General features: G+C 54.6%; 2 protein-coding genes across 8 annotated transcripts; one reads left to right on the plus strand and one right to left on the minus strand.

Moving 5' to 3' along the window:
- Nucleotides 1-36,732: 36,732 nt before the first annotated feature.
- Nucleotides 36,733-59,624, minus strand: TRMT44 (tRNA methyltransferase 44 homolog). 3 transcript variants are annotated; one of them, XM_004772226.3, is made up of 11 exons: nt 58,998-59,623; nt 57,457-57,571; nt 54,647-54,866; nt 52,893-52,961; nt 52,057-52,164; nt 50,798-50,869; nt 47,882-47,988; nt 46,879-47,062; nt 44,651-45,059; nt 42,386-42,502; nt 36,733-37,575 (listed from the first exon to the last, which is right to left on the minus strand). In XM_004772226.3, exons 1-11 carry the CDS (start codon nt 59,572-59,574, stop codon nt 37,343-37,345), a joined length of 2,211 nt encoding a protein of 736 aa, XP_004772283.1. In that variant the 5' UTR covers nt 59,575-59,623; the 3' UTR covers nt 36,733-37,342. The 3 variants fall into 3 exon arrangements, with proteins under 3 accessions (XP_004772283.1, XP_044931140.1, XP_004772284.1); XM_045075205.1 differs by lacking the exon at nt 58,998-59,623 and having other exon boundaries at nt 54,647-54,837; XM_004772227.3 differs by lacking the exons at nt 46,879-47,062; nt 47,882-47,988 and having other exon boundaries at nt 58,998-59,624.
- Nucleotides 59,625-72,707: 13,083 nt separating this feature from the next.
- Nucleotides 72,708-112,302, plus strand: ACOX3 (acyl-CoA oxidase 3, pristanoyl). Of its 5 annotated transcripts, none has more exons than XM_013045843.2 (18): nt 72,710-72,881; nt 77,814-77,971; nt 78,248-78,508; nt 79,597-79,671; nt 80,049-80,138; nt 82,857-83,000; nt 86,213-86,301; nt 88,892-88,988; nt 90,594-90,776; nt 92,535-92,657; nt 94,183-94,303; nt 96,789-96,911; nt 97,080-97,193; nt 100,667-100,782; nt 104,335-104,509; nt 105,841-105,908; nt 107,877-107,963; nt 110,413-112,302. In XM_013045843.2, the coding sequence occupies exons 2-18, from the start codon at nt 77,828-77,830 to the stop codon at nt 110,530-110,532; spliced, it is 2,130 nt and encodes a 709-aa protein (XP_012901297.2). In that variant the 5' UTR covers nt 72,710-72,881; nt 77,814-77,827; the 3' UTR covers nt 110,533-112,302. The 5 variants fall into 5 exon arrangements, 4 of the variants coding, with proteins under 4 accessions (XP_012901299.2, XP_012901297.2, XP_004772279.2 ...); XM_004772222.3 differs by having other exon boundaries at nt 78,278-78,508; XM_013045844.2 differs by lacking the exon at nt 72,710-72,881 and adding an exon at nt 77,522-77,675.
- Nucleotides 112,303-140,895: the final 28,593 nt, after the last annotated feature.

Here is a 140,895-nt window from a genome sequence, read left to right on the forward strand (position 1 = left end):
GGAGGGTAAAGGAGCTGGGGATTTGGGGACTTTCCTCTTCTGGTGCTTGGTCATCGGCCTTGGGTTGTATTGAGTCAAACGCTGGAGTGGATTAAGGTCCCAGGTGTTCAGTATACTCACCTCCAGGAGTCTGCAGTCGGGGGTGGGGATGGGGATGCAGAGGGACACAGACCCAAGGTGCTGCTCCCCCAAACTCAGTCCCTTCCTACCCCTCCCTCTCTGGAGACACCCACCTGTCCCCACTGACCTGCAGTTCCTGCCATCAGAACAAAGAGCCCAGTGAGGCGGGACTGAACCTGGCCCAAAGCCCGGCCCACAGGAGGTACTCACCAAACACTGAGTGAGTGAACTAGAGGCACCCCTTCGTGAGCACTCCTGGCAATCTGAAGAGGTTCTCTTATCTTATGCACGGTTCCCACAAAGGGCTTGGGGACATGCATGACAGACAAGAGGGTGTGAGCTGCCCACGTCCCCCAAGTGCACACAGCAGAAACCGGCCTTCCAGTGTGTGCACTGAGGCTCTGCCTCTGCAGCTCTTCTTGCTGCACACGTGTGTGCCCATGCACACGCACATTCCCATATACACACAAGGGTCTCACAACCAATATGACATGAAAGTGAAAGCTAGCCATCGACATAGAGTGGCTGGGAAATCCAGGCTCCCTCATTACTCATTTCCAATCTCAAAGCAAACACTGAACCCAGGTCATTGGAAGGAGCTCTTGAAACTCCAGCATCTGCCTCTGCACGTGCACACACAAACACACACACACACACGTGTGCATGTATATGCATGTGTGCACACAGACACTGTACCAGATCAGTTTGCCGGCTCCCGGGAGAGCAGCACGATTGGCTCTGTCCACAACAGCACACATGAGACAACATAAGAACATGAGACTACTGGCCAGGCTTCATGGGATGAAGCATGATGACATCTATGGTCTGTGAGAGATCCATGCTGTGCTGGGGCCAGATGGGTGGGGCTGGGGCGCCAGGAGCCATGTGACTCCACACTCTGAGCATTGATTCCAAGGAGCTCTCAGCGGGAGCTTGACCGGGAGGACGGAGCTCGCCTCACTTGGCATGGACAATCTGGAAGCCTCCCCCACCCGTGGGAAGCCTGGGTGCCCTCCCAGTCATGCCTAACAACCCAAATGACCCGAGGGGGCGGACAGCCTGAACAGACAAGTCAACTGCCCAGGGCATCCTAGAGCTGCCAGTGGATGCTTGCTGGAACAAACCCAGGAGCCTGGCACCATGCCCAGTGCCCCCCTGCCCCTTGGGTGGGTGGCCTGGGCCAGAGGCTGAGGATCTTCAGCTCCTTCCAGGAGCCACTTCCCTCAGGCTGTCCTTCTGCTTCAACCCAAAATGGGGTGTGGGGACCGCCCAGGGAGGTTGATTCCAGCAGGAGCCTGGCCACGGAAAGAGAGTGCCACAAACCCCAGAGGCAGGAACACAGACCCATCACACTGGGCCCCTTACATGTGGTCTCCCCCAGTCTCCTACAAGCTCCAGGTCAGGATCTCCAGGGAAAGGGATGGGAGGAAGAGCAAAGAAAACACTGACTCCGTGTGACAGTGGCCTTGGCCTGGCCCTTCCCCCAGCATCTCTGAATCCATGCCCAGGGGATGCAGACCACCTAACTGGCTCTAAAAGCTTCCTACAACTGAAAAGAGTCAGACCCTAGCTCAGAGACCCCACACTTGCCTGGCCCAGCCTCAGCCTCTGGAGAGGGGCAGCTTTCTCATTTACAGCAAGGGCGTGGGGCTGCTGCTGTCTCCGTCCCGGGGCCTTTGACAAGACCTCAGGTGAGGCCCTGGCTGCCTCAGGTGCAGAGGAAGGGCAGCTTCCCTCCAGGTCCCCAGTGGGGAGACTTCAGAGGCCTGCCTGCCTGCCTGCCTGCCTGAGGTTGAACCCACTTCCCAGCAGCTCCCAGAACAGGGGCCTGAGGGCCCAGACCCACCGGGTCACAACTCATGAGGCAAAGCTGATGATGACAGACCCGCTGAAGAAGCCGATCTGCCTGGCAGCCTCGGGCAGGAGTACTTGTGCTCACTGAGGCAGCGCTGGGGGCACGGAACAGAGGACAGAAGTTAGGGCACCCGAGGGTGGGGGTTAGAGCTAGCACAGATCCGAGAGTCAGCGTGGGCAGCTTCCAGGGGGACGTCCAGGCCAGAGAGCCCAGGGACGAGAGAGAGGAAAGACAATGGAAAGAGCTGTTTTGTTCGTAAAGGTGACATAATGGAGGGCTGGAGACCTGGAAGGAAGGGACGATGCCCGCCTCCTCCATAAGCTGCTGCCCTCCCCGCCCCACTAGCTCTCTCTTTCCCGGGGATAGAGGGTCTAAGTCAGTCCTGCAGAGGCAGGAGCACAGCTGGATCCTCGAGGAGAGAGAGGACCTGTGTCCTAAGGCAGTAGACTGGTGGGGAGATGGGGGAGGGGGCAAGTCGGGGGAGGGAAGGTGGGAGAAGGAGAGTCCGGGGGCAAATGCATGGCGAGCCGTGAGAAGACAGAACCCGGCAGACCCGCCCCAAGACCTAGACCCCACAGCAGGGAAGGGCAGTGGGTAAACAGGGCAGGAACTGGAAGGAGTGTTCAGATCCACACCCATCTGTCCCAGAAGAGGAGTGACTGGCTCCTCCCATGGTAGGGGGACAACGTTTGTTTTTCCGGTGGCTCAGACCTCACAGCTGGTACAGAAGCTCACTGTGGACACAGACTCCACAGTGACTCCACAGGCAAACACAGACACTAAGAAGCGCTTGGTCCTTCCAGCGTGTGGACTCACTGGGAGTCCAAAGAAGCAGGTACAGAAATCCGGTAACAGCGTGCAGGGGAAGGCACACAGTGACAGAAGCCCTGGGGCATTAGCCTTGCCCGCAGGCTTCTGGGAACTGGCCGCCAGTGGGGAGCGCAGGAGCCGGGTGCAGCCCTCTGGACTGGGTGGGGTGCAGGTGCAGGAGCAGCACAAGCACCTGCATGGGGACGATGTCGAGGAGCTGGCAGTGGCCCTGTGCCATCGGCAGCATCCTGAGCCTGGGGAGGCCGAGCACCAGGAGCAGCAGCACAAAGCTGGCAGCGTGGAGCTGGCAGCCATCCGTGGGAGAAGCAAGCAGGACACGAGGTTCCCCTGTAGAGGAGCCATGAGCAGGAGAGCACTGCAAACAGGAAGGCCAATGACTGTCCCCACACCTAGGCCACCACCAGCCACTGTCCTGCACTCAGCACCTCTATGCTTGGTGCAGAGTTGGACTCCAGGAAGGTGTCCAGGAAGCCCACAGCCTGGTTCTGCTGGGCCCAGAAGACAGCCGCCAGCTCAGAGTGCTTAGCAGCATGAAGGGCCTGTCAGACGCTGCTAGCAGCTGGTGGCCCAGGGACAGGTTCACCAGGAAAGCGTCCAAGATGCACGGGCGCATGTGCAGCTGTCTAAGTGCCGTGGAACAGCCCCAGCGACACAGTCAGCGGCGCTTTTCCCTGGCCCCTGGCTAGCGGCTGGCCAGGCTCCCAGGGAACAGTGGCGGCAGGTGCCCGCGCTCATGGTTCCACTCCAGGCGCAGGCGGGGAAAGTGGGGCGGCGGAGGAGCGCGTTCTTGGAGTCCCAGAGATCCACCGCACACGATCACGGTACCACGGTACGGAGCGCCGCGCGAAAAGCGGTGGTAAGCACGGGGTCCCTGGCAAGTACGCAGCCAAGCGCGCTGCGCTGCGGAGCTGGCGGGCGGGCGGAGCGCAACGCACCGGTCACTTCCTGCGGCGCTGTCCAGGGTGCTGAAAGCGCTTGCCGTCCCCCTGCCAAGGGCCAAGTTGCCCGCAGCACCATCCCGCAGCGAACCTAGGGGGGAGGGGGAGGGGTCCTGGGGTCACGGAGTTCTCTGTAGTCGCCACATGCAGCGGCTGGAGGAAGCTCCACGCCCTTCTGTCCCACACCAGGACGGTCCTTACAAGGGTCACACCTCCTCCTAATCCGGAGCTTCCTGGCCCAGCTGAGATGCTTAAAAGCTGTCCGCTTGTCCCTAGTTGTGTTGCCTTTTTCAGCGCACCTCCCCCTCCCCTGAGCTGGCACCAAACTGGAGTGATCCAGCAGTCTCGGGGCAAGGGGAAGCAGGAAAGCCAGCGGCTGAGGAGCAGGGAACTGTGTTGGATGGGCAGACAGAGCTACAGGAAGAAAGCCCAGGTGCACCTGGGTGGCGGTGCCCTTTCCCAGCCCCAGTTCAGGGCCAGGGATTGGATCTCTGTTTGCTGAACAAGAAGGGCAGCAAGAAATGGAAATGGCATGGGAAGAGAAATGAGGGAAGGAAGATGAAGAAGGAAAAGTAAAGAGGAAAGGAAGAAGAAAGGGAAGGAGAGGTAAGGGAGAGAAAAGCAAAGAGGAGGAGAGAAGGAAAGCGGGACAGCCTGGGAGGCATGACTCCCTGCTTGGTGCAGTATGGAACCCCGTTTGGAGGTGAGCTCTGCCTCTCCAGGTAGCTCTTGGAGGTCCTGGGAGATAGGGTCTGTCTCTCTCTCCCCCTTTTCTGCTGCCTTTGGGCTCCTGAACCTGTAGGAATCTTGCAACCCCTTCAGTGGCCAGTTGGCAGGACAAGAATGGAGGGAAGACACTTGGAAGCTGCCAATTTCTGGGAAGCTTTTTGGCAGCCCTGACATGAAAGGAGCCAGAAGGCAGTGGCCCTGCCCTGTCTTTCCCCACTCACCCACTCTCACTCAAAGGTTCTGCAAGCCTAGCCCTCTCCCAGGGACAGAGTGTGGCTAGTGGGGAGGGGGATCACCTTCATGGGGGTTTCCCTGGTGCCATTGCTATAAGGACTGGAGAGAACACAGGTGGCTGGGGGAATAGGGTGGACAACCTGCACTGGTCCCCTCACCCCAGCCACATGGCCTTGGACAAGTCACTTCTTGGGTCTTCTTTTCTAATATGTATAACAGGGATATTAATAATTATCAATCACACCTGACTTATGTGGTTGCAATTAGGATTTAACTAATAAATATATAGAGAAGGCTTCAAACAGTGCCCGGCACACAGTGAGTAGTCAGAGAAATGTCAGCCTTTAGCATGACTCCATTTTATAGTTGGGAACAGGGAAACTTAGATAAGTCAAGTGTCTCTTCCAACCTCACATAACTAGAAACCAGGGGCTCTAAGAACCAAACTCAGTCCTTATAGCTCTGACCCAACCTTCCGTCACCCTTCCAAGTGACCTCCTACAGAGACGACATCACAACAATTCCAAGCCCAGTCTCCATCCTCCAAAGGCAGTGACTTCCTCTCTCACTCTCTCTCCCACTAAATGCATTCAAATCCAAGAGAAATTCTCATCAGATCAGATCTTGTCTGACACCAGAGCTTTAACAACAAAGCTGTCCCTCCTGACTTTCCTGGGAAGAGCAGGCAGGTTTACAACCCCAGATGTCACCTGGGGCAGTGAAGGTGGCCATGACAACATGGCCGCAGGGGCTCCCCCAGTCCCTCCAAGGCTCCTGAGTGGCCATCTGTGGATCGGCGGGTCAGTGGAGACATCAGATGCTCCGTGGGGAGACTTCAATCCAGCCTGTGATAGCAGCTCCTGTGCCCTTTGAACATCTCCAAGGAGAGACAGATTCCAGGCAGGTTGCTTGGGGGGTCAAGAGCAGCATTCTGAGACATGAGTGCAGGAAAGCTTTGCCCATCGGTGTTACATAAAGGCAAGCCATCTGTTCACCCACAAGGATTTCTGGGTGCCCCACATGCATAACGGACTATGTCAGAGAGGACACAGACTGTGGAGATTAATAAGATTTGATCCTCACACTTTGATGAGCAGAGAGGAGATTGGACAACATAAGACCTGAAACACAAGCTCACTGACCACCTATAAGAAATAACGATTTTGGGGCACCTGGGTGGCTCAGTCGGTTAAGCGTCTGCCTTTGACTCAGGTCATGATCCCAGGGTCCTGGGATGGAGCCCCACGTTGGATGGAGCCCCACGTTGGTCCTGGGATGGCAGCCCCTCTGCCTGCCGCTCTGCCTACTTGTGCTCTCTCTCTCTCTCTGTGTCAAATAAATAAATAAAATCTTTTTTAAAAAGAGAAATGATGATCTTATTTTTTTAAGATTTTATTTATTTATTTGAGAGAGAAAATCAGTGAGGGCAGAGGGAGAGAGAGACAAGCACACTGATCACGCATGTCCGGAGCTGAAATCAAGAGTCAGGGGCTCAGCCCACCGAGCCAGCCGGGGCCCCACTGATCTTATTCTTTTAAGACAAACGAATTGTTTCAATTATAATGAAATACTGTCACTTGTGAACCAACTCATTTCCACAAATGTGCCTTGGAAGTTTGTTATGTGCACTCAGGGAGGGGGGAAAAACATGTGTAAGTAGAGAAAAGAGCAAGTACTAACTGAGGGTATTAAATTTTACCTAATTTTAAGCGTATTTCGTGATTGCGCTTATCTCTTTTAACTGTATTTAGCTCCACCACAGCCCCCGCCCCCGGGATGGGTATTCCTGTAGTAACTGGTACTCTGTTGATAAGATCACAGGGCTCAAACCCAGGGGGAAGGGGCAGCCCAGGCAGTGAGATCTGAGCCCTGAGGCTCTGGGGGACAAGAAGGAGTGCAAAACGCAAATATGGACCTCGATCCACCAGCATGGTCCCTCCAGTCCTCAGCCTTCCAGGCAAGCATCCCCAAGGAATAATCCGAAATATCAGGAAAAGTGCGGGGAAATGGAAGGCAGGAAAGAAAGAGAAGTGGAGGAATCAGTGCGCAGCAGGAAGCCAGCAAATCGTTACTAGGTCCCCCCAAGGCAGAGCGGGCTGCAGGCGTCTGCAGGGCTCAGCCTAGTGTGTGCTGTGTGGTAGAAATCACAGGAAACATGTGGCCATCTCAGCCCTAAGCAATGCCTGGGAAAGCCAGGATGGGATGTGCCCACCCACCAGGGCGGTCAGAGACATGGTGGGATTATGAGCACCTGGGGTTCGTTCTGCTTCCTCATACTTTCCTATAACTCCTGCATTTGCCGTAGAAGCAGGAGCTGCGTGACAATAGGAAATCGCACAGGAAGAAAGGTCCCATTGAAATCCTCTGTCAAAACTCCACACGGTGTTGTCCCTTTTTCAGCCCAGACTCTGCCCTCCATGACCAACTGGTTGGTCGGCTTTGGAGCATCTTGGTTTTATAAAACTGTGGTAGACATGATTGTCCCTGGAAGGGTAGGCAGGGAGCAGAGAGAGGAAGACGTGAGTTGAAATTCCCCAGGCTTGCAGAGGGGTGGGTGACCGGATGGGCACGCCTTGGACACCACGCTCATCATCATAAATTAACTTTCCAGTCAGTTCCTTAGTGAAGCACAGAGGGTCCCAGGGCCCTGGGGAGATGGCATCTGTGCATGCAGGACAGAGATAGGAACAAGCCAGAAACCGGACATGACCCTGGTGGACAGAGGCTGTGGCAGAGAGAGACCCAGGGCTCCTCCAGGGCCCCCACGCGGCTCCTGACACAGCCTGGGTCTCCCCAAAGTCAGGACAACAAGACTCTGGCCAAGAAGGGGCAAGTACGAGATAAGTGGATAACGCAGACAGGTTGGTGGGAAGCTCATGGCTGTGGACCGTGACGGGGACAGATGTGAGGAAAGCTCAATGGCAGACTGTGTGAGCTAGGTCTGTCCCCAGGGCTGTAGGACAACGGCCGAGGGCTGTGGCTGGCCCTACAGGGGCTGTTTGGATCTTTGGTCTGGCGGCCCTGGAGGCTTTTGGGGTCTTAGCCTGTGCAGCCTGGGTTCCTGCTGCCGGGAGCTCTCGGCAGAGAAGAGCCCCACCCTGAGTGAGGAACCCGGAGATGGAGGAAGGGGAGTCTCAGAGAGGTCCCGGAGGTGGCCTGGCTCCCCTGCCTACCTGGGCTGCCTCCATTGGTCCAGAGACCCCAGAGCCTTTAGACCACACGAAGCCCTTTGCCTGGTTTTTCCGCTGAAGCCCTTGAAAATCAGGGTTCCCTGCTCAGATGCCCCTGCTCTCCCATCCCACCCCTCCTCCTGCAAGAGGCAAAAGGAGAGCCTCCTCTTTCCTAAAACACAGGAACGGAAGGATTTCCGGCGGGGCTGACAACCTGACTCAGTGTCAGCCGGGGCCCAGTTTGTCTTCCGACAGCGGGCGAAGGCGCCGGGGAAGGAGGTTTCTGCTTTGGAGCCATTTGAGCCTGGGCTCAGATCCCTGCTCTCGGGCCCTTCCGAGCAGGGTGAACTTAGACTCTCTGAATCTCTGTCTCCTCATCTGTGAAACGGGAACATGACGGGAACACCCTGAATGTTCGTGTCTCCAAAAGTCAGGCGTGGAAACTCTACTGCCCAGGGAGGTGGCCTCAGGAGGCGGGGCCTCTGGGAGGGGCTCAGGTCCTGGGGCGGAGCCTCTGCTGTATTGCACATTCACTGGCACAGCTAGTCCCACCCACCCTCCATCCGTCTCCCAGAGGCCCCGCCCCCTGAGGCCATCACTGGGGCGGTAGGGTTTCCACGCATGACTTTTGAGGAAAAGGACGTTCAGAATTGTGCTCCCAATTTATAGATGAGGGGACTGGCCTCAGGACGGCTCAGGGTTCCCTGCTCAGAAGGGACCGAGCCAGGATCTGAGCACAGATGATGAGCAGCCCCAGGCAGGGCTCAGCTTGGCAGACAGCCAGCTAAGCCCCAGCGCCCCCTTCCGATGGTAAAAGCGGGGACAGCGAATGCTCACGAGCTGCTCTTTCCACCTCTTCCTGGCGGTCCAGGGAGGTGAGGGGCCTGTCCCCGTGCTCCCTCTGCTCACACCTGTTCCCACAGGGCTTGCAGATCGTGACCAGGGGAAGGTGCAACAGAAATCACTTGAAAAATCGTTAATGCATTTTACAGACAACAGAAGGGTCTTCTTTTCCTTGTTTTGGCCCTGGACAAATCTAGTCCCAGAGAGGCCAGGGCACTGGCCTTGGCCCGCCTAGCAGGGAGGGGCCAAGTTCTTGGACCCTGGGGCCATGATGCCGGCATGGCAGGCCCCTCCACTGCTCTGTGCCTGGTGGCCAGATTAGGGGGATCCTGCTTGCAGCGCAGTCCAAAGCTTGGCCCCAAGAAGAGACCTCAAATTCCCTGCCACTTTGTACATCATGGATCCCCCTGTTCCTTCTGTGGTGGGCACGGCTAAGCAGCACCTGAAATCCTGAAGCCCTTCGCGCCAGGCAGATACAGGCCCCTGCCCCAGGCAGCAGCCCCCACTGGTGACAGAGACGGGCACAGGTCACGAGCCCCCAGAGTGTGATGCGTGGTGTCATCAGTGATCAGGACTGCAGGGGCTGCCTGAGGGGAATAAGCATCCAGCAGAACAGGTGAGCCTGGCTTAGACACTCGGTGCCTACGTGGCCTCGGACGGAAGGAACAATGGGCAAAAACTAATAGAAGCACAGGACAGGTGCTTCCTAACTGTGGGCGCCCCATTCCCTCCCCAAGCCCAAGGGCGAGCACAGGGAGAGATCACCACCAGCACATCCCGAGGTGGCTTGCGTTGCTGGGTAGGGGCGGAAAGGGTGGGCTCCCCACGCCATGGGAGTCAGCAGTGGCCTGTGGATCCCTGGAAGAAGAAGGGCCGGCTCCCGCCTACTGCTGCATCACTGCCTCATCCATGGGGCCCAGCGGCCAGAGTCCAGGAGGGGCAGCCAACAGACCCCTGTGCCCAGTGAGGCCAGGGTTGGAGAGGAGCAAAGAGGGGTCCCCCAAGCTCTTAGAGGGGATCACATCTAAGCCAAGAGCTGTGCTCGGATGGTTAGCCAAGTGGAGACCATGGAATGTTCTCAGCAAAAGGGATCGTGTGCATGCAGGAAACTGAGAGGCACCCTACTTGGTAAGGAACTGGGCTTGATTCCCAAGGTGGGGGGCTCCTTGTGCTGCTCTCTGTTGCTGTGCTGGCAGGGCACAGGGCACAAGCTACCCCACTTGGCCCAGAGAGAAGACAGCAGACCCCAGCCTGGGCCCCAGCAGGGAAGGAAGGTCATGAGTCCCATTTCACAGATAGGAAGACTGAGGCCAGCGGCGGCCTCTTCCTTCCTCGAGTGGCTTCCTTTGGATTATATCGACTTTGAGGCAAGTCATTTCTTTGTTTTCATACCAGGAAGAACCCTCTTCAGATTGAAATTCCTTCCAGGAACCCTGCTTTCTGCTTCCTCAGGGAGAATGGTCAGGCCACCCCCGTGCTGAGAAAGGAGGTTTCTCATCGCTGTCCCCAGTCCCCTGCACCACTCGCTCACCCCGGGCCTCACTCCTGGCCCTTTCGACCAGCCTGACGGGGAGGAACTCTCACAGGTGCTCTAAAGGAGAGAAAAGGTCAGGGCAGGGAGCTGGAATTGCCGAAAGGGGGACTGGGGGCTGTGACTGTACCGACGCCAGCAAACAGAGGAGGTGACACATTGTTCCAGCCTCCCAGCAATTGCGGTTACACGGGGAAGAAAGACAACTGAGTTCTGCACCCTTAGCTGGGAATGCAGCTCCTGGAGATCAAGGAAGGTGGGCAGCTCCTGGAGATCGAGGAAGGTGCCCTACACTGTTGTGGGCACTAAAAAATAGGCTGATTCGTTAGCTGGGGGACCCACCGGGTTCCATTTGGGCAGGTTTGGATCTATGCACCTGAGAACCCAGGTGTCCAGGCTTCTTACTGAGCTGATGAAACGGAGAAGACACATGAGATGGCATAGCCCATGTTACGTAGGGTCTTACTCTGAACCCGTGTGTGTGCACGTACCTGCATGCGTGTGCTGGTAGGTGTGGGTGTGGGCAGAGGGGTGTGGAGGTGAGCATGTGTGCAGGTAAGTGTGGAGGTGAGCATGTGTGCATGTGTGCATGGAAATGAGTGTGGTGCAGAGGTGCATGGAGATGAACGTGTGTGAAGGAGTGTGTGGAGAAGAGTGTGTGTGCAAGGGGGTGTGAGTGTGGAGGTGAGTGTGTGTGCAAGGGGTGTAGGTGTGAAGGTGAACGTGTGTGGAGGTGAGCGTGTGTGCAGAGGGGTGTGGAAGCGAGCATGTGTACAGTTGTGCATGGAGGTGAGCATGTGTGGAGGGGGTGTGGAGGTGAGTGTGTGTGTGCAGGTGTACATGGAGGTAAATGTGTGTGCAGAGGTGTGTGAGTGTGGAGGTGAGTGTGTGTGCAGGGGCACGTGGAGATGAGCGTGTGCATGTGGTGGGGGGTGACTTGTGCGCCCAGAGAAAACATGACATGAGGTTCACCAAAAGATTCAAGGTCGACTTCTCTAGGAACAGGATTTTTGTCCTGATTCCTAAACATCCTATGTGATCTCCTGCCTGTATCTTTCTCCTCATTGTGACGTGCATGTCCCATGTCAAAAAACAAAAACTGCTCTTTTCCAGAGACTCCGCCGCAAGGCTGCCCTCAGTGGAGCTGCAGGAACACATGTCAGCTGTTTGTGGTGTTGTCGGTCTGGAAGAGCAGCCAAGGTCCCGTCCACTGGGGTCTGCGTTGTGAGGCTGGAGGACCCTCTTCCTGCAGCCTCCCTCCAGGGTGCAGCCCGGCCAGGGGTCCCAGCCACCCCATGCACAGGGGGAGTTCTGAGGAACATGTTAAAAATTCGTAATTCAGCCCACACTGTAGAGACCCTCGGCAGGAGCAGGGATGGCCTCTCTGAGGAGGATCCAGAGGGACCTGACAGGGAGCAGACGGGGAGGGGGGCATTCTCTGCTGAAGGAAGTGACACGGCAGGGCAAGGGGCCTCGGGGGCTCGCGGACGACCCACAGTCCCAGACAGTGGCCTTGCAGTGTGTTCTTGTCTCTTTCGCAGGACACGTCACCCACAGCAACATTATTTGCTGTTTGTGGGTCACAAGTCTGGGTGGCGCTCACAGTCCTACGTGGCGGGGGTGCGACCCACATCGAGCCTAGTCCCCTCAGCATCCCGGGTCACTCTCAGGCCTGTCCCTGGGACCCTCTGCCTCCAGAGCCAGGAGCATGGCCCATTCCCACAAATAAGCCCTTTGGGAAGAAGGGATGTTCCTGATGAGGTCAGGCCCACCAGGATGCCCCTTCGTTAAAGTCAGGTTCCCGGTCTCACCCGCATCCTGGGTGAGACGATGATCCCGGCATGCATGCAGGGGCAGGACCCAAGGCAGCCACCCTCTGCCAGAACAGTTCTAAGCACTTAGCCCAGATTAGTAGGGCTGTGGTCAGTGGTCTCGGTGTCCACTTCCGGCCAGGCCAGCCAGAGCCTGAGGGCAGTGAGCCCAGAGATCAGCAGGGGGCATGGTTGCAAAGCCACTAGCCTCCAGGCCCGGCTGAGGAGACCGCGGCCCAGCGCCCTCAGGGCTGACCGCCCGCAGTCCCAGGAGCACAGGGTTGCCTGAAAAGCTTCCAGGCCATCTATTTGCCACCCTTCCCTCGCTGGAGGCCCTCCCAGGAGGGGCAGCTAATGTAGGGAACAGCTGGTGGAGAGGCTCATCCGCCCTGGGCTTGGCCGCTGAGGTGTGGCAGCTTGGCTCTGGGCCGTGGGACCCAGGCCAGGCCCCAGCTCAGCAATCCTGGGATGCCACGGCGTGCCCTCGGCCACGCTGGATCCTGTCACTCCTTTCACAACTGAGAAACCAGGGCCTGAGGGTTCTAGACTCTCCGTGCATTTCTCCCTCGATCTTCACATCCACTCTGGGAGAAAGGGGGTATCGTCTGCTTTCACAAACATGAGGAAACCAAGCTTTCACTCAGGTGAGTTAGGACAAGCTTCTGGGTCCCTGTTACATTCAGTCAACATGCGTGGACTGGGCACTGGCTCCAGGCTGGCCCCAGCTGGGCCTGGGAGCATGGATGCAGATGTGCTCTGGTCCCTGACGTCCATGGCCCACGACGGTGACGCAGGCACAGCGGGGAGAGGGCAAGGGGGTGAAGGGAGCCCTCGGCCTCACAGATCCTGTTGCCTGCAGGCCACATGCAGAACACACTGGGAGTTTCCTGGGGACCCCCAGGGATCCACCTTTTCTCACACCCCCACCAGCCTGCATGGACCTGCCAGGAGTCTGACTGGCCGAGGCTTGACTCTGCCCAGTGGCCCTGCTCAGTTACCCATGCCCCCAACCCCCCTTGTCCCCTTGCATAGCCCTTCAGTCATGCTCACTGGGGTGGCTCCTCCCCCTCCTGCTCAGCACAGATGCAGGTCCTGTCTATCTCCTTGGACAACAGCCTTCACTTGGATGCCTCCAGGAATGGTAAGGTGACCCATCCCCTATTCTAATGTTTTGGACATTCATCCTCTTAATCTCAGGTCTTTGTGTAGGCCATTCCCTCTGGCTGGAGTATTGTCCCTGCTCCACCCAGTGTCCACTGTTCAGGCTGGCTCTGACCCTTCTTCAGGTCTACTCTAGGAAATCTCAGATTCTTCCTCAGTCAGGGGGACATGTCCTCCAGGGACCCCAACAGTCCCATGCCCTGACTGTGATGTCATCACTACATAATTACCTGCTTACATTTGGGGTACCCCCTCTAAGCTCTGGGGGCAGGGACTATATCATGGCACCACCATGCCCCAATGCCAGGCCTTAAGCTACACCTTGAAGTCCCCAGTATTAACTCACATTCTCCCCAAGAAAGCCACACAGGAAGTCATTATTCCCAGTGGGAAGAGAGCCAGCTTCCCTGTAGGTATCCCCCTCCCCAGTGGAGTGGACATCAGTAAGTCAGGGACAAAGCAGCTGCTGGCCGCCAGCAATGCTGTCCTTCCAGCCAGTGTACTGAACAATCCTTTACCACCCCAGCCTTATAGATAGAGTACTTGAGTCTCGGGTTTTTAGTTGATAATGGAAATCAGCAATCAGGATTTGGCTCAGCTAGATGGGAGAGAAAACCCAAACAAGCAGAGAAATAAGGAAGAGTTTTGTCTCTCCCATAGTAAAGTCCAGAGGGGGAACATCCAGGGCAGAGGCAATGGGCAGTCACAAGATCATCCAGGACCCTGGCTCCAACCTTTGGTTCCGTCATCCTTACAGAGCAGCTTACATCTTCAAGGTCACCTCCTGGTCCAAAATTGCCACTGGAGCTCCAGCCATCACATACAAATTCCAGGCAGAAAGGAGAAGGAAGGGGAAGAAGGCAAAAGGGATATATACAAATAGCCCAGTCCCTTTGAACATTTCTCGGTAGCCTATCCAAGCAACTCCTGTCACCTCTCTTTGACCACTCTGGGTTACAAGGGAAGCTGGGACATGGAGTCTTCCAATGAGCGCATTACCACTAGGCTGATTGCTCACCCTTTTGCTCTCAGCCTCATCCCTGCTCTGTGTCATGGGGACATTTCTCAGGCTCCCAGGCCAGGTGGCCTTCAGGGAGATGTGGCTGGGGGAGGGGAGAAGCAGACTATCTGCTCTTTCCAGGGTCACGTGGGATCTCTGGACCCCTGCAGTAACAGCTGTAACAGCCTCGGTGCCGGTCCCAGCGGGCCATGTCTGCAGAACTCCACCAGTAGGCATGTACATGGGCTCAGCCACCGGAGCGAGCAGCCCTGATCTCAGGGCATCAAGCTCCTGCCACTTGCTCCCCCAGCCTTTCCAGCACTCAGTGACCAGCACCTTGTATTAGATCCCGTCTGAAGGACCTGGATGGGCTTCTGTTTTCCAGACCAACACCCTGGGACCCAGATCAAGAAAAAGTGGGCGGTCCTCCTGGTCAGTATTTCGTCCTAGGAAACATCATTTACACACACAGGGGACTGCGCAGGTCCAGAAGCCTGGCCTCCGCACCCACGGAGTCAGGTTGCTGCATCCCAGAGCACAGAGCAGAGCACAGAGCAGCTCCCAGAGCACAGAGGCCCAGACACACAGCCACACGCATGCAAACATACTCACACATGCATACACTCGCATGCATACACATTCACATGTATACTCACATGTGCACATGTACACGCACGTGTGCACACACGCATAGTCATGCACGCGCACACGGTCTCATTTGCTGGGACGTCACTTTTGTGACGTGGCTGCAGAGGGCTTTCCCTGGGGTGAGGGGAATGAGGGGGAGCTGGGCTGGGTTGGGGGGAAAAATGGAATCTCTAAGCACAACCCAGTGCCTCGCCCACAAAGCCACCCCCAGTCCCCGCAGCCACAGGCTCTCTGCACGCCTGTTTCCTCAGCTCCAAAACTGGGAACAGAAAGTCAAGACAGAAAGAGGAGGTGTCCAGGCCGCAGCACCCAGAGGACGAGTATCAAGCCTCGGTGCCTGTCCTCACTGCGCCGTGCACCCTCACGCCCCCCAGGGGCAGCTAGACGTGACTCGCAGGAGCCTGGTCCCCACCCCTTCGTGTGCGTGCGTGTCTGCACAGAGCTGCGGGTCTGGCATGAAGAGGAGGGCTGCGTTCCAGTTCCCTGGCAGTGGTTTCTCCCCTAGCGGTCTGCAGATGAGGAAGCATCTCGCAGAGGACCATGTCCAGGGTCAGTGGGGGTGGGGCTCCCTGGATGTCGCCCCCCCTGTGCTGCCTGGGGCTCCCTAAAGAATGAAGTCTATCCCAGGGGCGGCCATGTAGACACAGCCCGAGCAGGGGTGAGTGGCAGACAGATGGAGGCCCGCCCCAAATGTATGCCACGTTGGGTGACACTGGCGCAGCACCACCACCCCGTGCACACTCCCCCAAGCACGCCTTCCCAGCGCTGACCTTGCTCCTCCCTGGAGGCCTTGGCCTCGCCCGTGAAAGAAGAGTCCAGACGGGCTGACATCCCGGGAACACAAACCTTCCTTCCTCTGAAACTTGGAATATTTGAGATTCCACAGGATGCCCCAATGAACTTTTCCAGAAATATTTCCTGAGCAGCAAATTCTTCACCCTCCTTTGAAATGCGTCTTCCTTCTGCCCTGCTTTTCTGCTGCCCTTTGCCAATTCCATGGCCCAGAAACCTCTCCGGTTCACAGGGAGGCCTGCGTGCTTTTCAACTGCCTTTACTGGAGGGCCCTCAATGAAAGGCTGAGTTTTCAACCTCTGTCAGTCCCGGGGCCTCTATGGAAATGGATTCTGAAGGTGTTACCCACAAAGCACCTCCCACTAGAAGCCCTCCTGATTACCACCCAACCCTGGGGCAGAGACCTGGCTAGAGACCTGAATTGCCCTCTCCCTTCTCCTCCTCTTGGCCACCTCCTATTCATCCCTCAATACACAGCTGTGTTCTCACAGCTACCAGGCAGACTTCTCCCAGGCCAGGCCTGTCTTTGGTGCCTCCTCTGGGCTCCCCCAGCCTCTCTTCTCCCCTCTGTCACAGCAGAAACTACCCAAAAAAACCATCCAACAAACTGGGGTCAGTCAATACAGTTCAAAACCCTGCTTCTCTTTTACTGGGTGACCTTAGGGAGGTTCCTTAACCTCTCTGAGTTCAGTTTCCTTGTCTATAAAACAAGACGCTAATATAGCCTCTAAGGATGTCTCAGGTGTTCAGTAAGGTTATCTTTACAAGCTTCCTGGCACTGTAGAAGGACGCTGTCGCTGACCATTGTCGTGGCTGCTGTGTTGGCCGTGGACGTGTGGCCGTCTCTCGGCTCCCCGGCTTCCCTGCTGCACCCAGTGCTCCTGGGGTCAGGAACCGAGTGTGGCCTGTGGGGCTGTTTGCATCTGCTGAGCAGAGCGCAACTGCGCTGCCCGGAGACAAGTCTAGGACACGGGGAGGATTGCTGGAAGGAAGAGCAGCTTGGACTTGGCGGGGAAACGGGGCTCCGATCCACGTGGCCACCCACTTCCTTCCAGAGCATTCCTTTTCACAGTGGAAAGTCAGCCCTGGCAACCTCCCCTGCCGGAGGCGGAGGCACAAACACCGGCCAGGAGAGGGCTCCTCCAGATGGGCTGGGGAATATCTCAACTGCATCCTGGCCCAGCGTGCTCTCCAGCCCACTGCAGCCACCCAGACCCCAGCACGCGGGATGGGACTGCTCAGTGTGGGAGGCCAGGCGCGCGCCGGGGACACAGCCAAGCAGGCCCTACAGGGGGGACCCAGACCAGGTACTTTCTCTCCTGAAAGTCAAAACGAGGAGATTGAAGACCTCTTTAACCCTTGCTGTGTCCAGCCCTCAACAAGACGTGGAGGGGTTGAGGGGGGCAGGGATTGAAGACCCAGCCCCTGCCGTCCAGCTGGAATACCACCCACGTCCTGCCTGTGATCCCATCGCTAAGATGGGAGCCGACGGGGCACAGGGGGCCCCCAAAGGGGTCCATCCTCCTCACCTGCACACCAGGGGCTGCCCTACCCCCGGCCTACCACCCCACCCAGCCCTTTGTGTCGAAGGCAGGGTATCCTACGGCAAGGAGCCTGTCTATGAATGCACATGGTCCTTCCGTTCACTCTTTCTGGGCCTCAATTTCCTCATCTGCACAATGGGGAAATGAACATTACCCACCTCGCAGGGATGGTGTATTGATTATCTCTGGGAGCAAAGAAGTCTTAATTAACTGTGCGTTTTTGCCCTGTCTGAGATCTGTTGCAGCCAAGCCAGAGACCAAGGAATCAGGCAGAGGAGAATGGAAATGCATTATTAGCTTGTTGGTTAGAAGAGAACAAAAGGTTGGATTCAGAAGAAGGTAGCTTGATTGTGCAGCAATAATCACTTCCTAATGGCAGGCCCTGGGCTTAGGCTGCTGCCCAGCCAGCAACAGCAGGGACCCCCAGCAAGCCTCCGCTAGCAGCTGTCCCCAAGCCTGGCAGCTGGGAGGAGCCACCACCCTGCACACCTGGAGTGGCCAGAGGGTGCAGAAACTGCCTGGGTGTGAGGTGTCCTCCCTCGAGGAAGGATGCTGTCCTCTGGAGGGGGCCCAGCGATGCTGGAGGCCAGAGCCCAAGAGGATCCAGGAAAAGTCCCTCCTTAGGATCTTGGGTGTGGGAAGCTGCATTCTGCCACCCTTGTCCCGTCCATATATTCACACATACGGACAGGGTGTAGACAGAACCGGGTGGGGACTTGGGGCACAGTGACGGCTAGCTGTCATACCGCTGGCCACTGGTAATTTGTCAAGCCTAAGTGCATGTGTGCCAGGCATGGGGCTAGAAGCTGGAGACACAGGGGTCCTGCCACCTGGGCCTCCAGCCCCTGTGCTCCCGGCTGGGGGTATCCGGTGAGCCAGCAGCTTCCTACACCCCAGTTCCCTGCAGGGTCCTTGAAGGGACGCTGTGAGATAGTGCACAGCCCCATGAGCATCCCTTCTTTTTCCCCTACCTCGTCCAGTCCCCGGTCCCAGAGAATGGTGGGTGTTTGCAGATGTCTTCGATCTAGAGGAAGCTCCCCTCCACTCCTAGTCCACTGAGAGTTTTTACCAAAAATAGGAACTGGTTTTGTAAAAGGTTTTTTAGCTTCTATTGAGATGATCCTATGTTTTTTTTTTTTTTCATGTTTTGCTTGTTAATGTGGTAAATTACTCTGATTGCTTTTTTAATGTTAAACCGACCTTGCATACCTGGCATAAATTTGCTTCGGTTGTATTAACCTATTTACATATTATGGGATTCAATTTGCAAAATTTTTATTAAAGATTGACACCTACATTTATAATAAGAGATTAGCTTCCAGGCGTCTTCTTCAGACGTGAGGTCGGCTGGGACCCCGGATCCTCCTGTTTCTGCTTTGGTGTACTCCGTGTGCTGTGCTGTGTGTCTTCAGAGTCACAGTGCAGCTGCTATAGCTCCAACTAGCAGATCTGCATTCCAACCAAGAGGAAGGGAACAGGAAAAATTTGAAGGGGCGAGCACCTGGGGTCTGCCTCCCCCCATCATCCCTTAAGGAACATTCCTAGAGAACCCCTGGACCATGTCCACCTCCCCCTCATTGGCCCATGCCTGCAGCTCCAGCTGACCCTGCTCTTCCCCCCAGCCTGTCTGCCAGGGTCACCCCAAGCCCACCCCTTCTCCAGCTCAGCTCCACACCTGACGCCTCACCTCCCCACCAGAGGAAGCCTGGCTTCTTCCCTAATCAAGGTTCCCCATCACTTCACACATGGGGAAATAGAGGCCTCCAAAGATGGGGGCCCACCCAGGGGCACTCACAAAGTTAGTGACCCAGCAGGGCAACCAGGCCAGCCAGAGCCCTTGTAGGCACATTCCATCTGGCTCTCTGAAGATGACATTTGGAGGGGATGATGGATGTCTCTAGGACCACCCAGAGAGTTGTCCCATGGCCAGTGTGCCAGGCGCCCTGAGCCCTCCGGAAATACGGTTATTGTCTTACTTATAGTGAACACTCTCTTTCCCTCCCCACACGTTTCTCTGACCCGACGCAGACCAGATGTGGCTCTGAGCCTCGGCTTCTGTGAAGGTTCCTTTTATCTTCCCAGAGAGCACTGTCTGCCCTGCTGGGCTCTGGGAGTGCAGCCAGGCCACCCACCTCCTCCTCACCTGGGGCACACTAGGACACAAAATGGGACCTGAGGGCAAATGACATGATAGCATGGGCAGGATCCACCCCACACCCCTTGTCAGGGTTGCAAAGAACCAAAGGAAGCCTTTGATGCATCCGGGGCTGCCCTGTCTCCTGCCACCTCCTGCCCATTTGAGAGATGGGCAGCCTGAGGTCCCGGCTGGTGTGGCCACAGGGGCCTGACTACGAAGCCAGCTATGAGAAGGGCCACCTGCCCCTGATGGTGCTCTCCTGGGCCTGGCTGTCCCTCCAGAGCCCTCACTCCCCCAGCCATCTCCCCTCCTGCGTTAAGGACCCCCAGTAGGCCCTCTGCCCCCTGCTGCCCTTACATGTGACTGAAGCCAGGTTGGCAGAATCAGAGCCCTTGCAAACGCCAGCCAGTGCAGAGAAAGGGTGCTTTCAAGGCAAAAAGTTTCCTGAATACGACTCAGTTCTTGGAAGTCACTTTTTCCTTCTCAGTCTGAGGAGAGGAAAGCAGCTCCCTGGGGGCCTGTTCTCCCTTGCTTCCTGCCAGAAGCCTATGCCTCGTGGAAACCCAGAGAGCACGGGCTGCCTCCCAGGCCAGGCCTGCTGCTGACGTGGCCTTGAGCCTGGGCCACCATGAGAGAACTCAGGAATCTTGCAAGAAGCCCGTGCTGAGAAGGGGCCGTTTAGACCCAACTGCCTAGCCCCTTGCGGCTGGCCCCCAATAGATCATCTTGGGGAGCTTTCTGGGCAGGGGGCTGCCCTGCCCCTACTCTCATTTGGCCCTTCAGCCCACAGATTTCCACCCCAGAGCTCCCCAACAGCCCTGCGAGCCCCTCCTTCCTTCCCTGGAAAGCCCAGAGGAACTGCCTTGGGCACCCACCTGGTACAGGTCAGAGCAGAAGAGTCTGACCCCAGTTACCCAGGAGTGCGTGGCTCAGCCCACAGCCTATACTCCTGTGCAGGCTGCTCCCTCCTGTAGTGGAAGACAGGCTCAGCGAAGGGGCACGGCCCAGCAGACTGTCCACATCAGGGGACTCAGGGCACCTGGCCCGTGTACAGGTCTCATGTGGGGACTCAGAGGCCCAGGCTCTGCACACAGAGGGTTGGTGACGGGGCTGGGACATGCCTGCCACTGCCTCTCGGGTAGGAGGCCCCGCACTGCCCTTCCACATGGGGAAAGAGCCGCACCAGGGTCTGGATTCAACACGCCACAATCCCCACCGGAGAGAAATGAGTTTTGAAATAAATTTCTGGGTGGAATCAGAGCTCCGGGAAACCTTCAAAAACTTCCTGGGTCTACTGGAGGCTTCTGTCCTGTCTACCCTGTCCAATGGCTTCCTGCTCCCTTTGTCCTGAAAACCTGAAATAATTCAGGGGCTCCAGATTCAGCACCAATGCTGCCCCACGGACGGCTGCCTGGTGATTGTGACCAATCACTGAGGGCATGGCGCTTTGTCTTGTCTTTGTCTTGAAGTGGGGGCGGCACCTGCATGGAGAAGAGGCTCGGTCTGCATGCCAGTCCCTCGCTCCGGGTTTAAAGATTTTTTTTTTTTAATTTCTTTATTTGACAGACAGAGATCACAAGCAGGCAGAGAGGAGGGCAGAGAGAGAAGAGGAAGCAGGCTCCCTGCTGAGCAGAGAGCCTGATGCGGGGCTCAATCCCAGGATTCCGAGATCATGACCCAAGCAGAAGGCAGAGGCTTAACCACTGTGCCACCCAGGTGCCCTCGCCCAGGGTTTAAACTCAGCTCTGAAGAGACGCCCAGGGTTTAAACTCAGCTCTGAAGAGAGCAGACTCCAGAAATGGTGTGCGGGTAGTGCTGGTTACACTGTTACAAGGTTAAAATGTCGCAAATGCCCTTCAGGACCTCCAGGCAGGATCATACAGCAGGCAGCCAGGGAGCATGGAGCACGTGGGATGTCTGTGGTTCAACAAGCCTCTTGTAGGAAGAAAGGATGGACAGATGGGTGGTGTGTGACCAGGCAGGCCAGCTGCTCCCCTTGGTCTCCGAGTCTTCGTTTGTCCAGTGGAAGGGACTGCCTTGTTCACAGCACTGTCATGAGTGTTGAGCGAGAGGATGAGTGGGTCGGACTCCGTGGGGCAGCTGGGACACTGTGAGGCAGACTCACACTCAGCAGCGGGGTGGGGACCCCCGCCCCGTGTGCGGGTTTTTGCTCCCCGCCCCCCCCAAGGCCGGCCACAGCCCCCAGGAGAGAGCAGGGTGAGGCCCGGGCCTCGCACCTCCTGCAGGGGGCAGAGGGGTGGGGGGGGGGAAATCCCAGCCCCGCACATGATGGCCAGTCACACAGCTTAACTCAGCACCGCTGCGCGGGCGACCCAGTAACCTGTCCCTTGGGAAACAGACAGACACATAGGTACACACATGTGAGGATAAAGAGAATCCTGCACTGAAGTATGTAAGCATGTGTGTATGTGTGTTCTTCTATAAAGGTAAAGTAGATATACACATCTATGTAATGCTTGATACAAGCCTAATATGCATGTGTGTATATGCATGTACACGTATGTTTATGTAAAGACATTAATTAATTTAATAAAAATATTTTATAATTTCATAATATAAATTATACTTACAATAAAAATATATTCATTATTTGTGCATAAAGGACTATGATAACATAGTCTTTTCTATAAATCTTTACATTGATAGATTCACACAAATGTATGTCCAGACACATGCAGACAAGAACCGGTAAGAAACATACACATTGGAGACACAGCGTCCTGCCTCCCTGACGGACCCTCAACAAGGGGCCCCTGGGTATCTAAATGTCTTTTGATTCTTTATCTAGAAAGTAAAACAAGAACCCCCTCGAATTCTAGCAAAGGGCAGCACAAAACGTAGTTAAAAATGGCCCAATCCATCTCATCATTTCCAATAAAACCTAAGTTTATGTGTAACAATCGTCATCAGAATTAATTTCCCACGCACTTCCATTGTTTCGATCCACTTGGTTCTAATGACAAACGTAGGGATAACTAAATCCAAAAGATGATGTAAATAAAGCCTTCACATATAAAGAAGGATTGTAGAAATTTTCTTTTTTGATCTGTTTCAATTTACATGATTACATTTGTAACAGAGCAGCTTTGAGGATGGCGAGGCAAAACCGCACCGTTTCCAATTCAGCAACTGGGGTCTAGACATCACAGACTCAGGTGTGTACTTTCCTAGAGTGGATAATAATCAACCACATTTGTTTAAATGCCAACATTAAAAACCAAGCTTATTTGGCCATTCATCGCCATTTAAACTTGGGGTGACAGTGTGGAGACAGCCGTTCAACACTCACTTGGGGGACAGGCAAGAGGAAGAGAGGGAGCGCCCTGTCCCCAGCCCAGCCTGGCCACCCCTCTGGAAACTCCCACCTGGCCCCAGGAGCCCCAGGCCGGGTGGCCTCCTTTGGGGAGGGCACGTGGAGATGGAAAGGGAAGTCAGACCCCATCTGGTCTGGGGGGACCCAGACCCTTGGGGGACCCAGACCCTTGGGGACATGAAACCGGAAACCCTGCAGATACATGCCCCCTTCACTCCAGGCACATGGGGACAGCACTCTGCGCTCCTAGGAATGGGACGTCTGAGGTTCTAAAGGCCCTTTTTTGGAGATGAAGGAGCCCAGATCCCTCTTCACTTTCATCTCTGCCTGGAAACGACCTTCTCTCTGAGTGGCAGGGGAGGGTCCAGGCAGCAGAACACACAGCAGTCAATCGGGAGTGGGCTCTCAGGTGGCCCACCCAGACGGGGTTCCTGGCCTCTGTGGGAGGCTGGCACAGTCGGTGTTAAGGTCTCTTCTCATCTCCCCTGCCCTGCCCCGAGCTCCGGGCTGTTTTCCTGGAGTTTCTGTCTCGTTAAGAGTATCTTTTCTTCTGTATGATTATTGATGGTTTGCTCCTGTCCCTTATAGTAACAACCAAACCCAGAGCCAGGGCCACCAACTACTGTACCTGTACGCCCTCCTCCCACCAGTGAGACAGTCCAAGAGTGAGCCGCCCACCCAGACGCCCAGGCCCATGCTCTTGTAAGCAGACATCCCAGGAAGGATCCCCACCTGTACATGCGTGTGGCAGGGGCAGTGGGGAGGCGCCCATCCTCCACTCACTGCCCTGACCAGATCCTCAACATCCTTGTCCAAGATGAGGTCTCTGTGCCATGAGCTGGAGCTGTGGCCCACACCCCAGGGCCTCTGTATGGTCACTGCTGGCCAGTGTTCTACGGCGGGGATCACTCCTGACCTGCCTGGCCTCTTCAGGAGGGAGCGCTGTGCCCTGCCTGGGAATACTTCAGCATTCCCCTAATGCATCTTTCTGATGGAGTTAGCCACATCCATGGAAAATGTAGGATGGACTGAGCATGTCCTCAGTATGTGTGACCACATTATCATCATGTCCCACCCCCCTGAATATGCAACAGTCTTAAGGACCCAGAAACAGGCCACATTCCTCTTTAGAGCTTCTGTATCCGACATGACACTGGGGTCACAGTCGGCACTCAGCAAATGGGGGGTGGATGGATAAATGGAAGCATGGATAAACACATGGGTGGGCAGGTGGACGTGGGGCGGGTGGGGGATGGGTGGGCGGGTGGACGAGGGATGGGTGGGGGATAGGTGGGCGGGTGGACGAGGGATGGGTGGCTGCAGGAAAGGGATGAGGGATGGGTGGCTGCAGGAAAGGGATGAGGGATGGGTGGCTGCAGGAAAGGGAGGAAGACAGGACGGGTGGTCGGATGGGTGAGCCATGGAGCAAGCCGGCAGTGAAGGCTGAGCACGCCTCGGGTAAAGATAAAGGAGAATGAGGGCAACAGTGCACACATCCTCTTCACAAGAACGAAGTCCATTTATTTGCTAACTGATGGGAAATAACAGGAGGTTTGATGTGGAAACAGACTCGTGGACCCCCTTGGGTGCAGCCCACCCAACCAAAAAAGCCTGTGGGAGGGGTGTGTCTGGCCTCGGTCCCTCCAGACCCCAGGATCTGCAGGGGCCTGAATGCGGGTCTTAATGGAGACCCCTGGAGGCCATCGGTCCTTGGGGAATGGATTCTGAGGGCCACTGTGCTCCCCCACTCTGAGGAGACACACTCCATCCTTCCAGGACCAACCCATCCTGCTCCCTTATTCTGATGGCTGTCCTGGAGGGTCTTCATGATGCTCTCCGAAATAGTCTTTCACCTGCATTGCCAGTGAGCACCTGCGGGCATCCCACCTTGACCCGGACACGGGGAGCCTCCATTCTCCATTCCACGCCCCCAGGCTCCCCTGGTGTCTCCGTGGGGCTCCAGACGGAAACATTGCAGGGCCTAGAGGTGTCCTCCAAGACATGTCCCATGCCCCTTCCACCACCACCACCGCAGGGATGGCAGGGGACTGCGGACGTCCCTGGAGGTCAGAGGTGAGTGTGAAGCCAGAGGTCTGGTTCTGGCCCCAGTTGTGCGGCTAAGTTCCTGCACTTAGCTTTGGGCTGTCCCTTCTTCCACAAGATGGGGGTACTGACGCCATGTCAGGGGTTCACAGTGACATGTCAGGGCCTCAATTGAAGTAGAACAAAGTGTTCACCAGGGCAACAGCACTCCTTCCAGAAGCTCAGAGCTTGTCCTGAGGTGTGTGCTCCCAACCCCTAAGACCTTGACCTCCAGAATGGAAGGACTGCCCCAGGTCCAAAACCTGACCAGCCTGTCCACAAGTCTCAAAGTTCCGCCTGCCAGGTCCCACCCAGTGTCTGCAGCTGACCCTTCGAAGAGAGGCAGGGGTCCAGGGTCAGAGCCAGTGCCCTCCAACCAGTCCCAAACAGGCCCCAGGGAGGGGTTCAGCTCCCCTCCCCCACAGCCCGTGTCAGCAGATACTGAGACTTTTATCTGGGGCCAGAGAGAGACTTCTAGCAGCATCTTGGTGCAGAATGACCCCACAGGGTAAATGGGGCCAACCAGGGGCTGTACTTCCAATTTGAGCAACTCCCTGCATTCAAGTTAGACGAAAGCCTTCTTGCGCATCCAAATCCTTGAGGGAAATGACCAGGCTGAGGGAGGGCTGTTAAGATCCTGTTAAGACCCGGCTTCCCCATGGAGGGTGCTGCCTCCCAGTCGGGAGCTCCAATGTTGGGCACACACCCCTCATGTACTCATCTCTCTGAGCCCAGGATTCTGCACCCGTGAGAGGGGATCAGACACACCCCCATAGGGGAGACCCTGGGTGTCCTGACCAGAGCTCCCCTCCCCCAGCAGCAGGGGGGCTGGCTGACTCACAAGTTCCCCTTCAGAGGAAAACTGCCTTCTGTCAGCGCCTCCTCTGAGGGCCACCCCCACCCCAACCCGGAGCACATGCAGGCATGCGCAGATGGCTCCTTTCACGCTCCAGACTCTGGGTGGAGGGCGGGGACCAGGCTGCCTCCAACAGAGACCCTGCCTCATCCTGAGAGCATCCCCAGCAAATCCCAAAGCCACAATCCTTGCCTCAGGCTCTGCTTCTAGGGGACCTGGGTGCAGAAAGAGCCAACCCCTGTCCAGGGTCTCCCCCATGCCTTCTGCCACAGCCGGCCCAGATGCTGCAGCCCTCAGTCGTCCTTTCTCTAGGGAAGGGCCTGGGGGCACCTGCCTTTGCCCCTGCTCTTTCATGGGGGAGGGCACCTCAGCATCATGCAGAAACCCAGCTCCAATGGCTAGAGTGGGATTGAAGATCCTATTGTGTTTTCAGGTTACTCGAGAGCTGCGATTACAGAATCTCAAATTTATCTGTGCTCTGTTTTCTGATTTCCATGGAAACGCCACAGGCTCTCTGTCATCAGCTGTGGGAGGAGTGGCTGGCTGGGTGCTCCCAGGCCCTGCCCCTGCCAGCCCTTTGGGGGAGCGTGGTGCAAGGAGAGGCCAGGCAGGGAAAGGGGTGGAAAGCAGGTGTCACCCAAGGACACCCCTGCTTTACAGGCGAACACTTTGAGGCTCAGGGAGGGGAACAGACTTGTCCCCGAGTGCAGAGTCTCAGGACCCACTGGGAACAGGACTCTGGGGACACGTCGTCAGATGCGTGCAGCCATCACCTCATGTTAGGGCCGATGTCCCCGTGTCCTCATTGCAGCAACCACACGGCCACAGTAGGGTCAGCTGGACCCTGGTGGCTGTGATCACACACTTGAGGGACAGGCTCCGTGAGCGGCTGCCTGCACGTGGAGGTAGCTCGGAGTGGCCCTCAGCTTGGTCAGGCTTCCCCTCGGGCTAGGGAGTCGGTTGAGATGCGGCCAGGAGTTCCTGTCCATCCCACAAGGCCAACAACGACCAGCTGGCTGGAGATGGCACAACTGCTGGGACTGTCCCCTGCCTGCCTCTCCCAGCCCCAGTTCTCGCCCCAGGGCTGCTTTGGAGTCCTGTGTGGACAGAGCAGATGCCCCCGACTCCTGAGAGCGTGCTGGGCCCAGCGTTTTCGGGACTAGACCTCCACCTCCTGGAGGATCCAAACTGGGGGCCAACGGTGCAGACCGTGGAAATGCGGGCTCGTTCTCGGGCCCTCAGGGCCTGCGTGCTTCTGTTCACTGACCAACAGCCCTGCTTCAGGTTCTGAGTGGAGTGGACAAGGGCGGAACCCCAGACCCCCAGGCAGGGGGCACCTCACCCCCCAAGTTAACTCTTCCTGGATGTTGTAACAGACATGAACTCTAGTTTAGCCAAAAGAGAAAGGAGAGAGAGAGAGAGAGAGAGAGAGAGAGAGAGAAGGGAAGGAGGGAGATGGTGTCACAGAACCCACAGCCAAGCATGGCTAGGGAGCTCAGGGACCTTCTAGAACCAGGCAGTGTAGGAGCCTATGGGACTCTGTTTATCACTTATGCTTCTCTCAGGGATTTGGCCTGGTCCATTCTAGGTGGAATCACAGGACAGAGTAAATCCCCACCCACGTGACCCCAGGGTTTCTGTCCAGCCAGGCCGGGTCCCTCTGTTGTGACTGTGTGGGCGAGGCATGCGGTGGAGAGACTGCCACTGGGTCCCGGAGCAGGCGGTGCCCCTGGGACAGCAGGGGGTGGAGGGGAGTGGAGGGCGGGGCCCCCCACAGGCCCAGGCCAGGCTGGGGGAGTCGGCATGGCCACAGGTGTCTATAGCGAAGTGGGTTCCAATGGGGAAGCTTTCTCTGGCCGGTCTCAAGGGAAGGCTGGCCACACTGTACTGGGGGGCTCCACGGAGGCAGCCCTGGCCCACCAGCCTCAGCCAGGCCCTCGGTGAGCCCAGATGGAGGGCAGGCTGCCTGGCTGACCAGGCAGCACTTCTCTTGTGGAGCAAGATGGAGCTTGAGCTGTGGTTTTTATTCCTGCCAAGAAACGGCTCCTAGTCCTCCACGCTGGGCCTCCGCGGAGCCTGGCGGGGGGGGCGGGCGCCAAACAGGCGAGGATCCACAGAGGAAGTGCACACGCAGCACTTGGCCGGCCCACAGGGACCCCCGGGCTGAGGGAGGGACCCCAGGATGGAGCAGAGCCAGCCCTGAGGTTACATCGGGTGAGTCGGCGTGGAGTCTGGAGCCGTGCCCTGGCCGAGCCCCGGCTAGCTCCGGAGAACCGTCCTGACTCCCTTCCAGCCTGGGCAGCAGGGCTGCGGGCTCTGTAGCTAGCACCAAGGTCTGGCGATTCCACAGGCTGGTTAGGAAACCGGGTGTTCCAGGCAATGCTCTCTAGGGTCCCCGAGGGTTTGTTTCACCACTTGGCTGGAGGACCTCTTTGCACTGAGCTCTCAGCGGGGTCCAGCATCAGGGGTGCCACTCCTGAAGCTGTGGGACACCCCCCCATGGCTCCAGATCTCAGGGAGGCCCTAGGACATCGCGGGGACCCCATATCTTCATCTGGGACCCACGAGAGCAGGAAGAGCCCTTTCTCCTTCCCGTTCCATGTGCACTCCAGCGAGACAGCCCAGATCCAGCGCTGGGCTGCCATTCACTGTGTGGCCTTGGGCAAGTGTCTCAGCCTCTCTGGGTCTCTGATTCCTCCTCAGTGTAAAGACTGCAGGTGAGGACACCCTCTCTTGGGGGTTGTGTGAGGACGAAAGGCAACCCAAGGCAGGGGACCGGGTACATGTTTCCTGCCTCTCTGACCCCGTGACTTCAGGCCTCCCTCCACTGCCTCTCCAGGGCCACAAAGAAAGCCCAGGAGGGTTTCTGTCCACCACCCCTTTTATAGGTGAGAAAGCGCCAACCAGTGCTCCACCCAGGAGAGCAGCTCACGACCCACATGTACAGGGCGGACGAGTGCAGGTAGCAGAGGTCACTCCGGGGGCACGCCCTCTGCTCCTCTCCAGGGCCCCGCACATCCCTTCTCATGTGGACCACAAACTCTGCCCCTCTTGGCTTGGATCTCCACCTGAGTGAGTCTGGTGCTTTGGGCCGCTCCCTGGTTCAGGTCCTCAGGTGGGTCCCTTCGGGCACAGTTGGGGCAGAAGTGCTCCCTTCCAGGGGCTGTGGGCTGGCAGGTCTCACATTGTGATTTATAGTATGAAATATATATTTGGTCTTCATCCATCCTGGCACAAAGCCCCCAAAACTCTTGGGATCTCTCAAGTTCTGACAGTGACAAAAGTGTCTTGTTGTGTGAATGAGGTGACCTTTGAAAATTCCCCTGAGGTCCCACGGGGCTTGTTGCCAGGGAAACCAATCACGAGATTGGAGGGGGGTCCAACTCTCAGTATCCCCCTCAAGCCTCAAGGGCACAGGGGCTGGAGACTGAGGCCCAGGAGCAAGGCCGGGGATTGGATTAGTCAGGCTCGTGGGCACGTGGGCGAGCATCAGGGCCAGTGACCGCGGGTGTGCAGGGACGGGATGGCGCTTACATGGGGAGCCTCTCTCCCATCTGGGGGCTCTGAGCGATGTCCTCTTATCACAAATCAGTGACCCCCATACACGACACACTGGCCCAGGCTCCACAATGTCCTCTAGCCAATGGTCAAACCCAAGGAGGGGGCTGTGGGACCCCTGGATCCACAGGCAGGCGGTCAGAGTGCGGGTGACTGTGGGGTCTTAAGTGGGGAGGGTGGCCTCGTGGGACTGAGCCCTTCCCCATGGGGCCTGACGGCACCTCCAGGAGGAGTGAGTTGGGACTAAGTTCAACTGGGGGCGATCTCAGCCAGGGTCCATGGAGAACTGAGCTAATTGCTCGGTAGTACAGGAAACAAAACCTCCACTGGTCAGCCTGGGAGGTGGGTGGAGTGGTCGCTCGTGTCAACTTATGGAAGGGATCGGGGCGGGGAGGGGACAGCCTGCAGCCTGGGGCAGGGGGACATAGCCACGGAATCTGGGACCCAGGTCAAGCCGCACCACTGCTGATGGCTGAGGAAGCAGAGACCCAGCAGAAGCTGGTCACCAGGACCCATACAGGCCTAGGAGCATGTGTCTGCAAGGATGAGGACCAAAAGGCTTGTGCCCACCCACACTGGGGCACACATACCAGCGGCCCCGATGCCCCTGTCCTTCCTCGAGCATGGGCAGGACCTGCTCCTCACGTATCACCAATGGGGTCCATGGGGGGATGGGTGCCGCTCCCACAGTCACGGGGCACGGCACTGAAAGAGGTCAAGCCGGGCTCTCTGCCTTGCTGGCTCTCAAGAAGCAAGTGGCCCCATCCGGAACTTGCCTCCTCGAGCCAAGCAAGGGCAGCCTCTGGCCAACAGCCGGCAAAGAATGGGGTGCTGTCAATAACCTCAGACTTTAACACACAGATTCTTCCCCAGCCAAGCCTGAGCAGAGATCCCATCCCCTGCTGACTTGTGTGCAGCCTGGTGTGGTCCCGAGGGGACGACTCCTGCCACAGCTGACCCGGGGCTCCTGGGAGGGGACACATAAGTCCTGCTCTAGGCTGCTTGGTTCATGGCTCCCAGCCGTAGATAAAAGACAGACAGAGGGGTCCTTATTGTCCACCTGACCCGTCTGTGGGAAACACGCAGGCGTGGTCAACCAGCGCCACAGAGAGAAGTCAGGCATGTGCCCCAGTCATGAGGACCCTCCAGGGATACACTCAGGACTCAGGGAGTGTGTTATAAAAACACGCCCGTTAGCCTTTGTGGCCAACAGACAGGACTCTGAATTTTCAAGGTTGAGCCATTTTGGAGAAGACCATGGCAGACTTATCAGAACAGCCGGATTCTCTCTCTGAAGACAGCATCAAGAACCCCTCTGTGGACACAGTCAGTGCTGTGTAAAGACCCAGTGGTGTTTCCCTCTAGGAGAGGTGGGAAACCCGGATGTCCGGCCTGGGGCTGTCCCACTGGCACCCAGAACCTGGGCAGGGGGCCTAACCCATGCGGCCTTCTGAAGCCCAGGATAGGGGAGAGCTTTGCCTGAAACCACATTGCAAGTTGGAAGCACGAAAGGGAGGAGACTCCAAGTCTCCACAGCCGGGTTTCACGCGGTCTATAGCTCCGCCCAAACACCTCCATTCCCAGACACAGACTCTAAATCAAGAGGCATTCTGGAGTTCATACCCCCAAAAAATATCAGCCGGGAAAACCATCACCCAGCATCCCTGCCAGATAATCCTGCAGCTTCCACTTACACACCCCTGGCGACAGGATGCTCACTACTCAAAGGCAGTGTGTTCTACTTCTCATCAGTAGATAGCCCAAAATTGTTTTATGGACTGGGCAGAAATCTGCCCCCATTCGCGTTCCTGAATTCCGTGAAGTCTCACAGTGGAGGGTGGCACAGAACACGCCATTTTGTCCTCCACTTGAGGCCCCTGGGATGGCCACTTCTCCCCGAGCTGAGCTCCTCCACCTAGCCCCAGCCACTCCTCCTCAGCACGGCTGCCTCCCCAGCCCCTCCCCAGCCCTCAGAATGCCCCCCTGAGCTGCCATGAAGGGTCAGGTCAGCAAGGGAGCAAAGAAGGAGCACCTTCCAGAGGGCTGGATTCCTCTGGGTTTGGAGACGTAGGAACTTGCCAAGCAGAGGGAGGAGCTTTTCCAGGCAGAGAGAAGAGCATGTGAAAAGGCGTGGAAATGCAGCATTTCCCTCCCCAACCCACACCACTGGACAAGTCAATCGCAGCTGCTGAGCTTGACGGTTCCGCCTCAGGGGTTCTGTGAGCAGGCCCGCAGAAGCCCCATAATCTGCATTTCTGAGACTCCCAGGCCAGGCCCACACTGTGTGTCAGATCACACTTGGAGCAGCAAAGAAAGGACTGCAGCTCTCTGCATGTGTGGCCATGTAAATTTGAATCATAATTACTGAAGCTAGAGGGGCCGTTCCTCAGTTACAATGGCCACATTTCCAGTGGCTGGTGACCAGGCCGGCACACTGGACAGTATAGCTTGTGGGTATCCCCACCGTTGCAGAAGCTCACAGAGGGCCAACTCTACCAACAACAACTAGAAACCTGGTGCAAACAGATGTCTGAAGGCATCAGACAATGTGATGAGGGGAGGGGTATATCCCTGACAGAAGGGGTGCACATGGAGTGATGTACATTAAAGACACTATCTGGACCACGCAGCGCATGGGAGCAGAGATCAGGCAGAAAGCTGTGGTCTTACCACCCCAAGGAGTACATGCATGGGGTTTAGGGCTGCCAAAATAACTGGAAATTGAGGGGAAATCACCCCACAATCTGCATATGAACTCCCCTGAAACCCTGGTGGGAGCAGGCCAGAAGACCAAGAGGATCTGGATGGGAACTGGACATGCAGCTGAGCAAGGCTCATGCGTGCCTGCATGTCACAGGGGACACTGTGTGGGATTCAAGTCCTACAACTGCCCCCTGAAATCCCAGAAAGGCCCATCTTAGCATGAAGGCCTGTTCCAGGACTGGAAGGTGGGCAAACCAGAAACAGATTGGCCTTAACAAAGCCTGATGCCCAGCCTCCACCAAGTCAAAGAGATTCACTGACAAATTAAACAGGCACTAAAACAAAACTCAGTACTCTTTATAGGAAGACAACAGAGTTCAGGATCCTATGACACATCACCCACAATATCCATTATACAATAACAGCAAAAAAAAATTCTCGTCATATGAGAAATAGGAAAATGTGACTCAAGGTCAAGAGAAAAAACAGTCAATAAAAACAGACCTGGAGATGGCCCAAATGTTGGGACTGGCCAGAAAGGACTTTAACCCTGATGGACAGAAACTAAAGAAATGGGAAGTTTCAGAAGTTCAGAGTTGTTTTTTTTAAACAAACAAACAAACAAACAAAACAAAAACTACGATATCTGAAATTTTGAAAAAATATATATCATTGAATGGGGTTAACAGTATATTGGATGCAACACAAGAAAGGACCAACAACTTAGAGACCAGTTAAGATAGAAGTTATCCAAACTGAGACATGTGTTAGAAAAACGTTAAAAAGTAAACAGACTCAGTGACCAGGAGAGGTGGTGTCAAATGACCAGAAATACACACACTGGAATTCTAGCATCAGACACTGAGAGGAACAGAAAGAGCTGTACGGAATATTGGCTGACTCCCCCCCCCGCCCCAACCCCAAACTTGATAAAAAACAGCAACCCAGGGATTTAGAAAGCAAACCCATGCAAGATAAATAAAAGAAAATCACATCTCATGCACGTTACACATAACAGCTGAGAACCACAGATAGGAAAAAAATTCTAAAAATTAGCCACAGATGGAGCATTTGTTACATACAGGGGTACAACAATGAAAACCACAGTTAACCTCTTACCAGAAACCTGGGCCAGAAAAAGATGGAATGACATCTTCAAAGAGCTAAAAGAAACACACTGTCAAGCCAGAATGTTATATGCAACTATAAAATACCTTTCAAGGGGCGCCTGGGTAGCTCAGTTGTTAAGTGTCTGCCTTTAGCTCAGGTCATGATCCCAGGGTTCTGGGATGGAGCCCCACATCAGACTCCCTGTTCATCAGCTCCCTCTCCTTCTGCTGCTCTGCTGCTCGTGCTCTATCACTTTCTCTGCCAAATAAATAAAATCTTTAAAAAAAAATACTTTTCAAAAATGAGGACCAAAAAAAATGTCATTTTTCAGGCAAACTAAAGATAGATGATTAGATAACCAGCAGACTCTTGCTGCAAGAAATGCTAAAGGAAGATCGTCAGGCTGCAAGGAAGTGATACCAGACGGAAATTGGTATGGACAGGAAGGAATGTGAAATACAAGAAATAGTAAATATGTGGGTAAATATAAAATTTTTTCCTTTTAATGTTTAAAAGTTAATGGACTGTTTCAGGCAACAGCAACAACACTGTGCTCCTAGGTTTACAACATGAGAAATAAAATGCCTGATAACAACAGCACAAAGAACAGGAGGCATGTAAATGGCATGACGTCACTGGGGAGGCTTCTGCCTATTCTAGAAGTGGCTTTAATATTGATCAAAGGTAGACAATGACGTGAAGGACATGAACTGTAAATCCCGACCAGACATTAGAAATGCAATGTAAGGGACGGTAGAGTGCATGCCAGTTTGTGACTCTTCCGGGGGGCCCCCTTGCCCTGCTCCCCCCAGCCCGGCCACCCAGGATGGCCTCTCTCTTCCTGGAATCCAGCCTGTCACTGCCAGGACACGGGGCCCTGCTCCAGCACTCCTGCCAGTCCAGCACCCCTTGGCCATTCTGGAAGGAACCACCTCCATTCCCAGTGCCAGCTCAGGGCATGGCCCACCAGAGGGGCTTTGTTAAGTGTTTGCTAAACACCTGGCCCAGGGAGATCTTTCCACTTTCACTCAGGGTGCGGCTCCTTCCCCCCACCCACAGTGTTCTCCAGCTGTCCAGCAGCACCCCAGCCATACTGGCCTTCTAGTCCCCCGTTCCCTGCACCATGTGGACGGCTCAGGGGGGAGACCACGGAATCACTCAAGTTGGCAGATGCTCCGCAGCCCCTCACCTGGATAAATCATTGAGCAAGAGGGGGGCTGGAGGCCAGCCACAAAGGTTGCTGTGGCCTCTTTGGATTAAAAGTCCCTAGACTGCTAATTACCCAAGAAGCCCTGGAGGCCAGGTCCTCCGGGAGCAACAAAGGCCAGATGGATTACTGTGTGGTTTCAAGTAGCCTCCCAGTTGTGGCCCTGAGTGATTCACCTCCATTCATTAGAGGAACCACCAGGATGAAGGGCCCAAAGGTCTGGGGTTTGATGCGCCACCACAACTGACACACCGGAGCCAGGGGGCCAAGCTCCTGCTGGGAGCCTGGCCGGCAGAGCCCTCAACAGCTGCTCTCATGTCTTCCACTGTTTCCAGACGTCTCGCAGACAAGGATGCTTCAGCACCGACACGGGGAGGCCAGCAGCACGAGCCCTAACTAGCAGATGAGATGCCAGTACCTGAGCAGTTAGGCCCCCAGGTGCCCCCTCCAGTCAAGGACCTTGCTAAGGAAGAGCCTCCTGGAAGAAGCCAGAGCCAGGTTGGAACCCTGCTCCCAGTAGCTACTCACCATGACTTTGCGCAAGTCACCTGGCCTGAGGGACAGCCTGCTCACTGTGGCACTGGGTCACTGATGCACCACAGGGTAGCAGGGTTTAAACACAACAGTGGGTATACTCTGTCATCAAGAGCAATAGGGCTGGAGGCACCAAGGGGGTACCCTCTGTGGGCCATCAGCCTCTCACCACCTTGGGCCTTGCCAAAGCTGTGTGTCCCCACTGGACCCAGGGCCATGAGGACGGTGTGCCAGGTCATGCCAAACAACCATGAAAACCGTTGCGGGGGTTAGAGCCAGGTGACAAGAAGTCAACCAGGAGCTGGGAGACCCACCATTCACCTGACTTAAATATGTTTCTAATGAGCTGCCTCTCCCTGACCACAAAGCCCATGAGAACCCCCCCAGGGAGGTGCCGGCCCACTCTGAGCTCTCAGCCTCTCCAGGCTGGGCTGTCCCCCTGACACAGGGTCCTCCTGTGGGGGCCCTGGGTCAGTTTGCTGTGGCAGCTGTGCCCCTGCGTGGTGGCCCTCAGTGGGTAGTGGAAAAGAGAAGCACAGTGTCACCTTCCAATCCCCTTTGAGGGGGTGACAGGTCTAACAGGGAGAGGTAAGTGGGGGTCACCTCAGAGGTGGGAGTGGACCCCTGCTGGCCAGGGGCACAGAGCAGGTAGAGGAGGGCAGAAAGGCTAGAGGCCACTCCCCTGTCCATGCCCCCAGGACCCTCCCTCGGGGACTCTGTCACTCCCATCCTGTAGACTCCAGCCACACAATCCTGTGGACATGTGTGCTGTGATGCCGTAAGAGTGGAACACTAGATGCAACAGTGACTCTGGGCAGGGACACGGTGCCGGTGGCCGTTAAAGGGTACCTGCAACCAAGAAAGGTCCGGGTGACACGGCTTAGTGGGCCACTTCTGCTGCCCAGAGTGGCACGCAGGGAGTCTCTGAGGCAGGGCATGTCCTCCTGCAGCACAGCACCTAGCCTGGCAGGACCCTTGGCCACCCGCCTTGGGACAGGCATAACCCGGGGGCACCTAGGAGAGCTGAGGTCATCCAACACCCACCCCTGATCCTAGCCAAGATGCGTGTTTTTCAGGGCAAAGCATCCACCTCAAGACTTTGTGGGGCCGCTCATTTCCCCAAGGGCCAGCCTACCCACTCTAAGACGAGCAGCTCCAGGGCTTGCGACAGGGACAGGCGCACAGCCTGCAGGTCCAGGCTGCTGTGGCCACCATAGTAGCTCACCCTCAGTTGGAAAGTGAAGTGGACACATGTGGGCTACCAGAGCCTGGCCACCGGCAGCTGTGCGCCCTCAAAGGCCAGTCCCAGGGCTCCCACTTCATCCCTTAGAAGGGGCTCGGAGGGAAGGGGAGGTTGCCCCAGGTCTGAGCCCAAGGCAGGGCTTGTCTTGCGGGGAATCGTCCCAGAGGCGTCAGGCAGCAAGTGCACAGGAGACCTCCACTCACCGGTGTCACGCCGATGAAGACCCCTGGTGGCTGTAGCTGAGGTCAGAGGCAGGGAGGCCGCAGCCCCAGCATGGGCTAACCCAGCTCACGGCCACCATGAGAAGCCGGGGACTTTCTCCTTCTGCTCAGCCAGCCACAGTTGCCCACACCGGGCATCCCCCACAAACATGGCCAGAGGGGCCTCTGCACCAGGCCCCCCACCTCATGGCTCAGAGCAGCTCCATGTGCACCGGTCATGCCAATCATAGCCCAAGGGGCACCACAACGGCCACTGGCACCAGGACTTTTTGCCGGGAGCCTCCTGCAGGGAAGAGGCTGGGGGTGAGGAGAAACACGCCCACCACACTGGGTGAGGGAGGCAGGCACAGCCGCAGGCCCTACCTGGCTGCGGCTGGTCAGGCACTCCCGTGCTGCACTGAGCGGTGGCGCCTCTCAGGGAAAGGGAAAAGTTCATTCTCATGGTCACGAGCAAAGCGAGAATACTCACACCGCGGAATACCGCACTGCGGAAGTCACCAGGGCATGCCATGCAGAAAATGAAGGGCAGGACTATGCACATCGACGTGACCTTTTATGTAAAACTGAAAAAATAATTTCAAACAGAAACACATAGGGGATTTTTTTTTTCTCCAGAACAAAAAGATCCACTGGCAGCACTTCTGGGAGGTCTAGTAGAGAGGGACGGCAAGGGGGTTTCTGCTTTCTGTGATCTTTAGATTTTCTGGCCTTGTTGGGTATCACTTAGGATTTTCTTTCCTATCACCTAGTACGACCTAGCTGAAGACATGACAGGACCGGCTGTGCTCCTGGGGTGAGCTCGCTCTCAGCCACGAGTCTAGCGAGCCCGAGCCAAGCTCCCGAGAGAAGCTCCCGAGAGGGGCAAGATGGTCCCAGGCACTTCCTCACCTTCGAGACAATGAGATGCTCCAAGTGCTCCTGTGCTCTTTCTGGAATAAAGATGCTAAGCACAGGTGTGACCTCGTTTACAACACAGCACCAGCACTGACTCAGGGGCGGATGCAGGAGGGACACCAGCTTCTGCAGCGTCTGGTGTGCATGTAACTAACAGGCCACATTACAGGGGAATCCAAAGGAAGTCACCCGAACCTGCAGAGTCTGCAGTCCCCAAGGGAGCCAGGGTGTGCCCCTCGCACATGGTGGAAGCAGCTCACAGAACTGGCTTCTTCCTCTTGGGTGTCTGGGGCGGCCGCAGCTCTGCTGGCCCGTGGGCAAACGGGCAGCTGTCCGAAGGCAGAACACAGCCATCGGGGTGGTGACTGTAGAACCAGCACATGCGGGTCTTGAAAGCTTCCGAGCAGAGTCTTCGCTTTGCTTCCGAGTGCGGCTGCCTCTGTAGCTTCTTTTCTCTCCAGTCGCGAATGTGAACTCTCCCGTTCACAACTGTGTTTGGAACAAGGAGAAGACATGGCCTAGTCATTCTCCTCCAAGTCCACCAACTTACCAAGGCCTGGGGCTGCAGGCCCCCGACACCAGCAGTCCACGCCTGAAGGGTGAGCACCCATGGAGGCCGAACCTGGAGCCTTGGCCTGGTGGGGCGGACATGGGGGTGGGAGGGAGGGCCCAAGGGAACAGGCAAGGAGCAAGCTGGGGGAGGCTGGGGGAGCCTGGAAGGACCAGCGCCAGGGGTCTGGGGTCTTTAGGAGGCACACGCTGAACACCTGGGGCTGGGGCAATGAGCGGCAGGGGGTGCTGCTGACAAGATCCAGGCTGCAACCACGGACAAGTGCCTGGGGCTGCACTAGGACAGGCCTATGGGCAGTGACGGAGGGCCTGGGAGACCACGGTGTAAGAGCCACATGTGGTCCCAGGCTCAGGTGCAGCTTGGGAAGCCGCAGTGGCGTCTATGGAGAGCCTCACCTCTGCATCAAAGAGAGAACAAGCAAAGCTCCCTTCCAGGCAGGTGAAGAGGAGGGTTTACTGGTGCCCAGCAAAGTCAGAGCCCCCAAACGCAAACAGTGTGGGGAGGGGTACAGCAGCCCCATTGGCAGGGTGGGGGCTGCCACAGGACACAGGGACTGGGGAGTGGTACAGCCCCAGTGGCTGCCCGGGCCCCCCACTGGCCTGCCTCCTGAGCCAGCCACCCCCATTAAGGCCCAGACTCCACCCAGGCGTTCACCTGGCCATCTGACCCCCAGAAGCCAGCAACTCCACTGAAACATGGCCAAAGCAGCCACATCCATTCTGGTTTTCCCTGGAAGCTGTAAGGCCACCCGGAGACAGACACGCTCAGGGAGAAAGAAAGGAAGCTTAGTGAATAAATCTGGCTCTCCAGCTTCTAATGAGAACTTGAAAGCACAAACTAAAGCTTGGAGTTTGCTTTCAAACAGGCTCATGTTGTGGCAATAATGAGACTGTCTCTGTGGACTGCCATTTATTAAACATTTTCCATTAAGGCAAGGAAAGGAGCTGCAGAGAGGCGCCTCACAGATGGAGGGCCACATGGACAGCTTGCTCCCCCACGGAGCTGGCCTCCTGCACTGCTCCCCACAAGGCCAACGCCCAGCTTCCTTAGTATGAGAGCTCAGGTCAGGGGAATATCACTAGGTTCCACTTGATGTCCCTGCAGAAGGACGTGGCCCTGAAGTGTGTCCCGAAAGAGCCCCGAGGTGAGACTCCCACCAGGCACCTTTGGTGTGTGCCCAAAAATGCAAGGAGCCCTCGGCCTGGTCCAAAGCCTCCATAGGGGTCCCCACCCGAGGAGAGGCTGGCCTGCAGCAGGCTGTCACAGTGGTCTCGTGAGTTAAATGGGCACCTCGTCACGTTTCTGGAGCAACACCTGCAGGGCCAGGGGACAGGGGGCCCAGGCACCAATGACAGAGGACCAGCCCTGGCAGAGAAGGTTTTTCCCGAGCTCTCCCGTGACACACCCCTGTGCACCCCCAGATCCCAGGGAAGTTCCTGCAGTGCCCCTCCTGACACCCCCAGCTCCCATCCTGGGGAGGCCTGGGCCAGGCACCTGCACCCACTCCAGCCGGCTCACAGGTCAGAGCACCAGCGGGCCTTCCCAACCGCTGTGGGAAATACACTCCCAATCCTACGGTGGAATCACAGGATTCTCCTCCCAAACTACTTTCCCTCCCACAATCACTACGGGCAATTTACCAGAACAGTGCCCCATGCTCAGGTTCTGATCAGACGTGACCTGGGTTGCCAGGCCAGCAATCTCTAACCAGGAGAGACTTTAAACAAGTCCCCACGTGAGAGGCAGCCACAGGTTCATCATGGCCAGCACAAAGTGACGGCACCTCAGGCACAGACCACTCGGCTACAGCCCCACCAAGCCCCTGCCCCCAGCACGCACCCACCCGGGCACTGGCCCATCCCCACAAGGTGCTTGGCTCCGGCAAAACTGAGGGCATCCAAAATCGCTCCAACCTCCTTGGCCCTGTAAACACGACCAGAAACTAGAGGCTCTTGTTTCAAACACCCTGGGAGATAAGAGCACACTCCGTGCATAGTTTTTGCAGACCGTGAGCAGAATGTTTACTCAGTGCTCAGGCCCTGAGCTGCCTACTCAGATGTGTTTCCAAAAATAAATGTGCTCCCCCTCCCCCGCCATGTGAACTGCATAGAAAAGCAGTCACATACATGCATATTTATAGTAGGGGGAAAAAAGCTAGGATTTCACAAAGTCAAATAGAAAGCCATGCTGGGAAAACAGAAGGGCAGCCCTTCTGGGTTGCAGCGGGTGTTTACACGGACAAAGAGCGTGTGAGATGGAGAGCAAAGCCCAGGTAGCCATGCCAAAGCTGGAGTACAGCAGGAACTGCAGGTTCAGGAAGGCCGCCCCCGCCCCCCAGTGGCTCCACTCCCCAGCAGGAGGCATGACGGCCCACACCCCAGCCACTGCAGCCACTCAAAACATGGAAACTCCAATTCAGTTTACAGGGCTCAATGCCATCATAGGCACTGCCCCGAGGAGACCAGGTTTAAATGAAAACAAAGTCTATCACTACCAAGGGTACCTGCGCCACCCAAAGGCTCGGTAAGCCTGCACACCTGAGCTCTCCCATGCACGCGTGGAGGGAGCCATGTGCATCCAAGCTCTGCTGTCCCCATGTGGGACAGCTCTCCTGTGAATGTGTGTGTGTATGTGGGGGGACTGTGTATACCTGAGCTCTCCCTTGCACACGTGGGCGGCTGCACACACCCAAGCTCTCCCATGCACACATGGGGAGGGGCATGAGCACCCGAGCTCTCCCATGTGCACATGGGAGCCATGTGCACCTGAGCTCTCCCGTGCACACATACAGGCCTTGCTCACCTGAGCTCTCTTGTGCATGCGTGGGAGCCATGCGCACCTGAGCTCTCATGTGTCACGTGCACACACTGGCAGGGAAGATAAGGTGACAGCGCCCAACTCCCTTAGCTTTATAGGCTGGGAGTGGACAGATGCGCTCCATCGGCCATGGCCACTTGCCCCAAGTCATTGCCCAACCACTCTTCTCAGCAGCAGCAGCACCAGGGTGGGGGTGTGGGGACTGACCCAAAGGAGCGTCACTCAGCAGCTGCAGGGTGGCCGCAGGGGCGCAGGAGCAGCCCCTGCCGGCGGGGTCTTCTCCGGACCCCACGTTCTCAGCACATTTTCAGGCACCATCACCCAAAACCCACCACCTGTACGCCCTGCACCCACCTCCCAGAAAGAAGAGGTACTCAGCACCAGCCCACAGCTGGCCTTCCTGGGCCACCTCCCAGTGGAAACAAAATCAAGTGTGCTTCCCCAGATGCAGTCTGAAGGAGCCAGATGCTGTGCTGTGGGGGGACTTGCACTGGGCCCTGCCCTTGACCCTTGAGGCCCCCGATGTGGCAGAGAGCGGGTGCACAGATGGTGACCCCACAGCTGGCCTAGAGCTGGTCACAAAGGTGTCACTATTCCCCTGCCATCACGGAGGCCCAAGCCCTCCTTGCAACCACAGGAGGCTGCAGGCCACGCCCTCTCACTGCGCCCCAATTCCGCTTCTTCCCAGCACAGACCTTTAACAAAGGCTGTTCCTCATCCTCTTTACCAAGTCCTGGCCCAGAGATCATGTCCCCAGCATGGCCCTCCCGCCCCCCACCCTGTGGGAGGGTAGGCCTCCCTGCACATCACGACTCCAGTGGACACGCACCTATGGCACGACAGTGATACCAGACACCAGGGGCTCTAAAGCCCCTCGCTGATGTACTCAGGGGTGATCGTGGGCAGGCTGGGATTCACTCTACAATACTTTCACAAAGAAAAGGGGGAGAGGAGCTCCAAGAGGGAAACAGGACAAACGGCTGACCGCGCTCTAAGTAAAGGAACCTCCACTTTCTACCCCGGTCCCCGTGTGAGTATCTGTTCTGCGTCCCCCTCCCCACCAGCCTGGCCAAGAGCAGACTGAGTGAAAGGGCACAGGTTCCTGGGCCCCTCTATACCACCTGGCTATCCTGGAAGCGTGGAGCATGGGGCAGGACGGGATTGAGAGCTTTGCTCCCAAGGGCCCGGGGCAGACACACAGGGCAGGGCAATGACCGGCATCGGGGCTCCCTCCTCTAACTGCTGGGAGCTCGGGATGCTTCCAGAATGCAGGCAGCCGAGGGCCAACACAAGTAACAACCCCTCCCCCACAAAGTCCTTTAGTGACACCCAGCCGGGAGGTTTTCAGACTTGCTCTTCCTTCCATGTGAGGCATGAGCACATCCCGGACAGGGGTAAGGCCAGACCTGGCCAGGGGTGCCATGCCTATGGGGGCTGGACTGGAGAAAACTGGACAAGAGGCATGGCCAACATCTCTTCCTGGTGGAAGGCACTCGGAGAGCAAAAGCTAGGCATGGGCAGGGGGTTCTATCCTCTCTCTCTCCCACTTTCCTAGGTACCTAAATCTCCTCTAAAGCAAACTTCACTCAGGGGCACCTGGGTGCTTGATTGAATTTCTGACTCTTGGTTTCAGCTCAGGTCATGATCTCAGGGTCCTGGGATCGAGCCCCACATCAGGCTCCGCACTCAGTTCTCTCCCTCTGCCCTTCCCCTCAGATCACTCGTATGCGCACACTCCAAAATAAATCAATCTTTTAAAAAATTTAAAGGAAAAATAAAGCAAACTTCACTTAATAGAAAAAGCAGGGACAGGGATGGCAGAATCTGTGGGGAAGAACCTTCTGATTCAGGAAATCTAGGCGTGTCCTCCATATCTGAGGAATGAGTGTGTTTCCGGGCTTGATCCCTTACCTTCAAACACCTGATGGTTGTTTCTGAGCAGCGTCTGCAGGCCTCCACACTCCCGCTTCAACCTCTGCAGTGTCTCCCCAGCCAGCTCATGGGCCACTTCCGCCAAGGAAAGGCTTCCTGTGGAAACCGGGTTTCCCCAACATAAAGGTCAATGGAGACCTTAAACAGGCATGATGCCTATTGCCCAGAGACAGTGCCAGCTCCTTCTGTCCCGGCCCCTCACTCATGTCAGCAAGAGGAGCCGTGAGATTGATTGTGGCTCTGAGGCCACGCCACATGGAGTGGGAAAAACACGGCTGAGCCACCACCCCCGGGGATGCCAGGGACGTCCCACCTGCCAGGCCCTGTACCTGGGCTCTTGCGTCCGCCCACCCGATGACTGCGCAGGCCAGCAAAGACAGCCCTTCCTTCCAGACATGGAAAATCAGTGCCGCCGTGCGGCCCGGCCCGACGCCCAGGGGAGCAGCCGTGCTGTGCCTGGGATTCCATCTACAGAGCCAGCCACCTCAAACCAGTTCCGAGAGCAAGCGGGCCGTCTAAGGAGAAGGCTGAAACCCTTGCAGATGGCCTCCCCTGCCCCTCCTGGGTCCGGCCCTGCTCCAGCTGCTGGCGATGGTGCTCATACACACAGCTGCATACGGCCTCTCCCTGGATGCTCATCCTCGGCCGTGTGTGTGTCCTGACCCAGCTGTGAGGGCAGGGGCCACCTCCTCCCACCCTGTGCCCCCTGCAGAGATCACTCAGGGCCTGGAGACAGACCTGTGCCTATGTCACACAGGGGCAGGCTGCGGAGGGGTCACTAAACTCCAGCAACCAGAAGGTGAGAAGACCACCCGAGGGCAGGAACCTATGGGCTAAGAGGCCAAGGGCACAGGTCCACCCCACTGGAGCACCTCAGGCCAGCCCCAGACACCGAGACTCATGTGGCACAATGGCCCCCCCAGCTCTGCAGGGGTCTCCACCGGGCAGGCAGGCCTGAGACCTGAGACCTGACGATCAGAGCCACCCACTATCTATATCGGACCCAAGAAGACCCAGGTGGTTACCGCTGGGAAAGTGCCGTCCCAAGCACAGGCATGGATCTCCTGAACTCAATCACTCCTGGGTCTGAAGGTCGAACTCCCCATTTTCAGATACACACACACGTCTCTGAGGCACCTGCCTGCCTACTTCAGGGACTCCTGGCCCCTCGAGGCCCCACTGGAAACCCCCCACCCAGCTTGCCTTCCTCTTTACTTGGGCCCCACCTCAGTAGGGCACAGCAGGAAGTGGGGCACCAACCCACAGAACAGGCCATAGCACCTAGTTACATGGGTGGTCAGCCACCCGCAGTGGGGGCTCTGGCAGAGGCTGCCAGCACATCCCTAGAGAGGCCCTTCGGTCAGACGCCGCCAGAGTCAGTGATCCATAGGGAAGGGGAGCTGCTCCACAGCCCTGCCCCGTGGCACGTACACCAGAGCCGTGGAGGCTCTGGGCAGGACGACGTCACCGGTGGGGGAGAACAGGCTCGCCGCCTGCTCCTGGGCCTCCACTCACAGGCAGCCAGGCAGCAGCCCCAGACAGGCTGAGGTAAGGCTCCCCCGGATCCTCCAATGACTCCAACTCAGAGGCAGTCTCAGGCACTGCCCAGCCCAGCCAGCTCCACAGCGCCCTCTGGTGCCGCCGCGCAGGAAAGAAACCAGCTTGGATGGGGCAGCAGCCTAGGACTGGAAACACTCACTTTACAAAAATAACGGAAGCCCACACTTGGTTCCCTATCTCTCCTGAACACCACTGATTTCAGCACGTTACTTATCCTATGAGGACAATCAGATACAACTGTCTCCCTTTCACCACGTCTGAGTTTTGCACTTGGGGGATTTCAAAGAGAACCAGGTTATCTGACTACGTCTCCCAAGTGTTACCCTATTGTCAAGGCGACAGTGTGCTTTCCTGGCATTCAGGACTGTTTTCCATTTGGATGACCCCTATAAACTGAAAATAAAGAGCTCCACCCCCTGAAGCTTGGACAATTCTGTGAAGGTGAACTAAAAGTCTGAACACCATCCCTCTGCCCTCAGTGCCTTCCTCCGAAGGAATGGAGTCCTGCACATTAATGGGAACTGTAGGGAAACCTTTAAACAATCAGTGTCGGTGGCCCATTCATCCTCGATGTCCCTTTAAAATACACGTAATTAAAAACAACCACACAGTTTCAAGTTGGTCCTAAAGGAGAGCTGAGCCACCACCTGAAAGCCAGCAGGCATGTGGCTGCCGGGGGCCTACCTCCTCGGTTCCAGGCCTTGGAGCTGCTGCTGGAAGCGCTTCCTGTGTTTAACTGCTCTCCATTCAACAGCAAATGTGCCACTTGCAAAACCACTTGGTCAATAAAATCTCGAGGAAGGGTGGCACAGTTCCTCACGCGCTCAGCTTTCTCTCTAGGCTGAAATCCAGACAGCCAGAGTTGGTCGGCCCGGATCTCCGCCCTTCCTGTGGCAGCCCCGGTGTCCAAGGTCTGGTGCCCGTCAGGGTGACCTGCGTGTCCCACTGTGGCCCGGGGTGGAAGAGGGACAGACACCTCACTGGGTGGGCTCACGGGGCGGCCCCGCCTGCTGTTAATGTACTGGGTTCTCTGCTCATCCATGGAAACTTCTCCAGCAGGTGGGTATGTTCTGGATTTCCCGATGAGACAAACCTGTGTGTGAAAAACAGCAGGGTATATCACCAGGCTCCTACAGCATGGCCTGGTTTCCACTTAACTCTCTTGTTCTGCAGCACAAATTAAAAGCTTTAGACATTTATCATGAAAGAAATGCTTACTTTAGGAACCAGTATCAATAAAAACGTCCAGAATAATCCAAGAGCAAAAGCCCACGAAGAATCTCAAGGCTCAGACTTTGAGGGCCCTAACACACATGTAACAACAGAGCCCCCCACTGACCTTACGGCTGTGGCTGCTCTGAACACTTCACTTGTGGGAGCCTTCGTGTGACCCCAAGCATGGACGCTGCTGGGAAGCCAGACGTCTCCTAGGACCTAGGACGTCCTTCTGGACACCCGGTCCGATGAGGGGGGCATGTGGCCCCTGCAGAGTACCTGGGGCAGCAGGAATGCTCTCTTTGAGCTTTCTCCTCTATACAGCTCAGAGGAAGGCAGCCACACAGGCATCCCCGGGGCAAGTGAGGTCGGTCTGGCGCCACCGCCCTAGGTACAGCATCTCTCAACGTCCTCCCCGGGTGAGAGCTACAAAACCAGCTTACAGGCAATAAAAGCAAGCATCAGAGCCACCCCTCACTACACTCCAGCTCTGCCACCTGCTCCCTATGTGATCGTGGGCAGGTGAAGTAACATTGCTGTGTGGGGACAAATGTGCCAGGTGCCCCCATTGAACAGTATGATGTGTGCACACCTGCTCTCGTATCTGCCCCCCAGTCCACCGGGTTACAAGCAAGCTGAAGCTCAGAGAGAAGCAGGGTATGTGCCCTCCAGCAAGAAAATGGAAAGACTAGTACAAAAACCCAAACTGGGACCCTTGTATGCACATGACCCAAATCTCAGCGGTTCCCGGTGGGACTTGCTGACATGAGGGCACTTATGAGAATGACACCGTGGCTCAAAAGCACAGGCCCAAAGGAAGCTTTCAGAGTGATCTGAGTGGTGACTGCACAGGCAGCAATGATGTACCCGAGGCCCCAGGGGCCCCACTCACCGCCACCACTGGGTGCCCACAACGAAGGCGCCATGTTATCGCCTCCCCTCCGGAAACACGGGGACACAGGTACGGTTTGCAATGTGTGTGACAGTTCGCGGTGAGCAGGGGGCAGAGCCAAGAGCTCACCTCATATATGTCTTGGGTCCTTCTCACCATATCAAGCAATTAAGCAATCAAGCTTCTAATTGGGATATGATGGGTTTTTGTGTTTTGCTGGTCAAAAAAGCACACTGACAGCCACAGAGTCTGACAAAAGGAAGCTACCAGAGATTATCACAAACTGGTGGCTCAGAGGGTGAGCGGGAAGGCTACCCAGTCCACTCTGACCGCCCCCGGCGCGGAGGTCATACTTGCTGTTTTCACAGACTGGGCAAGGGCCAAAGGAGAAAATGGGACTCATGTGGAACTTCTGAACCAGACTTCAATTTGGGCCAGTCACTGGGGAACCCGAGGAGTCGGTACTCAGAGCGGGCAGCCACAGACAATACTCGGGCCACCACTATATAAGTCAGGCTGACGCCTACTCTGGGCAGGTACCCGAGGGCCATGTGCAATTTCTGGGAAGGAAATGAAGACTTGGCCAGGGTCCTGCAAAGCCACGACGGGAGGGGCCCTGGGTACAGAATGAGCCCTCCGACGCCCACCTGTGGCTGAGACACTGAGATCAGCACAGGCAGCTTCTGGAACGCATCCAGTGTTGAACACCAGCAGCCCTTTTGGTTCTGTGATGCGACCCTCAGCCCCCGCATCCAGATGCCAGCACCCCACCGAAGACGGCGAGCCCATGGTGACCAGAACGCACCCTTTTGGTTGACGGGATGCGCAGGCAGTCCTCCTCGACGTGAAAACCGCAGGCCAGTCCCACTTCTGTGACGAAATCAAGGTACTCTCGGTACTGAGTCTTCCTGCTCTGCCTCCGGGAGTACTTCCCGGTGAAGTCAAAGAAGCAGCAGGGAAGGACAAAGAAACGGCAGCCATAGGAGGACCTTCAAAATCAATCCACCAAAACCGAAAGAAGATTCAGCAGGAGAACCACGTGGCTATCATGCCTTGGAATAAGACATGTGTGCTGGCGGCTGCTCATGTTTTCTGATGAGAACATGAATAACAGATCTCCCTAATTCAGTTTCTAGAAACAATGCAGCATGCCATACTTTCTTCATAAAACATGAATCTAATTACTTTCATAAAAACTTGCTCCCTCGCAGCTGTTCTCCTCAACTGCAACATAAGACTTCCAGAAGCACGTGAGGCTTCAGACGGGAGGGCGGGAGCTCAGAGGCAGGCACGGCAAAGACTAAGACGTGCTCCTTGACCTACATTACCCTTGGAGAGCCAGGGCAGTTCCAAAGACCCTGGATGGCAGACCATAGCCACAGAACATTCGAGGCGACATCTCCTGAGCCAGAAGGGCCGCCGCCCCACATGCAGTCCCTGGGCTGAGAGAGAAATATTGTTCCAAGGGTCACCTTGTCCACAGACTTTTCCTTTGTAGACCGGCCCTCACTGTCAGAAAACAACTTCCAAGAAAACACGACCTGTCTCCACACCGGCTAAAAACACCACCAAAGTCCTTGGTTTTCATCAGCGCTGTTGAGCAGAATGCCGTGAACCACATTTGGGAGCTGATCTTCTCCAGCCAGGCAGAATTCAGCCCCGGCCTGATACGCTCGACAAATCATCCTTCCGACAATCTGAGCCAGCTCCATTTCCGGTGTCCAACAGCCACTGGTGGCCAGATGCGGACAGAGAGGGCACTCAAACCTCCCCTGCCATCCACCCTGCCGCCCAGGCCACCTGCTCACCGGGCTGCAATGACGGGTACCCACGGCGTCAGTTCATCGGAATGGTTACCAATCAACCAATCAACGTCAGGGAAAAGGGTCTTATCACTTGGGGTGATTGCACCTTCCTGAGAAAAAAACACAAAACAAGACCGTGTGTTCAGTAAAGCAGCACAGAGCTCCCGAAGCAAGGCCGGCTTGCTGGGCATGGTCTCAGCCCCACCCTGGAGCCTTGGGGACACCGGGCGGGCACCTAAACATAGGGCTGCATCTGCTCCAGAGGGCGTGAAACCCAGCGGCTTCCAGCATCATCGCTAGAGAAACCAACCATGCCCTCTGAGTGTTCATCTCTTTCTGATCCGTACAAATGCGCTTCTGTACGTCAACATACAAGGAGCTGCAAGAGGTGGGACAAAGGAACCGTTTCCACACTCCAGAACATCAGAGCCACAGAGGGCTTTAAGAACAAGTGAACAGAACACAACAGGTCTGAAGTTGATCTAAGTGTGTAACGTAATGCATCACGCAACCTCATGCCTGCCGATCAACGTCACAAAGCACGCCCACGGCAGCACAGGGAAAGGTAAGAGACCAGAGCAGCTCATACACAGCAGAAGCCTCTGCTATCATGTGATATTTTTTATAAAATATTTTATTTATTTATTTGACAGAGAAAGACACAGCGAGAGAGGGAACACAAGCAGGGGGAGTGGGAGTGGAAGCAGCAAGCTTCCCGTGGAGCAGGGAGCCCGATGAGGGGCTCGATCCCAGGACTCTGGGATCATGACCTGAGCTGAAGGTAGAGGCTTAACCCACTGAGCCACCCACGCACCCCCATGCGAGGTTTTGTAAACACTCAGACACCAAGTAAAAACCCACTCCACAGGTAGGTTAACCATTCTGATAATTCCTATCATTAAGCTGAAAGCAGCTTGATTTTATGACTTAAGAACAGTCATTATGAATGACTGAAGTCAGGTTCCAACAGTGGGTCTGTCGGTAAAAACCGGAAAGATAGAGAGAAAGGACATTATACAACCACTCAAAACCCTACTCTTGAAGCCCCAAGGGAAGCAAGTGCAGCTGCCATTCCTTCATCAAAACAAACAGAGAAGACACTAGGACAACCCCACTTCCAAGGCCATTCCGTAGGACAACAAAAACCATGGGTCTTGTGCAGACGTGATGTAAATGAAAGTAGAATTTAAACTCCACAATCTTTCTGATTCTTACATAAGCATCTGGGCTTCTACTTACATACATGCTAAAACACCGAAAACAGTACATGTCAACAAGCATATGTGTCATTTAAAAGCAGGAAAAACAAACCTTTGACAATATTCTCTATTCCCACCCCATCTAGATTTAAAGTTGCTTATTTCCCTTTAAACGGCCTGCATGAATTAAAACACAATTTACAGCTGCTGTTATTTAAGACAAGTGGTTTTGCTTACAATCAAATGAGGATTTGGAAAGAAGCTGGAAACTCATGCTCAGCTTTTGACCATGCAGAGAAAGACAACCAGCCACAGAAGCAGCCGTGAACTCCCTTCCACGAATCTTTTTTATTTTTTGCGATATTATTCTCAACTTTAGAAGAAAGTGAGGCAGAAGGGATAAAAAGAGTCTCAGAGTCTAACTACTTACAGATGAAGTGGCAGAGCTGAGATTTGTTTCCCAAGAGCAGCGGGCAGAGTGGGGGCTACAAGAGTGGCTGTGACGCCCGTAGGCTTCCGGGACAACTACGTGCCTTGTGACGTCTGTGTGCTCTTACACTGTCCACAGCAAAAAGTGAACACGAGACGTCCCATCAGCACTCTGCCACCTGGGAGGACAATCTGCATCCTAGTCACACCCTGCGTATAACTACAGGACCAAGGTCCTGAGGGCCACCAGGGCGGCAGAGCCCCGCTGGGTGGAGGGAGGAGCTGTGTGTGCAGACCCTTGCCGCTGAGCCCTCCGCTGGCCGACTTGGAGGCCTTGACTGGACCCCAACTCCATAAACACTGAATACCAGACCTGACGTGGGACTGCTGCTCAGGGGGCCGGTCACTTCCTCCCTTGGGGAGACACTCCTCTCTGACTGGTACCAGGACAAATGAGCTAATCCTGAGCAAGGTTGCGGGGACCTGGGTTCACTGTGGCCTGAGGGTCATGGGCTCTGGAAGTCAGACCACTAGATGGCCCATAGGAAATGTGCGTGGCCCAGCTCTGTAGCTCCATGGGGCATCTGCACACCTGTGGCCCCGCCCCGGTCCAGCTGCATTTTACCTTCCTCTCCTGGGCTCCTCGGCACCTGCCCTCTTGCTGGGAGGCCCTGCCGGCCACCCCCACACACAGCACAACCCAGACCCACGGCAGACCCCTCACCCCCCTCAGCGTGTACCACACCTGCCACCCTGAACCTGCTCTGTATGCATGGGTGCACAGCCTCCCATCACTGTCAAAATATCAGCACCTGAGAATACCTGGTAGGTTGAGGGCACTCAAGTATTTGGTAAATATGCAAACCTCTACTTTTTCTCCTGTTTTTTTTGGGGGGGGGGGGTGCATCTCTTATAGCATTCCAAACTCTCCTTGAAAGTGTATTTGAGGAAAAACCTTTCTGAAAAGCATTATGACAATATCATCCAAAACATCTCAAGTTTGGCCTATGACAAATTTTTTTTTAAGTGGACTAAGACTGATGCACAAGGATTTACACAGTGTGACCTGTCCTCTGAAAAAACCACTGAGAACAGGTGAGCCAAGAAGCAGGGTGCGTGTGTCCTGGCCTCCAAGAACAGTGGGCATGATGGGGGACCAACAGCTCGCACTGCTCGAGGACTAGCTAACATGCACGAGGCAGCTGGAAAGGTCAGCGCCGGGCACGCTCATGAAAACAATTGCCCCAGGGGGCAAGCACACCAAGAGCAGACAAATGAACACGGTCGGTACCTCCAAGCAAGTCTGTGGTCCATACATGTCCCAGATTTTTCTTCTCCGGACATCGATCCCTCTGCCTGGGTGCTAGAAGAATTTCAGAATGCAAAGGTCAACGTCAGTACATCATAATAAATGAGCAAGAATGCATTAAACTCTGCAGGGTGAGTTGGCAGCGTGAAGTGCGGGATCCCTGATGGTACCCACAGCTTCTCTTCTCAGCGACTGAGGAAGGTCAGATCCCGAGGGCTGCTGAGGGTCACCAGGAGTCTTCACCAAGGGGAAAGACAGTCGAGGCATGGGAACGGGTTCAAGGCCAAAGGCCCAGAAGACACACCTGGACACAGAGCTCCCTCTCATGGCCCAGAGTCAGGCCCAACCCCAGTGTACCCGCCCCTCCAGCTGGCCAGCCAATGAGGCCTGTCCCCCTGCAGCGGCTTCGCCCCCAGGATGCATGCCCGTGCCCATAGGCTCCCGCGGGGCAGCCATGCTCGTTTCCAAGTTGGGAGGAGAGAAGAGGTGCACAAGGTGCCCCGGCCTTACCTACCAGCCTGAAGGTCACCGCCCAATGTGCTGACACGCCCTACCCCAGACAACTTGTTTACAGCTGTTACTGTCACAAACCCATTTTTTAACAAAGCAAATAAGAAGTATTACAACAACCCCATTTTAAGTCCTACAGCTGTGCACAGAGCGCCTTTCCCACAGGGCAGAATGCCACAGAAGTCAGTGGGGGTCACGGGGTGATAGTCACCTCCCACAGTGACTCCGAGGGAAGGCTGGACACCAGCTGGAAGCACAGAACTGGGAAGCTCATGGCTCACACTGAACCGCTTGCTCTAAGCGACAGGGGCTGTTCTATCGCATCCCGCCTTTACCACATGGATCTGACACACCCCTGTCGCCAGTGCATACCACAGCGGGAATGTAACGGCCTCTACATGGGGATTCCAGCTTCTGGAGGACAGAACCCACCGCCGCTCCTTCCCCTTCTAGTGCCCTGACATGTCTCATTCCCCAAAGACACCCGACGGCCAAAACAGCCTTGCTGTGCGAAGTCGTCCCTAGGCACACCCACATGAGCCCTGTTCCAACCAGCAGGATGGCCATCCTCTCCCCGAGCCACACAGGCCCCCACTCTCCTCAGTCCCAGCCCAACAGCCGGGCAGACTCTGGGTTCAGCTCGAACCAGCAGTGAAAAACATCAAGGACCCTTGTCCTGGTCTGGGAGACACTTGGAAAAGGCACTAGGTGGGCCATGGGAGCGCCCTTACCCCCTCGGTGCTCAGGATATGGACGAGGAGACCGTTCCCACATCCTAAGTCAATAAAGGACTGCTTGGCGGTCAAGCCCAGTTCAGCTCTTTCTTCTTCCCACAAAATCTAAGTTAAAAAAAAAAAAAAAATAATAATAATCAGTACCTCATTCATTCCCTCTAAGAATAACTCAAGACACAAACTCTGCATGAGTTATAAATCGCGTTTCCAGGACAGGTGGCCAGTCCTTGTCTGTGGCCCTGGGTCTGTGCAGGTGACACACAGGTGAGCAGAGGGGCTGCCCTCTGGGGTACCTCGGGGGTCTCGAGGCCGCCTGTCCCAGCAAGAGACCACATGGAAGTGGTCCTCTCCAGGTAAGAGCTTCACAGGCTACTGCTGGGTCCTCATGCCTTCTCTCTGTTCTTCTGGGCTATACCTTCAGATGAAAGGGAATGAGAAATCATCTGGGCCAAACATGTGCTAGATAGGAGAGTCAAGACAATTCCATCAAGGGCACACCCAAATTCCGGGGCTAGCAAGCTAGCCAAGGATGGACCCAGGAGTGGAGGGCAAGTGCATGTCACAGGGCAAGTGCATGTCACAGGGGGCCTGTCAGAAGCTCGAGTGGTGCCGTGGGCCCGTGGTGAAGGGGTGCTGGAAATGCCCAGCTGAGCTAGAGCCCCTGCGGGTTGGCTTCACAGCTCAGGCGTGCTCCTCTCCCACAGTCAGACGAGAGTCCATGCCACCAAGCCTGCACGCAGGCTTACGGATTTAATGACTGTTGCTCCCCACCAGCGGCGGAGAGCACGCCGCCCCCACCGCAGAGGGGCTTAGGCAACTGGACGCGTGCTTACCAGCAGGTACGCAGCAATAGCCACATCTTCATACACAAACTTCTCAGGATCGGTTACTTCAGGCCACACCTAAAACATTTTCCAGGGCATATGTAACTGTTCGCTCGTCACCCTGCCATTTCACGACACGTTAAGTAGCCGCATCAGCCTAAGTCAAATGAGACTAACCAGGCAGGAAAGTTGTAAAAAAAAGTTCATTCCGAAGGCAGACACAAATAAAGGCTCTCTTACGGTAAGAGCATAACATAAAGACACACCAAATCTTTACTGCACGTGCATCACGGGACACGGCAAGAGCACTGCAGTCCATGGCAGGACTTTGCAACAGAAATGACGGATGAGGCTGTTTAGATGAGGCCACATCAAGGAGAATGCTCAGCTCTCCTTTTCCATCGTTCCTGTAGATGAGGAAGAGGAACAAGGAACCCCAGACGAGGAAAGCAAAGGGCTCAGGAAGCCGGGCCCAGCTGTCTGGTCTGTGGGCGCCTGGCTGTCATTTGTCAGGGGTGGCCCGCAGCCAGGGGGTCCCCATTTCCCTCTCCGGAAAGCTAAAGCCTCCGCGGCCACATGGGACAACGAGCAGGTGCTCCGAAAGCACCGGCCGCTCAGACATAACGCCTCACTGCCCACACAGGCCACATGCAGAACAGACAGCTGGCAAAAGAGGAAAAGCCCAAGACAAGGCAACACGTTCTGATGTCCATGTCTAGTTATGGGGGATTAAACAGGTCAGGCTCTCTCACTAAGGACAATTTCAAAGGCTGGAATAATAGATGAAGTCCTTTCCGGAAGGAAATGAATAGTTAGGAAGATAATGAAGGCCTCTCGGGCCAGAATCTGGAAGTGAAGGGGCCACCAGCTTTGTCGGCCAGGCTAGGACCCACACACTACAGCAAGAATGAAAGGGCACAGTCTCTAGCCTGTGACCTTTGGAATGTTCTGTTATATGATGATAGGTAACTGAGAAAAAAAACCACACACATATCTGGGTGCCTGGTAGCTCAGTCGGTTAAGAATCTGACTCCTGATCTTGGCTCAGGTCTTGTTCTCAGATTCATCAGATTGCACCCCACATCAGGCTCTGTGCTGAACATTCTCTCTCTCAAGATTCTCTCCCTCTACAACCCCCCTCAAAACAAAACAAAACAAAATGCAGAACACACACACACACACACATACACACAAATGACAAATCGTGGTTCCTTCCAGAAAGAGGGCCATACGTGGGCAAGACTACAAAAGAAGTTCAGCTACGTTAGGGAAACTTTATTTCTTCCTCTGGATGTGAGCACAGAGGTTTGCTGTTACTTTCCCTTTACATCTTAAATATAAAGTTAAGGACATGTTCTGAAATTAACCTTCTTTCTGCAAGTATACGCTTTTTATACTTTAATTTTTCATATCTTTTCTTTAAACATGTTTAACTTTACATAAGGAAATGTGGCAATTTCAGAACTAATATCCAATATTTTCAATTAAGTACTTTGCTTTTATTTGCTTGCGAAAAAATTAGCCATGTGCAAAAAAAAAAAAAAGAAGAAAAGATCCTTTTCCATGCATCAAGAGTTTCACAGTTTGCATCCCTATCTATGTCAAAATACAGCCTACAATGCAGGCCCTTAAGTGGCGTAGTTTTGACTTGAGATCTGTGTCTGCATACATCACAAAGTTTACCGGAAAATGGCTCTTCCTGGCATAATTTGGTCAATGTCCCCTCATCTAAAGGAGGGAATCACCAATGTTTCCCCAGTTACCTTGACCATGTCTTTATACTTCTCCTTAAGCATCTGGTATGTTTTGCTGTACTTGATGATGGAAATGAGGGACAGGGTGCTTTTAAATCCGCTCTTCTTGCTCTCCACAGACCACCGGGCCAACCTGGCCAGCAGCTCTTCTCTCAGCCAGGCAGGCTGGGGATAAACAATGCCATCCGAATGCCATCTTTCTGGACAGAAAATTAAAATAGATATGAACCTTTAAAAATAAGAGAAATATGAATAAGCAGAGCTGGTTTCAATTCTTATTTTTAAATTAAATATTTACCAAAAGAGAGGACATGTTAAGACAGCTATAAGTATAAATTATTTGATCTGAAACCCAACAATTGGGAACTAGTGGCAGAACTTTCAACAAATAGAGAAAAATACATTTTTTCTAAGAGCAGAAAGAATTCTTTTCTTACAAATGCTATTAAAAATGTATTTACCCATCCTATGAAGCCTGTCCAAAGGATGGACACGTAACAGAACTCCTCCTACTGTCTGCTTCACGCACTGATTAGCTGCCTTCCAGATGTCTCAGAATTCTCCTAACACTGTGTTTTTATGTATTTTCACACATGCAACTCAAGTGTGAGTACACTGGCTCACCAAATACTTCCCGGCCAGAAAGCGGAGCGCTCAGCCCCACAGCTAAGGATGACCACAGTCCCCATGTAGCTCAGGGCTGTGTGCGCTGTGTGTCTCCACCCACTGCTACCTGCCCCATGCCAGGCCTCTGTCCGTGTGTTGAATAAGCGAGTAAAAGCTCACCCCCATAGACTCAGATCATAAGACACTGTCTGAGGCCATGATTCAGGCAGACCAATAAGGGGAGAATGTCTAGTCTGTCGGGTGTGGAAAGGCTATAAAAAGGTGGTGTTCCACAGCAGCCCTAAGACAAGAGGAGGCGTGGGGGACAAGGGTGCATAGGGGTCAAGGACAAGTGGGGGACGAGGGTGAGAGGTCAGGTGCTCTGACTAGAACTAGGGCTGTCACGCTTTTAGCCACGTGAGCCCTGGAGACACATCTCACCCCCTTTAAGTAACAGGCTCCAGCTGTGCACTGAGAGGCACACCTTGGGGAGCTCACGCTGCAGGAAGAGCCTGGGAAGGACTCAGGCTGCCCCCTTCTACCCGTCCCTTCACCCTTTACCTTGGAAGCTCCTTGCTGGGGTAGGCACACCCTGTCAGACCCCTCCCCTGCTCGTCCCTGGGCCTCGGGCTCTTCTCCCAGGTGTCCCCCAGAGTCCCCATAGCCTACTTGCCCACCCGCTTAGGGCTTACCTGGGATGCTCCCTCCTCACGGGCACTGCCCACCCAATCTGTGTGGACATGACATGACACCGCCTTTGATACCGAGGGGCCTTGGGGACACAGACATGGTTCCCCTGCTTTCCGGCCCTGCATGGTCCTTAGCACCAGGTGGTGGCAGAGCGAGTTTGTGTGTGTGGCGCTGCTCCTGGCCCCCTGTGGAGCATGAGATGGGACAGGCACACACCGACACCACTGTGATGACAGAAGACCATGAGGAGTGCAGTGCACTACTGATGCAAGCCTGTGTCAAGTCCCATTTCCCTTGTGCTCAGCACCTGGCCCAAGTGCCCAAAGGGATGTAAGGGACAGCTGCCTAGGGGCTCGAAGACAGGATACGCCAACCCGGAATGATGGGAGCAGGCAGCTGAGTCCGAGCCCTGAGCAAAGAATGGAACTGCCATGCGTGGAAACATGCCATTGTGCTGCTACGACCATGCCATGCTGGGTGCCTGCACAGCAGCCCTGAGCGCAGGCCTTCAGCGGCTACCTGCCAGCTCTGCCATCAGCGCCCCCCACCCAGTGACCGCCACAGGAAACACGCTGTCCCCCAGGTGCCTGCTCCCAGTCCCCACTCTCCAACACAAGCACATGGAGGAAGGGCCCGGGGCCAGGTCCCTCGGGCAGTCTCTAGATAATTCTAAGAGTCTTCAGCCAGGCTCTAAGTCTTGCTATCAAGTTTCTATGCCTACAACAGGTCCCTTTGAAGCCTAGGCCCTCCTCAGAAGTTCAAGAATTATTAAACCCATCACACAGGTAAGGAGACTGAGGGCCAGAGGCCACATACCCAGGGTCATACTGCTAGTGGGCAAACCAAGGTATATCTGCCTGCATAAGCAGGCTCTTCCCGCAGTATTCCCCTGCTTTATACAAGGCCACGTGCCAAGCTCAGTCTGATTCAACAGCACAATCCCCAAGGTTGTTCTGAAAGTACAGACCAGAAATGGCTCTTGGGAAAACAGCAGCAGCAGCAGCGTGATGAAGTGAATGTATCCTTCCTCTGACTTTTCCATTTAAAAAACATCAAAGGGAAGTAAACCAAGTTTCACACTTGCAGTACAGGCCCAAAGTGACATGGAACAAAGGGGGCTACTGAACTACCACTTTCGGGATAAGAACCACTGACTACCCAATACATACAGAGCGTGAGCCTCAGCAGGAAATAAAAAAGGAAGCTATCCTGACTCCCCATTCCCAAGTTAGAAGAAAGAAAATAATAAGGGGATTTGCGATTACTCAATTAGGCTAAACCTATGTGCTACTCATCACCCTGGCTATGTGGACTGGGCAGAATACAGACTCAGGCCAGGTGCTGAAAAGAACCAAGACACGCCATGGAAAGGGCACCTAGAAACAGGAAACACATTCCCAACCCCCTTCACTGCCAAAGGGCACCTTCATCTATCTCTTCAATGACCCTGAGTCCTGCAGCTCCCCAGACATGGGACAGAAACCATACAGCTCTGGAAGAGGACTCCATTCTGGAGCTCTTACCATTCCTCCTGGCTCTGACTGAGCCGGATTTGATACACGTTGCTCGTCTCAACCTTTACATTCCCACCATCATCTTCTTCCAAAGGTAAAAAAGTTACAGTTCCATTGAGGACATCTGGGGGAAAAAAAAGACAGGGATAATCCAGTAAAACTGCTCGGTTCAGCGTTTTCTAGAAGCAGTACTAAGAAGAGTCATGACTCAGGCCGACTTTGCTCTCCCAGGGCTTCCCTCCTCCCCACCCCACCCCACTCCCCCTTTATCACAGCATCCAGGAGGACAGACACGTTTGATGTCCTATTCACTGCTGCATCCCAGGCCCACACAGCAGACACGCTCAGCAGCAGCTGAAGGGAGAAAGCCCCAGTTGAGGACCACTGCCTCTCCCTCACAGGGAAGCCAATCTGGGAGTGCAGACGTCTACATCTGAAGCCCTCGGGGGCACTGACTCACCAACCTCTGTCTGGTAGAGGGGAAATGGAGATCAAACACAGGAGACAGAAACTGGAAGAGGTCCTAAATTTGTGTGGACATAACAGATGAAAAGAGCGCCTCCCAGCAGAGGGGACACGTGGGAAGAGCCTTGCAGAGGCAGAGAGGCAGACAGCGCTGGGAAGTGGGAGTGGGAGGGAAGGCGCCTACAGCAATTTGGTGTTGTGGAATGTGGTCCCACAGCCTCTCGAAGGCAACTGGCACCCAAATGCCCCAGGCTGTGTCTCTGCCATGTGACAAGGCACAGAGGGTCTCTGCAGATGTGACGAGGCTACAAACCTCAGGAAAGGGAGTACTTGGGATTAAACAGGTGGCTCAGGTCAGTCACAGGGGCCCAGATAAGCTGAAAACTTTCTCCAGCTGGAGGCAGAAAAGGAGGATGCAAGCATGAGAAGGACTGGACACCACTGCGGGCTCTGAGAAAACCCGATGGAGGCCTCCAGCAGCTGCTCCAGGGGCAGGCCTTCCACTCATCTCTTCCCCTGCTAAACTCCTATCCATCACTCAACACAGGGAACGCCTTCACCTTCTCCTTCAGGCATTCCAGACCCCTCCCAACAATGACCCCATTCTCTACACTAGAAATACATATTTCTATACGTCCCTTCAAAAAACAGTAAAAAAAAAAAAAAATTTTACAACCTTCCTAGGACACTGCAAAGGTACTGACATAGTAACCATGTGTGCCTCTTCACTGATCTGAGGTTCAACAAATGCTTTTTCATCTAACTGCATCCTGTGCCAAAGATTCTCTCTCTGACCCAACTCCAGCCCGCCTCCTCTGCGCCCCGTCTCAACGAGGCTCCAACCTGGCCTAGAAGCTTCACTCAACCCTGACACGGCTCCTAATAGCTCAAGGCTGCAGCCCTAGAATGACCCAAGCCTCCCCCAAAGCTGCCAGGACCCTATCTGCCCTGACTTGAAGGTGGGTCCCGCGCCTCCGCGTCCCGGCGTCGGGGGGAGGAGCCTAGGTTCCTGGAGCCCGCTGAGAAATCCCGCTTCGGTGAATTTCCACCTCCCTCGTTCCGCCCGTCACGAGACAGGCTCCTACCTTGCACGACTAGTTCTCTCCTCGGGACAGCAAGCGGGCAGCGAGGGCCTGTTTTCGGGATGAGGGTTCTGAGAACCACGGCGAGCTCGCTCGGCGCCTCCGGCTGAGATGCCGCCGCGGGCCCGCTAAGGAAGGCCAGCAGCTCTGGATGGCCGCCGTCGAGGCTCTGAGAGAAAGCGTCCCAGAGAGAATCCAGATCCGAGGCAGGGAACTCGCTCTCCCCGACTCCAGCCTCGCCGGCCGGCCCGGAACCCCCTGCGACCCGAGCCGCGGCGGCCGCTTCCCTGCGGTTCTCCCTTTGCCCGTGCCGGGGCTGCGATTCCCCGGGCCCGCGAATCGCGGTTCCCCGCGCCGGGCCTGTAGTCTGCCCGGGACCCAGGCCCTCGCCGGGGGAGCGAGGACGAGGTCCCGCAGCGGCCCGGGGCAACGCCACACTCCGCCGGGCCTCCAGACGGACGCCACACAGCCGTTTGTTGGCCACCTGCGGCCTCTCCAGCCACACGGCCACCGCCGCCCAGAAGCCCCCCGGGAGTAGCGCACCCGGGTCGCGCACAGCAGCCCGGCCCACCTCCGCCATGGTTAGCCCGCGCCCAGCGCTGCGCGACTACGGCGTGCCGCGACGACGCACGGGCGGCGCAGCCTGCGACGTCACGGGGCGGGGCCATCACTCAGCCCCGAGGCGTTCCCGCGCGTTACGCAGTGTCGCTCACGCTGGCATCTCCGGGGCGGCCCGCGCGGCGCGTGCTGCTTGCAGGGGCGCGTCCTCCCTGGGCTCCGACGACAGCCCTGGCGGCAGCGTGTGGACACTGCGTCGGGCTCGCCAGGGCCGGGGCGTCTGTGGCGGATGCAAAGAGTTGGCCGAGGTCCGGGCAGCGCGGGCCTGTGGTCCGCGTGCGTCGGGTGGCCTCTGTCGCCGGCGTGTCTCCTGGAGGCCCGGGGCGGGTGGCAGGGCGGGCCCTGCCAGGCTGAGTCTGCAGGAACTGTGCCATGCCCCAAACTCCGGGAGCCTTTATCTATTGGTACCCTGGCCCCACTGCTGGGGCTCCTCTCACCCCCTCCAACAGTCGCTGCGGAGTGCAGGAGAAGCGCGTGATCTCTGGGAGAGCAGAGCGTGTCCCGGGTCTGTGCAGTCAGAGCAGCCTGCACGAGCGCGGGAGCCCCAGACACACCTGTTGACGCCCTCGCTGGGTCTTGGACCGCGTGGCTCTTGTTTATGCTGTTTGTAGGTTCCACCTTACAAAGGGAAGAGCCAGTTACTTTGCTTCCAAAACTAGTTTATTCAGGAATCGCAGAGAAATCTCGAGCTATGGTGAGCCATAGACAGGTCTGAAGAGACGGAGGAAAGGTCAGCTTCTCTTGGATTTTAGGAGGAAACGGGATGGAGAAGACCGGGAGTTTGAGGTTGGGCAGTTTCTCCTTGGCGGCAAGCGTGCTTCATGCCCTGTTGCGGAGGTGGGGAGGGACCTTCCTTCTTCGTCTTAAAAGGAGATGGAATTCGTGTGAAAAATGCCCTCTCTTGTCCCAAATAATTATTTCTGCAGGTGATGCCAGCTGTAGTGAGTGGTACTTATGTGAGCGCTCCCCCTTCAAGGGTTCCCAACTCTTATTTATTTATTCATTAGAGAGAGAGAGAGAGGATGAGCAGGAGGGGCAGAGGGAAAGAATCTCAAGCAGACTCCAGGTGGAGTATGGAGCCCATACAGGGCTCAGTTTCACACCCCTGACATCATGACCTGAGCTGAAATCAAGAATTGGATAAAACAGAGAGAACCCCTCAGGCACTCCCCCAACACACACTTTAAATGAGGCTGTTTCTCTTCCTCTTTCCTAAGGGCTGCTATGAGGATTCACCACACAGTGAGGGGCATGGAAAAACAGAAATTCATTCTCTCATGGTTCTGGAGGCCCCGAGAGGGAACACTTCTTGCCTCTTTGGTTTCTGATGGTTGCCGGCAATTGTTGGCATCACTGGACTGTAGCCACATAACTTGCCTCCATGGTCACACACTTTCTTCGAGTCTCTTCTACAAAGCCCCTATTTCCAAATAAGGCCACAGGTATAGTGGGTTGGGACTTGGACCTGTTTTTTTAAGGGGGGGACAGAATTCATCCCCCAACTCTGTCCAAAGGGGCCTGGTTAGAGCAGCCAAAAGACAAGTAACGACAAACTTTCCAGTTGCTAATATATATGTGGGGGGGGGGGTACCTGAGCCAAGTGTGGAGAATGCAGAGCTGAATGCAGCCACTTGAGCAAACTTCAGGCCAATGGCAGAGGCAGACATCTAAGACATGGTTTTAAAACATGAAAAATGGGGTGCCTGGGTGGCTCAGTGAGTTAAAGCCTCTGCCTTCGGCTCAGGTCATGATCTCAGGGTCCTGGGATCAAGTCCCACATCTGGCTCTCTGCTCAGCAGGGAGCCTGCTTCCTCCTCTCTCTCTGCCTGCCTCTCTGCCTACTTGTGATCCCTCTCTGTCAAATAAATAAATAAAATCTTAAAAAAAAAAACCATGAAAAGTGCAACACTCAACACAGGGTTGCGGGTTCAGAGGCTTCGGGGTTCAGAGGTTACAGAAAGAGGGAAGTTCCTCAGGCTCAGTGTTCTACACTGAGTGTTATACACCCCTCTGGGGGTGTGGGGGCTTTAGCTTGTCCTGACATTGGTTGATGGGTCCCTGCTGCCCTGCTGTGTGTCACAGGAGTGCAGGAGAGAGAGAGGATGCAGCAAAAACCTGGAGGCCTAGGGCTCTGGGGTGAGAGGTCATGAAGCCAGAAGACAATGCCTAGAGGGGGCTGGAAAATTCCAGTTGGCAGTGGGTGGGAATCCTTGTGTAAGAGTTTGTCGGCTCCTTGCTGGAACAAGAACAGATTTCACCCACCTCTTGGCTCATACCTCCAAAGTCTGGATTACTCATCACCAAAGCCCTAACCTTAGTTTTTGGCACAGAGGAGCTACCTAGTTAATTACTGAGTGGGCGTGGAAGGGAGCGAGGAGTGGGTGAGGAAGGAAGGATGGGGATAGAGAGAGACAAATGGCCAAAACCAGGCAGGAAACTTGAGTAATAACAATGTGTTCAAATCATTGCACTGACCAGTGACGGCGAATAGAGCAAAGGGCTAAAGATGAGCAAGGTCAAATGGGGTGGAGTGGAGAGATGTCAAAATGATCAAGAATGGGTGGATGGGGACTGCTGCAGAGGACTGCCAGTTCTTTGTCAGTGATGTCACCGCAAGAGCTCTTGGCCTCCCCTGCTGTTTGTACCTGCTCCACTGCCTCTCCTGGAAGTCTTACCAGGAAGTATCTCACAAAACCTGCACAAAACCAAGATCCCCTTCTTCTCCCCCTAAATTGCTCCCCTCTCTGCCGGTCTCAGAGGCATCTCTATCCACCCAGATCCCAGCAGGACAACCCAAACTTGAGTGTGACCCCTTCCTCTCTTCCTACCTCACCGCCATCCAAGAAGTTTCAGAGATCACCTAGTCCTACCCAGAGATGTCTAAAGCACACTCCTTGTCAGACTCGAGTCAAGCAGTGTCCTAAGGCCAGAGGGGAAACTGAGTGTGGGGTGCTGGGGGGCTGGCAATCAAAGACCAGAAGGTGGGTTGTAGGAAAGCTGGGGTCAGAGTTGGGAAGAGTAGTCCTGAACCCAGTCATCTGTGCAGGGATCCAGTGGAGAGATGAAGGAATAAGACCGAAGCTGGCTATGAGCCAGCTCCGAGCAGCCTGAAGGGTTGCACCGACCTGTGAAGCAGAGGGCTGGGTGGAGAGAGAGCGAGCGGGGAGCCTCTGCTTTGTGTGTGCCCACCACCCCACGAGATACAGAACCAACAGCACAAAGTCATCCCCCACCCCTGCACCAGCTGCCTGCCACAGGCCTTCCCACCTCTCACCTGCACCAGTTCACCTGTTCCTCCGTCTTTACTTCTAGCCTGCCCGCCAGTACCTGCTCCCCACCTCTGCACTGGACTGCAGTGATTTCCAAATGGAAAGATGTTTATCTGATATCAATAAAACATGTGAACCCAAATAATTTTCTAGTAGTCATTATTTTGGGAGAAACTGATCTAAAGGTGTGAATTATTACTCTATAGTTCATTCATTTTATAAAAGATTCTCAAAAGTATATCCATTTGAAAAACAGTGACGTGTACTTTTATTAGACCAGTAATTTTTATAAAGATTTATTTATTTGAGAGATAGAGAGAATGAGCAAGAGGGGAGAGGGAGACAAAATCTCAAACAGATTCCATACTGAGCATGGAGCTAGACATGGAGCTCGATCTCATGACCCTGAAATCACAACCTGAGCCAAAACCAAGAGTTAATTGCTCAACTGACTGTGCCATCCAGGCGCCTTATTAGACCATTATTTTCTATTTGATTTTCAGGCCCTCCTGGGTGCTCCTGTGGACTCAGGGACCCCTTGTAATGATGCAGACCTGTGGCTGGAAACAGTGCCTGGTGGAGAATTAATTCTGTTGGCTTAGCATGGTAGATTCAGGGTCGTAGCCGGTCATGCAGACTTTCCCTTCTGCTTCTGCAACAGGAAGAACCCCCTGATACTGAGTCTGGGAACACAGGGGAAGGTCCTACAGGACCAGCCAAGAGGTCCCTTGGCTTCGCACAGGACAGAAATCAAAGGCAAGCCAGAGAAAGTGAGAACGGAGTTTACTGGAATAGCATGAGTGACAGAGACGAGCGGATGAAATGTCTGGGAGACTCAGAAAGGAAATGAGAATGAGCCTCTTCCTCACTTTGGTTTAGGGGTTTATACTGGAAAAGGGCTCAGGGTACTGTTCCCCCAGGAATCCAGGGTAGCGTCAGTCAAAGGAGATTGTTGGGTGAATGACAAATGTCATTCTGTGGGCGCCTGGGTGGCTCAGTGGGTTAAAGCCTTTGCCTTCAGCTCAGGTCATGATCCCTGGGTCCTGGGATCGAGCCCCGCATCAGACTCTCTGCTTGGCAGATAGCCTGCTTCCCCCTCTTTCTCTGCCTGCTTCTCTGCCTACTTGTGATCACTGTCTGTCAAATGAATAAATAAAATCTTTTTTAAAAAATGTAATTCTGGGGGCACCTGGGTGGCTCAGTGGGTTAAGCCTCTGCCTTCGGCTCAGGTCATGATCTCAGAGTCCTGGGATCGAGCCCCGCATCAGGCTCTCTGCTCAGTAGGGAGCCTGCTTCCTCTCTCTCTGCCTGCCTCTCTGCCTGCTTGTGATCTCTCTCTCTGTCAAATAAATAAATAAAATATTTAAAAAAAATGTAATTCTGTACATAACCAAAGGTGGGAATACTGAAGCCAGCATCAGCGGAGGCTTGCTTGGAGATAATGTCCTGGAACAAGTTTGGGACCCAGCTTTTCTTAGATGTTATCAGGTGTTGGGGACCTAGGACAAAACTCAGAGGATGATTCACTTTCTTGCTTCTCCCCATGAAATGGGAACATAGCTTTGTTGGCTCATTCAGAGGCAAAATGCGGAACGTGAGTAAACGGGACCCAGCTGAGGAACTGCGGAGAGGGAACCTTTCTGAAATGGAGTCCTGTCAGTTCCCCTACCTCAGAGTCCGTTTTCAATGAGAATCACAAGTGTGACAATGTGCAGCCATGGAACAAAGGAGAAGGTATTTCAGAGTGGAATGGGAACAGAGAGAGACTTCCCAAATATCAGCCAAGCGTTGCCACACAGTTCTCCCACGGGTGTTGGGGGTTCAAAAGGCAAGCTGGGGGCAAACCCCAAGCTAACACCCCCAAACCTCCCCCAGGTGGGAGATGTGTGACATTCCTCAAGCACTTCTGGCTGCTGGAGAACAAAGGAAGGGGAAAAACCCAAAGGGTTGACTGATACAGATCACAGTCCCACAGGACATGCATCTCCATGAGTTTGGAATTGTCTCAACGATTTATAAGAAAAAAAGCAGTCTTATCCATAGCAGACCTCCAGAAATCATAGAGTCAATTTCCTGGGACCCTAATATCACCCTCCTTCCATAGGATAAGAAATCTTATATAATCACCCACTGCACACAACCCCAGTGCAGCTCTCTCTGCACATGGGTCCTGTCCCCAAGCTTTAATAAAAACACCTTTTTCCATCAAAAACATCTTAAGAATTCTTTCTTGACCATTTTCTCCAAACCCCAACTATCCCAAATTATTTGCCCCACAACGTGGGGCTTCGAGTCCTTTCGTCAGGACTCTGAGCCATGGTGCAAATTTGGTGAGTACTTCCTCTCTTCTTCCTTTGCTCTCACTCCAGGGGCATTTCAGAGAGTGTGGTCTTATTGGAACATGTTCATGCCCATTGGTTAGGCTCCAATGCTCTAGCTAAAGGCTGATCTACAGGGCTGCCTTTTGCTGGAAGTTGGTACCCTGGCCAAGATGGTAATAAGACCTAGAAACTCGGTGCCCTCTCTTCATTCCTGACCTTACACAAAGCTGTCTGTCTTGGGCACAGGAGAGCACCTAAGTCCCAATCTTGACTCCCATGTGAGGTCTCCTCCTCCTCCATCCCTTTCCCATCTCTGGTCTAGTTGCTTCTGACCGTGGGACCTCCACTGGGAGCCCGCTGAAACCAGTACGCAAAGGAATTAAAATCCAACCCAGGACCGAGAAGCTGACATGTAAGTTGACTATATGTGTTGGAATGTTACTTAGACCATGATGGATTTCTATCTTTACTGTCTTCTGTCAATGTCCTCTATTAACTATTTAAATTACAAAATTGGGTAATTTCCCCCTTGGAAAACCTTTCTAGGGTTCTCCAATGGTTAACAACTGCGGGTTTTTCGAGGCAAGGTAAAATAGGGCACGGCCTTCAAGACAAGGCATGGAGTCCTGGTCCATGCCCTGGCTCCCACTTTGCAGTCTAGAAAACGATGAGGAAGCAAGGGGTTGCTTGCCTTCCTCCTACATGGCCTTTGAGGGCAGGCAGTGATAATAGCCATTCCATCTGAGGGATGCTTCAGGTCACTTTGACACCAGGAATCTCTGACATATCTTTTGTGGGATGCCACCTGGGAGTTGGGGGAGGGTTTCTTGGCTAATGGGCCTTCTCTCTTCTTCAGTTCCCTGGACTCTCCATTGGAATGCTTTTTAATGCACTGGAATGATTTCAGGTTGCAAAATTTAAGAAAGTACTGATCTCCTGTAACACTGCATGGCCTCGGTAGGATCTGTCCCCTAGATCTCTCCTGCAGGAAGGGAACAGGGCAGATGGATGGAGGTACTCCAGATCCAGGGCTTCAGGGTCCTAACTCAGGACCCTGACCTAAGTGCCTCCTGCGGAACATGTTTGTTCACTTAACCAGGCCAATAAACTCTCTCCTGAAAGATTAAATAATAATTATTAAAATGGGCTTCCTCCTGACAGATCCCGGGATGGAGGAAACAGGCCCTCCCTAAGGAAGGGGAAGTTGACCCTCTCACTCTGCTTCCTCCTCTAACAGATGTGGGGGTTTTCCGTTCATCCAACTCGTGGGTTAATGTCTAGACTAACTGGAGCCACATAGAATGAGTTTGCAAGTTTTCCTTCCATTTCTATTTTTTGAAACAGCTTCAGTAGAGTACATATTAATTCTTCTTTAAATGGTTGGTAGAATTCCCCTGGGAAGCCATCTGGCCCTGGACTCTTGTTTCTTGGAGAGGTTTTTGATTAGTGTTCCAATTTCCTCGCTGGTTTTTGGTCTGTTCAAATTGCCTGCCTCTTCCTGTTTCAGTCTTGGGAATTTATAAGTTTCCAGGGATGTATCCATTTCTTCCAGATTTCCTAATTTGTTGACATATAGATGCTGGTGATATGTTCTCACAATTGTCTCTATTTCCTCGGTATTGGTTGCGATCTCTGATCTTTCATTCACAATTGTTTTAATTTGGGTCCTTTCTCTTTTCTTTTGGGTCAGTCTGACCAGAGGTTTATCGATCTTATTAATTCTTTCAAAGAACCAGCTTCTACTTTTGTTGATCTGTTCTATTATTCTTCCGGTTTTTGTTTCATTGATTCCAGCTCTGATCTTTATTATTTCTCTTCTCCTGCTTGGTTTAGGCTTTATTTGCCATTCTTCCTCCAGGTCCTTTAAGTGTAAGGCTAGCTTGTGTATTTGGGATTTTTCTAATTTTTTGAGAGAGACTTGTATGGCTATGTATTTCTCTCTAAGAACCGCCTTTGCAGTATCCCAAAAGTTTTGAACCAATGTTTTTCATACTCATTAGTTTGCATGAATTGTTTAACTTCTTTAATTTCCTGGCTGACCCATTCATTCTTTAGCAGGATGTTCTTTAACCTCCAAGTGTTTGAGTTCCTTCCAAATTTCTTCTTGTGATTGAGTTCCAGTTTCAAAGCACTGTGTTCTGAAAATATGTAGGGAATAATCTCAGTGACCCAGTATGTGGTCTATTCTGGAGAAAGTTCCATGTGAGCCCAAGAAGAATGAATATTGGGTTACCACCTTACACCAGCTAGACTGGCTAAAATTAACAAGACAGGACACAATAGGTGTTGATGAGATGTGGAGAGACAGGAACCCTCCTACACTGCTGTTGGGAAGCTGGTACAGCCACTCTGGAAAGCAGTAAGGAGGTTCCTCAATACATTAGAAATAGAGCTACCCTAGGACCCGGCAATTGCACTACTGGTTATTTATACCAAAGATACAGATGTAGGGAGAAGAATGGGAATATACACTTCAGTGTTCATAGCAGCAATATCCACAATAGCTGAACTGTGGAAGGAACCAAGATGTCCTTCAGTGGACGAATGGATAAAGAACAATGTGGTTCATATATACAATGGAATATTACTCGGCCATTAGGAAGGATGAATACCTACCATTTTCATCGACATGGATGGAACTGGAGGGGATTATGCTGAGTGAAATAAGCCAAGCAGAGAAAGACAGTTACCATATGGTGTCACTCATTTGTGGAACATAAGGAATAGCGCAGAGGACCACAGGGGAAGGGAGGGAAAACAGAAAGCGAAGAAATCAGAGAAGGAGACAAACCATGAGATATTCTGGACTCTGGGAAACAAAGTGAGGGTTGCAGAAAGGACAGGGGGTGAAGGGATGGGGTAACTGGATGAAAAGCAATAAGAACATGTGAAGAGCACTGAGTGTTTTATGCAACTGATGAATCATTGAACACCACATCAAAAACAACTGATGTACTGGGGCACCTGGGAGGTTCAGTGGGTTAAGCCTCTGCCTTCGGCTCAGGTCATGATCTCAGGGTCCTGGATTTGAGCCCCACATTGGGCTCTCTGCTCAGCGTGGAGCCTACTTCCCCCTCTCTCTCTGCCTGCTTCTCTGCCTACTTGTGATCCCTCTCTCTCTGTCAAATAATAATAAAAAAAAATCTTGAAAAAAAAACCTGATGTACTGTATGTTGGCTAATTGGACTCAATATAAAAGTAACAGGAGGGGCGCCTGGGTGGCTCACTCTGAGCTCAGAATGGGGAAACCTCTTCCTCTGCCTCAGGCAGCACCTCACCTTTTCTGCTCCCCCACAACCCAGTGTTCCTCCTGTTGTGACACAACCTTGAGTGTGGCTTACATACCTGTTTCCTAACCATCTGGGTGCTTCTGGCACCATTGGCCTCTCCTCCTAACCTCACTGTCCAGAAGGGAAAAGTAACCACTTGGACCTAACACTGTCCACTTCAGATTTCCCCACTGGTGCACCAGGTACCACTTGACAACGGGGAAGAAATTTATGGACTTTTCAGTGGACCTGGGTCGAACTAACTTGTATGTGAAATATAAATATAAACTAACTTGTATGTGAAATAACTTGTAGTTTGTTGGTTTAATTAAGATAGACACTTCTTTAGAGTTAGCAGCATTTAATAAGAAACTTCTATTCTACCAAGATTTACTGACGGTCCAATAAGCTCGTGCTATCTCTGCAGCAATTTGTTAGAAAAAAGATGACTTAAAGGGGTGCCTGGGTGGCTCAGTGGGTTAAAGCCTCTGCTTTTGGCTCAGGTCATGATCCCAGGGTACTGGGATTGAGCCCCGCAATGGGCTCTCTGCTCAGCAGGGAGCCTGCTTCCTCCTCCTCTCTCTCTCTCTCTCTGCCTCTCTGCCTACCTGTGATCTCTGTCAAATAAATAAGTAAAAATCTTTTAAAAATGAGTTAAAATGATGGTTAATTTCATCTATCTCAAGATGTTCATGGGTCATTGTTAAGATAGCTTTCAATGTCTTTGGTAACCTGAAACTTTAAAGTGTTGCTCGGATGGTAAATGAGATTGAAATTGTTGGATATCTACATCTCTTCTACATAGGATGGAGTGCTAAAGCACTGATTACTGGGTGTAGGTTTGTGCTTTGGACTGCTTATTGCAGAAAAACTAAGGATATTTGGGTCCGGTGCTAAATATGCTTTGTGTTTTCTCTAAAGATTGTACTATGAAAAAACATGTTTTAAATTATAAATTATAAAATATATTTATATTTATACATTTCAGATCTAAATAATTATGGCATAACAGTTCACAATTGATTACACTTAGTTTTCATGGGAGACTAAGGCTTCTAAGAGTAAAAATTCAGCTAAATGTAATGAAGATTGATTTTTAAAGAAGGGCATAGGTCAAAATAGGAGTAAATAAAAATGTTGTAGAAGGCTTATGAAGGAAAATCTTTGGAATTTTATGTGCTGTCAGGACTAAGACTGAAATGAATGGATTTTTAAAAATTTTTTTGAAGATTTTATTTATTTGACAGAGAGAGATCACAAGTAGGCAGAGAGGCAAACAGAGAGAGAGGGGGAAGCAGGCTCCCCGCTGAGCAGAGAGCCCAATGTGAGGCTCAATCGCAGGACCTTGAGAGGCTTAACCCACTGAGCCACCCAGGAGCCCCTGAAATGAATGGATTTTAAACTTTAAATTCTGGTATAAGACTGAAATTCTGCTTTTCTCTCTCTTTAAAAAGACCTGTGTTTTTTTTTTTTAATGTCTTCCCAGAAAACCAAGTTTTCTATATTTTGTCTTTATCGGGTTTTTAATTAATCAATTAAAACTCTTCATTCAACATTAAAGGAGCTGAGTTTTGCTAACAACCATATAACCCAACATACTTGTCTTTGAAGTCTCTCATTGCCACCTTAGTTAAATAATTAAATTTTAAGTTTTATAATGATCTGTAATCCTATTTAGGCATGTGATTTGTAACTTTCTGAGGGTTTTAACAAACTTGCCCCATTCCCTGCCATAACAGATGATCCTTTTTGCTCAAGGAGACTCCCATATGTTATCAACTCCAGATACAGCTGCCTCAGCCTTTCCTAACTCCTATTCATTCCTCAACTGAGCAATCTTAACCCATAGGTAGGGACACATCTCCCATCTCCACCCCCATCCAGCAGGATGCTGCTCCAGAAGATGACACCGAGCCCCCAGCAATCTTAAAGATTTAAGGGTCAAATCTGTTCAGGGGCGAAAATGATGAGGGAAACAAAGGTGAGGGAAACGTAGCTTAAATTAAATATTATAGCTTGCAGCCCACGGACTCTTGAAACCTATAGAGCATGGCCCTTCCCAAGGAACTCAGGGCTGCCTTAGTGCCCTAATGTTTACATTTTATTAAAGACGAAAAGTAACCTGACCTTAGCAATGGCTATCCCCTCAAGGTCCTGAAAGCCTTGCTCCCCAATTCCTTATGGTATCCCTAACACACACTAATTAAAAAGTATATAATGAGCCACTTCTCACGACCCCAGTGCAGCTCTTTCTACCCACAGGTCTTGTCCCATGCTTTAATAAAAACACCTTTTTTGCACCAAAGACCCTTCAAAAATTCTTTCTTAGCTGTTTGCTCACAAATCCAAAACTTCCAGATTTCATCAAGAGGCGTCTTAAACTTCATGCATCCCAAAAACTGAACTTGTCTTCCTGTGACCACAGTGTCAATCTCTCAGATCCCTTTAAACGGAAACCTTCTGACTTGGTCTTCCTTGCTCTTCTTGTGGTAAATTGCCAGATCCAGTTGCTTCTGATGTGATCTGATGCAGTGTGGGGTCTGGAAGTGAGTGGTCCAGAAAGAATTCTTGAGATGTTTTGGTTTAAAAAAAAAAAGTGGCATTATCAAAGCACAGGGACAGGACCCACAGGCAGAAACAGGTGCTCTGGGGGAGTGAGGAATAATTGTTTATACAGCTTTGGGTTGGGAGGGGCAGACATAAACTAAGTTTTCGACAGGATTTTCACATTTTTTAAAAAAATAATTTTATTTTTTCAGTGTTCCAAGATTGATTGTTTATGCACCACACCCAGTGCTCCATTCATTACGTGCCCTCCATAATACCCACCACCAGGCTCACCCAAACTTCCCACCGCCTCGCCCCCCGCTCCCTTCCAAAACCCTGTTTGTTTCTCAGAGTCCACAGTCTCTCATGGTCTATCTCCCTCTCCGATTTCCCCCAACTCACTTCTCTTCTCCATCTCCCCATGTCCTCCGTGTTATTCCTTATGCTCCACAAGTAAGTGAAACCATATGATAATTGACTCTCTCTGCTTGACTTATTTCACTCAGAATAATCTCCTCCAGTACCTTCCATGCTGATACAAAAGTTGGATATTCATCCTTTCTGATGGAGGCATAATATTCTATTGTATATATGGACCATATCTTCTCTTTCCATTTCTCTGTTGAAGGGCATCTTGGTTCTTTCCACAGTTTTGCGATTGTGGCCATTGCTGCTATGAACATTGGGGTACATATGGCCCTTCTTTTCACTACATCTGTATCTTTGGGGTAAATACCCAGTAGTGCAATTGCAGGGTCATAGGGTAACTCTATTTTTAATTTCTTAAGGAATCTCCACACTGTTTCCCAAAGTGGCTGCACAAACATGCAAGTTGGTGCAAGATTTTCACATGTTAAAGAAGACTGTCAGGGGCACCTAGGTGGCACATTTGGCAAGCTTCTGCCTTTGGCTCAAGTCATGACCCCAGAGTCCTGGGATAGAGGTTTCCCCCGCCCCTTGCTCAGCGGGGAGCCTACTTCTCCCTCTGCCTGCGGCACCCCCTGCTTGTGGTCTCTCCTTCTCTCTCGGACAAATAAATAAAATCTTAAAAAATAAATAAATAAAAAAGGAAGACGACGGCGACGACGGCTGTTTATCCGTCATAAGGTGGGTCCACCAGAGAAAGGCGGACCCTGCCTGCCTGGAGTGTCTGCAACTGGCGGCGGGAGGCCACGGACTTTCATCTTCGTCTCCTCTGTTGTCCGCGCGTTTCGGGGGAAGGGGCCGGCTCAGTCTGGAGCCTCCACACAGCCCGAGACAGAGCTGGGGAGCAGGGGTTTAGGTTTGCGGGTCTGGAGCCCCCACACAGCGCGAGACAGGGCTGGGGAGCGGTGTTTAGGTTTGCAACTGCCCTTGGAAATAGCAGCGCGGCAGCGGGCAGCTGGTCCAGCCCCGGCAGGACTGCGGGGTCGAAGACTGCCCGGCGAGGGGGCCAGGGAGCAGCCGCCCGGGGGCCTGGGAGGGACTGGGTAGTAGCACCGCTCGCAAATATCGCTGAGCACGCGGTGCAGCAGCTCCGACCCACGGTTCTGTTGCCCTGGCTCCGGAGGGGGCCCAGGAATCAGCATACCGAGCAAACACCCCAAGACCCGCACACAGAGTGCATAAGGAGACCCACCCGCCCACAAGGCCGGTTCTCCCCAAGCGCACCTCGCGTCTCCCAGGCAACGGGCCGGCGGCGCGCTGTGATGACGTCGACGGGCGGACGGTGGCCGGGAGGCGTGCGGCGCTGTCAACCTGCCTATCTGGGCGGTGCTCGCCTTTGGATGTCTGTCTTGCCCCAGAGGACATTCGTCGGGCGTCTGCTGTGTGCGCTGGACGGTGTGGGGGACCCAGCGACCAGGAGGGACGGCGAAATTCAAGGTCGGGTCCGTGGGGCCGGGGGCCCAGCGGCGCGGGCGGCGCCGGCGGCTCAGGGGCGGGGGGCCTACCGGGAGGGGTGGGCGTGGGGGGGTGGCTTGTGCAAAGGCCCCGTGGCACACCGGTTCCCTGCCAGAGCTGCTGGGGGCGAGACTGCCGGCGCCTGGACCTGGCAGATCAACTGGAGAGACAGTCTGAGGAGGTCAGACATTGTCCCCCAAGGTAGCCACAGAGCTGTCACCTAAAGGGAGAATGATCAGTCTGCATTTTAGTCACCTCTCTGCTGCTGAGAGGAAAACTGACTAAAGGCGGCTGTAGCTATTGTAATGATGTCTTGCGGCGAGACTGCTCCAGGGCCCCCTGGGAACTGCAGCAGACTAGACACTAGACACTAGACTAGCATGACCGTGGGGTCACCCTAACACACAGAGGGGTAAAGTGACTGGCTAAGTGCTCCCAACTCAGAAGTGCTAATGTTGGTGTCTCACGCCAGGCATTCTGGCATCAGACTCCTTGGTCACCACGGCGAGACCATCATGTAGTTATGTGGGTGACCTCATGTGGCATGGAGTCCTAGGGGCCTCCCTGGCTGCTTAGGATCTTGGGATTTGAGGTTGGGTGTGCTAACAGCTGTGGATCTCAGGCAACTTCTTCCATCTTACAGGCTTCCATTCACTCACCTGCTGAGAGCACTTCGGATTGTGAGCAGCGCTGAGATCATGTAGCTGCTTAACATTCACCTACAGTCAGGGATTGCTCGATGATTGGACAGTCTTGGCATTGGTTTAATAGTTGTGGAGGGAAGAAAGGATTCAGTAGGTGTTAGAAAGCTGCAGTTGGGGGCTTGGTAACCAATCAGTTCTGGGGGCAGAGAAGGGAATTCCAGCATAGCACTCAGGCTTATTGCTCCGGTAACCCAGGGCTGCGGAGCCCTGGGTTGGACCATTCAGAGCTCGAGGGCTTCTAGATTGTGTGTGTGTGTGGTGGCGGGGGATGGGGGAGGTTTCCCAGGAAACTGCTGACTGACCTTGCAGACCTGTAGGGTCCTGTCTGGGGGCCCTTGATGCATCAGGGACAATGTCAGCAGGTGATGAAGAGTGAGTGTGGCTGAGACTGAGAGTCTGCAGGGAGCTCGAGGGGCGCAGGAAGGGACACCTGGTGTGGTGTCCTGGACCTCAGGGAGGGAGCATGATGGGTGACCAGGATGCATCGAGGGCATGGAAGTCCAGAAAGATAAGAATTCCCCTTGGACTTCATAGCTTGCATTTTTGGAGCACTGGAATTCTGCTAAGAGTGTGGCTTACCTTTAGAAAAGTCTTGTTTGGTTGAGACATAACACACTATACAATCCATCCACAGCCATCCAGTGTGGTGCGACCACCACTACTTTTTATTTCCAGAATGCCTTCATCACTCCAGAAGAAATCTTGGCCCCATTAGGAGTCATTCCCCAGCTGCTGGAAGCCGCCAGTCTGCTTTCTCTGTGTATTTGCCCACACTGAACGTTTTGTTAAAGCAGGCTCATGCAATATGTGATCTTTGGTGTGTGACTTCTGTCACTTGACCTAGCACTGTCAAGGTTCATCCAGTGATATTTTATTGTATGGATAAACTACATTTTGTTTATGCATTCGTCAGTTGTTGGACATAGGGTTGTTTCCACTTTGGGGGAGTTATAAATAATGCCATGATGAACATTCGTGCACAAAGTTTTGTGTGGCTATTTCTTTCCATTTTTCTTGGGTGGGTACCTGTGAGTGGAGTTGCTGGGTCATGTGGTGGCTGTGTAGCTGAGCTTTTGAAGAACCATCAGACTTTCCCAAAATGGTTGTGCCCTTCTGCCTTTGCACCAGCAAGGAACGAGGGTATGAGGTTTCCACTGTCTGCACGTTTGTCTCTGCACTTTCTCATCAATGCATGTTACTGGCTGTCATTTTGATCCTGGACATCATAAGGGAGGTGAGGTGGTGTCCCATCATGGTTTCGGTTTGCCCTCCTGGATGGCTAATGACGCTGAGCATCTCTTCACATGCTCCTTGGCCATCTGTCTATCCTTGGAGAAACCTCTATTTGAGGCCTTTAAATTGGGCTATTTGGCTTTACTATTAAGATTCTTAATATAGTCTGGAAGCAACTCCCTTATCAATAAATGATTTGCAAAACCTTTCTTTCTCTGGGTTGCCTTTTCACTCACTCATGGGTATTCTTTACAGCAAAAGTTTTTGATTTTGATGAAGTTTAATCAATCTACTTTTATTGCTTGTGCTTCTGATGCCGTGTCCAGGAAGGTGTGATCTCACTAAAGGTAGTGAAGGTTTAGTCCTACCTTACCTTCTTTGAGGTTTTAGTGTTAGATCCTACATTGAGGTGTGTGTGTGTGTGTGTGTGTGTGTGTGTAAAGAGTGGGCCCTTATTCCTTTGCACGTGGACATTGGGGACCCCCAACACCAGTTGAGAAAACTGCTCCTTCCTCAGGACATTGTTCGGGCGCCCTGGCCAAAGGCAGCTGACCCTACATATTAGGGTTTGCTGCTGGACTCTCAGCTCTCCCATCAATTTGCATACATCTGTCTTCACGTGGTGCCATATCAGTCCCTTTGCGTCAGGTTTGGACATCAGGCAGAATGGATTCTCCAACTTTGTTCTTTTTGAGGAGGTTTTGACGATTCTGGGTTCCTTACATTTCCGGTATATTTTAGGATCAGCTTTTTAATTCCTGCAGGGGAAAAAAAAAAGCCAGCTGGGATTTCGATGGGGATGACATTGGCTCTGTAGATGAGTTGGCGAATGTCAGTATTTTAACAGTGTTTAGTCCTTCTGACTCGTGAACAAGGGATGTCTCTCCATTTATTGAGGCCTCAGATTTCTTTAAAAAACGCTTTGTAGTTTTCAGAGTATAAGTTTTGCATTTCTTTCTCTGTATTTTATTATTTTTGATGCTGTCATAAATTGAATTTTTTCTTCATTTCATTTTTGAGTTGTTTGTGGTGAGTGTATAGAAATTGAGTTGAGTTTTGCATATTGATTTTGTACCCTGTAAATTGGCTGAGCTAACTGATTCTAGTCGTTTTTTAGTGGGTTCCTTGGGATTTTCTGTATACATGATCGTATCATCTGTAGACAAGAGATGGGTTTCTAATCCAGATGCCTTTGATTTCATTTTCCTGCACGACAGCACTGGCTGGAGCATCCAGTAGTGTGTTGATGGGAAGAGGCAAAGTGGACACCTATGTCTTGTTGCTGGTATTCGGAGAAGGGCACTCAGTCTTATTAACATGTGATAAGAGCTATGGGCGTTTCATAGACACCCTTTTTAGGTGAAGGGCATACACTCCTGATTGTTCAGAATTTCTGCTATGAAAGACCGTAGGATTTTGTCAAACGCTTTTTTCTGCATCCTTTGACACGATCATACATTTTTGTCCTTATCATGTTGGCATGGCATATTACATTAATTGACTTTATTTCTTTCTTTTCTATTCTTTTGGGGTTTTTTTGTTGTTTAGAGAGAAAGAGAGAAATGGGGAAGGGCAGAGAGAGAGAGATAGAGGACCCCCCCCCCGCAGTGAGATTCTGTACTTAGCCGGGTCCTGACTTGGGGCTCAGTCTCACAACCCTAAGATCCTGAGCTGAAATCAAGAGTCTGACACTCAACTGACCGTACCAGCCACATGCCTTCTGATTGACTTTGTCCTCTTGAGCTGTGTGTAGTTTCCTGGGGGCACAGGTCCTTGTCCTAGTGTGCAATCTTTCTCCGGTGGGGCTGGATTCAGTCTGCAGGACTTACCGAGGAGATGTGCCCCTGTGTTCATAAGGGACGTTGGCCTGTCATCCTCCTTTCCCGAGATGTCTTTGGTTTGGGGTTCCAGGTGCCACTGGCTTTATGGGGTACCTTATGGCAGTGTTCCCTGTGCTTCTGTTTCTTGGGAGACTTTGTAGATAACTGGTATGTTTCTTTAACTGTTTGGTGGAATTCTTAGTGGAAGCCCCGTGGCTCGTCTTTGTTGGGAATTTGTTGGTTCTCCCCTAGTGTCCGTGTCTGCTGTAGGTCTGCTCAGATTTCCTGCCCCCTCGCACTTGCCTTGAGGGGAGTGCATCCCCTCTGCGCCTTTCCCCTCTCGTGCAGACACACACAAGTTCTTTTGTCCAGTGTTCAAGCCCCCATTGCTTCTCAGCAGTACTGAGCAGCCAAACTCAGAACCCCATGTCTGAGACTGTTTCCACACTCAGCAGAAACAGACCCAGGTTCCTGGAGGTGTTAAAGATTCGGCTGGGTGGGCAGGGGATGGTCCATGCTTGGGACCGCACTCTGCTGCTCTTCCTCTAGGTCTGGGTTCACCAGCCCTTCCTGTCCTGGGCCTTGATGAGCCAGGGCACTGTGGAAAAGGAGCCAGTCCTCTCAGAAAATTCCAGAATGAGTCTTTGGTCAAGAGGGCTGGGTTGCAGGGTACCTGCTTTGTTGGTGGTAAGCCAGATGTCTGTTTGTGAAGAGAGTTCAGGACAAAAGTCTGTGTTCAAAGGCTCTCCAGCAGATGACCCATATCCAGATGGGTGGGAAGGGGACCTTTGCTCCTGTCCTATGTGGCCAGAGTGGACCAGTCAGCAGTGGCCAGACTCTAGAGGGAGGGTTCCTGGGTCATGAGGTGTGGCTGGGCCTTGAGGGACAGATCTGGTGGCCCTGAGAGCGTGAGGTGTCCTTGGGCCAAGCGGTAGCTCACGGAGCCTCTGGTCTCAGCTGCCCGGGGTTGCCCACTGCGACTGCCTCCTCACCCTGTCTTCGGGGAAGGTAGACGTGAGGTTTGTATGGTCATTCTCTCTTGCTGGCCCTTTGGGAGTCCGTTTGCTCCTCTCCTCCTTGCTGCATGGCATGCCCGCACTGTGGCTCGGGTAGGTGAACTGGCCAGCTCACCGGCTCAGGTTGTCTGTCTCCTGCAGGCTGATACCCCAAGATGGCGCCCCCATCAGAAAGTGGCGCTGATGCCTTGCTGCCAGATCTCCCCAAGGGGCCCCTGCAGGCCTACCGCTCCTGCGCCTCCTTCTGCTGGAAGGAGCTGGCGCTGTTCCTGGAAGGCGAGGACGTGCTGCGTCTGAAGGTAAGGCAAGCTGTCAGAGGGCTGAGCCGAGCTCTGCGGCTGTGCTGGGTGTCTGCTTCATGGGCACAGGCCGTCTGGTCCCTCTGGGCGAGCCTCACTGCCACCCCTGAAGGACCACAGCCTGGTTCACCTTCTGAGGCCTTGGGTCCCTGTGCTCATGGCCAGAACAACTTCCATCTGTCCCTGGGGGGCTGGGCTGGACCATGTCCCGGGGGGTTGGTGGCCTTGAAAAGAGCCATAGTCAGAGCATGGTGAGGGCTGACCTTTGCCTCCAAGTGGGGCACTCCCCGTCTCCTGCATTTCCAGAAGACCATCTTCTCGACTTTGGAGAATGACCCGCTCTTTGCTCATTCGGGGGAAGAGCTGTGCCTGGAGAAGTGCCGGGAGCTGAACTTCCTCCGTTGCCAGCGCCTCTTGGAGCTTAGCTTCCTCTCCATGGAAGACATGGTGGCGAGCCCCGTGTTGGTCCAGACGCTCATTGCCAGTCTGGGCATGTATGACTGGTCCCTGGGCATCAAGTTCTTGCTGCACATGCTGGTGAGTGGGTGGTGAGGAGGGCAGAGGATTGCACCTTCCCTGCCTCACATGGAGCAGAGGACCCCCCACACACACACACCATTGCACCACCCCAGGCCCAGATGAGGTTGAGGCACAGAGAGAGAAGGTCCTCATTCATGTGAATGACACACGGCCTGTGGGACGTGGACGGTGCCCGTGGGCTGTGCTGCTGGCCAGCATTTGCTGCCTTATAGATGGCGATGTGAGCATTTGGGGAAGTGTTTCTTTTAAGAGAGTTCTAAATAATAATATAGGAAACAAAAATGGAGATGAGAACATGTGGGCATGATGATTTAGGGAGAAGTCCTGCTGTTCTCAGCTGTCTGTGCAAATTGGCGAGAATTTGCATAGTCCTTGGGGAGAACGCCATGCAAACTAAAGCCTCATAAGAAGAGGAGATTTGGGGGACACCTGGGAGGCTTAGTGAACTAAAGCCTCTGCTTTCAGCTCAGATCATGATCTCAGGGTCCTGGGATGAAGCCCCGCATCGGGCTCTCTGCTCAGTAGGGAGCCTGCTTCTCCCTCTCTCTCTGCCTGCCTGTCTGCCTATTTGTGATCACTCTCTCTCTCTCTCTCTCTCTGTCAAATAAATAAATAAATAATCTTAGAAAAAAAAAAAAAGAAGAGGAGGTTTGGGGCTTTTTTTGCTTTATGCCAACACCTCCCCCCAAAAAGCCCCCACAAAAAGCAAAACAGGCAGGGAAGGGGAGGCAGGTCAGAGACAATCCTGGGGCTCCTACTGCTGGAGCACGGTAGAGGTGATGACGTGTCCCCAGCCTTGGTAGACACACGGTCCTCTGTGGGGCTCTGATGGGAAGCTGAGCTCGCCCGCCTGTCCTGTACCCTCGTCCCTCCTCTCCCCCTCCGCTCCTGTCTCCCTGTCCATCCATCCCCTCGGGATTTCCCTTGGGTGTCTTAGGTGCTCCTGCTTAACTTAAACGTGAACTGCTTGGGCCAGGGACTCAGGAATCACCCCAGCCATGGGCATTACAGGCCTGCCTCCCCCAATGCCCCAGAGCAGGATGCCTTAACTTGCCTCTGTTTGCGTGACCATTTTGTACTTCCAGACTTTTGGATCAGCGATTTACAGCTCTGGTTCTGAAAGACATTTAAAATACCTTCCAAAGATCTTCAACATGGAGGTGAGTTGAGAGCCCCAGAGGCATGAGCCCATATTCTTCTCCCTGTGTACGCCAAGCACAGGAGGTGGGTCCCCGGGAGCTGCATATTCCCTGGCACTTGGTGGGTTTAGCATGAGGCTCTCAAAATGAAGCCTTCTGTTTTCTTCCGTTCCCGGGAGCAGTTCCTGGCTCTGCGTTGCCCGGGCGAGTAGCCCACTGTCCCCACAGGCTGGGGCCGTGGTGTCCCGCATGTCCCTGTGACTCCGTAAGACCCCAGCTGGTTGGGTCGGGGGTGGGGACTTGGAGCTTTGGACTCTAGTTTAGTCCTTCCGGAAGGATGGTGGCGGGACCCCAAAGAATCTCTCTTGCCTTAACCCTGTTTCTTGCTTTGATATTAGATTTTCGGCTGCTTTGCGGTGACCGAGCTCAGTCATGGCAGTAATGCCAAGGCCGTCCGAACAACAGCTCACTATGACCCCACAACTGAGGTAGGTAATCATATTCCTGTCAGTCTCACAGCCTCAAGCCTGCGTAACATGGGGTCCCTACACTCCGAGATCTGTCTTTGTGCACGTGTGCTTCTCACGTGCACCCTGAGATCGTCCCCCTGCCAAGTGTCAGCTTGGAACATGGGGGGGCTCATCTCTTTGTTCACTAGGCAGCCTGTCGGTGTTGGGTTCGCAAATCTTCAAGCTGCCCACGCTTTCTAAAATGAACAGTGCAAACAGGGTTCTTCGTGACCCTGGTCCCTTTCTAGCTGATCCTTCCCCATCAGTGGCCAGGCTCCACTGGCCAGGGGCCTTCCCTGTCCACTCCTGCCCCCACATCTGGCTCCTTGGGCCGTGTGGCCAGTGAGCACCGTCAGCTGCTGCCTGGTGCCTTCCACTGGTGCATGTGTTATTCTCAGCACTGGGCCCTCACAGGCTGTGTCCTTGCTGTCAGGGAGCAGACACTCTAGGCTCTAGTCGGTGGGGGACAGATGTCAGCTAATGGAGTCATGATTTATCAGGTGGTCAGCTCTACGGACAGAAGGGAGGGCAGGAAGAGAATGGGATGCATGGGTCAGGCAGCTTCTTCTCTCTGTGACCTCCGTACCCTGCTACTCCCGTCGCTGGGGTCAGTCTCCTCCGCTTCTCTGAGGACCATGCCCTCTGCTGCCCTTCCCACACCTGGTCTGGTGTTTCAGGAGCCCTCCGCCTTCCCTGCGTTGGGAGCATAGTTTGGAAGAGTCTGTATAAAGGAAAGTAAAGCCCTGTGCTCCTGTATTTGTTCTTCACTCATTCATTCTTCAGCAACGTGGGCCAGGTGCATATTGCACAGAGCCACAGACCTGAGGGGAGCCCCTGGCAGGCAAAGCAGGGCCAAGGGAGAGGTGTTCCTGGCCTGGCATGGACGGCCCTCCATGGCAGAGTCGGGCAGAGAGAGAGCTGCTCGGCCACGGCCCCCTTTGGCTTTCTAGCCATCGGATACCTTTCTCTGAGCCCAAGTTCTTCTTGGCCTGGCCTGGTCTCTTCACTCTGCACTCTGGCACTGTTGGCTCTTCTTGCTAAGTGGGGAGGCGGGGTGAAGCCTGGTTCTGACCCACTGCCTGTTGGCAGGGGCCTGCGGGGTGGCCTGGTTCTGACCCACTGCCTGTTGGCATCTGCACCTAAGTGACCAGCAGAGCATGATGTCAGAGCAGGGGGAGATCGGGAGCCTGGGGCCCTTTGTGGGCTGCTGGTCAGGTGCCCATGTCAACGACAGGTGTTTTTTGAGCACCTAGTATGTGCCAGGCCCTGCTTTAAGAGATGGGGCACCTAGCAGTGAGCACGACAGATCAGCCCCTGCTCTGGGGGTTCACCAATGCTGGAGGGGAGACAGGGACAGAGCAAAGAGAGCTGTGAGTGTCGGGGACTGTGGAGACACCGAAGGGACGGGGTAGTGTGCCTGCACAGGGAGGACATCTGCAGAGATGATGGGCTGGGACTGAGGGAAGGCTGTGGGCAGACATGGATGGACAGAATGGCGGTGCCGTGGCCCTGAGGGAGCCCCCATCCCTCCCGTGGAGGACAGGTGGCGGGTGGAGGTGTCCCTGCCGTCCCGAGCAGTGGCCAGCTGAGGGACAGTGATGTGTGGTGGCACTATGGAGAGGGGAGCTATAGGCAGGACTGGCAGGCCTGCCCCTGCCCCCACTTTTCTTGAGCGGGGTCTCTGCATCTGGAAGGGGGTCACCAGGGCCCTCGGAGTTGATAACCCCACATACATGGCTGGGCCAAGCAAGGACTTCCCTGTGCGCTTGTCTCAGCTGCCCACCCACAGGGAGAGGGAGACTGCCCACTGTGGCCAGTCCAACGCTGGCTCTGCCCAGCTAGCCCAGGTCTCCCAGCCTGCCTCCGAGCCCTGGGCTAGCTCCCATCCTGCCCCCAGCCCATTTCACTCCCAGCCTGGCCCCCCACATGGCCTGTCTCCTGTCTCACTGAGTGCCCGGCAAGCCTCCCAGCTCCTGCCTTGATCCGTGGGCTCATTCACTCTGATGTTTCAAGAGTCTGCCTTGTGCTCCTGGACACATGGCCCTCATGGAGCTCATGGGTTGGGGACACCGTGGAAGGGGAAATGGTAGTGCTCATGAGGGGTGAGGAAGGAGCACAGCCGAGGAGGGCCTCTGATTCAAGGCTGTAGCCAGGGAAGGCGCCCTGGGGGAGTGAGGCATGGTGCTAAACAGGTGGGGTGCTGGCCAGCTGCCGGAATAGTGGGCATATATGTTATTGTCTGACGTGACTCCTCATTTTCCACAAACGTGTCTGCATTAAGTTATGGGACCCAGAGATACACTGTGTTTAAAAACAGGGCTTCCTTGGGGTACCTGGGTTGCTCAGTCAGCTAAGTGTCTTCCTTCGGCTCAAGTCATCATCTCAGGGTCCTGGGATCGAGCCCCACATTAGGCTCAGTGGGGAGTCTGCTTCTCCTTCTGCCTGCTGCTCCCCTTGCTTGTGCTCTCTCTCTCCCCACTCTCTCTAACAAATAAAAAAAAAAATATTTAAAAAATGTAAAACAGGGCTCCCTGCTCCAGAAAGGAGCTAAAATGTTCAGTTGCTTCTACTCTTAGGACTTTTGAACAGAGAACGAACGTTGAGTCCATTGGAAAGGGAAGGAAGATCTATGTGTGCTTCAGTTGTTCATTATAACTTTGGTTACAACTTTATGATTATTACCTTTTTTTGGTGTAGGAATTCATCATACACACCCCTGACTTTGAAGCTGCCAAATTCTGGGTTGGCAACATGGGCAAGACGGCGACACACGCCGTGGTGTTCGCTCAGCTGTACACGCCAGGGGGCCAGTGCCACGGCCTGCATTCCTTCGTGGTGCAGGTGAGTGGATGCTGGTGGGGCGGCTCCGGCCACGGATGCGTAACCAAGTCTGAAGGCACCTTCGTCACTGCTGGGTGCTGGGGTGCTCCTGGCTTCCAGTGAGCACAGCCCAAGGGGAAGGAGAACCCCATCCGCCCCCAAGAGGGCATTATCCAGCCCTCAATGTCAAGGGTGCTGGGGTCCTTCCACCCGGTCTAGACCCGAGATCACCGTGGGAGAATCTTTCCGTCCTTCTGGTGGCCACATCCCTGTGTTTTCAGCTGCTTGTCACAAACCTGGGCTTCCCAGCCGCACCATCCTGTGGTTCTGACCCAATGAGTGTGAGGTGGGCTCCAGTGCTTCTGGGAGGTCCGACTTGGGGGCCTTGATGTAGCCTGTTCCTGAGTTACAAGTGGGAAGCTACAGCCAGGGTCTGCCCGGGACCTGCTTGCTCCCGAACCCCCTCCCCAGCCCCTGGCAGTTGCTGGATCTCTCTGCCGCCATGGGTTTGCCTGCGGGATGTTGCATGTGGATGAGAACTACAGCAATGAGCTTTCCTGTCTGGCTACCTGTATGTAGTACGGTTCTGAAGTCAGCCCATACCGTGTCAGTGCCGGGAGTGCCGCACCTCTGAAGGCTGAGGTACCTTTGTGTGGACTGGGCCACAGTGTGTGTATCCACTTGCCTCCTGAGGGACGGTCGGGTGGTTTTCATCTTTTGGCTATCGTGAACAGTGCTGTGTGCGCTCACGAGCGGGTGTCCGTTTGAACCCCTGTTTCTCTACTTCGGGGTAGAGACACCCGGGAGGGGACTTGCTGAGTCCTACGGCGATGCTGTGCTTAACTCCCTGAGGCGTCGCCATACTGCTTTCCACAGTCCCCACCAATCCGTATTCCCGTCTGCACCACCGTGTGAGGCTCCCAGCTCTTCAGACCCTCCAGAGGCGTATTTTCCTTTGTGTGCTGCTGGGCATGGGTTCATGTTTGCTGGGTTCTTGATTGCATTTTCGTAATGGCCATGATATTGGGCTTCTCTTCGTGTGTCAGCTGGCCGCTCGTGTATTCTCTTTGGAGAAATGTCTGTTCAGATCTTTCGCCCCGTGGAGCTGGCTCCAGCAGTGAGGTGGCCACTGGAGGCTGGGACAGCCATTGAGCCTGGTCAGGGAGCGGGCTGGGCTTCACCAGGTTGGTCCTAGCCTGGTTAACAGGGTGGAAATGAGGGACGCTGTCAGTCACCCATTGCAACCTGGCCCATTGCTGCCGGGTCCTTGCTTGCCTTCCCACGCTGCTTACTACAGGCTGTGGCTCACGATCCTCCCGTCACGTGACCGGGCCATCGTCCATCAGTGCCTCTCCATCTGGCTCTGAATCGGTGATTTGTCTTCTTATTGTTGAATCCCGTGTGCTGGAGACTAACCCTCATCCGATAGATGATTTTCTCTCATTCCACCTGTTGTCTTTCTATTTTCTTGTTTGTGTCCTTTGCGGCACCAAGGGTTTTAATTTCAGTGAAGTCTGGTTGCTTCCCGTCCCCCTTGTTGTTCGTGTCCCTATTCTCAAGTCACATTTGAGCCATTGAAGCCCAGGAGTCACTTCTCATGACCCCAGGCTGTCATACGCTGCTTCGGTGAGTACAGGTGTGTCCCTGAAGGGATCTTCTGATGGAGACTGGGCTAGTGTTCACTTTGTTGAGGGTTTCCGGCCCTTTAGGCAAGAGAACAGGGGTGTTTCACTCTCCGGCGGGACTGTGTCACCCCTCCATCCAGCAGGGTGTTTCCATGTGCCTAGTGTGCACCAAGCGAGGTGGCTTGTGGGTGGCAAGCGTCCCCGTCCTTATCGAGGAGGGGAGCGTGAAATGAGGACTCACCAAGCCAATCAGAGGTGCAGTGCCTGCTACAGGCAGTGGCCGATCTGGTGAAGGGCGGAGGTTTCTCACAGGTTCGGTCTCTCACGTCAGTCAGGTTGGCGGAGCTCAGAAATTAGACACAGACACAGCTACTCCTGTTTGCAATCGGCATGACGTTGACTCGCTCTGTTCGTTGGTCCGCTCCCTTTCCACGACTGGGAGGTTAGTCGGTATTGGTGGCAGCTGTGTGGTCATGGATTTTCATGGGAATCTGGACTTGTGCCCGCTCTATTTTTGTCTGAGATTCCTTGAAAAGCACCTACCTGTTTTCTTCCACATTCACCTCCTTTCCACTTTTTTTTCATTTCAAAATGTTATGAGAAGTTAGATCCTAATCTTCACTGGGATTTAATGAAAGCTGAGAAAGGGGGAAAGAGCATTTACGTTTGGACATCAGCCCTTGCTCTCATCTGAGATATCCCTCTCATGACATTCAGTCGGATTCGATGGTCGTTTCCCCAGAATAAACGAAAGCAAGCCATTCTGCAAATAGCTAAACTCGTAAGAGTGCGCACTCACAGTTTCCTTGAAGTAGAGTTTCTTGCCCTGTGCTGTGGACCTCTGGGCTGTGTGAGCCTCTCATGGGGCCAAGCTGTGTAAGGTGGGTGTGCTCCACCCGCTGTTTGCTCAGGATGCCCTCCAGGATGGACAGCCAGAGGGTCTATGATAGGACATCCGGCCCTGGCAGCGAGGGGCAGTGCGGGCTCCCACCTGGTTGGGAGTCACTAGCATACTGGTGGTCTCGGGTGCAGCCCCGTGTCCCTGGCTTAGGGCCCCCGTGGTGAGGTGAGGAACCACCTGCTAGCCACACCTGCAGTGTCTGGGAAGGTAGCTCCATGGAACCCAGCTTTGGGGGCAGAGATCTATAGGACTGATCTCAGGCAGCATCTCCTCTGGCTCGCATGCCGGCCTCCTAGCACTGCTGCAGTGACACAAGACCACAGAGCCGGAGGCCAGATGTCTGACCTCAGTGTGGGCAGCTCCCCACCCCCAGGCTCCAGGGGACAGTCTACTCCTGCCTCGTCCCACTGCTGGTGGCTGCCGAGTCACTGGGCCTGTGGCTACATCGTCTGTCTCTTCCAGGACACGTCATTGGATTTGGGGCCTGCCTGGGTCGTCTGGGAGGACCTCATCTCCAGATCCTTTGCTTAATTACAGTTGCGAAGGCCCTAGCCCCAAATAAGGTCACGTTTTTGAAGGACATGGTTTCCACCCACGGATACAGGAAGGGAGCCTGGGGCTCAGTCACTGGGGGTTTTTAACACTTTTGTTTTCATTTCTGTGAGGTCCTAATGGTTGCCCTTGGTTGTTTTTTGTGTGTTGTGCAGATTCGGGACCCCAAGACTCTTCTTCCCATGCCGGGGGTGATGGTTGGCGACATGGGGAAGAAGCTGGGGCTGAATGGTGTGGACAATGGGTGAGTGTGCGCCCTGACCTCTGTGGTCACTTTGCTCCCTGTGGGGTTGCTGCTCGATCCCTGCTGATGTCGGCCTGTGAGCCAGGTCCCTCAGTGCTGTCCCCAGCTCTCCTAGACTCTTGTGGGGGAGGGGACACACAGTGGGACGCACACCTCACCTGCCCCTTGAGAGCTGTGCCTCACACGTCCCATGTCACACAGACCTGTGTTACACACAACCTGTCACACACCCCGTGTCTCACACACACACACATCCTGACACACACACCCGTGTAACACACCCTACATCACACATACCCCATATCACACACTCTTACGTGACACATACCCTATGTCACACGTACTCTCTGTCTCACATACATTGTTTGACACATGCTGTGTCACACAAACACATCATGTCACATACTGTCTCCCACATCCGTGTCACACATGCACACCGTGTCACATGCGTCTTAACACACACACCCTGTGTCGTGCCCACGTCCTGTGGCCTGGCCGCCACCTATTTCTGGAACAGCTTTTGTGGTCTGCACCTCAAAAGAGGTGCATGTAGTTTGGCTTTTAGTTAGACTCAAGTGATTCTTTTCACAAGTATCAACACGCTTGGCCTTGTTCTACCTCCTTGTAGTAGGAATGGATGAATGTTTTCCATTCCTTAGAAAGGGTGCTTAGAGTTTCCAGAGTCGGGCCTGCAGAAGCATTCCTCAGCCTCCAAGTGGTAAGTTGGAACAGTCCAGGGTGCCGGTACCCAGTCTTTTCTTGAACAGGGGACATCTATGAGTGCTGCCTGGGGGACCCCACTGTGGCCAGGCCAAGTGCCCCATGGAGGCCCAGGCACAGTGGTCACTCCTCAACAGGGCCTCGATGCTCTCTGTGGGCCTGTGGAAGAGCCGGTCCATAGCTGACCTTCATTTCATACCTGGGCGGGTGGCCTGCAGGGGTTGGCCTCTTTCCTGGATGCTGGTGGGGGCCTGGCAGCCAGCTGAGCTTTCCTCCCTTGCAGATCCTCTCGGGGCTTCCCAGGGAGTTTGGGAGGTGCTGCGCCAGCCCGCTCTGTGCCCCACCCCAGGTCTGTGCTCCTCCCTGGGGGTCTGGACAGGTGCACTGCACCTCTCCTCCAAGGCTGGCCTGGCCCCAGGATGTGGTGGGGAGATCAGTGGTACCCAGGGGACAGTGTCTCGCTTGCTGTCCACGTACTGCATGGCCCTCAGTAGGCATCTCCCAGGAGTCACACCCAGTAGCCATTATTAAATGGTCTGTAAGACCCACAGAAACTGCCAAGGAGGAGGTGGCCTGGTGAGAGTGTGGACAGTGGGCCATGGCCTCCCTGTAGTGGTGCAAGGATCCACCCATACCTGCTGCAGGCAGGGTGAGAGGACAATCATGATGGACCTCTGGAGGAGGCGGTGGTGCCCTGAGGGCTGCTGGCACAGGGATCACAGGAGAGCTGGGCTTGTTTAAGGGTCATGGCAGGTGCCATGTGGCTGGAGGCTAGGGAGTAGGGGGTGGCTGGCAGGGTCGAAGGGACTTGTGCACTTGTCGCCGTTCTGATCAGCGGTCTGGAAGGGCCTGTGCTGCTATGCACACCACGGGCTGAACAGGCGGGTCTGCAGAGAGCCCAGGGGTGACTGTCGCTGTGAACCTGACCAGAGGCGGTGGAGGCTGAGTGAACATGGATGGCAAGGACAGGGAGGTCAAGACCCTGTTGGGCAGAGCTCACACCCAGCTTTGATGGGTACTTGGCCCTGTCTTAGGAGGAACCACCGTTTGAGCAGGAGCTGGTGTGAGCCAAGAGGGGCTGCTCCCCTCTTGGGCTTGGTGACACTGTGCTTTCAGCTGTGACCTCCCATGGGCCAGTGCGCATTCGGATGACTCTGGAAGTGATTGGCCATCAGACAAGTCATGTGGGAACTGTCAGTATTTCTAAGATGGTTTGGAGCTGTGGTTTGGTTTATGTAGCATCCGTTTCTCTGTGTGGTAGTCTTGTCCTGCAGACGATCGTGAAATGGGTTTTCCCAGCCCAACACGGCTAACACCTTTGATTACTAACACACAGGGGTCTATGACAGTGTGTGAGTGAGCCTCTCATTTTAGTTTTTCAAAAGAAATGAGTTTATGTGCCTTCGAGCCCCAATGTGATAACACAGTTCTTTTGTTGGACATGTGAGTTTTCAGACCTTAGTTTGCTGGTTTTTCACATCATCTTGTGGATCCTGGTATGAGTCTGAAGGCTGAGAACCAGATTCTGGTCTTTAAATAAATCAGTTCCCCCCTTTTCTGTTGACTCCCCAGCTTCATCCCAGCAGCATGAGGCCCCTGGCCCCGTGGTTACCAGTACACAGTCATTTGCTTCCACACAGAACCCTGCCACGAACACGCCACATTGTTTTCCCAAACCTACTTTTTAGATAGAAAAATGTTTTGAAATTTCCTGTCTCTGGTGTTTCCTCCCTTTTTTTCTGGGGCGGGGGGAATTGTGGCCCTTTTAACTTTCCTTTGCTTTTATTTGACTGGGTTTCTGGAGGGAGAGGAGAGGAGCCCCAGGGCCAGAGCCCCGTTTAACCAGAGGTCCTGCTGTCTCTCCACACAGATTTGCCATGTTCCACAAAGTTCGAATTCCTCGCCAAGACCTCCTGAACCGGACTGGAGACGTCACCCCTGAGGGTACCTATGTCACCCCCTTTAAGGTACAGGGATCCACACAGAACTCTGCCTGGGCTTGCACAGAGACCCGCCACCCATGCTGGGTTGGCCGGGGGAGAACCCCTGTTGGTTCAGGCTCCAGTGCCACCAAAAAGGAAGGTGGCACTTGAGTCGGATGCACCCCAAGGGTCCTGGGCATGACAGATAGTGGCCAAAAACTACCCATGGATGTCCACTCCTCTGCCCAACCCCCAGCTCTCCAGGATTAGGGAGGATGTCCCTTGCTGGTGCTATTTCCCTGAAGGGCTTAAGGGCCTAGGTCGCATGGTGGACCATTCCAAATGGGGGTGACCGTGTTCTCTTGAGTCTGGGGCTCACCACATCCCCAAATTCTTTGAGGGTTAGAGCCGCGATGGCCACAGCCCACATTGGAGCAGGCGGTCAACTCCCAGTTCTGAGCTCGCAGTCAGGGTGGCCACAGCCCCAGCAACACGTGAGCCTCAGAGGCCTGGATCTGATGACACGTACTGCCTGACCAGAGCCGGAACCACAGGGTGGGAAGCAAGCATGATGGGGACACTAGGGGTGAGGAGAGAAGTTGGCAATATGGAACCAAGTCTCTTCCCAATGGGATGTAGCATCGGCTGTTCATTAGAAGCTGGTAGGAAGACGAGGGCGCAGAAGGCACATGCTGGAGGGGACGAGCATAGCGTGGGTTGGGCTGGAGGCTGGAGAGCCTGAGTGAGGAGTGTCCAGGGGCGCAGGAGAGGCTGAGGTGAAGTGAGAGGAGGGGAAGGCGGCAGCAGAGATGGGGAGCGTCTCACAAAGGGAGGAAAGACCCGATGGGGGGCCATGGAGCACGCTGCAGAGAAATGGAAACATTTCACAGAGAAACTTCTGAGACCTTCCAGAGAGGGGGTGCGGCTCAGACTCTCCTGGGGCGGGGGGCTCCCCGAGCCTTCTGATTTCCCTAGTGATGCTATCACAAACCATTGTGCCCTTGTGGGGATATCCCAACTGTTCTCTGCATTTGCCGGCATTTGCAAGGGCACGTAACTTGGGAAGAAAACCCCAGATAATAAAAGAAGTGAAGGCAGGAGAGGCAGCAACAGGTGAGGAAGGTCAGGATGGCTGGGTGAGTTCAGGCTGGTAGCACCCAGGCCACTGCTGCCATGGAAAATCATGCCTGGGGCCCTGAGGCCGGCGGCCGGAGAGTCACCCAGGTACATGTGAGGTCCATCGTAAGAGAACACAGACCTTGACCGTCACTGTCCTCAGCAAGGTTGTCCTCCCTGGAGGGGAGGTATTCCAGGGGAATGGGGGTCACGGGAATAGGACGTTGGCACCAGCAGCAGCCCCTCGGACTGGGGCCCGGAGTGGACTCATGCGGCTTGGTCCCCTTCATCCAGGGCCCATGCCTCTGTAGCAGAGCCTGCCCCCCAGGGGCTCCTGCCATCGCCATCTGTGACTCAGGCCCCGTGGCATGGCAGCCCTGGCCTGGAATTCTGGGTTGGGGGTGCACCGGGGCTGGTCCAGGCAGGTGAGCTCTGTGGCCACTGTGGGAGTCACCTGGCTTCATGGCCCCATGAGTCTGTCCCCGAGGCCGCCAGGCCACCCGGTGGCCTTCACCACGTGCCTTCTTCCCATAGGACGACAAACAGCGTTTCGGGGCGTCCCTGGGCACCTTGTCCTTTGGCCGGGTCACCATCGTGGGCATGTCCATTGTGAACTTAAAGTTGGCTGTCTCCATCGCGCTCCGTTTCTCAGCCACCCGCTGTCAGTTTGGGCCCACAGATGGGGAGGAAGTCCCGGTGCTCGAGTATCAGATGCAGGTACGGGTTTGGCACGTCTGGGGCTGCACTCCCAGGTCACTCGCAACATTCCCGGGACGGGACCCTCGTGGGAATAATCGGCCACAGCAGCTGGGCCTCCAGGCTATTCCTAGTGATGTCACTCAGGGGAGCAGGAGGGGCCCTTGTCCTGCCCGTTGTCAGGGGACAGGCCCCCTGGGATGGCCAAGGGGGGGACCTGGTCGGGAACACCAAAAAGCGGCTTGGCTCCTGGCAGAGGGAGATAATTGTATCCTGGGGGTGCTCAGGGTGCTGGTGGGTTACCAGCGTTTCACCCCACGCCTGGCCCTCACGCTGCCTGAGCTCTGAGACGTCCTGACACTTTCTTCCACACATGCTGGGCCTTCTCACTCCTTTACATGCTTGGCCTTCAAATTTCTTCACACATCTGGGCCTTCACAGTAACTCCTCTCCTCGGCCTCATGACTTCCTCACAGGCCTTCCTCACACACCCAGGCTTCATCCCTTCCTCGAACACCCGGGCTCTGGGATTTCCTCACACACCCGGCCTTCACCCCTTTCTTGTATACCTGGGCTCCAGGACGCCCAGCCTTCACCCCTCCTCACATGTTTGGCTTTCTCCCAGTGGGCTGGGGTTGCCATTCCCTTGAGGGGGTTCCTGTCTGAGTTCAGCAGCAAGTCTGACCCAGTCTTGGGCCAAGTTCTGTGTAAGCACAGGTGCATTCAAGTGAGAGCCGGAGGGAATCGTAATAGAGTCCCAGCTTCTTCTAACATTTCTTACCATGGCTGTGAGCCGGTTTTAATAATAAATAAAAGAGGAGAAGTAGAATATCGGGGTCATGACTGGGCACACGTCATCCCCTCCAGCGCGGGTCCCATGGCCTCTGTGAGCTCAGTGCCCCTGACTGTCTGGATGTTGAGGGTGGTCAGCGGTCGGAGAGCCTGCTCGAGCCACAGGCTTGGGCTCCTCACCCCGCTCCCCACTACTATCTGTGTGCCCTCGGGCAGGGTACTGAGCCTCTCTGTGTCCTGAGTTCTGGCTCTCTTATTAATAAATTAGAGTTGCTCACACTTCCTTCTGGGCTGCTTGTGAGGAATAAATACGTTAGTCCATGGGAAGCAGCTGGCGGGGTGTCTGGGTCTCGGCACTCAGTAAGGAATAGATGGTGGCCATGTCAATGGTGGTGGTGACAGCTTCCCAGGTCCTTTCTTGCTTTTTCCTCTATCCCCCTTCCATCCATGCAGCGGTGTGCGTGCAACAGACCCCCCCTCCCTGCCTTGGGGGGACTTCTAGCTCCCTGTGAGCCTCAGTTTCCCCATCTGGCTGGAAAGGGATCGCTTGATCCCTGGTAGGTCCACAAAGCATGAACTATCAGCACAGGGGGCTGGTTTCCATAGCTGCAGATGGGCTGAGAGTCCCTGCTCCAGTCACCGTGTGCTGAGATGGGGAGCACGGTGCCCAGGGGTCACACCTGTGGGCAAGACTGGGCAAGACTGTGGGCAGGTAGGGAGGGACCAGCTGGGTTGGAAGCACACCAGCCAGTGGGGGGGCCTTCCTGGTAAGCGTGGCTGCAACTGCAAGGTCCTGTTCCCGACCTGTTGCCCCTGGTCTCTCCTCTGGGCCTCATCGCCATTGGCCATCAGGAGGGGTATTGGAAGGAGGCTCCCAGCAAGGATGTGTGATATGTTAACGTGGGGTTGGTTATCAGGAGGGGTGCGGGAGGGGGGCTCCCTGTGAGGACGTGTGACATGTTAACACGAGTGTCTTGTTGATTGTAGCAGTGGCGCTTGCTTCCCTATCTGGCCGCCATCTACGCCTTGGACCACTTCTCGAAATTGCTCTTCCTGGACCTGGCAGAACTGCAGCAAGGCCTCGCGGGGACTGACCACAGTGCCAGGCAGGTGAGCTCCCGTGCTCTTTTCTCTGTGGGCTTTACTGTTCCTAACTCTTACGAAGGCCGAACAGCACAGCCCTCAGCCTGTCTTTCAAAACATCTGTCCATCCGTGGCAGCCCTCTGGGGTTCTGAGATGCCCCCCGAGTTGTGGCCGCCTGCCTGGGCCTCCCAGAATCCTTGCCGTGACCTGGGCAATTGGGGTGCTGTCCGTGTTCCCGGGTAGCAAGGATGTGCCAACATGACTCCACTCCGGGCCGCGGGTCCAGCTGTCCTTCTCCTTTCGGGAACGCGATGACTTTACCAAATTCTCATTACCGGCCCCTCAGTGGATTTCATGGTTCTGATCCTTCCGTAAACAACCCTGTCAAGGCCTGAATCCAGCTGATGGGATTCGAACTGACCACCAAGGATTTGTGCCGCAAGTGAGCGTCCATGGGGCTCAGCTTCGACAGTCATCCTTGGCAGATCTCTGTGTAAACAGTTTGCAGCTGACTTTTCGTGGCCCCTCAGTTGCCTCCTGGGCGTGAGCAAAATGGGAATCACGAGGAACGTGTTTGAAAACAGACTTGAAATACTGCAGATTGATGTTACATACAATCCCCTAGAAAGCCTGGATTGCATTAGCACGTTTTGGAATATTCAGCACAAACACCCAGGAAGTCAGGGGGTGCTGGGGGGTGTGGAGACAGCCAGTAGGCTGCGCTGCTCGGCAACACACGGGTCCTCGGGAATCAGGGATTAAATATGTTTTTCCCCAGCATGAGTCACCGAGACCTTTGCCAGCTGACACTGGACTCATTCTCCTGTTAATAACGTTATAAAGCGTAAGCATGCTTTATTCTCTCTGAAACTCTGCGGTTTCACGGAGGCATGCCAGGACCTAAAAGTGGCCCTTATTTCATGTTGAAAATACTGGTAGAAGGGATCATCTTCTTTAGCAGGCGTGTGTTTGTCTCGTTCTCTAAATTCTTTCTGTTAAACGTTCGGTGGAAGCAGAAGGGTATCTGTAACATCCATAAGGCCCAGAGACACTGGCCAAGGATAGCCTTACAGAGTCGACTGCAAATCATCATCCCCTGCACAGTCTCCTGCAAGCTTGTCCCCGCCCGCCCCCATCCTCAGAGAGGGGGCCCTGTCTCCACCTCCTGTTTGATTTCTTGCTTTTCTTTCTGCCATCAGATTCTGCCTGGTTTCAGGTTCAGAAGCGTCCCCTACACTGAGTTGAAATGTTTATGTTTCGCGCTCTATGCCTGCGATCATCCTCACGCCCCTGGAGTTTATTTGCTGCACAGAGCTCTGGTCCATCTGTTTCCACGGCTGTGAAACCATCTGTACGCCAGTGTGTCCACTCTGAGATGAACCCCCCCCCTTTTGAAGCTAAAATTGGGTTTCTTTCTTTCTCCTGCAGCTGTCAGGTGTCTTAGATTGGACTGCAGGGGACACAAGACTTTGACGCTAGGGCTGAAGTGACCTCTGACCTCCAGTGTTGGAGCCTCTTTTCACCTGTTCTTGTTGGATTTCCTCTCCCAAGGCCGAGCTCGGACGTGAGATCCACGCCTTGGCGTCGGCGGGCAAGCCACTGGCCTCATGGACCGCCCAGCGGGGAATTCAGGAATGCCGGGAGGCATGTGGAGGACATGGCTATCTGGCTGGTAGGTTTTGAAGTGTGTGATGGTTTTCAGTCCACAGCCCTGCTTTTGGCTACCACCTGCCAGCCAAAGTCGGCAATCGCCGGTTTTTGTGAATAAAGTTTTATCAGAGTGTAACCACACCTAATCACCTGTTCGTGAATTTTCTGTGGCCGTGTTCGCATGACACGCAGGGTCAAGTCATCTTTGTCAAGCCTAAAATGTTCCCTGGCTGGCCTTTCCCAAAGCAGCTTTGCCACCCCCCTGCCCTAGACAAAGGCTTCCACTCACTGCTGCCTCCTGTTCTAGGGTCTCCTTCTGGGGTAACGGGTGGTGGGGAGGCTGTGTGACGGAGCCCGCCAGCCCCCCAGTGGAACGTCGATTATCTGAATCTGTGCGTTTTTGTTGTCACTCTTTGCTTAATGACTTGGCATTAATCCGGCACCAAGCTTTGTCCCGCCGAAAAATTCTTCAACTTAGAAAAAGACGGTTTGCTTTGGCAGTGGCCCTTGTTTGGGCAGCTGGTGTGTGGTTAAGAGAGTGAGCAGCTGAGGGCCTGCGACCAAGTCCTTCTCTGCCACCCGCTGGCTGCACAGCCCGGCTAGTTAGCCAGCCTCACTTGGCCTCAGTTTCCTTGCCTGTAGCCTGGGGACAATTGTGGTGCATAACAATGATTGTTCCCAACGTGGTCATATGAGTGAGTGCGCGTTAAGTGCTCCCTGCGGTGGTAGATGTGTGGCAGGTGGCCAGTGACTTCTGTTGGCGGTTATTGTTGAAGCGTTTAGTATTATTGTAGTTGCCGCTGTTATTTGCAAACATCCTGTGTGCGAGTGTTCAATAATTGGTAAAATCTAATTAGTCCAAGCAGACCAACACATGCGTTCCAAACAACGAAATTGGCAGAAACCTTGCTTTCGGCTAATGACCCCACAAGCATTTTAGGCTCTTGCCAACTTTGATCATCTCGGTGATGGTCTGTGAACAATTATGTGTTTTCAGCAAGGACCTGCCCCAGGTGCTTGTCATGTCAGGGCCAGGAGTGGCTCCTTGGCTCCCACCACGTGGTGCCTCCCCATTACCCACGGACCAGCGGGTGACCATGCCTGCGTCCAAGTTGCTTACATATCTCATCCTCTGTGCAACGTTCCATACTTTCTGTTTGTTGTCACAGCTCAGAGAGACGCAATAAATAGTTCACTTTGTTGGGCTTTGACTAGAATACAGAATGGAGTCGGGCAGCCCCTCAGAGGACATAAACAACCGAGTCAGGTGTTGTGAGTACAAACGCTGGGCTGAAACCAGCAAGGCTGGGCTCAGTGGGGTAGATGTGATGGGCTGGTCTGGGTTTAATATCAACTGTTACCTGTTCCTTAGTAGTCATGCCTGGTTGCTTCAGTAGACTGGTCTGTGGCAGGGAGTAGTGGGTCGGGGGGTGGAAATGATCAGCATGTCCCAGGTGACCACAAGCCCCAGGGCTGCTGCAGGATGTCTCACACCCTCTCGGACTGTGCTCTCAGCAGTGTGAGCCTGGGACTCCCACTCCTCTAACTCCTGGCTCATCCTGTCCCACCCAGCCTCCCATGTGGAGAACATTCTTCACCAGAGGAAGGAGACCCAGATAAGAGGTTCTAGAAGGCATACCTTATAAAAAATTTGAAGGAATCAGGGCCCTTCACTGGTAGGAGAGACAAAAGAACGGAGAGTTCTCTTGAGATATTTGAAAAATTTATTTTTCATTTTTTAATTTTTTATGTATTTTTTTTAAAGGTTTTATTTATTTGCCAGAGAGAGAGAGAGAGCGAGAGCAAGCAAGTACACACAAGCAGGCAGAGAGGCAGGCAGAGGCAGTGAGAGAAGCAGGTTCCCCGCCGAGCAAGGAGCCCGATGCGGGACTCGATCCCATGACCCCGGGATCATGACCCGAGCCAAAGGCAGCGGCTTAACCCACTGAGCCACCCAGGCGCCCTATTTAAAAATTTTTTAAAGATTATTTGTTTTGAGAGAGAGCACGCAGAAGCAGGAGGGGCAGAGGGAGAAGGAGAGACAAACCCAAGCAGACTCAGTTCTGAGCATGGAGCCCGAGGTGGGGCTAGATCTCAAAGCCTGAGATCGTGTCCTGAGCCAAAATCCAGGGTCCAACACTCGACCAATGGCACCACCCAGGTGCCCGAGATATATGAAATTTCTTGTGTGAAAAGATGAACTCGCCACAGGGTAGGCAGGTGCCCTGCAGCACGCGTCAGTGACCCCCATGCCTGGGATCTGGCGTTTGACCGTGTGAAGCTTGGTGTCCACAGGGAAGAGGGACATGCGGGTGACACGGGGCGTTTCTCAGTGTTCCTGCTTGCCAGCGCCATGGGGTCAGTGGCTGGGAAGAACAGCTGCGGGAGGCGTGGGTAGTGCTGGGCAGCCTGGGAGTCCTGTGTCTCGGTGCTGGGGCTCCCGGGGAGTGGCGTGGGTCCTGCCCCTACATGCACTGGAAGTGACGAGGTGCACGGCTTCCTTGTAGTGAACCGGCTGGGTGACCTCCGGAATGACAATGACCCTAACTGCACGTACGAAGGGGACAACAACGTCCTGCTACAGCAGACCAGCAGCTACCTGCTCAGCCTGCTGGCTCGCCACATCCAAGGTGAGGCCCCCCACACTCATGGGAGAGTGGTCGGCCTGCACACGCTGGCCCCATGAGGCGGTCCCTGTGTCTGCAGGAGGACCTGCGTTCTGAAGCATGACTGACCGGCGTCGGGGGCACCCAGCATGGTGGGGTGGGTGGTCACTCCAGGGCCTGATGTGCTTGCAGGTGGTGCTCGCATCGAGAGCCCTCTGAGGACAGTGGACTTTCTGGAAGCCTACCCCGATATCCTTGGTCGGAGGTTCACATGCCCGAGCGTCGACAGCTGCTTGGACTCTGCAGGTGAGCATATCGTCTCCCCATTTGCCTCCTGCCGCGATCCCCCTGCCTGCTGTGCAGCAAGGTGGGCCGTGGTGGGCCCTGCATTCATCCAGACCACCCCCCTCCTGGGTGTGGTGCTGAGTTAGGCGTCGACTCTCCCCAAGGATGGAGAGGGAGGGGCTCTGTGTCCTGTCCCTGCCTCACTGGGCGGCTGGTCTCCAGCCTGCCGGCTGCTCCTGAAACTGAGCTGTCTTCACAAGAACCCGAGGTCCTCCCACTCAGGGCCTTTGCACATGCTAGCCTCGCTGGCCTCACTTCTGTGGCCCCTGGCCGGTGGCACATTCACCCTTCTCAGCCCTGAGAGGCTCAGCTCAGCAGCAGTCAGCACAGGGCTCTGTGCTTATCGTGCTTGGCCATGATTGTTGAGTGCCCCTGTAATCCAGGGCATGGGAAGCCCTTGACTCAGAGCAAGAGAGCCGCTCACTTACTTGGGTCTGTGTGTTCATTGTTTTGATTCACTCTTGAATGTTATTTTGGAGAAAAGGCCACTCCGGCTGCTCTGGGAACAGAGGGACACAGGAGAAGAGGGTACCCCGGATGGGGCAGCAGCAGTGGAGGAGGGGGGCTAGTGCTGCCAGGACCTGGGTGGGGCAGCTTGGGGGGGATGGGGCTCGCTCAGGTGCCGGTCCCATCCGGGGGTCCTCTCCCTCTGCTCCTGCCCCAAGCCTGCACCCTCACCTCCCCTGAGCCCCTGCAGCCACACCTGGAACATCACTCATCTCACTGCCATCTGACCCGTGAGCCCCGAGGGCATGTGCTTCACGTGGGTTTCCATACCCCCTGGAGACTGCCCCTGTGGGCACATGTCCCAGTGGGCCAGGCAGGAGCCTCCCTTGTACGGAGCCCCCCAGGGACCTGCCAGTGTGGGCCCCACCGGGAGAGTGAGTGGGTGCCCCTTCCCCACCCCAGCCTGCTGGCTGCACCCGGGAAGAGCCGCATCCACTCTTTCAGGCTCTCGTGGGGACATGGGAACTCACATCGTGGGGTGCTTTGCACTGTGCTGAGCTCTGCATCCATGCTCAGGATCCACTGGCCGCCGTGGTACACTCAACAACCCGCACCCTCTTCTCCATCATGGAAGGCACCACAAGGATGTTCCTTGTTCCTCTGAACACCTTTGGCATGGGAGGGGGGCAGCTGGTCTGGATCAGGAGACCACAGAGCCAGTGTCCCCTGGGGTCTGGGGGCCTAGAGCCCGTGGCTTCCCAGTGTCACCTGCTGTGGGTGCCAAGGGCACCCGCCTCACTCTCCGCCCAGCCACATACCCTGCTCCCATCTGGCCAGGTGGCACCAGCGGTCGGAGCAAGACTAGAACTCAGGCAGGGCTGATGTCCCAGCTGCTTCCTCCATCATTATCTTCATCCAGGAAGCTTCTGCCCACAAGTGCTTGCTTTCTTGGTGGTCACCACAGTCTGTCACAGTTTTCCCAATGACAGCCCCCTGACAGGTCCTCTCCAGCCTTTGTCAAGTGCCCATGGGACGTGGGACCCACCTGAAGGTCTATTTCAGATGGTTTCAGAGCACCCCAACCAACCGTTGCTGCAGAAAACACTAGAAAATGAGCTCATGCTTCTCATACCATCAATCTAACCAGCATTTTTTCCCCTAAAACCATTACCTGCTCCAAACCAAAGAACAAACAAACCATCTGGCAGCTCCTGGCCACGCGGGGTGCTCTGCTCTGGCGCCTCCCTTGTGGACACTATGCACGTGGACCCCATCTGTGCGGTGGCCACAGGACACAGGCCAGGCTGCGTCATCTGTTTTTCCTGTGAGTGCCCTGGTTTTTGCAAGATCCAACAAAGTGAAAACATCTTCTGGAGGGAAAAAAAATGGAATAAGAACTCCAGCAGTGCAAATGACACTGAATGCCGACGTCACTGTCCACGCGGATGAAAGAACTGGTGGCACGGGACTGGCTCCTCGTCTCTGGGGCCTGTGGTCCTCCGAGCCCATGTGTCAGCCCTGGCCTCTACCCATGGGATCTGCCGTAAGGACGATGTGAAATCTTTACAAGCCTCGCACTCTGTGGGACCAGAGATGGCAGCTCTCAGTACCGCGCATAGGCCTGTTGGGAAGGTCTGAGGGTTTTCATTCAGGGGACAAGTCGTTTATCTGGGGAGGGAGCGGGGGGCATGGTCCCTGTCTTTGGCTATCTCTGGGTTTCCTTCAATTCTCACTCAAGCGTGCATGCTGAGGATGGGCCTCACAGATGTTCCTGTGTGTTTGAGACCCGTACTGTCACTTGGCAACATGAGGCCCGTTTGTTTTCCTCAAGCTGGCTGATTTGCAAAAACAGTCAACGATTGTGGTTCACCATGTGTGGTGCTGACAGCTATGTGCGTGTACAGTGTAGTGGGCTCAAGTCGCATCCTGTTCCCTGGGGAACTTAGGCTCTGAAGTCGGCATGACCTAGGGCTCGATAGTGAACCTTTCTGAGCCTCAGTTTCCCCTGTAGTACATGGAGGTGGGGATGTGGTCAGCCCCATGTGGAACCTAGTAGGGCCTGGGCTGTGGTTCACTCTTGCCAGGGGCTGGCTGCCAGGTACCAGAGGCTGGCCGCCAGGTGCTAAGGGGGCCACCACTCGGAGCACCCCCGCAGGCACGACACACACAGGGAGAGCTTAGCTGTTTCCCTGGCAGTCAGCTCCATGGCAGGTCTTGCACCTTTGGAGGAGGTCGTGTGGGGACATCTAGCCACACAGGAGTGTGAGGGTGTGGGAACACAGACAGACAGCAGGCAACACCCAGACCTGGGCCGTGCCAGCCAGGGAGCTGGGGCCAGTCGTCCCCGCCTTGTTTTTTGGGCACACCAAGGTTGAAGAGCTCTGCTTTAGAGGGGGAGATCACCCAGAAAATGGGCCCCGGGTGGGGGCAGCCTGGGAAGGAGAGGGGCAGGGTAGAAGGCCGGGGAGGTGGTTGGAGGGGGCTGGCCAGCCTTGAGGGGCTCCCTGAAGCACCTGGGCATCAGGGTGAAGAGGTAGGAGGACGCTGTGAGTTCAGGTGTCATTTATGGAGTCTGGTGCTCTGCGGACATGGATGAGGCCCAGGAACCCCAGGACTGGGAGGTGGGGCAGGAGCGGCAGGTCTAGGGACCACTGGAATGCTATGGCAGTGACCCCTGGGGCATGTGGGAATCCGTAGTGACACTGAGGGGGCGCACCATGTCCCAGCAGACGAACACGTGAGCACCAGCCAGAACCAGCAACTCTCCCAAATAAGGCACTCTCCCCAAAGCTGGCTCTGCGGCCCCCTGGCCTCTGGGTACCGCAATAGTGCAGAACATGGGGTGCCTTCCGGGTGCCTCCACGTCTGTGTCTCACAGGCTCTTCCCCAAAATGGCCCCATGCTCTCAAGCTGCCCGTCCTGGGGGAGTGCTCGCAGGCTGCGGGTGCTTCATTGTTACTGTCATTTTTCTGTTTCTTGTTTTCAAGTCCCCCTGGCGGCCTACGAGTGGTTGGTTTGTTACCTGCTCCGTGAGAGTCATCAGAAATTAATGCAGGAGAAAAGATCAGGAAGCAATGACTTTGAAGCAAGAAACAACAGTCAGGTATATCTGTTTTGAAAATTGCTTTTTTAATTCGCTTGGAATTCCTGTGCTGCCACGGCCTCGGTGAGCCGCCTGTCGTGGTGGTAGCAGCCAAGCCCTCTGGCCCCTGTGACCTTAGGACCGTGGCCACCCTGTGCCTTGGTGAGCTGCAAGGACCTTAATGGATGGTGGGTGTTGTGTTCAGAGTGTCTGGTGTCATCTGGACGCCGCCAGAGCCGTCACGGTGGGACCGGGGACACTGGGCCATGGGACCCCAGCCCTGGTCCCTCCCAGCCGACCAGCGGCTGCTCGGTGACTCACACTTGGCTCTCTCAGGACATTACCACCCTTCTCAGGGAGCCTGGGTGGGAATGGCCCCAGGATGGCTTTGGTTGTCAGGCTTAGACAGGGCTGAACCCACTGTGGAAACGCAGCCCACTCTAAGATGCCTCCTGTCATCTGGATCTGGGCTCTGGTGACCCATATATCCTGTCTATCTGGAGTGATGGCTGTTGCTTGGGAGAGCACGGATAAAGGAAACATAAGTTTCTAGAACTGGTGGTGTTCCTTCTCCGCGGCCTGGTTTTTTTTTGTGAGGCTCGTCTCATGCCCTCTGAGAACTCAGCATCCACGTCTGCCCATCTCCCCTGAATGAACTCTAGCCCTTCTATTATGCTGTGATGGGCGGCCTCAGCACTGGGGTAGATGTGGCCAGGAGCGAAGCCAGTGGCGTCTCCTGGGACCTGCTAGACACACCTGACCCAGGTGTGGAGGTGAGGGGACAGAATGGCATCTTGACTGGAAAGGCCTGGATTGAGAACTCGAACCCAGGCCTTACAGGAATTCAGCAGGAGGCCTGGTCAGTAAACTTGATTTCAGTGCTATGGTAACCAAAGTAGGGAGTATGGTAATGATCTTCCAGAATGGCTGGGGCCGCTGTAGCCTTAGTCCCTTGGACACTGATGGGAGTGGATTAGCTTGTCCCATGTCACCCCATTCCCTGCCTGTTAGGAAGTAGAAACGGAGGGCCCCCTGGAGTCACAAGCCAAGGCCCCAAAGAAATGGAGGGCACAAGAGGCTCCCATTCCCACTGCATCCAAATCCTGGAGAGCTGCCTGGAGGTGGCTGTGGGTCTTGGTGCTGTCCTTCTGCACCCCTGCCAGCTGGCCCATGCCCAGAGCCCTGATGACGGACCTCAGGCAGGGGCTCAGCTGTTTTAGAAATAATTCCCCTTTAGACCTCTGTTAAAGCCCACTGTGGCAGCGCATTCAGTATGCCGCTCAACAGGAAAGGACAGGAGAGGCCAGCTGAGCTGGGATCTGGATCTTGGAGCCCGCTAAGAGCCAGCCCTAGGTCAGCTCTCATGGCCTGGGTTGGATGCTCATGTGTGCCCTGGGAGAACACAGCCTCTTCCCATACGGTGCCCTGAGCAGCAACCCCAGGCACAAGAGGAAATACTCAGAGAATGTGTGGGTAGTCTCGGTGTGGGACGTGCCTTCTTGAGATGGGAAATCAGAAGCTGTAAAAGATAGGAAGTAGTCAGATGTGACTGTGTAAACGCTCCTCATTTCTGTAAACAAAGTCAGGTGATGGGCTGCAGACTGGGGAAGCATGTGCAGCAGGATGAGCAGGGTGTCCCGGCGGAGAAGAGTCCCTGGCCAGGGAACTAACCACTGGCACAGCAGCTGCTGAGCATATCCCGGGGACATGTGGGGGAAGGATGGTGTCTGGCAGGTCGTGGGGGCATGAGCTGCTGTGTCCTCTGGAGCAGTCAGTGGCTGCTTGCGTGGAAATATGGAGCGAGCGGACTCTCACTTGGTGGGGGTGGGGCATTTATCCCTATCCCCTCCCCCCACCCCTGGGGGGTGCCCCTTGCTCTGTGCCTCCTGCAAGCGGGCCACACACAGTAAGTTCTTTAAAAAGAAGAGAGATGTGTTTATTGCCTCTTTTGGCTGAGTAGTACCCTCCCATGTTCAAAGGAAGAATGTGTAATAAGGTGAACGGTGGGGCCCTGAACCCCCAGAGCCCCGTACTCCCTGTCCAGAGCTGTCAACCTCGGAAGGCAGATGTGCCGTGTTCTCCTCCCCTCACCGCACCCGGGTCTCCTGACGTGGGTCATTTCCTGCTGTCTTCTCTGATGGATCGGGCAATCGGGGCCAAGAGAGATGCCTGGGGTCACCCAGCTCAGCTGTGCTGGGGCCGGCCTGGAACCCAGTGCTATCCCTGGGGCCTGGTCCTCTTCCGTGAACTGAGGTCTGAACATGGGCACTGAGGAGTTCGTTTTCTGCCTGGAGTGTTGATGATTTACTGACGTGCAGATATCCTCAGGAATTAGAGCACAGCAGGACCCAATAGCTGCATCTGATGGTTTAGGGCTTCATGGGGGTGGAGGCTCATGGGAGGGGAAGGAGCTGGGAGTAGGGGCTGGCCCTTGGGGCTCTCCGCATGTGACTGCCCTGCCCTCGAGCGCTCGCACTCCACAAGCAGCAGTCCCAGGTTTGCTGCAGCTGCAGACAACTGACCCCAGGCCACATTAGATCCCCCAAGGGGACAGGTTAACATCTTGGCACTGGAGGGTCAGCGGACTCCGCAGGAGCCTAAAGATAGGTCTGTGGCCTCACTGTCTGTCCCTGCCTGGCGGAGCCTTGGCTCTGTCCAGAGGCTCCACCCAGACCCATCCATGCGTCCTGTACGCTGTCTGCTGCTCAGCAGTACCCCACCTCTGCCCACAAAGATGTCCATCGCACCCCTGAGTTCTGACAACCAGAGACGCCAGCCAGGGGCAGGTGTAGTCACAGCTCCGGGACGCGCCACGGGACAGCTCATCAGTGCAGGTCAGGCCCCACGCGCACTCTTCTCATTAGAACAAATCCAGTAAAATGACACGGTAGAGACAGGAGAAGAAAACCTAATGAAGCTGCTGATACTCAATGGGATCTGGAGGAGCAGGTGAGAAAGGAAACACTGGGACCAGAGGACCTGCCATGACCTCCTGCTCCCACAAACAGCGGGCATCAAAACTCCTGGAAATGTAGGCTGGCTGGGAACGGTACGCGTCAGAGCTGCAGGGAGCCGCCCTGGCTTCCGGTGGATACATGAGTGGGACAGAAGACGGGTTTCCTCCATGGCCCGGGGAGGAGTGCAGCCATGCCTGGAGTGGCCGGGGGCTCGTGGAGCGCCATCACTGTGCGTGCAGTGCAGGAGAGGACTGTCGTGTGCCCTCACACCTCCGCGGCATGGCCTGGCATGGTGGTCCCTGGGCGTGTTGGGTGGGGCCAAGCTGAGAGCAGTCATCAGGCTTTCCCAGGTCATGGAGCGCACACATGCTGGCCTTGGCCTTCTCTCGGTGCTGGCCTTCTCCTGATGTTTGCGCACAGGCAATTCTCATGCCCTGCCCCCTTCGTGCCTGGCTTCCCTTGGTGTCATTGTCCTGCCCGGGGCCTTGCGCTGGAGCACCCACCTTGGTCTGTGTTCCTGATGGTTTCTGCCCCTGCCCCCTGCCCCAGGCTGGAACTGCGGCCCTGGCTGTTGGCTCACAGGAGCTGGTGGCTCCATGTTGTGTTCTGTTCTAAGGTGTACTACTGCCGTCCCCTGGCCCTCGCATTCCTGGAGCTCACTGTGGTGCGGCGGTTCCACGAGTACACACACCAGCCCCACGTGCCGCCTGGGCTGCGGGCCGTGCTGGGCCGCCTCAGTGCCCTCTACGCCCTGTGGTCCCTGAGCCAGCACACAGCCCTGCTCTACCAAGGTGAGGCCCCTGCGGAGGGCACCTGATCCCGCCCTGGATCCCAGCCGCATCTTCTTTAGGAGGCCTGGCTTTCCTTCTGAGTCCTTACCTCCACTGCTTTCCTTGAGCATTCCTCACGGGCTGGAGGAGCCTGGGGGCAGATGAGGATTCCAGATTCCATGGGAGGGAAAGTGGTGTTAGGACAGGACAACATTTGCCTTTCGTCCAGGGTCCCCTTGAAGTCTATTTCCTGTTCAGAGAATATTTCCAGGAGGCCCACGTTAGTCAGGCAGGGAGCTGGTCTATGGCAAGCTGAAGCCCATGCCTCCCAGCCCATGGGGCCCAGATAGACACGAGCCCAAGCTGCTAGGAGGCACCCTCAGGAAGGTCCAGCCTGAGGACCCAGGAGGGCTTCCTGAAGGAGGTGGTTTGGGGGCTGATTCCCAGCAGATTGGTGAAAAATGTGATAAGCTTGAGTCTGTTTCCATTATTGTCCTTCTAAGGAGCATCTTTAGACTGTTTTCCCTCATCTCCCCCCAAACACACTAATGATATAGATGGGCTGTGTATCTGTTCACATCCTGTGTGTGTCTATCACAGCTTTCTGAGAAGTGAGACCATTTGTCCTACTCCCCTTGCCAAGAACTAGTCTCCCTGCTTAGGGATGGTGTTGCCCTGTGGAGGCAGTGAGAGCAAATGGCTAGATTTACCTAGGGAGTGGCGGTGTGCAAGACAGGGGACTGGGCACTAAAAAGTGACAATTCTGAGGGATGAACAGCTTCCTTCACAAAACTCCAACAAAAGATTCTATAGCAAATGTGCGCTCAAATGCTCAGGCCACAGCCTTGGGCCCCATGAGATGCCACGGCAAACCTACTGTGGTGGTGTGATGGTGGAGGTGATGGTGGTTGTGGTGGTGATGGTGATAATGATGGTGATGATGGTGATGGTGATGATGGTGATGGTGGTGATGATGATGGTGGTGGTGGTGATGATGGTGGTGATGGTGGAGGTAATGATGATGGTGATGATGATGGTGATGGTGATGATAGCAATGATGGTGATGATGGTGGTGGTGGTGATGATGGTGAAGGTAGGGGTAATGGTGATAACAGTGGTGGAGGTGATAATGGTGATGATGGTGGTGATGGTGGTGGTGGGGGTAGTGGTGGTTGAGGATGTCTCCTGGCCTGACTGTGGCCTCCTGGCACATGCACAGTGATGGGAAAGGGGCACGGGAACCTGGCCCTGGCCAGCATGTTCCTGCAGTGGGGAGAGCTCATACAAAGCACCTGGGGGCTAAGGTGGACATAGGGTACCAGACCCCATTGTAACCAGTGCTGTGCTTACAGGTGGCTATTTCTCTGGTGAGCGAGCTGGTAAAATGATCCAGAATGCCATCCTGGAACTGTGCTCAAAGGTGAGCAGTGATCACTCTTGTGTCATCACGATTCCCCCACATTATGTGTAACTGCTGCAGGGTGACACACATCTTTGCTTTGCACACACATGTGTCTATGCAATGCTGAACAAGAACAGGAAGATGACAGAAAAATACGCCGATGTCAGGGGTCTTAGGCAAAGAGTCACTTTTAGGGATCATCTTAGAGTCCACACTCTGTAATACACTTTTCACAGCCACTCTGGTAATTCTCTCAAGCTTCCCAAGGGATTCAGCCTCCAGCTTAAACTCATCTCATGGTGTTTTTCTTGTGTGGGGGATTCTTTCATCTTTGTCCCCAGAAAGGTCATGTGGGCCAAACCCCGACTCTGCGCCCTCGTGGTGCTCTGTCCAGGGAGCCTTTCTACAGGGGCAGACATGGCCAGAGCTGTGCCATCCCATTGGTCACTGCAGCCCCCACAGCTGTTGGCCATGGACATGTGCCCATGTGACTGAGGGTATTTGTCTTTGATTTTCACCCACTTACACTTAAAAGGCCACCCATCCTGGTGCTGCCAGACTGGGTGACCATCCTTAGCAGAGTCATCTCTCCTCTCCATGGTGGGAAATCATTTTATCAGATGTCTCAAATGACCAGCGACCTGCCACTTCCTTTCTCCCTCTCAGAGCTCAGAGTTGATGTGGTTCCAGGCAGCACCCTGATTGGTTCTAAACCTCCCCCATTCTCAGCTCGCCAGTGGCCATCCCTTGGTCTCCCGACATTCTGGGTCGGCGTGCGTCCGTGACAGTGCCACACCCATGTGCGGCCATGCGTACTTCCTGTCCAAACCCATGACTGGAGGGTTTCCTAGGTGTGTTCCCCTTGCTCTCAAACAGCTGCATCCCTGGGGACCTGTGCCTCATGGCTGGGGGCCTGGGCAGGCTGGTGCTTACACACACAGTCATGTAGCTGAAACATCCTGTCCATCCGCCACCAGGGAGGCCCAGGTCCTTGCTGCCATTCCAGGAGCTCTGGCCCAGACAGGTGGAGGGGGCGGGGTGCTCATCCCGCAGTTTACTCGTGCATTATCTGTGGGTGCACTGGTGCAACCACGGCAGAGGTGGCCACTGAGCCAGACCATTTCCTGCTGTCACATGGCAGGTGTGCCGGCCCCTGTCTGGACAAGGGCCTTGCTCTGCGGACAGTTACATCTGAGGTGGGTGCACTCGTTCATCAGGAGCCAAGGGGCAGAGGGCGCGTGGCTGCAGAGCAAGGGGCCAGGTACACTCACGAGCAGCACCCAAACCACAAGCTGTGCTCCCCCCTCTCTTGGATGGACTGGCTTAGTCCTGGCTGGCCAGTTGCTTTCCCTCTGCGTTGCCAAAACTGTCCCACCCCAGGACTCCAGTTGGTGCACCTGGGGGCCGCATCACAATTATTTTAAGAAAAAATCCTTTTGCATTTCAAGAACGTTCTTGGGAGTCTTACATAAATTTCACGTGTCCTTTTGGAGAACTGCTTGCACGAGGGAATGGGGACATCCTCAAGCCACCATGCACCCAACAGTCCTCGTAGCACGGCTTTCCCAGATGCCTGTAAACACCACCCCGGCACATTTTTTCTGGACGTGCTCTCCTCCGCTGGAATGGCAGCTGCCCGGAGTAGGCGGATTCACACACAAATCTGAGGACGCTTGCCCCGTTAGTGAGCTGCTGAGCTGCTTTTACAAGCAGCTCCCTCCTTGAGAAACAGTTAACACACTGGAAGTTGTGAGTGATTAGCAACATGGAGAAAATATTCAGACACGCACTGAGGGAGTCTGTGATGCAGGCCAGCGGGAAGATAATGCATTAGTAACCAAGCCTCAAATGCGTCTGCTAGGGTTACCGTTGCTAGCAGGTCATTGCTAGCGGGTTGTAGCAACAAACGGCCAATGCTCTGTTTCTCGGCAGTCGCCATGGAGACTCCTGGGGGTTGCCAAGAGAATGAACTTTGTTTTCCCACAGCTGAAAGACGATGCTGTTGCCCTGGTGGACGTGATCGCCCCTCCCGACTTTGTCCTAGACTCACCGATTGGCAGAGCCGACGGCGAGGTGAGTCCCCCCAGGGCCAGGGGCTGCTGGCAGTTACTGCTGGGTGGAGATGATGGCATGGGCCAGGGATGTTGATGCTCTCAGGCAGCAGCAGAGGGAGCGGCCAGGAGTGGGGGCTGGTTTGGGGAGGGTTAGCTGCACCCCAGCCTACCTTTCTTCCAGATGTTGGCTGGCAGCCCTGCCCTCACAGGCCCAGGGTGCTGGGGTCAGCACAGGCCCATGCTGAGTGCTGGGCCTTCCAGCTGTCCCCCTGCTCTCACAAACCCCAGGGGCCCTTCCCAGCGCTGGGTCTTCCTGACCTCTCGCAGTGCTGGCTCCTGACCCTTTCCATCCACTGACCACTCATCCCTGGTGTTTTTGCTTCCAGCAGCCCCCTCTTGGCTCCCCAATCTCCCTTGCCCCACCATGCTCCATCCAGAATGACTGCTTCAAGTGATCTTGTCAGACTGCCCCCTGCTGAGCCTCCCACCAACGTCCCTCATCCCCACACCCCTAGCCTACGCGACCTGACCTCCAAGGTCATTTTATGCTGTGCTCCTCCTGCCTGCTGGACTCCAGCCTCACTGTCCCCCTCTATTCTTTGATGACAGTAGGCTTTCCCACCACAGGACCTTTGCACCTGCTGTTCGCTCTGCCTGGAGCACTTCCATCCATTGCATCTAAGCAGAAGGCTGCCTCTCAGCTCTTCTCTGAGGCGGGTGCCCCCACTTTGTCCTGCCATCTCACCCTACAGTACTCATTCCTGAGCCCACCCTTGTCCCTACATGCTGTGTCCTCAGCTCCTCCCAGCAATGCACCCCCTACAGGCTGTTCAAGGCCATGTTCTTTGTGCGGAAAAACCCACTTTCCACTCAAGCTGTGTTTCATTGGAGACCGAATGTGAGGGGACAGGAGCCTTCCATGCATGCTCAGGGGAACAGACTTCTCCTGGGCAGGGGGTAGGCACCCCGACCATGGCCAGTCTCAGGCCACACTTGGGCTTGGGATGGTGTACTGGGCCGTAGGGTGGATAGGACAGAAGAAGTCTCCAGGCTGGCATGAGGACAGTATCATCCTTGGAGGCCTGCTGTCCTCTGGCCCGTCCCACACGGTGTCTGTTACACACATGCTTTGCCACGGAGAAACCCAACACCCAGGGAAGCCAGGTGGCCTGCCCACAGCTGCCCAGCCAGGAAGCAGCAGAGCCGGGATGTGGGTATAGACCTACCACCTGGAGAGAAGACAGGAGACTGGACCTCAGTCCCCAGTGTGGTCAGGGCCCCAGTGAGCACCCGCAGGAGGACATGCCAGTAAGGCTGCAGGAGGGGGGCTGAGCTGCCCATGGGGGCATGACCAGGATGCAGGTTGGCAGGCAATGAGGAGGACCTGGACACAGTGTCATGTGAGGCCCCGAGCCCCCGGGAGAGTTAGCGGGTACAGAAGGAGCCAGGGCAGCTGACTCACTGGGCCCCTTGTGTGCCCTGTAGAGACAACCCCACTCCAGGTAGGACAGTGGCTGGTGCGCAGGGGCTGTCCCTGTGCTGCGGGCTCCTTCTGGCTCTGGAGTCCACCGTGGACTCCTGAGGCCCCGCCTGGCAGGAAGGTATATACAGCACACAGTTTGACCAGACGCTGCTGGGTGAGAAGTGCAATTTAAGGGAACATGCAGCTGCCAGAGGCTAAGATGGCCATTCCCTGAAGCATCAGGCTCCAAATTGCAATATGTAACCTGTGTGAAGAAAGTGGGCCTGAGTGTGCCTGGCGGGGCCCAGGAGTGCACTCAGCAGGCGCAGGGACACTGGCTTCTTCGAAGTAAGGAGAGCCCAGCTGACTCAGTGGTCGAGCGTGTGAGTCTTGATCTCAGGTTGTGAGTTCAAGCCCCATGGTGGGTGTGGAGCCCACTTAAAAAAGAAAAAAAAAAAAAAAGCTGAATTTGTCAAGGCCAGCCAGGGACACAGGAGGCCCCTTCCCTCGCTCCGTGGACTGGAGACCTGCCAGCCTGTGTGCCACGTTTGGGGCGGATGGAGAACCCCAGCAATGCGCATGGCCTTCTGCCCATATAGACGCTGCTCTGCTTTTCCCACGGGGCAGCCCGGTGGAAAGGGTTTGGTGTGAGCTGCTGTAGGAGGTGGTCTGCCAGCCTAGCTGCTGAGGGAGAGGGCACGCTTCAGAGCAGACAGCCAGCGCTCACCTGCGGAGCCCGTGTGGGCCTCCCCCTACAAGAGTCCCCAGAGGAAAGGACGCATCCAAAGCTGTCGTCATAAATTGTTTTAAAGTATTACATGTTTCCAGTTGTTTTCCATGAGGAAAAAAGATTGATGTAAATGAAATCATCTTAAAATTTTCTAAGAAGTGACAAGAGGATTTTCTGTGTTTTCAGCAAAAAGTGTGTATGAGGGGCTCAGCAACTCCCTCCTCGGCTCTGTGAGGAACCTTGTTTATTACCCATGTATGTGCTTATTTCTTGTAGCTCTATAAAAACCTCTGGACTGCTGTCCTTCTGGAAAGCAAAGTGCTGGAGAGGCCATCGTGGTGGGCGGAGTTTTCCATCAGGAAGCCCAGCATGGGAAGTTTGAAACCAAAGCTATAGTCGCATCACACACTCAGCTGAATCTAAGTGAGCTGATCCTGCTGGCAAAGACGGTGACCTCAAATCCTAGTTCCATATGATGCTGGAAACACCGCTGCTTTCTGAACATACCCGTACTCGGCCTGCACTGGCCTCTCCCCCCACCGCCCGGGGACGGCTCCCCAACACGGTGCCGGGAGGACGCCTCTGCCAGATTTGCTGTGTGCAGAGAAAATCCATGTGATCACCTCTCTTCCTGATGGTCTGTTTTTTTGGTAATGAGGACATCGCACATGCTGTGTTCACATGCCCGAGAGGAGGCCGCGTGCTCATAATCAGGGCATTTCTGGGCCAATGGTCTTCCGCCTCCTGAGACTTCTTACAAAGCTCTGCTTCACTAAGTGCTTAATAATGCCAATCTGATTCTTTGTTAACTGGTTTGACTTTATCATGGAATTAAATCCTATTTTAAGCTTACCTGAATGCTGTACTTTGAGATTTCTAAGGAGAAGAAAATCTATTTTATGGGGAAATCCAGGTTTCCACCAAGGAAACGTTTCCAAAGAAAATAAACGCATCACACAGGTCTGGTCAGTTTAAGACCCTGAGCTGCCAGCTGCATACATGTTCCTTCATTCTGGTTAGAGGCTCTTGGCAGGATGCCTAGTGCTGCTTGGCGGTTTTCAGAGGAATTGTTTGCATTGTCACGCCTGTCCTTTGGGAACAACGGACGGCAGCTAGCACACCCTCCGGCCTGCTGGCCTCTGATGTCGTTTGTGAAGCCAGCACATGGCCATCAGGCACTATTTCAGGAATGTAGAAACCATCAAAGAGGAAAATGTCACAGCTCCACTCTTGAGTGATAATGACTGCTCACGTATCATTTCCTTTGGGACCAGAGGTCACAGAAGGGGGTTCATGGTTGTCCTGGGTTCATACCGGTTTTGACCCATGCTGCTCTGAGGCCGGAAAGATGACCGTCTTGTCCCCACTGGTCAGAGCCCAGTGGACAGCTCATCCTGTCTTCTGGTGGCATGCTGCGGCACCCCATTCCTGAAGCCCTCTGTGTGCTTGTGTACTCCTGTATGTGTGCAATTTTCCTGTGTGTGTGATTTTCCTAACAGAGCCTGGGGCCATCCTCTAGACCCTTTTTCAGGCTGAAGGGCACTTCTTGTGTTAAGCAGCATGGACATACAAGCTTAACAAGCCTCCTGAGGGATATGGAGATTTAGAGTTTCTGCCCGGAGTAGCTCTGTGCATGGGTCAGCTCCTGGAAGCCGGGGCATCCAGACCAGTGCCTTGGGGGCGGGGCTTGTGATACCAACACCAAGTTAGAGGTGAAACAGCCTGATGGACAAGCACAGGGTGAGAGCCGGGCAGAGCCAGATGGTGCCCATGATGAAACAGCATGAACGACAGAATCTGCTTCACTCTGCCCTTGTCAGCATTGTCACAGGCTAGCAAGGAAGGCACAGAACGCAGGCCTGGCCCACAGACGGCCGCTGCTTGAGAGGTCTCCACATTATCACACTCCTCCCAGGAAGGCACCTGCCTTTTTGCTCTGTTACCCTTCCCAGTGGTGTCCAGTCTGGGGCTCCCTGGGCAGATATGCTCTTCCCTACTGAGGCTGAACATGTCTTCCCAACTATTTATGGGCTATCTCTATGTGCTCAGGATGATTGCCACTTATCGCTTTTTGCCTAATGGAGACTTTGGGCGTCACAATATTTTTGTTGATTTTAAAAATACTCTTTATATACTAAGAATAATAAACCTGGGACATATGTATTATCTATCACTTTTCTTTGTTTATCCTTCGCCTTTTAATTGTATTAATTTTTTTCTTTTTGATTTAACATGAAGTTTAAAATAGAATTTGAAATCTTATATAAAATTAAGAACCTTTCCTGCTTTGCCCTTTGAGGTTGTGCTTGGAATGTTCTCTCCCATACTGGGATTATTTCTACCTATCTGTTTCTTCCAGCGTGTATTGCCAGTGCTTTGTTGACCAGGAATTGACTTCAAGATACAGTGCAAGGTAGGGATCCCGGTGGCTGGCCCTAACCAGAAGTGCCATCTGCAGCAAATGCCGGAATCACGGATGTTCCTGGGCCCATTTCTGCCTTTTTCTATTTTATTGTCTTTTCTCACATTAGCTCCTATGATTTCCATGATTTCCATGAGTGTGGCTTTCATATTTTCCGGTATCCTTTGAAGCAGACAAAACCTCTCTCATCTTTTGAAAAAAATTTCTTAGGTGTGCAAACTTTGGTATTATTTTGTCAAATTCAGTGCCCTCTCTTCCCCAGATTAATGAAAGATTCTTTAGAATTTGTGGGTTTGGTTTAATCTATCGATTACTATCAGAATTTAGATCTTTATGGTGAGTAGTCTCTCCATCTAAGACCATTTTTCCATGTTGTTTTTAATAAGCTTCCTTGCTCTGGTGTATTTACTTTGTAAATGATCACTTTAAAAAAAATCCTTAGTTATAATAGTCTTACATTGATTCTCTTGGGTGTTCCTTATATGTCATTGGCAAATAGTGATGGTTTGGCCACTATCAAAACTTTTACCAGTCATTTAGCCTTCCTGGCTAATGTCTACTGGTCCTGCCAGAACAGTCTCCTTACAGCTGACAGTGAGCGCCTCTGTCCTGTCTCAGACACTCAGACATTGCCTTCAGTGGTTTGCACTGATGTGATGTTGTATGGGGGATCGATTGCTAAGAGAGACAAAGGCAGGGGACCAAGCCAAGGACCTTCTCTCTGGGCCGCACACACAGGCATGTGCTTGTGCCTGGAACTCTGACTCCCCAAGGACAAAGGCTGTGGAGTGGGAGTCCTCCTCTGCCTGCAGACCAGGAGCCAGGCTCCCGGAGCTCTATGGGGCTGGCTGGGCGGATATGAATGGAAACCACTGGAGCATAAAGAAGACAGTAAAAACCCACCCAAACCCCATCATCATTCTTGAGAGCCCACTAACATCTTGGGATCAAGGTCTTCCTCGTAGCCGCTAAGGTTCTTGGTGGCCGTTGGGCCCTCTGTTATCATGGGCCATGTTATTGACATTTGGGGAACGTCCCTTTTGATGTGCTTCTGGTAGCCTGACCTCAGCTCTAGTCACCTTTCCCAAGTCTATTTTTATCCCCTACAAAAGACTGAAGGTGGTCTTGCCCTTGGGACCACCCCTTCCACAAAGTCAGTGACCACCCAGCACCCAGCCACACCAGGCCCCACACAAGGCTGTGCATCTCTGTTACAAGGTCCCTTTCTGTATGACTTGGCTCATGCAGCTGTTTGGACATTCCCCAGACTCCGTGGGGAGTGTGCCCTGCCAGACGGTGGGCCCCATCTGATTCTTTTTTTTTTTTTAAGATTTTATTTTTATTATTTATTTGATGGACAGATCACAAGTAGGCAGAGAGGCAGGCAGAGAGAAGAAGGGAAACAGACTCCCTGCTGAGCAAAGAGCCCGATGTGGGGCTCAATCCCAGGACCCTGGGATCATGACCTGAGCCGAAGGCAGAGGTTTAACCCACTGAGCCACCTAGGTGCCCCAGTGGGCCCCATCTGAAGACAACAGGAGGCCACCCAGTTTGGGGCAGTGGCCTCCAGGTGCGTGAGCCACCAGCTGCCTAACCGCCCATGACCACAAGCTGGGCCAACAGGCTGACATGGAGCCCCAGTGCCAAACCAGCCCCTGGGCATCCACAGAACGGCTCAGCCGGGTGGCTCCTGACTACACTTGCGGGAGGTCCACTCTCCATGAGGAGCAGGAGAATGCCGGCCGCCTCCGGACTGGGGACTCCTGGCCACATGGGGCTGCCCAGTGAGCCTATGCGGCCCTGGATTGCTTTCATGTTTAGTCACAGCCCCTTGCCATCCCTGAAAACTGATTATCTGGGGACTTTGTTGGGCTGTGGGCATTGGTCCTGAGTCCAGGAGGTCAGGAAGTCTCAGGAGGACCCCCATTCCTACCAGCTGCTGGGAAAGCTCCCCCACCCTGTTTCCCTTCCAGTGCAAAGACTGACCTCAGCTGGTCCTGTCTTGCTAGATGGCCCAGAGGCCCAGGGAGGTGGCTCTGCTTCGTGATGCCCAGAGGAAGGCAGTGCTGGTCCCATGAAAGGGCGCAGGAGCAGTTACTCCCCTCACACACTTGCTTCTGGGAGTAGGTTTGCCAGTCTGTTGAGCAAGGAGGCCTGTGGTGTTCACAAGAGAAAACTCGACTAGGGTCTTACAGAGGCCAGAGGCTTGGGGCGAGAAAACCAGACATGAGACTCGCCCCCAGGTATGTGTTCCAGGTGCCCCAATGGCATTTGCAAACATTGCTGACCTCTCCCAAAATTCCTCATCTTCACTCCAGAGTGAGGCTTGTAAAAACAAAATACGTTTTTAAGAATATGTCCTTAGATCATCATCCATAAAAACTCTGGCCTGACATTCTTTTTTTTTTTTAAATTTATTTGACAGAGAGAGATCACAAGTAGGCAGAGAGGCAGGCAGAGAGAGAGAGAGAGAGGAGGAAGCAGGCTCCCTGCCAAGCAGAGAGCCCGATGCGGAACTCAATCCCAGAACCCTGAGATCATGACCTGAGCTGAAAGCAGAGGCTTAACCCACTGAGCCACCCAGGTGCCCCCTGGCCTGACATTCTTCCTGGCAGCCTGGAGAGGTGGCTGGCCGCCCCTGGAGAGGACCAGCTTTGGTTCAAGTCCTCTGTGGTTGGTCGCTGGCTGTGAGGCCTGGGGCACATTTCTTAACTTCCCTAAAGCTGTTTGTTCCTTCCTAAGTTGAGATACCTGTTTGCTGGTTTGCAGGAGCTGATAGAGGCAGTATGTCATGTGGGAGGGCCCACGGCGCACTGACCGGGACTCTTGTGGCCGGGCCTAGGACTCTGCATTTCTTTCAGCACAGTGGGCGGTTGTGATGTGCAGAGTCTGAGGACTCCCACCTCTGTTATGGGCCCGAATTCTGGGGAGAACGGAGGTGGGTCAGTGGCCTTAGGGACAGGTGAAGTACCATCCCATGGCCCCTTAAAAAGATGCCAAGATGAGGAATGACCATGTGTGGTCCCACCAGCTGCCCGCAGGTGCCCAAAGGCCAGCCCCGCTCTTGGCCTCCAGTCCTTCCATCTCAAAAGAGGGTCTTTTCCAGGGACCAGACCGTCCACAGCAGGAATTTCCTGTGGCTGCAGGCTGGCCCTTCTCTGTGGACCCTGGGCCTGCACAGATGGCCACCCCTTGGCTCTTTGTATCTGTGTGTGTACCCTTAACACCCAGCCATCAAGGGCCAGGGACCTGGGGGATGGTTCACTCCACCCCTGGGTGCTGCCTGCTGCTGGCTGCCCACATGGGTTTCTAACCCCAGGATGGCCACCGGGCCCCATACCCAAGTCTGGCTCTTTCTGTGTCATTCCTTGGTGCTTCTGTGTGGACGTGGGTGTAGTGTTGGCAGGAGATGCACTTCCCACTGACGTCACAGCTACACTGGCCCAGCACTTTCCCTGCCCAGCTAGCACCCTTTGGCCACAAGGAATTTCATGACATTCCTCTGTTATCATGTCATATCCCAGATTCCCTGGATAGCCCTGCTTGGTTTGTGGTCAGTCTTCCCACCAGTCTGGAACCTTGTTGAAGTCAGGGATTGGGCCCGAATCCTCTGCGGTCTTCAGCACCCAGCACAAGGCCACTCATGGGAAGTGTTTGGCAAGCACTGAAGGGAGGCATAGATGGATGGGTGGGTGGATGGATGGATGGACGGGTAAGTGGGTGGATGGATAGGTGGATGAATGGACAGACAGATAAAAGAATTAAATGAAAAAGATAAATGAGTAAATACATGTGAAGAAATGAATTAATGAATGAGTAAAAGAAAGGTTTGGGTGCGTCTAGATATTGCAGAGTGAAGGATGACCATTTGGGCCCCAAGATTCTTAGTGATGGCCTTGAGAGCTATGGTCTCATCACTGTGTTGAGTAGGGCTGCTTACCATATGAGACATTGTCTTTCTTGTCACTATATTGGGCTTGTGCTGTCCCCTCAGCCTCTGTGCTAGCTCCCTCCCCACCCCTGCCACCTTTCCAGGTCCAGTGCCGGCTACAGCTCCCAGTTAGCCCCTCTGGGGGGGGCTGTCTCCTCTCTGCACCCCTGTGACCAGGGACGGGAGTCCTGTTGAGGTCCTTCCTCATGGGACCCCGCCTGTGTGGTGATGGGTGGAGGGATTGGTGAGTAGAGGGATGGACGCATCTCTTACCCTGAGGACAGAAGGAGTCCCATGTCCCTCAGGCACACCACGTGGACAGCTTCGAAACTAACATGGAGCGGTAAGACTAGACAGAGCTCGGGAGCCAGCAAAAAAACCCATTTTTCATCTTGCAGTGTCACTGCAGCTAAAATTCTTTAAAAACCACCACACGGAAAAAAAAGCTCGAGCCGCTATTCTCATCCAGTCCCATTCCGTGAACACATGTTTCCAGTGATGCTCACTAGCCTGTTACAGTGACTGGGGGTGGTTTTAAGGCACGTGTGTCTACTCCCGTACCGAATGTCACATGTGGTACGACAGAACGCAGGATAACGGCTTCGTGAGCACAGACTCCGCCAACGGCCCGAGGAAGCGGCCATCACTTGTGCTCCAATTTTGTCATTTGACACAGTGTGCTGGCCTTCTATGGCGGCCCGTGCAGCTGGGGACCCCCGGAAGAGCGGCTCCAGGAAGGGTTGCAAAAGGGGAGCTCAGCAAGGACTCCCGAGAAAAGTCCCAGGTCTTCCCTTTGGCCATAGTGCTTCTAATCTCAGCTTTATGTCCTCCTTCCCTGCGGTAACAGCCACACGGGTGTAATGGCTGAACTGTGTCCCCCCCAAATCTGTATGCAAAGCCCTTCCCCCCCAGAACCTCAGAACGTGACCGTATTTGGAGGTGGGGCCTTTACAGAGGTGATGACCATGAAATGAGGTCCTTGGGGTGGGGGTGGGGGGTTGGGTGGGTCCTGATCCAGAGTGACAGGCGTCCCTGTAAGGAGAGGAGATTGGGACACAGACATGCAGAGAGATGACCACGTGAGGACATAGGAAGAAGATAGCTGTCCACACACCGGACAGAGAGGCCTTGAGGGAAACCAACCTGTCCATACCTGGAGCTCAGGTTTCCAGCCTCCAGGAGCATGAGGAAAGAAATTTCTGTAGTTTGGGTTCTGTTCTGTGGGTATGGCAGCCCGAACAAGCCAGGGCACGAGGATTCATTCCTTGTGTGATCTCTGGGAATCCAGCCAATGGCTGGAACATTCCACGCATTTCAAATAAGGAAACTGAGGCAGCGAGTGACTTGGGAGCTGGTCCAGTGTCCTTCTGTCCATGGGGCACATGCATGTAGGTAAGGGGATTCTAGCTTCTGGTCCAGCTGCCCAGAGGGAAAAGGCTAGGGACATAAAGGGGCATGTGTGTGTCCAGGGAAATCATGGGGCCTGTGGACACTGGCCAGTGTAGACATCCACAGGGAAGAGGGTTGGCTGGAGAATCAGCATCTACTTGGCGTGGCAGCTGGCATCTGAGTGAGGAAGTAGGAAGTGACCCCTGAGGGCAACCGGCGGTCCAACCAAATGCCCTGCCATAGGGTGCCCTGGGCTGCTGGCTGTTTATACCATCCTCATGTCACCGGATTCAAGGAGGGATCTTCTTTTGTCCTCCTTTATCAGGACACTGATATTCGGAGAGACTGAGTGACCAGCCTGCAGCACCAGGTGCTCCCACAGTCCCCTTGGGGAGGGTTCCCATGGGCCAGGGGCCCCTCAGGGCAGATGCTCTGCTGGTCCAGAGGTGGTTTGGGACCCCTGTGTGCCAAAAAGAGCAAAAGAAGACTTGCTGCCTTGTGTTTATCTGCAGGAAGCTCTTCCTTCTAGAAGGTTCCTTCACTACCCCCTCTCCTCGGGCCTTTCCAGCCACATTTCTGAAGTCCATAGAGATACCAGGACATACCAGGGGACAGAGAACACAAGTTGGTGGTTCTTTCTGGAGTGTTTGGGGGTAGGCAGGGGATGTTCGATATTCAGAGAGGCTCTGTTACGGAACAGAAAGCTCCAGACTTTGGGATATCCAGTCCTCACAGGACCTGTGAAGAATGTGGGTGTCCAGTCGGCAGTCCACACCTGTGTTCAGAGCAGCGCTGGGGGCACAAGGGTTTACAGGCAGGCAAACCCTCTTCCCAGAGAAGTCACTCAGGGATAGGAGGCCACAGAAGCCTCATCTGTGCACCCCTCCTACTTGCAGTCTGCAGCCACGGTGACAGTGATGATGGGGATGGCAGCTCTGTGAACGGAGTCCGGACCCACCCCTTCCTTGCTGCCCCCTGCCATCCAGGCAGCAAAGACATCGCTTTGCCCAGAAAGCCATGGCACCCGCCCAGCCAGTGGGACACACGGCTCTTTGTGGGGACAGGAAGGCGGGCGTCTTGCCCACTTGCGGGCGTCAGACAGGCTTCTGATCTGTGTTTGCATCCTGTCTTCCCACAGCCAGGCTGGAGAAGTGCCCCCCTCCCCTGCTGCCAGGGAGGGATTATTTCCTTTCCCTGCTGCGATCCAGGAACACAGTGGCTTCTACTGATGTCAGCCTCTGACCAGGTACCACGCTTCCCGAGGCCACCTTGAAAACTACAGGATGGATGTGAGTGAGCTCCATGAGGCAAGACCAGCTGCTGCTGCCAGAGCCCATCACTACCCACATCCCTCAGCCCCTCCCACACCCACCAGCTCCTCCTACATCCCTCAGCTCCTCCCACATCCACCAGCCCCTCCCACATCCCTCAGCTCCTCCCACATCCACCAGCTCCTCCCACATCCCTCAGCCCCTCCCATATCCACCCAGCCCCTCCCACATAGACCTGCTGGTCCTCAACTCCATACCACCCCTCTCCCGTATCACCAGCCCCTCCCCAACTCCATCCCAACCCTCTCCCAAATCCTCAGCCCTTCCCACATCCGCCCAGCCCCACTGCCCTCATTCACCCAGCCCCATCCCTCCTTATCTACCCCTCCCAACCCACTAGCTCCTCCCAACTAAACATACACCAGACATTCCCACACACACCCAGCCAGGCCTCATCCCTCATCCTTCCAGCCCCTCCCCCACCTCTCCTAGTCCTTCCCCCACATTTACCCAGCACCCCCACACCCACCCAGCCCCTCCCCAACTCCATCCCCCCTCCCATCTTTTTCCGTCACCTCCCAGACCACCTAGACTCACATCCATCGCCCAGCAAGGATGACTATCTCTTCACTCCTGCCAGATGTGCGGGCGTGTCCTTCCTGCCTCCCTGCTCTCTCCCCTGCTGTCTGCTGTCCATTCTTCCTGAGGGCGCTCTGTCCCAGCTCCACACCTCCACTCCCAGCCGCCCTCTGTTCCCAGCCCATCCTTCCTCTGAGGCCCTCCGGGGCTCCATCCAACACAGGCTTAACCTTGGCCCACCCCAGAGTCTTCCCAGGATGCCCCTCTGCCCTACGGCCAGAACCTGAACTTAGGCTTCCCTCCCGCTGCTGCCCGAAGCCCCTCTGCCGAAGCTGGGCCTTGGCACAGCTGCTCCCTCACCTGGGGTGCCCTTCCCACCACCCTCCCAGAGCGTCCACTCAGCAGCTGGGACCCCCCTGGAAAGTCACTCAGCCTTGCCCCGCACGTGCTAAGCACCTGTCGCCCTGCTGGGTGTGTGCTGGTGGCTCAGTACAGACGGTCCAGCTGGCTCAGCACCCCCACTCCCCAAAAGGGAGACCAGGGAATTTCAGGACCTGTTCCCTTTGCACAGAATTTCCACCAGGACAGCAGACCAGTGTACTTTCCGGGTGAGGTCACCACATTGCCGCTGACACCCGAGGCTAAACAAGTGAATGAGAGGCCTGGAGAACAGAGAGTGACCCAGACGCGAGCTCCAGTGCCTGTGGTTTGAGCAGCCTCTGGCGGGTGTTGATCGGCTGTGGCGGGCCAGGCCCCATGGCTAACCTGTGTCCCCCCCAACCCCAGGACTGCAGAGGAGACGTATTTGGAGATAGGGTCTTTAAAGAGGTGACTAAGGTAAACTGAGGTCACCAGGGCCCTGATCTGATCTTGCAGCATCCTTATAGAGAGGGGAGATTGGCATGAGGGCATGACCATGTGAGGACACAGAAGGAGCAGATGTCAAGGCATGAGGGCATGACCATGTGAGGACACAGAAGGAGCAGATGTCAACATGTGGGTCATCGCTATGGTGGCCCCAGGAAACTGGGGTGCTGTGCCTCCTACGTCTGGGCAGTGGGTGGAAGCATTTGGGGATGGGGTTTCTGAGAAGGTTTTAAGGAAGTGATCGATTCCGGAAAGCCCCTTGGCCCTTCCCTCTCCACCTGCCTGGGAAACCATGGGATGCCAGCGACCATGATGGGAAAACCAGTAACAGCAGGAGATGCCTGAAGGGGCTCTGTGGATCCCAGGGATGGACCCCCAGCAGAAGCCAGTGCATGGTGGGTTTTCTGTCCCTGGCTGACCAGCACAGGCCCCCACTTCCCTGGCCTTCCCTGTGAGGGGCGGGCTTCTTCTCCATGCCCACACCTGACTCCCTGTCCATCTATGGCACCGTGCTGCCCCAGGCCACCTACCCAGGCAGCCAGATCCAGAGGACCCTCCTATTATCACCAGTTGTCAGCAACCACTTCTGCCCCACCGACCTGACCTGGGGTCCAGACTATGACATTCATGCTGCCCGGTCTCTGCCCACCCTGTTCTTGGCTGGAGGACACGTGGCCTCCAACGCTTGCTCTTGGAACCTCCATATTAGCAGAAGGGCACTGGGCCCAGCTCCTTGCTCTGGGGTCCGACATGAGTTCCTACCTCAGTTTCCCCTATCTGCTCATCACAGACCTCCCCAGGCTGCCCTGACTCAGAACCCAGGCTGGAATCCCATCCTCAGGCCTCCAGTCGAGCATCCTTCCTCACATCCCACTCACATCCCACTGCCTCTTGGCCCTCTTGGCCCTCTTGGCCAGATGTAGGTATCTGGAAGGGAAGAGACTGTGCGTGCTGGTGTCCAGAGCTCCTGGGCCTCGCTATGGGGCTCAGGCCCCTGATGCAAACTGGGGGCACCTCAGTTCCCTCATCTGGGAAATGGGACAGCACCACCTGCATGACGGGACTCCTTCAGGATTCCAGGAGGTGATGGGCTCGGCTGGCCTTAGACTTTCAGTGGATGCTGTCACAGCGGCTACTCTTGCTGGGGCTCACAGCAGGAGGCTGACACTGTCCGGCAATCTGAGAGCACAGAGGACGGTGCCACACCGAGCGTGTGCTCAGTGGGGACAGTTGTTGGCTGCACCATCCAGGTCCCATGCTCAGGCCAGTCCGGTGAGTGGGGTCTGAGAGTGTGTGGAGACACCGAGTGAGCTGGTCTGGGTGCTTCCCCCACCAGGAGTGCTCCACCCACTGGGACTGCTCCACCTGCCAAGACTGCTCCACCTGCACGGAGTGCTCCACCTGCCAGGGCTGCTCCATCTGCAGGGAGTGCTCCACCTGCCAAGAGTGCTCCATCTTCCATTAGTGCTCCACCCACGGGGAGTGCTCCAGTCACAGAAAGATGGAGGAGGGCAGACTCTGTGCTGGCCTGAGTCTGAGGCCCGAAGGGCAGGGTTGCCATCCTGGTTGTGACCCCCAGATGGGTCAGCTCAGTTCAGACTGTGCGTGGGATTGCTGCAGCCAGCCCTGCCTGGGTTGTTTTGGGACCTGGCCCCACGTTTAGAAGCTGGGCTTGTAGTATCAGAAGTTTCTCCAAACTACCCATTCTCTCTTGGCCTCACAGCTGCTTTTCCTTAAAAAGAAAAACACAAATCATAACCAAAACAATGAAGTGGGATTTCAGAAGCGCCCTTGCCAGGTTGCTGTCGGATATGTGAACAACATGAACAGCTGTGCTGGCCAACATCCGCTGAGAAGAGCTCTGACCCTTCTGGCTGAAGTTGTCATGTGAGGGGCCAAGCAGCGTCCACCCACAATCCCGTCAGGCCCCTCAGAGAACACAGGGGCAGCTGGGGCTTCCTGCTCAGAGCCTTTGCACAGGCTGTTCCCCCGACCTCCAACACTGTTCCCTCATTGTCCTCCCTGCAGCTCTCATTGTGGTTGTGCTCCCAGCCAACCCTTACCCCCTGCTTCTCAGCCATCTGTGTAACCCGTGTGCTTCTGTTCCACGGACATGCTGTCTTGTGGCTGTGGGCTGGGCCATGGCTCTGTGGTTCCCCTCTGGGTCTCCAGATCCAGATCCAGTTACTACCTGCTACATGAAGGCCTTAATGGTCTGTGTGCCTGCTGATTCCAGGTGCACAACAATGCATCCCCAGGGCCCCTGCTCTCTGCAAATGCTTCTCTAAGGCTTCATCCCAATTAGCAGGGAGATGAGATGTCCTTACAGAGCCCATGCTGATACGAGTCACTGCAGCATATGGTTTTTGAATGTGCACCGCCAGGCTGACTCAACTCAGCCACACCTCCTCCAGGAAGCCCTCCTGAGCCCATCGGTCAGCACCCCTGCTCCATAATTCCCTCCATCAGAGCACCCCTTGGGCTGGCCCCCCTGCCCTGCATCTGCCCTCTCTCTGATGGCTCTAGGATGTGGGTGCCTAGGGAGCAAAGAAGAGGGCATGCACTGCTCCTCAGTGCTGACATCCCAGCAGGGAGAAGGGGAATCAAACAATACACCACAGTGGGAAACAATTACTGAGTATGTACACAAAATGCCAGACAGCAGTAGCTCTGCAGGAATAGCAAAGATGAGCAGGATCGGGCCAAGGGCAGCAAGGGGAGACGCAGAGAGATGGCCAAAGGTTCCTGCAGACACAGAGGTGGTGAGAACACTCTAGATGTTGTAGAAGTGGCACCTTTAGGACTGGCTGGCGGGTTGCATAGCATGCTAGGAGAAAGGAGTGACGGCCGTGGTCCAGTGGAAGGGTGTGGGACAGTCCCCAGGGTGGAGACCCCAGGAGCAGATCTGACTGTGAGGGTGGTGGGGAGGCAATGGGCATGTTCTCACTGGGCCTGACCCGGAGTCCCACTCTGCCGGGTATAAGCCTTGTGACCCGGGACAAGTAACAGGTCCCTGGGTCTGGCGTCCCACCCATGGAAGGCAAACACAGTCCCACTGGGCAGCTGTGGGAGGGCAGCCTGGCCTACACGGAGGAAGCCATCCCCCCCAGGGTTCCAGCATGGCTGCTGTTCTTCTACAGGTATGTGTGTCCCCCCGTCCTGGGCACCTGCTTCCTGGAGCCCCCTGGGGTCATTTGGGGTCAGAATCTCGGGGGCCAATAGGCTACATACTTGCTCCCGCACATCCTCCCTGCCTGGGGCTTCACAGGCCACAGCCCCGGCCCTTTGTCCCTGGAGCTGGGGACACGTCCGCGTGGACATGGGTGTGTGGGCCCTCACTAATGTAATAATGGACCCAAGAGGGGCTGACCCCTGAGGAGGGGATGCCTGTGAGAAGGAGGTGGTCTGTAAGGAGGGGATGATCTGTCAGTGGAGGGCAGGCTGGGAGGCTCGTTCTGTGTCTGCAGCGGCCGGCACTGTGAGCTGAGCCCAAGGATGCAGTCCTCAGTGCCCAGAAGCCAAGCCTTCCCATGGCTCTTTCTAGAAGACAACATAAGCCGGTTGGGAACATCTCCTCTCAAGGTTCTGGCATCATTTCAGACTCTGAGGACCTGGCATTTCACCTAGCAGGTGAGGCAGAGTGGGGTCCAGCAGGCCCTGCCTTCCCGCAGGGCACCCACGTGCTGGGCACCCCATCCTGAGGGTCCCCTAGTCTCCTTTCTCCCTGCCTGGCCCTCAGCCCTGCTCCTCCTCTCCCCAGTGGCCTCAGCCTGGGGTGGCTTCCGGGAAGCCCCTCCACCCATGCCCCTCCCCCACCCCTTGTTGCTTCTCCCTCCTTTCCTCTGCTGTCTATTCACCACACAAATCTAGAGAGCTCCCCCTGTAAGGGGCTCCACTGTAGACCCCCAGCAACGAGTAACATCCTTCATCCCCAGCTAGTCTCTCATTCTCAGAAGAGGAAACTCTAAGCACAGAGAGGGCGGGTGGTTTGCCCGAGATCACACAGCCAGCAGTGGTGATGCCGGGCTCTGCCCTGTGCACTGCCTTCTGCCCTTGCTTGCCCCCAGCCTGTCTTCCCCATGGGCCCCGGGTGGGGCTGGCACTGACCCCCGATAGGCTCCAGCTCGGTCTGCCCACAACCGAGCAGGGGCTGGTCATAGTGTGCAAAATCAGATCTTCTCTCCTGTTGCCAGATGAGGAAATGTCCTTAGAGGCTGTGTTCACATGAGCTGGCCACCACCCTGAGGCCCCACAGCTAGGCCCTGGGTTCGAGACCAAAGTGTTTATTCATACCTCGTCTCACCCCAGAGCTAGTCACTCAGCCTCACCGAGCCTCCCCTTTCTCACTGGATCCCCTAACCTCGTGTGATTGGGGTGGGAATTAAGTCCTGTGAGCCATAGTGCCCTGAACTGTAACATCCCCACGTAGCTACTGAAGGCAGACCCCGTGTTGGTGAGACTCACCTTACCCCCAGGTCTTGGGCGACACCAAAGCTGCCTGCTGTGGCCCGTGTTCCAAGCAGTAAGGGCCAGCACAGGACCAAACACAGGGAGTCCCCCCCTGAGCCAGCCCCCTACCATGCCTCTGACTGGGGCATGTGGGCACACTGGGCTCGGGGCAGATTTAGGGATTAGGAAACTAAACCCTTTGGGTTGGCATGGGGCTCACAGGGAGAGAGCAAAGCGTGCATGGCTGCTGTGAGAACTGTAGAATTTGCCAGGAATTTGGAAAGAACCGGCCCAAAGCGCAAAAGACAGATGGAGCCTGTGAGCGTGGGTCTGTATCTTCTCTCTCAGCGAGGAGTTGTTTGCTCCCACACTTGGGGCAGAGGAACCAGATGTATTTTTCTCAGAATGTAAATGATACTGGACCTCACTTGTTTTCCCTCCGATGGGAAAAACAATTCATGTTGGCTCTCCATCTGGTGGCGGAAGCAGGGGAACGAAACTCCAGCGTGGCAGGAGAGCTGACCACATGGGCTCACAGCACGAAGCACTAGCTGTCCCCGGACCCGTGTCCATGGCCCCTACCCTCAAGGGACTCCAGTTAGGATCTAAGAGGAGGCAAGCATAAGGTGCCGCAAGATGTCCCATATTCACCTGGGCTCTGCTGATGTGACTTCCCCGTGCATCTCAGGTCGTGAGGCTAAGTACCTTCCTCCCACACAATGGGCAACAATAGGAAGGTAGACAAAACTCCACAGAGTGGGGACGGCTCACCTGCTGGACACTGAAGTCTATGCCTTCCACCAGGAGCCTGTGGCCTGAGGTCTCTTGCCTCCCCCTCCTCCCTGCCTCTCTGGCTAGGATGGGTCTCCATCCCCTTTCTTGGGCATACTCCCCTTGGGCCACTGTCCAAGTTCTCCTTTTGCCATGCCTCACAGGAAGACTTTCTTTCGGTCTCATTTTAAATTAAAGTTGTATGTGCTTGTGATGTAAGGAATTAAATCATTTCCAAGGCTTGTTATAAAAACCAGCCATCCCCTGCCTCCCGTGCACCCACTCCAACTGTTCTTCCCAGAGGGAACTGTTTCCTTTTTTTTTTTCTTAACTAATTCTTTTGGTATTCATGTCTGTATTCCTTAATAGCCTTCTTGTGTGTTGCTGATTCTAGCTTTTTCAGCTTAGGCAATACTACTGACTTCCTTTATGGAAGAGAGGCGCTAGCTTTCTCTCATCCTGGCCCCCGCCCTACACACCTCCTTCCTGTCATCTCCCCCATGACAGAGAGTGTAGTTTGAGTTAAAGTCACGTGATCGTCCAACTGTAACTCAGAGCGGAGCCAGGTCATATACTATGATCATTTTACCTGCCTTTCTGTTTTCCCCCTACGGTTATCAATCGCTATGTTATTTTATGTTTTTATTTTTTAAACTAATGGGCTTATTTCTAATTCAACACCAAGCTTTTTGCTTCTTGTCTAAATTTCCACACCTTTGGACACACCAGGTGTTCTATATCTTGTTTGGTCTGAATTTACCCCCTTGTTTGGTGGAGCTTGCATTCTGTTGGCTTTCTAATGAGGGTGCAGGGGAAGCAAACATGTTGTGATCTCAATGTTATGCCCCAATAATGGGTCTGTGATTAAAGGAGCGAGACTGATACAAAGCAAAGGTCAAGCAAAGCTTTATTTCACTCCAAGCATCAAAAATCTAACCGAACGTTCGGGGCTGCGCCTCTTACAAGAGAGGGCGACCCTTTTCTGTTTCACAGGCTAGCTTTTAAGGGCAAAGGCCATGCGGTCGGGCCTGGCCACGCACAGGTGGCCAATGAGATTGTAACACACACAGGACACTCCACAGTGATGCTAGGTGACCAATTGAGTTACAATTTACCCTAGTAGACATTTGAACCAGCCTATTACACCTTGATTGGGATTGGCACCAAAAGGGCTCCCAAAAGGCGGGGCCCATACTCCTTGGTAACCAGGGAGACAGTATGCATGCCCCCCACTGATCGGATGTCTCCACCTGGCCAGACCCACCTTTGTATCTGGGCTTTGTTACCTGTAAATCCCCTGGGGGAAGGGGAGCAGGGACAGTTTCTAAACTAGGTCCTTACACTCAACTGCCTGAAAATGCCCCACCCTGTCCTCACACTTGATTGGTAGTTTGGCTGGCTATCTCAGTACCACAGACTGGGGGGCTTAGAGACAATAGGAACTTATTTCTCATGGTGTTGAGGACTAGAAATCCAGGATCAAGGTGCCGGCAGATTCCGTGTCTAGTGAGGACCTGCTTCCTGGTTCATAGATGGTGTCTTCTCCCTGTTTCTTACAAGGTAGAGGGGACGAGAGCTCTCTGAGTTCTCTCTTTTAAGGGCACTAATCCCATTAATGGGGCTCTACCCTCATGACCTAAGCACCTCCCAGAGGCACCACCTCCTAATGCCGTCACACTGGGGGTTAGCGTTTCAGCATATAACTCTGACAGTAGGGCACAAGCATGCAGTCTATAGCACTGGGCAGAATTCTAGTTTGGAAATCATTTCCTACAGGAAAAGGTGGACAGAACCAACTGTGCAGGAATTCTTCAATCCTCTCTTTGTCAGTATAGCCATTGTCAAGTCCAAAGCCCTTCTGATCCCTAATTCTTTATGAATGACCTGTCCTTCTTATATTACCTATTGAAGAATAAAAATAAAAGTAAGTTCATTGTTGAACACTCTGATCTGGCCCTCACTCCTGTATCCTCCAAATTGGAAAAAAAAGAAAAAAAAAAAAAAGGCCCATCTTGGTTTTTCTGAGGGTCACAGAAGCTGAACTACAAACCCCAAAATGATTTAAGGAGTCAACCATGGCTTTGTTTCCTCCTCAAACCCATCAAGTGTGGAGCCACGGAGGGTCATGAAAAATGCCATCAGCTCATTGTTGTCAGGAATCTCGGCTGTTAGGTCTGCATGTTGTGGGCACCGGCTGTGGGACAGTGAGGGCTGTGCCTGGTGCCAGCGGGACTGCCATGGGGACATTCCAGTACCAGCATCCCTGCACAGGGCCCTTGCAATGTCCCATTCACCCACTGGGGCTGGGCTCTTCCTGGCACACACCTGACCTGGCTGTCCCTGATTCAGCCCATCCCTGGTTTCCGTGGCCCTCCCTGCTGGCGAGAGCTGACTCTACGTATCCTCCCAACTCAGGGTGGAGTGGGGACACCCAGGCCCAGAGGCCTCTCACACTGCAAGTGACCCTCTGCGGGAAGCAGATTTCTCCCTCTCCCACCTATGTTGGATTGAAGTGGGATTGTCTCTGCTGCAAGCACAGGTCAGAAGGGTAACATCCCAGGGCTGACTTCACAGTTGTGTAAATCGAGGTTAGGGGCTTGGTCTTCTGGGGCTCAGTTTCCCATCTGTAAAATGGGGAGAAGAGGGCTAGTTTGGGAATTAAAGCAGTGACAAGATGTGCTTTGACAAACAGTGCACAGTAGGGGATCATATTTGCTGTAGAACTGTCTCCCAGAAAGCTGGGGTTCTTGGATGGCTCAAATGCTCGTGATAGACACGCCCTCGGAGGCTCTGCCTAGAGAGGCCCCAGGCTTGTCTGACGCCAACTGCAGGCCCCTTGGCTGAGGAGGCCTGGGAGCAGCGCCATTCTGGGATTCTAGTGACTCCTGCCAGGAAGGGCTGGACTGCCAGCTCCCTCTGGTTCTCGTTAGGATGCCCCGCCTCCCTCTCCCTTGCTGGGCAACATCTCACCTCACAGAACCCTTGGGACCTTCGTGGCCCAAGTCCTGTCAGTTCACCAAGGTCAAGCCAGAGGCTCTGAGGCTTCCAGAAAGGAGGTGGGACAAGACCAGACTTCAGCCTTCGAGCTAGTGAACCAGGCCCAGGCAGGCTGGGGATGCTGAACCAGGTGGCCACGAGCATTTGGACCTGAGGGGATTGGGTCGGGGGTCTCCCTCACAAACAGCTGTGCATGGTTGGGCTAGGCAGACCCCGAGACAGAGGCAGAGACTGGGATACAGGATTGGGAGCTGGCCCTTACCCTGAGGCTCTAGGGGCCATCAAAGGGTGTTCTTGCCCTGGATGGGGGGTTGAGGGAATGGGTGATGTCAGAATGACTTCTGGGGGACTGGGGCGGGGCAGGTGGGGCTGATGGGTGGAGATATCTAGGAGGTCACTGGGTACCCAGTCAAGTGCTGGGAGAGGGCTTCGTGTGTTCCCAAGGCCCCCTGGAGTGCTCAGATCACTTATTCCTGGGTCCCCTTCCCAGACGGTCCATGGGTCTAACTAGACCAGGGCCTTGGGTACTGATATATTTGTGGGGGTTGCATCAGATTTCCAGCAACTTCTGCCCTCTTCCTGGACACCTTTCCAAGTGACCACTTGGCCCAGCATTTGGGGCACGCTGCAGGTGGGGTTGAGGGCAGGGCTGGGGGCTCTGGCTGGCCCACTCAGGCCCAGCGTCTCCAGCAGACCAGGGCCCTGCAAATGTTTGGCTTTAGGTTCTTTTAAAATCAGAAAGTAAAGAAAACCAGTCTAAAGCCCTTTCATCTTTGTACCAACTCAGCTATAAAACATCATGCAAAGAATTTGTTTCACAGGGAGGAAGTAGACCATGAAAGCACTGTACCATGAGCCCATGGGTGTCACCTGGCGGCCTGGGGTCACACGGACAAAAGAGGCATTGGGCTGTGTGTGACGCAGGCTGCACGTGGGGCTGATTCACAGTGGGGTGACTGTTTCCCCCGTAGTGACAGCTTTGCTTCCTGGGGCATTCTCCGGATGCTGGCCTTCAGGTTATGACTTTCAGATGCAGTAGACCCTTACTGGGTTTGTCTGGACCCTCTTGTGACAAGATGTCAAAACATAACTCAAACCGGCTGAATCCAAATGGGCAGTTGACGGACTCAGTGACCGATAATGCTAAGTGAGGTCAAGATGCAGGTATGGATTGATCTAGGCTCAGATGGTGTTTTCAGGGCTCAGGCCCCATCTGTGGTTCTGAGAAGGCTCTCTCCTCCCTCAGTGTGTAAGCCCGAGTTTGGTCTGAGGTGTGTTCAAGGTCACACTCGAGAATGACCTCCTGTCTGCCCCACCCCCAGCAATCCCTGTCCTGGGGCTGCAGGGTAGCCCAGGCTGAAGGACACGTTGCTGACCACTCCTCATTCCCATTCCACATGACCTAGTGGCACCTTTAAAACAGGAAGGGCTGATACTTCTATGACCTGGTCCCCATGCTGCCCATGGGGAGACTGAGGCCTGTGATCCATGACTCTGTGCCCACCCTCTGTGGCCTTCGAGACCTCCCTGTCTGTGGGCCAGGGGCAGCTCGGGCTGGTCTTTGCCTGTACTCCTCCCTGGGCAAGTGACCCCCCCCCAGCCCTCACCCTCCTGGGGGGCCACAGCCCCGGTCACCCACCTTGCGTGAGGCCACTTGGCTCAAACCGTAAACAGCGTCCAGCAGCCCACAAGTAGCAGCGTGTCACATCCTTGCATTCCAGAGCCTTCTGCAGACTTGCCAGCCTAGGACCAAAAACTCCCTGCCATGGTCTTTCGGTCTACCTGGCCCTTAGGCCCTCCTGGGGCAACTGGGGCAGCCCCCTCTGCCCAGAGCGGTCCATCCATGGGGCTGCATGTCATGGTCTAAGCAGCATTCTGGCTTTAGTTGTTTGAGTAAGCAAGTGATGCCCTCTGACCCCGGCACTCCATCTTTCCCTGGCTCCCCTAAACTGTCTAGCCGGCAGGACCCCAGGAGCCCTCTCAGGGCCTGAGGACCGTCCATCCGGTTCGCTCAGTCCCCAAGCAGGAGGCTGGTCTGGGGTTTTCTCCCACTGCACAGGTGGGGGTTGTGGCCTTGGTGGGGAAGGGGCTGGGCAGGGCTGCTCAGTGCCCTCCACCCTGCTTGATGCGCAAAGTATCTCCCCATAGGCCTACACTCTGCACCTCTGTGTTCCCCACCTCTGTGCCTTCACTTCCCTGGGCACCAGACACTACCTCACCCGCCTGGCTCTGCCAACCATGGGACCGTGGCCACAGCCAGCCAGCCAGACCAGGAAAGGGACATGAGTTCCTAAGTCTGCCTCATGCTGGCTATGGGATGGGTGAGTGCTTGTCCTTCCCATCTCAGACATGCTAGAATGGCGAGCTGTCACTCATGCTGGGCAGAGAGGGGGAGGGGCTTCTGCAGTCCTCTACCGAGTGACCTGGGTCATTCCTGAGACTCTTCCTACAGATTCTGTGAAGTAGAGACTCAGGGACCTGTTTGACAGAGGAGGCCTCAGAGGTGAACTGACCAATGCTGGGTCTCAGCTCTAGGGAGTGGGGGTGGGCAGGGCGATGCCAGCCCACGCACATGTCCCCAGGTGACACACAACTTTCTAAGGGCTGGATAGCCTGATGACCTGCTGGAATCCCACCAATGAGCCTCGGGCTGTGCAGAGCCTGGCAGAGCCTAGTGAGATGAGGAGGTCCAGAGCTCAGCTGTCGCCTGTGGTCAAGAAGTCCAAGGTCGAGGCCCAGGGAAGAGCTGGGTGAGGAGAGGGGGGACCAGAGTGAGGCCCGGTGGGGAGATGTGCTGACCCCTTCCTAAATGCTGTGTCCCGGGGCCACTCTCCCTGGCCTGTCCTGGCCCTGATCAGCCATCTGTTTCCAGCATCAGGGGCAGGGCATGGGGAGCTGGGGAGAGATGGTGGGCAAGGTTCGGGAAGTGAGGGCCTGCTCAGAATGTCAGCCTAGACTGGACCCAGCCTCACCTGGAGGAGTGGTTCTAAGAGCAGGTCTCTCCAGCCAGGCATTGCTGACACATTGTCACTTTGTTACTTTTGGCTAAATACAATGTAATTCTTTCTGATTGTGGAAGTAGCGTGTTCTTGTCCAACATGGTAGAGCAGGGGGTGCCTGGGTGCTGAGGTTGCCGCCTGGTCCCACCAGCTCTTGTGAGGCTTTAGACGCTCCATGCTTCAGTGTGTCTCCCTAGCTGTGCGCAGCTGTGGATAGGGCCGCAGGGGGAGGGGGCTGCCCTTCTACTCTTCTGCACTCTGACTTCCAAGATCCCAGGGTTCAGAGTTGGGGAATTCAATGTGGTTTTTTGTTTTGGTGGTTTTAGGTGGGGGCTGCTAAGGACTGAATGTTTGTGTCTCCTCAAATATATACGTTGAAGCCCTAACCCCCAACATAGAGGGGTTAGGAGGTGGGGGATCACTCTGGGAACGGGATCAGAGAGAAAGAAACAGGCTCCCTGCTGAGCAAGGAGCCCGATTCAGGACTTGATCCCAGGACCCCGGGATCCTGACCTGATCTGAAGGCAGCTGGTTAACCGACTGAGCCACCCAGGTGTCCTGGGATTAAGTGTTCTTATAGGAAGAGATGGAGTGAGGTGGTGTCTCTGGGCCACCTGAGGACAGAGCAAGAAGGTGGCTGTCTGCACACCTGGGGGACTGAGGACCCAATTTGCTAGCCACTCGCTCTCCGCCTTCCAGCTCCCAGAACCGTGAGGGATGGATGTCCACTGGTGAAGCCCTCATTCCTGGTGTCCCGTTGCAAGACTCCGAGTGGGCCAGAAGCCTGCCCCCTCTGTCCCACCCCGACCCTCAGTTGGCAGACCATCTACTCCCTGCAGGTTTCTGAGCAGACTCTGATGGGTCCCAGGGCACAGAGTGACCCAGGTGTCTCGGGGGTCAGCAAGTGCAGGGGTGTGTCTTGGGCGTCACAGGTACAGCCTGATGCCCAGCACCCAGGGACTGTCTCAGCATCTGTGAGCTCCAGGGACTGCAGGGCCCAGCGAGGGCACAGACCCCTGGCCTAGGCTACCAGGCATCCTCTGGTCTGATTCCTCGGTCGGGCCTCCAGTCTGCCATGGGTGTGCGTGGACCTCCCTTGCTAGGGAGCATGCCCAGCTGTGAGTGCCTGGACTTGGGGCGGCTTCTAGGATTTCCCCCTCACCCAGCTGCCATGTGGGGTTGTTGGGACCACTGTTCCACAACCCCGCCTGCCAAGTCCTAGTGCATTCCCTCTTCCCAGGTTGGTCTCAGTGCAGGGGCTCCCGAGGGAGCATAGGCATCCCCAGTCCATCTCTGGGTCCCAGGCCTGGGAGAGACACTTCCTGGGATGCATTCCCAACCTCCTCTCTTGGAACTGTCACTGTTCTGTCCCAGAAGGCTGGGACACTCTGTCCTCCTTCTCCTCTAAGAGCCTGGCTTCGGGGCTGTCATAGCACCCATAGTAGATCACCTTCCCCTATTACCCAAGAGGCGCCTGGTCCCCGCACAAGGATCAGGCGCTGGCGACCTGTCCCATCCCCTGGAGAGCGTCACCCCATTGTGACAGGCTCTGAACTGGGGCTGGCACTGATTGTGTATCATGATCCCTAGACTTGACCTTAACTCAGGCAGGGTGCAATGAGGACAGGGCTCACTGCTGGGGGAGCATGGAGAGGAGTAGGGGGTGATGATGAAATGAGTCTAGAAAGGCTGGATGCAGCTGGGTTCTGTTGCTGGCCTAGGGGACAGGCAGAGCCAGTCAATACAGCTACAGGGCAGGACAGACGGGAGCAAAGTCTCCAACCTGGGCACTGTGGACCTTCGGGGCAGGAGGATGTGCGGGATGTGGGAGGGGGGTGCCCTTCCCGGGGGGAGGCTGAGCAGCCTCCCTGGCCTCGGCCATCCTAGTGCCAGCAGCACCCTGTCAGTGTGGCCATTCAGAAGCCCGCACACACTGCTCATGTCCCCGGCTGAGAGCCCCTGGGTGAAGCCGGGGATGGATGGTCACCCCCGGCATTCCTGGGGTACCGGTATTGTTCCCCTTGTGGTGTGTTCACGCTGCAAAGTTGTACCATGTGGTCCACGGTCGTCAGAGCCCTGCTCCACAGCTAAAGTTCCTGAAGAAAAGTTTCCTGGGAAAGTAGGACGGAGGACATGCCATAGGGTTTCAGGGTCTTTGTCAAGAGCAAGCTCTGAGGGTGTCAGCGTGGGGTAGAGTCTGAAAGAGCCCCGAGGCTGCTTTGCATGCGTAGATGTACACCAAGGTCAGCCCTGGCACTCAGGCTGGACTGGGACCGCTGGCGGGGTTCCTGTCCTGACCCTACACTGCTAGGAGATCCCCGAGCTCAGAAACCCCAGGGCCCAGCACACAGTAGGTCTCAGTGATGCCCCCAAGTGGCCGCAGCTGGCACTGGGACATGGATAGGCGATGGAAGGTGCATGAGCAGTCTCCCAGGCTCTTGGCCAAACTGTTCCCAGGCTTTTGTGAGCCAAGCCTGGCTCTTATCTTGTGAGCCAAAGATAAGCCTGTTGGAGTGAAGAGTGAGCCTGGAGGAACAGCCCTGGGGCGGCTGGCAGCTGGGGGGCAGGGGTGCCCTGGGAACCTGTGCGTGGAGAGGGGCCTTGCTTCTGTGCGGCAGGGTGGGAAAGCAGACCCACAGGCCCCACGGGGCGCAGCCTCAGGGCGGCGAGCCTCGGGCAGAGGGAGGCTGGCCACTGAAGGGATAATCAGTGGAGGAAACTCGTCCCTGTCAGTGGACAGGGAGTCTCAGTATTGCTCCCCGGCTGGCTCTGCGGGTTCAGAGCAAGCCTATCCCCACACCAGCAGGCCCCTTGGTGGATGTCGAAGGAGATCACAGACCGGAAAGCTGCATAAACCATCTCCACAGACTGACTTTAGGAGTGTTTTCAGTTTTTTCTTTGTGCTTTTTGGATTTTTCTGTTATGAACTGTGCTACTTTTACCATGAGGAAAGGGCAGTCAGCTTATTATTTTATTGAAGGAAGAAATGCAGAGAGAAGGACCAGCAGACTGGGGCCGGGGCAGATGCGTTTAGCAGCAGAGCCTTCTGGAGGGGGCTGGCCGGGGCCCAGCAGAGCCACTGGGCCCCCCTGTCACACATCTCCGGCTGGCGTCTGGCGGCCCCGGGCCGTGGGCTCTGACGGGAGATGGGCCCGCCGTGAAATCTGACTCGGGCTGGCCTGGGGTGTGGGCCCCTCTGCCTCTTACAGCTGTAGTGGGGGGATGCCTGGGGAGCAGCCCATATTCTACAGTCTGGATGGGCTGAGAGGGGATGATTTCTCCAGCTGTGGTCCTTTCTTTGAAAAGCCTTTTAAAATAGATGACGGGACAGGTCCTCACGGTCAAGTCCGTCCTCAGAGCCTGCCCTGGAAAGGGCCTGAGGAAGCCCAAGGGCAGTTACAGGCTTGCCCCTCACACTCTGCTCAGCGTCAAGGGGTTAATTCTGGGTCTTCTTCCTTCAGGAAGCCCACCACCCTCCCCCTCCCGCAATTTCCTTGCCCACGGTGCTTGCTCTCTCCCCTGCCATCCTAATGTGTTTCACCTGCCCTGTGCTGGGTCCCCAAGCAGGACAACCCCAGCCAGGCCCTGCAGAGGAGCCGGGAAGGGAGGACACACACCCAGAACTGCATGAAGAAGGCACGAAGAAGCTGGTGTCATCTATGCAGCTGTCCCTGTCTGGCTGGGGGCTGCTCCTGGGCATGGCTTCTCCAGCATGGGGCTGGAACCTGCCCAGGCTGTCCCTTTGGCCCAAGATCAGCAGAGGCAGACAGAGGCAGCCCTCGGCGGGAGTGATGGGATGGTCTGCAGATGAGCTGGTCAAAGTGCGGGGATGGGCACTACTGCATCTACTCCTGCATCCCCACGGCCACCAGGACCTCTGAGGCTGCACCCTCAAGACCTGCCCAGAGCCAGTATCTGATGAGCTAGAACACGTGCCCAGGACCCAGGGGGTGCCTCTTCCCTGAGCCCCTCTTGCCTTGAGCCTCAAGCAAGTACTTGGGGAGGTTTGATGAAGGAAACAGAGAGCAAAGAGGGCCCGTGCCAGCTCTGACTCAGTCCTGGAGAAGGAACAAAGCATTCATTCCACGAATATTTTTCGTGAGCCCTGTATCTGCTTGGCCCAGAACCTGAGCCTGTCAGAGAGGCTGGTAGTGGCTCAGAGACTCGGACTCAAAAGCAGGACCCTCGGTCCCTATGAAACAGGTGAATGCTGGGGTCAGACTGGTTTTGCGAGCAGTGTGCACGAAGCTCACAGCTTAGCTTTGGAATCTGTGTGGACGCCTTTGCGCTGTGTGGCCTGGGCACACTCCTTGCTCTCTGAGCATGTCTGCTTGTCTGCATAAAGTGAGAAACGACTCGTTTCTAAAGTCGTGAGATGACACCCTGTACGACAGGTGCTCTGATGCCTTCCTCGTGGGGTGTGGCCAACACAGCGTAGTTGCTGTAACGGGCAGCTGGGTGGGGCTCTCCCCACCCACGATGAGCATCTTAGAGCAAAAGGGCCGCACTCCCACCTCTTCTAAAGAGCCCTCTCTGAAGGAGTGCCTGGGGGTGCTGGATACACCAACAGTAGTCGTCCCTTGCTTTTGGCAAATGGGAGGAGAGTGGAGGGTAGTTGCCCAGGAGAGGGCTGGCTGGGCCTGTGGTCTCCCGCACCTGTGGGGAGGGGTGTGCGCAGCCACCAGGCCAAGTGAGAAGCTGGACAGACCCGCTCGGCGGAGCGCACAGCTCAGCCTGGCCTTGGCACAGGGAACCAGGTTGGGAGCACTGGCCTTTGGAGAATGTGGGGTGAAGACCCCAGGTTCCAGAGCAGATGCCATGTGGGCTCCAGGAGCCTTCCTGCCAGGCAGGGGTCCCCAGGAAGAGCATCTGCATCGCCCTGCCCTGCCTGTAGTAGACCTATAGTCATCTCCTCTGCCCCTTGATAGCAGGATGGCATCTCATTGTTGCTGTCACTCAACTTCCCCCCGTGCCCAGCAAATCCAGGCTGGGACCACTTGCCTCAGAAGAGCTTTGTAGACACAGTCTCCAGCTTGCCTGTTACACTTCCTTCCAAAACATCGGGGACAGAGATCCTCATTTCATGGGTATGTAGAAACAGGCTCAGAGGAAGTCCCTTGCCCAAGGCCACACAGCACATTCCTACCCTGGTTCCACTAAGCGAGCAGAACTGACAACCTAAGAGCTGACCATTCACAGTGGGTGCACGCCCAGCACACATCTCCCTCTGGGAACCATCACCTTTGGCCTGTGCACTGGAGTGAGCTCTTGAACATCTCCAAGCTCAGTTTTTTGTTTTTTGTTTTTTTTTTTTCTGGAAACATCTGATGAGGTGCTAGCACAGGGCTGGATGGGTATTCTATGTAACAACACAGAACAAATGTATGGAAAACATTGACTGTCCTGGGATGCTTTGTGGGGAAGAAACCTCACCACACTTGATTCAAGAAACACCTTCATGGCCAGGGTGTCTGCTGGGCCCAGTGCCACTGGTAGAGACTCTAGAAAACAAGGCAAAGGACTTGCTGCTCCCTGGGGATCCTGGGAGGGGAAAGGAGTAGCATGCATAGAGCAGGTGGAGTGGGGTCAGAGGGGAAGGCGGCCTCCAGTGAGGGCTGAGGTTCCAGGAGGAACCCGCCCTCCTGTGGGACTATAACGCTGTGATGTACTTTCCCTCCCCTGCTTCCAACCAAATCTTCAGCAATTTAACATTTTCCTTTTATACCATTAGCTTCTTGAGAAACACTGATGAAGGTAATGATGATGATGGTGAGCATGGTGGTGGTGATAGTGATGGTGATAATGATGATGATGCTGATGGTGATGGTGGTGTGATGATGGTGATGATGATGGTGATGATGACGATGGTGGTGATGATAGTGATGATGATATTGATGTTGATGGTGCTGATGATGATGGTGATGGCTGCTAATATATTGGGGGCACTTATTAAGCGCCAGATAGAAGTTTAATTTTATTTGACCTAAATTATCCCATTAATCCTAATGAGTCTTCTCTGAAGTGTACCTTTCTTAATCCCAGTGTGAGTCCCACACCCAGGGTGCTCCAAGGGAAAGATCTGCTTTTTTAGGTACAGGAGTCTAAGGGCAGCAAGATAGGGGGCATCTGGATATTCTGAGCCTCACAATCGCCCCTGTGAGGAGGGATTGCTGTTCTGCTTCCCAGGTCCAAAAACTGATTCCCAGAGAGGCTAAGTGATTTGCCTAAGGTCACAGAGTTGGGGATGGCAGAGACAAGGTAAGTTCAAACTCAAAGCTTTCACTAAGCACCTAGGTTAGTGCTAGGAAAGCAAAGATGAATCACATGGACCCTGTCCTCAAGGAGCTAAGTTTCCTGGGAAAGACAGGCCAGTAAACGGACAATAGGGAAGGAGCAAGGAGGCTGCCCCCAGCCAGGTAGTCTAGAGGGCTTTCCAGAAGAGGCAGCATTCGGAGACAGGGAAGCATGCTCAGACGGCAGAGCCATGGAGGCAGGAGGAAAGGTTGTACATGCTCTCCCCACATTCTCAGCCAAGGATCCATCCTGAGCCCTAAACCTGTCACTGGCCATGCAGAATACTATCTTCAGTGGCTACCTTTCCAAAGCATATTTTTAGATCCAATTCTGCTCTAAATGCAAACACATTGTCAAGACAGTGGCCAATTTGGGTCCCATCCATGAACAGGCCCTCTCTGAGATACCAAAATAGAAAATGGCTCTATTTGTGGATGACATGGACTGTTGGCAGAGGTGTTAACTCCCAGTGGACGGAGGCCAGATTACAGCCCAGCCCTTGGATGACCTGACACATCAATGCTTCCTACCCAAATACAGTATAAAAATGCATGCAGAAGCATGTTAACCTCATAAGAAGGCAGCTTTCTACTCAGGCAGACGGCGGTGCCAGCAAACTTCAGGGAGAGAGTACAAATCCTACTTGCTTGAAGTGAGTGTGCTTGAGAGAGTTAGTTGTTACTTTTCTAAGTTAGAAAGCCACTGGATGGGAGGAGGGAGGACCTTCTGGGCCATCTTAGCAATACAGAGACCGTATTAGCCCCAGCTTGCTTACTGCATGGCCACTATCGGCAGGAGCTACACTAGATATTTCACCCGTGTCTGATCTCAATGAACATCATCAACCCACAATGAATGCACTGGTTTCCCATTTCAAAGATGAGAAAATTGAGGTTCAGGGAGGGGAAGTTATTTGCTTTTCCATCTAGTAAATGCGAGGCTTTGGATTTGAATTTAGGTCTGTTGAACCACAAAGATCTCGGATTTAATTTCTCCATGACATTGTTTCTCTGTTTTGCAGAACTTCCTCCTCCTAAGTCATCTCCAAAAGTTAACTCAAATGTCGCCTCCTCCAGGAGGCATGCCTTGTTTGCCACACCAGGCTGGGTGCTGGCTCTGGGGGGTTGTACTGAGACACCATTCCTGCCAGACTGGGAGTCCCTTGAGGGCATGGACTCTGTGATCATCAGTGTTATCTCTTGAGCCCAGCCCAGACCACTCACTCAAGAGAGATTGGAGAATGCAGTCATTGAATACAGCTTGTCTTTTCTGCAGGGTGGGAAGCTGAGGCCCAGAGGGCAGGACACTTAGTCAGAGGGAGCCGGATTTAACGTACGGGCTGCCACATTTTACACATTTGATGTGGAGCGTTGGTCTCCCGCGTGTGTTTGGGGTGATGGTGGTGCTTCTACTGGGGGTTGGTGTGCTCATCCATCTGAGAATAAGGCATCTCATGCCTGACACACAGCCAGAACTTGGTCAAGCTCCATGGATGACTGTGTTCACAGATGTGAAAAAGCAGACCCCAATTTCACACCAGCCAGGGGAAGCCGACTGTCTTATTTTATCTACGTAGAGTACCTATGTGCAGGGGTGGGGCAGAGGGGAGATTCTTTTTTTACTTTCAAAAATTGGGGTAAAATATATATAACACAAGATCCAACATTTTAACCACTGAAAGTATTTTATTGTGGTAAAACACACATAACACAAGACGGCCCATCTGAACCGTATTTTTAAGTGTTTGGGTCCATGGCGTTGAGTGCACTCACTGTGTTGTACGACCGACCCACCCTCATTCCCAGAGCGCCTTCCATCTTCCCTAGCTGGAACTCTGGCCCCAAGAAATTCCCCATTCTTCTCCCAACCAGACCCTGAAAGTCCCCTCCCTCACCTACTTTCTACTTCTGGGGATTTGACACTGCTGGGGGCTTCCTCTAAGTGGAATGACCCAGGATTTGTCCTCCAGAGACTGATTCATCTCACTGAGCATCGTGTCCTCCAGGGTCATCCGTGGGGTAGCTGGTGTTAGAACGTCTTTCCTTTTTAAGACTGAAAAGCATCCCCTGCATGGGTAGACCATATTGGCTTGCGATTCATCCATCGATGGATATTTGGGTGGTTTCCAGGATCTGGGTCTGGGGTTCTGTCCTCCGACATGGAAAACAATCCATGAAAAGGTCATGATATGTGACTCAGCAAACTTCCTGAGCACCTGGCCTGTGAGCTCATGCACCCTCAGAGCGGCACGCACTGAGCATGGAGAGTCCCGGCGTCAACAACTGTGTGCACACAGACTCACGCACCTGCACACACATGTGTATGCCGTGGGGACAGGTGTCTATGGGAGGGGACGCACAGACCTGGACAGAGGGTGGATGAGCTGCTGGGGACACCAAGCACGAGAAGAGTTCAAGCCCCACTGGAAAGGAAACAATGGCAAGAAAACAGTACTTGCTAGAGCTCTTCACGGGAAGACAGCTGTGTGTGGAAGCGGCTGCCATCGAGGTTTTTGGGGAGCCCGAGGGCGAGGGTCTGCATACCCTTCCATAGACGGCCAGCCCGCAAGCCTTCCACACTCTGCCCACTGTCTACAACCACTGTCAGTGCTTGTCCTGCCCCCAAGCACCAAAGACAGAGATAGGATCTCAAGCCTTTAGAGGGAAAAGAGCCCTTACCCATGGAGCAGTGGCCACTGTACTGACCTCCACGTCCATCACAGCCACAGCAGAACCCGCTGGCCAAGTGATGACTCATGTGCTGCTAGGAAATCAGGGAAGCGGCTGCCTC

This window comes from Mustela putorius, unplaced genomic scaffold (genome assembly GCF_011764305.1).
Source record: "Mustela putorius furo isolate JIRA1106 unplaced genomic scaffold, ASM1176430v1.1 tig00000083_pilon_pilon_pilon, whole genome shotgun sequence".
Classification (NCBI taxonomy): Eukaryota; Metazoa; Chordata; class Mammalia; order Carnivora; family Mustelidae; genus Mustela; species Mustela putorius.

Excerpts from the sequence above, each read along its gene's own strand:
- TRMT44 (XM_004772226.3), bottom strand. The coding sequence starts at position 59,574 with ATGGCGGAGGTGGGCCGGGCTGCTGTGCGCGACCCGGGTGCGCTACTC. Across the intron at positions 57,572-58,997 it reads GAGAGAACTAGTCGTGCAAG|ATGTCCTCAATGGAACTGTA; the intron begins GTAGGAGCCTGT and ends TTTTTCCCCCAG. Across the intron at positions 50,870-52,056 it reads ATATCCTGAGCACCGAGGGG|CACCCAGGCAGAGGGATCGA; the intron begins GTAAGGGCGCTC and ends AAATTCTTCTAG.
- ACOX3 (XM_013045843.2), top strand. The coding sequence starts at position 77,828 with ATGGCGCCCCCATCAGAAAGTGGCGCTGATGCCTTGCTGCCAGATCTC. Across the intron at positions 83,001-86,212 it reads TGCATTCCTTCGTGGTGCAG|ATTCGGGACCCCAAGACTCT; the intron begins GTGAGTGGATGC and ends TGTGTTGTGCAG. Across the intron at positions 96,912-97,079 it reads GCTGGCTCGCCACATCCAAG|GTGGTGCTCGCATCGAGAGC; the intron begins GTGAGGCCCCCC and ends ATGTGCTTGCAG.